The sequence below is a fragment of the Salmo salar genome, chromosome ssa16 (assembly GCF_905237065.1).
Source record: "Salmo salar chromosome ssa16, Ssal_v3.1, whole genome shotgun sequence".
Lineage (NCBI taxonomy): Eukaryota > Metazoa > Chordata > Actinopteri > Salmoniformes > Salmonidae > Salmo > Salmo salar.
Genome location: NC_059457.1, coordinates 24,183,850 through 24,326,762, shown reverse-complemented (window position 1 = coordinate 24,326,762; position 142,913 = coordinate 24,183,850). Strand labels below are relative to the sequence as shown.

The 142,913-nt window shown below is 43.2% G+C and overlaps 1 protein-coding gene and 2 long non-coding RNA genes across 13 annotated transcripts; all 3 read left to right on the top strand.

The window, feature by feature from the left end:
• Positions 1 to 21,132: 21,132 nt before the first annotated feature.
• On the top strand, positions 21,133 to 25,044 carry LOC106573437 (beta-1,4-N-acetylgalactosaminyltransferase 3). The gene is made up of 6 exons (XR_001321345.2): positions 21,133 to 22,158; positions 22,321 to 22,474; positions 22,969 to 23,041; positions 23,152 to 23,304; positions 23,566 to 23,692; positions 23,830 to 25,044. It is a non-coding gene; the product is annotated as a beta-1,4-N-acetylgalactosaminyltransferase 3 (long non-coding RNA).
• Positions 25,045 to 26,133: 1,089 nt separating this feature from the next.
• LOC123727802 (uncharacterized) lies at positions 26,134 to 36,528 on the top strand. The gene is made up of 2 exons (XR_006759702.1): positions 26,134 to 26,368; positions 35,259 to 36,528. It is a non-coding gene; the product is annotated as an uncharacterized lncRNA (long non-coding RNA).
• A 19,501-nt stretch (positions 36,529 to 56,029) lies between these two features.
• Positions 56,030 to 119,266, top strand: c2cd5 (C2 calcium dependent domain containing 5). 11 transcript variants are annotated; one of them, XM_045697072.1, is made up of 30 exons: positions 56,030 to 56,323; positions 62,666 to 62,774; positions 62,898 to 62,984; positions 63,139 to 63,310; positions 64,013 to 64,108; positions 64,209 to 64,364; positions 70,738 to 70,987; positions 79,874 to 80,028; positions 80,491 to 80,706; positions 81,391 to 81,479; positions 82,647 to 82,755; positions 104,986 to 105,039; positions 106,504 to 106,618; positions 106,783 to 106,956; positions 107,159 to 107,350; positions 108,860 to 109,046; positions 109,169 to 109,333; positions 109,432 to 109,473; positions 112,223 to 112,363; positions 113,250 to 113,313; positions 113,400 to 113,461; positions 113,551 to 113,649; positions 113,776 to 113,865; positions 114,006 to 114,078; positions 114,232 to 114,324; positions 114,923 to 114,958; positions 115,240 to 115,371; positions 117,469 to 117,665; positions 117,870 to 118,016; positions 118,239 to 119,266. In XM_045697072.1, the coding sequence occupies exons 2-30, from the start codon at positions 62,685 to 62,687 to the stop codon at positions 118,362 to 118,364; spliced, it is 3,609 nt and encodes a 1,202-aa protein (XP_045553028.1). In that variant the 5' UTR covers positions 56,030 to 56,323; positions 62,666 to 62,684; the 3' UTR covers positions 118,365 to 119,266. The 11 variants fall into 11 exon arrangements, with proteins under 11 accessions (XP_045553028.1, XP_045553032.1, XP_045553030.1 ...); XM_045697076.1 differs by having other exon boundaries at positions 109,429 to 109,473; positions 115,270 to 115,341; XM_045697074.1 differs by having other exon boundaries at positions 109,429 to 109,473; positions 115,270 to 115,371.
• Positions 119,267 to 142,913: the final 23,647 nt, after the last annotated feature.

Genomic DNA, 142,913 nt, shown 5'->3' with positions numbered 1-142,913 from the left:
TAGTCAAATATATATATATATATATATATATACCCCAAATAACTTAAGTAGTACTTTAAAATATTTTTACTTAAATACTTCATGCCACTGCTTCTCTTCCCCCTACCTCCCCTACACTGATTTGAAGTGGGTGACCTCAATAATGGATCATAGCTTTCACCTGGATTCTCCTGGTCAGTCTACCATACAAGCGCATTAGAGGAAAATATGTATCTTTATGAATAATCCATTTTCACCATATCTGAGAATGTATGGTATATCTACAGCCTAGCCAGAGTATCCAGATAGAAGAAAGTGCTTGTTTTAGATTAATAATACATTTTCACAAAATTATAATTGCACTCACAACTCTGAACTGTCTTCATAAGGCTTCCTTAATGTAAATAGACATCACTTAGCAGTCTGTGAGGGCTTGTATAGTACAGTATATCTACAACCTAGTCAGAGTAGTCAGATATAGGAAAATGCATGTAAAAATCAAAAGAAGCAATTTTCACGATCATTGCATTTAAACTTTAAATAGACGAGTCTTGAGAGCCTGTATTGTATGGAAGCGTATAGCTGACAAAACTAAATTGCACACATAATCGGATAAGCCGTAATGCAAAAATCCAGTTTGATTAATTTTTTTATTTAAGTACTGTTTGCCACATTTAAAATGAAAATAGTAGCCTAGTGGTTAGAGCGTTGGTCCAGTAACCAAAAGGTTGCTGGATCGAATCCCTGAGCTGACAAGGTAAAAATCAGTCATTCTGCCCCTGAGCAAGGCAGTTAACCCACTGTTCCTGGATGCCGAAGACGTGGATGTCGGCAGCCCCCCGCACCTCTCTGATTCAGAGGGTTAAATGCAGAAGACACATTTCAGTTGAAGGCATTCAGTTGTACAACTGACTAGGTATCCCCCCTTTCCTTTCCCATATAAGGAATGTGTGTGGGTGAGCGGTTTGCTGATGTCAACATTGTGAACAGAGTGCCCCATGGTGGTGGGGTTATGGTTTGAGCAGGCAAAAGCTATGTGATGTCAGCGGATGAATGGCATGACATTAGGCCTCAGGATCTCGTCACGGTATTGCTGTGCATTCAAAATGCCATAGATAAAATACAAATGTCTTTGTTGTCCGTAGCTTTTGCCTGCTCAAACCATAACCCCACCACCACCATGGGGCACTCTGTTCACAATGTTGACATCAGCAAACCGCTCACCCACACAACGCCATACACATGGTTTGTGATTGTGAGGCTGGTTGGACGTACTGCTAAATTCTATAAAACGACATTGGAGGCGGCTTATAGTAGAGAAATTAACATTCAATTCTCTGGCAACAGCTCTGGTGGACATTCCTGCAGTCAGCATGCCAATTGCATGCTCCCTAAAAACGTGAGACATCAGTGGCATTGTGTTGTGTGACAAAACTGCACATTTTAGAGTGGCCTTTTATTGTCCCCAGCACCTTGTGGAAAATGTGTAATGATCATGCTGTTTAATCAGCTTCTTGATATGCCACACCTGTCAGGTGGATGGATTCTTTTGGCAAAGGTGAAATGCTCACTAACAGGGATGTAAACAAATTTGTGCACAAAATTTGAGAGAAATAAGCTTTTTGTGCATATGGAAAATGGTAGGCCATGACATTATCAGGTGTATCTACTTCCTGTTTCCGTCACACACACACACACACACACACACACACACACACACACACACACACACACACACACACACACACACACACACACACACACACACACACACACACACACACACACACCGGTGTCCTGGTTTCCATCTCAATTAATAAGTAAACAGATGAAGATCACATGCTATGGCTGGAGAGAAAGAAGGGGAAAGCAGGACAGGGTAAAGCATCATGATGGAGGCCGAGCCCAGATATTAGCTTTCACCTGCTCTTTGACGGAATAGAGATTCCTGCTGAATGAATTGAATATTGAGCTACATGAGTAAGGGTTCTTATTTTCTAACATATGCCCTTACAACCTAGCATAAAAATAATTATGTATGAAGATTGAAGAATTGACGCTGACCTGTTACGTCATTAACACAATCTGCCTCTCCAGGGTAACAAGGGGTGGAAAAAGTAGCCAATTGTCATACTTTAGTAAAAGTAAAGATACCTTAATAGAAAATGACTCAAGTAAACTTAAAAGTCACCCAGTAAAATACTACTTAAGTAAAAGTCTAAAAGTATTTGGTTTTAAATATACCTAAGTATCAAAAGTAAAAGTATGAATCATTTTCCAATCCTTATATTAAGCAAACCAGACAGTAAAAAATGTATGGATAGCCAGGGGCACACTCCAACACTCAGATATAATTTACAATCGATGGATGCATTTGTGTTTAGTGAGTCCACCAGATTAGAGGCAGTAGGGATGACCACGTGTTCTCTTGATAAGGGTGTGAATTGGACCATTTTCCTGTCCTGCTAAGCATTCAAAATGGAATAAGTACTTTTGGGTGTCAAGGAAAATATATGGAGTAAAAAGTACATTATTTTCTTTGGGAATGTAGTGAAGTAAAAGTAAAAGTAGTCTAAAATATGAATAGAATAGTAAAGTACAGATACCCAAAATAACTACTTAAGTAGTACTTGAAAGTATTTTTACTTTAAGTACTTTACACCACTGAGTGAAAGTAAAAGCTGTCAAAAATATAAATAGTAAAGTACAGATACACAAAAAAAACTACTTAAAGAAGGATTTTAACTTAAGTACTTTACACCACTGAGGGTCACTGCTGGGTAACACACACACAGGGCCATCTGCGGTGTCATTTTACGGACATTTACGGATAAAACACCACAGGCTGCCACACACAAACACACTGACATAGATTACTCGATCCCCAGCGATAGGGCTGTCATCCTGACGTGTAGTTAGTTTGACTATGACAACAAAACACTTTATTACAAAAACACTTAACAGGTGTGGTGCTGCCTCATATATTGACTTGACCTCATTTAAAACCATATAATAACTCATCCAGTGGTATTGAAAATATTCAGATGTAAAGGGGGGAATGACTTTGGTACACTCTCACAAATACACAGCACACGATCTGCTAGACTGCGTAACAAAGGTTTTGACAAAGAACAGATTAGAATCAAGGTCATGTGGGATCATGTGACAGGCCTACCAATGTCTCCCAGGTAATCTATATGGGGTAATCCTTTTCACGTCCATATCCTAACCTTGAACATTCCCTTAACCTTGAACCTAACCTTTACCACTTTAACGTTGTCCCAAGGATCCCGGAAACTACCTGTGCCACTGGCTGCGAATGAGATGTGGGCGTGGCCACGTAACCACACCCCTAAATCTCTCGCTGTCCGGGGGGTGCAATCTGTTTGTCCGTGTTCTGTGTGCATGTGCAGTGGGTTGGTGGGCATTTTGTTTCATTCATTCTGTAGCCCAGTCAGACAACCCACGTGCCAGTGTCGATTCGGTTAAATCCAAGATAGCACTCGAGTCAGAGCAGCCGAAGCCAGCGCGGTTTTTTTACGTGATGAAATTAAAGCTCTTTCGGGACCATCGCTAGGTGGGAGTGTTGGGGGGCCGCCGGTGTGTCACGAACAGGGTCGCGAGACTGACGAGTGGTCAGTCTGGTCCAACTTTGCCGAACAAAGCCGTTAAATTCACGGTGGCAGAATCAATGACTGACAGAGTACCCTGGAGCAAGCAGCAGGGAGATCAATCAACATGTTCAAATCGTTCTTCCCGCTGAAGAAGCTGAGACGGAGTCGGAAACATCTGCTGTACTTAGCTCTGCTGATGCTGGGAGCTTTCTCTGTTTAACAAGAGTTTGTAGCTACTAGAGTGTGGAGGATCACCAATAGCCGTGAGTTGGCTATATTGGCCATCTGAACCGTTGCTATGATGATCAGCTTGTGTGTGTGTGTGTGTGTGTGTGTGTGTGTGTGTGCGTGCGTGCGTGATTCGGAAAGTATTGTGTATATATTTAAGTTTTTTTTTTTATTATCCATTTTAGAATAAGGCTCTAACGTAACAAAATGGGCCGACTCTAGCTTTTTGGTGGCCCTAAGCGAGATTTGGTTAGCGGGTCCCCTACCTTGTGGTAAAACATTTTAGTGTCCCCCCCCCCTTGTCGTTGGAGAGAAATGTAAGTTTTAAAGCAAATTCTCTGCAATTCTACGCATTTTGCCATGGCACTGAGTAAACGTTGCAATTTTATAACATACACTTCTACTCATTTTGCCATTGGGCAGGGAGAAAACGTGCAGTTTTACAGCTAATTTCCTGCAATTCAGCACATTTCGTAATGATGAAAGCAAATAAAGAAAATGTAACCTTTATTTAACTAGGCAAGTCAGTTTCTTTCTTATTTTCAATGACGGCCTAGGAACAGTGGGTTAACTGCCTTGTTCAGTGACAGAATGACAGATTTTTAGCTCGGGGATTCGATCTTGCAACCCAACCTTCCGGTTACTAGTCCAACGCTCTAACCACTAGGCTTCCGGTTACTATGGGCCCCCTGGAGGTCTGGGCTCCTAGGCACATGCCCTGCATGCCCAGCTGTTATTCAGCAATGATTAAGCCTATTGCAAGTTTAGCTGGCTAGACTAACTACCAATCTAAAAATTGTTAGCTGTCATGGCTAATTGAGTGACTGACATAACAAGAGGAAAGCTTCTGATATGCAACCAAATTTCGAAATTGCACCTGGTGTATTCTACCATTCTTACTCTAAAAAATAAATTGGGTCGGGGCCCTAAGTGACCGCTTATGCCCTGAACCGGCCCTGTGTAGGTGTACTGGTAGTTTTGTTCCTTACACTCTAAAATGAAAAGGTTTCTGGATAATACTTTAGGGGTTCTTCAAATTGAAAATGTGGGGGAACCCCTATAAGTTCTTCAAAGAACCCCCATTAATGGTTCCTCGAAGAGGGTTCATTTTTAAGCATTATTATTGTTGTTATTATTGTTAATGATAATAATCAGCATCACAATATTTTAATTGTCAGTGTTTATTATGATTTTAATGGCAAAGCAGATTATATATATATTTTTTAATATGAGGTAAACTCCCAGCAGAGCCCCAAGTCCAATGGGTACATCCTCTGGCATTTTGATGTGTTGATGTCCTCTTTAGGCTATCCATAGCCAGAATGATTTTGCAGTGCATGGTGATCGAACAGATTTTCATTCGATGTGTAGGGAGGGTGAAGTCTGAATACAAACAATTATAATTATACAGATGATTGTTGGTTAAGGGCTTGTAAGTAAGCATTTCACATGTTGTATTCAGTGCATGTGACAAATAAAATTTGTTTTTATTAACAAAAAGTGCACAACAGTATTCATACTTTGGTTTTTGTGATAAATGTGAATGAAAAAACATAACTTTTAATAATGGTTTTCATACACATAGCCTTCCTTGTCCATAATGTTGAGGCCTCTGGGATTTTCATTGAAGAGGTAAGGGAGGAGGAAGATGGCTGATGTGACTGAGTCCTGTAAGGTTTTAGAGAAACCATTAATTAACTTTAACTGTAGATGATACATGGGATCTGCATAACATTATGAGGCAAACCAATATCAATTGTACATACATTACCTTTGTGTGCCTCCTCATCAGTATACTTGCTGACACAGACACACACAAAAGGGAGCAGTCACCTGCGCCCAATGCAGCTATAGCCTTTAGCATATTCTTACCTCTTTGTTGATTTGATATCCATTGAATTGTGTCCATTCTGTTTTAGAAAGGATTTTATACGGGAGATAAGTGTCAAACAACACATCCATTTTCACAAATATAAAAAGATAGATCGTATCATCATATAAAATATCAATTTATATCATACAAGGGAGAAACCTTAAATTGATTGAGATCTTTCAATTTTTCAGTTAATGGATAGCCCCCCTTTTTTTCCAATTTTTGCCTAAATGACATACCCAAACCTAACTGCCTGTAGCTCAGGCCCTGAAGCAAGGATATGCATATTCTTGGTACCATTTGAAAGGAAACACTTTGAAGTTTGTGGAAATGTAGGAGAATATAACACAATAGATCTGGTAGAAAAAAATACAAAGAAAAAAATCAACCATTTTTTTCTACCACCATCTTTGAAATGCAGTGAAGGTCCCACGTTTAGCCATCACTCTGGTTGTAATGGTGTCCACAAGATGGCAGCAGTGTATGTGCAAAGTTTCAGACGGATAACTTGAAGTATGAGCAAACTACATGACATTTAGTGTGAAGTCACCCAGGTACATTTGGTAAAATTGTGAAGGGGACATTTGCATTCACATTAAAAAAAATTCTGCAATAATATCGTCAAATCTGGACACTTGGACTTTGATTTAGCTTTTCCAGTATTAGTAGCCATATTATAAGTTCAACATTTGCAAAACAACCAGTTTTCATAACTTCATAACTCTCCATATTCTTATAATTTTTGTCCAAAAGGAAAAGTCTTGCTGTCGCACAAGGTTAGCAGCTACATTTTGCGACAGATACAGGGTTTCCGGATACTCCTGCAAAGCCCAGCTCATTGGCTATCTAGCTAGCTTTGTTTGACCCCGATTGGTGCTTATTTGACAAAGTTACAGTCGATCAAGTGAAGACTGCCGCGTCATCAGCGTGCCATGAAGGCGTCGCTCTCTGACCAAATTTGGTGTCCTATAGGATATACTACACCCCTAATGATATAGTGAAATCTGGTTACATTCTAGGATCTCTGAGAAATAAATACGAACGGGATATGACTGGTTGAAACAACGTTTAGGGTTAGATTTTCACAGATTCCTATCTTTGCAAATTGAACAAGTGGAAATACAAAATCGATCGTGCATGCTATATGGACCTTTTTAGGATATGAAAAATGATTTTATCTAACAAAACGACACTTCATGTTTCTCTGGGACCCTTTGGATGATAAATCAGAGCAAGATTTCAGAATGTAAGTACACATTTAACCTTCAGAGGTGAATTTATCAAACCTATCGCGGTGAAAAACGTTTTTTTGTTAGGAGCTCTCAAACAATAGCATGCCATTTTTTTCAGTAATAGATACTCTAAATTGGACAGTGCAGTTATATTAACAAGAATTGAAGCTTTCAGCCGATATAAGACACTTATATGAACTGACATTTGTTGTTTCTCTAAAATCTGCGATTGTGACAGGACCCGAAAGATGGTGAACTATGCCTGGGCAGGGCGAAGCCAGAGGAAACTCTGATGGAGGTCCGTAGCGGTCCTGACGTGCAAATCGGTCGTCCGACCTGGGTATAGGGGCGAAAGACTATGATTTACAACTGTCCCGTTGACGGGACGCCTATCCCTAAGAAGTTGTTTTAAGTACCTGCTCCAGCTGTTGTCTCAAATTCTAATCGAAATGTTTCTGCTGAGCAGTTAGGTTCCTGCAAGAACCCCCAAGAACTAAAGAGGATCCTCAATGAACCCCAGCTCCTTTGGGGTTCTTGCAACAACCTTTTGGGGTCATTTTTCAGTTCCAAGAACCCTAAGGTTCTAGCAAGGCAGAGGTCCTCGGTTCGAGCCTCGATGTGAGCTGAATCAGGAGGAAGTGGTACTCGCTAAGCAAGCGGTGTGACTTCCTTTACATGTAGATGTTAGTCTTTGTGGATGGCTTTTCTTTCCCACCGTCCTTTTGCTCCTGCTGTCTATACACACACACACACACACACATTCGTTTGTAGCAGTGGTAGCCTCATACCTGGGGCTGGAGGGGACAGGGCTTTGGAACCCTGCTGTCAATACACACACACGCACACACACAGGTGTGTGTGTGTTTTGTAAAGAAGAGAAAATGAATAATACACCCCCCTATGGACAAACACACACACAGTGCATTCCTGAGCCCCCTCAGATGGGGCTATTCTCAGGGGCGAGGACATCACCCTCTTAACATATGTATGTTTGTGCATGTTTTTGTGTGCATAGTGTTAGGACAGATTTTGTAGATTTGTCTATGTGCCCAGACACTTAGCCAGAGGAGAGGAGAGTGCAGAGGAACAGGGAGAGGAGAGAAAGACATACAAACATGAGAAGGGAGATAGGAAGGGGATAGAATCTCTTATTCCTTGAGTTAAAAATATCATTATTTTTCTGTCCTCAACTACCTCTAAAATGACCGTGTATGTGTCTCCCCCCTGGTGATAATTACAGACTTCCAGAACTTAAAGTTCTATCTCCCCATCGCACCCCCCCCCCCAACACACACACACGCTAACCCTGTGGCACTGCCTCTATAAATACACACAGGGTTGTCTAATTGTAGTGTGTTTGTTTGTGTGCGCACACGCCTGGTTAGTGTTTCTGAGTCCAGAAGGCTGTTGTTGTTTACCAGACCCGATGCCTTTAGCTCAGCGGGTTAACATGACCCTGAATTAAGCAGAGGACACTTGTTGGAACATCAGCAGTAGAGCGAGGAGTGTGTGTTCAAGTGTGCTTGTGTGTGTGTGTGTGTGCAGTATGTTCAGATTCGTATGTGTCATTTCCATTGTTATGACCAGCTGATTGTGTGTTTAGAGTTAGATCTATGATTTAACTTTGGACTAGAACCAAGGAGAGAAAGTGTGTGTGTGTGTGTTTGTTTGTTTCTTGTAATACGTACTTCTAATTTTAGAGTGGCAGTTTGTTTCCCTTTCCTTCCTAACATTTCTCCCTCTCTCTCTGCTGCAGGTTTCAGTCCTGCCAGTGAGGACAGACCCAGGAGAAGACCTACCCAAGAAAGAGTGGTAAGGATAGGGGGAGAAGAAGAGAGAGATGGAGGGTAAGGGAGAGTCACATACCAGTCTTTCCATACACACCCATCACAAAAACCAGAAAAGGAGTTACCTCATCTGTGTGTTCCAGGTTGGAGGTGATGTGGGGGAGGATTATTCAGAAGCCTGGCGTTCCAGCTACACACCACAGCCCTGGAGGCCAGAGGTACGTTATTCACCAACAGGAACCTTCCACAACCTGCCCAGGCTTGCCCAACAAGTGTGTCTGTTTTGTGTGTGTGTGTGTGTTGGAGTGTCAGTGTAGTATGTGTGAGTGTGTGGGTAAGTGTGCATAGAGCCAGTGGAAGAGAATCAGTACAACAACAAAAAAAGGGGATCAATGCAAATAGTCTGGGTAGCCATTTGATTAAATGTTCAGCAGTCTAATGGCTTGTGGGTAGAAGCTGTTTAGGAGCCTTTTGGTCCCAGACTTGGCGCTCCGGTACCGCTTACCATGTGGTAGCAGAGAGAACAATCTATGATTTAGGTGGCTAGAGTCTTTGACCCTGGTATAGAGGTCCTGGATGGCAGGGAGTTGGGCCCCAGTGATGTACTTGGCTGTACACACTACTAGAGGTCGACCGATTTATGACTTTTCAACGCCGATACCGATTATTGGACCAAGAAAAGCCGATACTGATTAATCGGCCGATTTTTATATCTATATTTGTAGTAATGACAATTACAACAATACTGAATGAACAATGAACACTTTTATTTTAACTTAATATAATACATAAATAAAATCTATTTAGTCTCAAATAAATATTGAAACATGTTCAATTTGGTTTAAATAATGCAAAAACACAGTGTTGGAGAAGAAAGTAAAAGTGCAATATGTGGCATGTAAAAAAGCTAATGTTTAAGTTCCTTGCTCAGAACATATGAAAGCTGGTGGTTCAATATTCCCAGTTCTTCAATATTCCCAGTTAAGATGTTTTAGGTTGTAGTTATTATAGGAATTATGACACGTCGACTATTTCTCTCTATACCATTTGTATTTCATATACCTTTGACTATTGGATGTTCCTGTAGGCACTTTAGTATTGCCAGCCTAATCTCAAGAGTTGATAGGCTTGAAGTCATAAACAGCGCTGTGCTTCAAGCATTGCTAAGAGCTGCTGGCAAATGTAGTAAAGTGCTGTTTGAATGAATGCTTACGAGCCTGTTGCTGCCTACCACCGCTCAGTCAGACTGCTCTATCAAATCATAGACTAAATTATAATATAATAAACACAGAAATACGAGCCTTTGGTCATTAATATGATCAAATCCGGAAACTATAATTTAGAAAATAAAACGTTTGTTCTTTCAGTGAAATACGGAACCGTTTCGTATTTTATCGAACCCTAAGTCTAAATATTGCTGTTACATTGCACAACCTTCAATGTTATGTCATAATTCTGTAAAATTCTGGCAAATTAATTACGGTCTTTGTTAGGAAGAAATGGTCTTCATCTTCACACAGTTCACAACGAGCCAGGAGGCCCAAACTGTTGCATATACCCTGACTCTGCTTGCACTGAACGGAAGCGAAGTGACACAATTTCCCTAGTTAATATTGCCTGCTAACATGCATTTGTTTTAACTAAATATGCAGGTTTAAAAAAATATACTTCTGTGTATTGATTTTAAGAAAGGCATTGATGTTTATGGTTAGGTACATTGGTGCAACGATTGTGCATTTTTCGCGAATGCGCTTTTGTTAAATCATCACCCGTTTGTCAAAGTTGAAGTAGGCTGTGATTCAAAGATAAGTTAACCGGCACTGCATTGATTATATGTAATGCAGGACAAGCTAACCTAGTAATATCATCAACCATGTGTAGTTAACTAGTGATTATGTAAAGATTGATTGTTTTTTATAAGATACGTTTAATGCTAGCTAGCAACTTACCTTGGCTCCTTGCAGCCACAAGCTCCCTTTCACGCTGCACTCGCGTAACAGGTGGTCAGCCTGGATTGCAATGTAATCGGCCATAATCGGCGTCCAATAAGGCAGATTACTGATTGTAATGAAAACTTGAAATCGGCCCTAATTAATACACACTACCCTCTGTAGCGCCTTGCGGTTGGATGCCAAGCAGTTGCCATACCAAGCGGTGATGCAGCCAGTCAAGATGCTCTTAATGGTGCAACTGTAAACCTTTTTGAGGAGCTTCCTAAGTGGGAAGAAGCGTCGTCGTGCTCTCATCACGACTGTGTTGGTGTGTTTGGACTTGATAGGTTGTTAGTGATGTGAACACAGAGAAACTTGAAGGTCTTGACCCACTCCATTACAGCCTCGTTGATGTGAAGGGGGGCGTGCTGCTTGAAACGTAGGTATTTTAGACTGGGTCAAGGAGAGGTTGAAAATGTCAGTAAAGACACTTGCCAGCTGGTCAGTGCATGCTCTGAGTATGCATCCTGGTAAATCCTTCTGGCGCTACGGCCTTGTGAATGTTAAGTTGTTTACAGGTCTTACACACATCAGCTACGGAGAGCGTGATCACAGTTATCTGGAACAGCTGGTGCTCAGCATGGTTCTATGTCGAACTAGTGCAAGATGAAACATCATTGCGCGAGCAAACACTTGAGTCGAGAGAGAGAGAGAGGGAGAGAGAGAAGAAATGTGGTCAAGCGAGCAGAGGACAGGTCCCGCGAGTGCAGGCCAGCTGTGTGCGCGCAAATTAAACTTGAGTGCTTGCGAGTGTGACTTTGAGCGAGCAGAACTGCATTTAAATCGAGAGCGGAGACTTTTGTTCGCCTGAAGAAATACTTACTATATGTCAAGACTCAGAAAATAAATCCCCCCCCCGACACAATGATGTCTTTTCTCCCTCAGTCTCACATAGGGCTGGGCGGTATACCGTATTTTATGATATACCGGTATTGATGCAGGGACCGGTTTGGGTTTTTACTTTACCTTCTGTACCGGTATTTGAATGTTTGGTTTGTTAAATGGGATACGCCATGTGTAATGTCAATTTTTATAGTTCGCTACTTGAGTCATCTCTCTACGCTCTTTCTCTCCGTGCCACTTTCCACACAGACCTAGCTACACCCCCTGTCACTCAAGGAGCGAATTTGATGTCTCAACCATGAGACACTTGCGTTCAGTCTGCATGGTCAGTGCAGCACAGGCAACAATGTTGATGACAACATTGCTGTTTTCACTTTGCTTCTTAATATAAATCCACTAGCAAACAGCTAGTATGTCTTTTCTTAGCAAGTTGCCCTAAATCTTGTGAGATGCTAATTGTTAGCCGCTAATAGCTAGCTAATAAATGTACGGAGTAAGAGCAAACCTAGCTAGCTAATACAGCCTGATAATACCAGTGATGGTGTAGACCTAAATCAGCATGTTGTTTGTGCAACAGTATCTTTAAATCAAAGCGGAATATGCAAAGCAAGAATATGTTAGCTTCATGAAGTAGCTAAGAGAGAACATGCAGTGTAGCCAAAGCTTATAGGGTCCCCTAGGAAACACTTATCAACACTTTAGTTCTTACCCTGTCACAATAACTCCTCCCTGGCATTTTAATTTGTTGTCATCTCAAACAACACTGTATTCAAAGTGCCCACTATTATATTCTAACTATAGAATTAGAATAGTATTTCTATTTCCATGATTCCAACAGTTTTGCTCTAATTCGCAAGTCAAATCGCAATTGCAACATTTGGTTAAAAATAAGTCCTAGATTATTTGCCCATATCGTGCAGCCCTACGTGGCGTGTGGAAATGATCTCAATTGAGCAGTGGTGTATTTAAGTAAAAATACTTTCAAGTACTACTTAAGTCTTTTTTTTGGTATCTGTATTTTACTTTTTGACAACTTTTACTTTTACTTCACTACATTCCTAAAGAAAATACTGTACTTTTTACTCCATACATTTTCCCTGACACATAAAAGTACTCATTACATTTTGAATGCTTAGCAGGACAGGAAAATGGTCCAATTCATGCACTTGTCAAGAGAACATCCCTGGTCATCTATTGCCTCTGATCTGGAGGACTCACTAAACACAAATTCTTTGTTTGTAAATTATGTCTGAGTGTTGGAGTGTGCCCCTGGCTATCCGTAAATAAAAAAATACAATTGTTTGCTTAATTTAAGGAATTTGACTTTTTTATACTTTTACTTTTGATACTTAACTACATTTTATCAATTACATTCACTTTTGATACTTAAGTATATTTAAAACCAAATACTTTTAGACTTCTACTCAAGTAGTATTTTACTGGGTGACTTTTACTTGAGTCATTGTCTATTCATTTATCTTTACTTTTATTCAAGTATGACAATTTGGGACTTTTTCCACCACTGCAATTGAGTGCAGGAAATGGTGAAATTATAAAAGTGCTGAAATTTGTTTTGGTTGAAGTTGAATTGAACAGTATAAAACAATCAGAATGGAGAAAGATTCATTGAAATCACTTACAATGTATGTGTTGCCACCCAAGGATCACTCACTACTCATAAAGAAAAGGTTGAACTTTTATTACTCAAAAACAAAAAATACCGTCATACTGTCTTATTTAAAAAAGTATATTTTAAAAAATCAATAAAAAATACAGTGATATAATACACTGCTCAAAAAAATAAAGGGAACACTTAAACAACACAATGTAACTCCAAGTCAATCACACTTCAGTGAAATCAAACTGTCCACTTAGGAAGCAACACTGATTGACAATCAATTTCACATGCTGTTGTGCAAATGGAATAGACAACAGGTGGAAATTATAGGCAATTAGCAAGACACCCCCAATAAAGGAGTGGTTCTGCAGGTGGGGACCACAGACCACTTCTCAGTTCCTATGCTTCCTGGCTGATGTTTTGGTCACTTTTGAATGCTGGCGGTGCTTTCACTCTAGTGGTAGCATGAGACGGAGTCTACAACCCACACAAGTGCCTCAGGTAGTGCAGCTCATCCAGGATGGCACATCAATGCGAGCTGTGGCAAGAAGGTTTGCTGTGTCTGTCAGCGTAGTGTCCAGAGCATGGAGGCGCTACCAGGAGACAGGCCAGTACATCAGGAGACGTGGAGGAGGCCGTAGGAGGGCAACAACCCAGCAGCAGGACCGCTACCTCCGCCTTTGTGCAAGGAGGAGCAGGAGAAGCACTGCCAGAGCCCTGCAAAATGACCTCCAGCAGGCCACAAATGTGCATGTGTCTGCTCAAACGGTCAGAAACAGACTCCATGAGGGTGGTATGAGGGCCCGACGTCCACAGGTGGGGGTTGTGCTTACAGCCCAACACCGTGCAGGACGTTTGGCATTTGCCAGAGAACACCAAGATTGGCAAATTCGCCACTGGCGCCCTGTGCTCTTCACAGATGAAAGCAGGTTCACACTGAGCACATGTGACAGACGTGACAGTCTGGAGATGCCGTGGAGAACGTTCTGCTGCCTGCAACATCCTCCAGCATGACCGGTTTGGCGGTGGGTCAGTCATGGTGTGGGGTGGCATTTCTTTGGGGGGCCGCACAGCCCTCCATGTGCTCGCCAGAGGTAGCCTGACTGCCATTAGGTACCGAGATGAGATCCTCAGACCCCTTGTGAGACCATATGCTGGTGCGGTTGGCCCTGGGTTCCTCCTAATGCAAGACAATGCTAGACCTCATGTGGCTGGAGTGTGTCAGCAGTTCCTGCAAGAGGAAGGCATTGATGCTATGGACTGGCCCGCCCGTTCCCCAGACCTGAATCCAATTGAGCACATCTGGGACATCATGTCTCGCTCCATCCACCAACGCCACGTTGCACCACAGACTGTCCAGGAGTTGGCGGATGCTTTAGTCCAGGTCTGGGAGGAGATCCCTCAGGAGACCATCCGCCACCTCATCAGGAGCATGCCCAGGCGTTGTAGGGAGGTCATACAGGCACGTGGAGGCCACACACACTACTGAGCCTCATTTTGACTTGTTTTAAGGACATTACATCAAAGTTGGATCAGCCTGTAGTGTGGTTTTCCACTTTAATTTTGAGTGTGACTCCAAATCCAGACCTCCACGGGTTGATAAATTGGATTTCCATTGATTATTTTTGTGTGATTTTGTTGTCAGCACATTCAACTATGTAAAGAAAAAAGTATTTAATAAGATTATTTCTTTCATTCAGATCTAGGATGTGTTGTTTAACCTCTCTAGGGTAGGTGGCACCAAATCGTCCCACCTACGTAACAGCCAGTGTAATCCCGTGGCGCGTTATTCAAAAACCTAAAAAATGCAATGACTATTTTACACCATTTTAAAGACAAGACTCTCGTTAATCTAACCACACTGTCCGATTTCAAAAAGGCTTTAGAACGAAAGCAAAACATTAGATTATGTCAGCAGAGTACCCAGCCAGAAATAATCAGACACCCATTTTTCAAGCTAGCATATAATGTCACAGAAACCCAAACCACAGCTAAATGCAGCACTAACCTTTGATGATCTTCATCAGATGACAACCCTAGGACATTATGTTATACAATACATGCATGTTTTGTTCAATCAAGTTCATATTTATATCAAAAACCAGCTTTTTACATTAGCATGTGACGTTCAGAACTAGCATACCCCCCGCAAACCTCCGGTGAATTTACTAAATTACTCACGATAAACGTTCACAAAAAACATAACAATTATTTTAAGAATTATAGATACAGAACTCCTTTGTGCAATCGAGGTGTCCGATTTTAAAACAGCTTTTAGGTGAAAGCACATTTTGCAATATTCTGAGTAGATAGCCCAGCCATCACGGCTAGCTATTTAGACACCCACCAAGTTTAGCCCTGACCAAACTCCGATTTACTATTAGAAAAGTTTGATTACCTTTGGTGTTCTTCGTCAGAATGCACTCCCAGGACTGCTACTTCAATAACAAATGTTGGTTTGGTTCAAAATAATCCATAGTTATATCCAAATAGCGGCGTTTTGTTCGTGCGTTCAAGACACTATCCGAAGTGTAAATAAGGGTCACGCGCACTACGCATTTTGTGACAAAAAAATTCTAAATATTCCATTACCGTACTTCGAAGCATGTCAACCGCTGTTTAAAATCAATTTTTATGCAATTTTTCTCGTAAAAAAAGCGATAATATTCCGACCGGGAAAGCGTGTTTACGTACAAAAGAGAGAGAAAATAAAAGCATGGGATCCCCTCGTGCACGAGCCTGAGTCTCATAGTACTGTGACTGTCCACTATCCAAACGCGCTAATGTTTTTCAGACAGGGGCTGCCTCGATATCATTCAGCTTTTTGCCGCCTTCTGAGAGCCCATGGGAGCCGTAGGAAGTCTCACGTAACAGCAGAGATCCCCTGTATTGGATAGAGATAATCAAGAAGGCCAAGAAATGGTCAGACAGGGTACTTCCTGTACAGAATCTTCTCAGGTTTTGGCCTGCCAAATGAGTTCTGTTATACTCACAGACACCATTCAAACAGTTTTAGAAACTTTGGAGTGTTTTCTATCCAAAGCTAATAATTATATGCATATTCTAGTTTCTGGGCAGGAGTAATAATCAGATTAAATTGGGTACGTTTTTTATCCGGCCGTGAAAATACTGCCCCCTAGCCATAACAGGTTAAAAGAAAAATTTTGTCATACCCGTGGTAGCTGTGGTATATCAGCCAATCAGCATTCAGGGCTCAAACCACCCAGTTTATAATAAATAATATTTGTGAAATTTGTTTTGGCTTAGAATGGACCATTATCATGCACCTGTCTCGAAACAGGAATAGGGGAAAAAATACATGCAATCTATGCACTTACATAGTGAATGGAGGATACTATTCCAGTGGTTAATTTTCATTCCATCCTGTTGTAAAGAGAAGCAATGTGCTTAGTTTTAGGAAAGTTGAGAAATACATATAGTAGGCCTAGCATATAGAAAGCTGATGCGATCCTCCTCTTTTTAATAGAGGCCATCACTGTGTTCTCATGCAATAGCATAGCCTATAGAAATGTTGTGCACCATGAGCTCATGGGCTCTAATTTTTGATGTCAGATTGATTAGAGGGACAGTAGAGTGCTGAGTACCAGGCAGTAAGCAACTTTGGTAGGCTACTAATGACCATCAGCAGCATCAGATCTTGGAGAAGCCTAGTTACCGTAACTAAATGGTGAAGTGAAATTTCACTGCCATCAGGATTCGTGACCTCCGGTGTGGCGGTAATACGGTCACCGTAACAGCCCTAGGAAGGTTTTCTTAATGTTTTGTACACTCAGTGTAGGTTAGTATTGAACTTATTGGTTATTAACCCACAAATCACCAAGACCGCTCCTCCCTCCTCCCTCAAGATGTAGTAGTGTTTGAGGACATCATGGGTAGCAATTTTGCAGAGGACAGCAGGTCTTAACCTAAAAACACGCAACAACTCTTAAGATTAAAGCTAGAATCCTTAGTTGCTACATCCGTGTTTGAATTTATGGATTAATGATGTAAACCCATTGATTATTAAATATTATACCTTATAAATGCCTCATGAGCTTAGTTCAACTTTTGTATATGTAGTGTACGTTAGCCTGGAATTTCAAATGAAGACTGACATACATTAGACATTTGTTAATGTTAACATGCGAATCATTTAGTCTCAGAAATATCTCCAGCCAACCTTACCGCAAGACAGCAGAGGTAAATGGCTTACAGTAACTTCATATATTCAAAAACATTGAAGCATTCAAATCAAAACAAAAGACCTTATTTTGTGGCGTCAACTTTAAAATGAAGTGTGACATACGCTAAACGTCTGTTAACAGACATCTCTCCACCAAACCGACCACAACAGTCCCAGTCAATCCACTCGTCTCGCAGTCTCTCCAACCGGAAGAGGATGACCTGGCCTCTGTGACAGTAAATAAACACTGAAGCATAAAACTTGAGTAAAAATATAATGTTCCCTGTTAGATTAAAGCTAGAATCCTTAATAGAAACAATAACAAAATCGTCGCCCCTCCTCTGTTGTGGTAAAAAGCTGAGGGATAGGCCTGGAGAAATGTAACCACTCTCAGATTAATAGACAGAGCTATGGATGCAAGGACTGACCATCCATGATATCAAAATGATTGTTTTAACCATGTTATGAGACTATACAGTGTTTATATTTACAATGTTTAAAAACATTGGAGAAAAACAAGCTTATATTCTGGGTTCTCATGGAGTGTGACAGTTGAACTAAGCTCATGAGGCATTTAAAGTTATATTCTTCAAGAATCAATGGATATTTATACAGTTGAAGTCGGAAGTTTACATACACCTCAGCCAAATACATTTAAACTCAGTTTCACAATTCCTGACATTTAATCCTAGTAAAAATTCCCTGTCTTATGTCAGATAGGACCACCACTTTATTTTAAGAATGTGAAATGTCAGAATAATAGTGGAGAAAATGATTTATTTCAGCTTTTATTTCTTTATCACATTCCCAGTGGGTCAGAAGTTTACATACACTCAGTTAGTATTTGGTAGCATTGCCTTTAAATTGTTTAACTTGGGTCAAACGTTTCGGGTAGCCTTCCACAAGCTTCCCACAATAAGTTGGGTGAATTTTGGCCCATTCCACCTGACAGAGCTGGTGTAACTGAGTCAGGTTTGTAGGCCTCTTTGCTCGCACACGCTTTTTCAGTTCTGCCCACAAATTTTCTATAGGATTGAGGTCAGGGCTTTGTGATGGCCACTCCAATACCTTGACTTTGTTGTCCTTAAGCCAGTTTGCCACAACTTTGAAAGTATGCATGGGGTCATTGTCCATTTGGAAGACCCATTTGTGACCAAGCTTTAACTTCCTGACTGATATCTTGATATGTTGCTTCAATATATCCACATAATTTTCCATCCTCACAATGCCATCTATTTTGTGAAGTGCACCAATCCCTCCTGCAGCAAAGCACCCCCACAACATGATGCTGCCACCCCCGTGCTTCACAGTTGGGATGGTGTTCTTCGTCTTGCAAGCCTCCCCCTTTTTCTTCCAAACATAACGACGGTCATTATGGCCAAACAGTTCTATTTCTGTTATTTATTTTATTTTTGTCAGACCAGAGGACATTTCTCCAAAAAGTATGATCTTTGTCCCCATGTGCAGTTGCAAACCGTATTCTGGCTTTTTTATGGTGGTTTTGGAGCAGTGGCCTCTTCCTTGCTGAGCGGCCTTTCAGGTTATGTTGATATAGGACTTGTTTTACTGTGGATATAGATAGTTTTGTACCTGTTTCCTCCAGCATCTTCACAAGGTCCTCTCCTGTTCTGGGATTGATTTGAACTTTTCGCACCAAAGAACGTTCATCTTCATCTTGCCTGATTTCTTTTGATTTTCCCATGATATCAAGCAAAGAGGCACTGAGTTTGAAGGTAGGCCTTGAAATACATTCACAAGTACACCTCCAATTGACTCAAATTATGTCAATAGCCTATCAGATGCATCTAAAGCCATGACATAATTTTCTTGAATTTTCAAAGCTGTTTAAAGGCACAGTCAACTTAGTGTATGTAAACTTCTGACCCACTGGAATTGTGACACGGTAAATTATAAATGAAATAATCTGTCTGTAAAAATGTTTTGGAAAATGTACTTGTGTCATGCACAAAGTAGATGTCCTAACCGACTTGCCAAAACTACAGTTTGTTAACAAGACATTTGTGGAGTGGTTGAAAAACAAGTTTTAATGACTCCAACTTAAGTGTATGTAAACTTCCGACTTCAACTGTATATAACTTATAAGTCAAAAAATGGATGTAACAACTACAGATTGCCCCTTTTAAGTCTTATCAAAAGTGTGCGAGTTTGAGCATGTGTCCATTAGGCCTATGGATCACCATGAATTAGATTGAGCAATAAAAGCCCCACTTTTATTCCATAGGCTGGGATCCAAACTATGCAGTTGTTGCAATAGCATGTTTTTCACTGGCTGTCCACTGGTTTCAAAACCAATGATTGATAGGCAGCTTAAACTTCTTGAACTCAACCATTATTGGCTTCAAATACACATTTAGATTTGTGAACAGCCATCCACAACAAGAAGACCAATACAAAAGCAGCGCAACCTTTCTTTCGATCCTATCAGTATCAACACTATGTCTTAACGACGCACTTAACTAACATTCTCTCTGCGGGGTTCTTTGGGAAACGAATGTTACATCTTTGGCCGTTGTAGGAAAGATGCAACTTTAAAAGACTCGTAAGCCTAAGTTCCATCACTATTGGGAAACCGGGCTCTGGTCTGAGCAGAGGCTTATCCTGTATGAGGTCATTACCATTACCATCCAGCAGAGGGCAGGGTGCTATCACTGATGTTATGGATAATGGTGTCTGAGAGAGACAGACAGTGTGCAATGATGAAATTCTCTCCCTTTCTACTCCCTTCCTTATCTCCACTCTCTAGGTATGGCTTTTCCAGGTACATGAGGCTGGATGAGCCAGAGGGACAGGAGGGAGAGAACAGAGCCAGAGGTAGGGGAGACACACATTCGTTTTTCTTCTAAAGTATATGAAATGTCGTCGGTCAGCGTTCGTTTTATATGAACACTCTTCTCCATCTGTGTGTTGACTGGTAGATATTGGCATCTCGATGAGGAGAAAGGCGGTCCCAGAGGAGGGGTTAGATGGTGAGGCTCCTCCAAATGTGGGAGGGGCTAGTGAGACAGACCACACCCCTCCTGACTATGACGAATATGCTCAGAGATGACGACACAAACTCTTCTCCCTGCCACAGGCCGACAGGGCACCTACACACACAAACATGTCTGAGACTCTCACATACAAGAAGAGGAGGAGGAGGAAGAGGAGAGAATCTAATGCAGCAGCTGTAGTAGAGCAGCAAGCCGGAGTCCAGACCAGAGCAACTGAACTGGATGGGTTTGAGATCCCTCTTGGTCATGGGTCACACAAACCTATACAGACTACACCAGAAGAAAAGCTGAGACCAGAAGACAGACAAGCAGATAGACCAGCTGAACAGCTCAGACCAGCACAAAAAACCAGGAGGGAATCCAGCAGACAGAGAAGGTCTGGGTCCAGCAGACCAAAATCAACCCAGACCAAGAGAGGGACCAGCAGAACAGAACTCAATTGGGTTAACGATTTTACCTGCACCACAAAATCTAGACCAGAACATGCCAGCAGAGAGAGACAGGCCAGCAGAGAGAGACAGGCCAGCAGAGAGAGACAGGCCAGCAGAGAGAGACAGGCCAGCAGAGAGAGACAGGCCAGCAGAGAGAGACAGGCCAGCAGAGAGAGACAGGCCAGCAGAGAGAGACAGGCCAGCAGAGAGAGACAGGCCAGCAGAGAGAGACAGGCCAGCAGAGAGAGACAGGCCAGCAGAGAGAGACAGGCCAGCAGAGAGAGACAGACCAGCAGAGAGAGACAGGCCAGCAGAGAGAGACAGACCAGCAGAGAGAGACAGGCCAGCAGAGAGAGACAGGCCAGCAGAGAGAGACAGGCCAGCAGAGAGAGACAGACCAGCTGACAGAGAAAAGCTAGCAGACGGACCAGCAGACGGACCAGCAGACAGAGACAGACCACAAGTTAGGCTTCCCCAGCTGCAAGGGAGGCGCCGGCGCGTTCAACAGCCTGGTCAGAGGGGGGGGACTAAGATTAAACCACCCCTAGTGAAGTTGTACCACAAAGCAACTGTGACCAGGAAGAGAGTCCAGGGCCTAGAGACAGATATCATCCTCCGAGCACAAACACATATAAAGTCACGACCGCAACCTGACTATGACAACACAGTCCACTGTGCTCTGCCCCCTGGCGTGATCAGCGGAAGGAACCATCTGGTTGAAGGGATTGACAGAGTGGGGGAGGGTGAAAGAAAGGGGGAGAGAGAGGGTGAAGAGGTGGGTGTGAGTGAGTCTTTATGGAGTCTGGGGTCGAGACTCTGAAGAGGAGGAGGGGCTGGCTTATGACTCCACGCCTCCACCGGTGTTTGACCCTGAGGTAAACTGGGCTCAGACATTCCAGGTGACCCCTGTTAACCTCCAGGCGATGTGTTCTGATTGGATAGACCTCCGCTGTAACGTGTCTGGTAACCTGCTGCTCCGCCCTAGTGATGCTCTGCCTGTCGTCAAGGCCTTCATGGACAAACTAAACCACAGACACAACGGGTGTGTGTGTGTGTGTGTGTGTGTACAGTATATGTGTGTGTGGAAGTTTGTGTTAACCCTGTCCCTCCCTAGGCATTTCTCCCTGGTGCGTGTGCTGAATGTTGAGAGGAAAGTGGATGGGGTTCAGGGCAGCAGGTACTTCCTGGAGCTGGAGCTAAGGGACATAACTGGCCAACACCTTCGTCTGACACACTACATCTATGCTCTGATTCGCCATAATCGATCTCGCCCCAGGGGACTCCTTCGCCCTGCCCCTGAGACGTTGCTATGCAAGCCTCTAGGCTTCCACTGGAACCCGACTGCCACTGTACACTTCATAGTACCAGGTACTACACACACACACACACACACACACACACACACACACACACACACACACACACACACACACACACACACACACACACACACACACACTGCTACTCTCCTAATGTTGTATGGTGATATAATGATGTATTACTCTGTGTATGCGTGCTTGTGTGTTTCAGTAAAGAACCAGGCCCGCTGGGTGCAGCAGCTGATAGTTGACATGGAGGGTCTGTTCCAGACCACTGGAGACCCCTACTTCAACCTCATCATCACTGACTACAACAGCACTGACATGGATATAGAGGCAGCACTAAAGGCATCCATACTGCACAGGTATGCAGAGTGTGGCACAAGTCATAAAATGTTCATATCATTGTCAAACAAATCACCTCAAAGGCTCCCGTAGACTACCTGGGCACATTCCTTCACTCTAAAATAATTTCAGCATCCAAACAGTGATGGAAAGAGACATCTGTTACAAATCACAAAAAAGCGGAATGACATTTTGGAATTGAGACACATGGAGCCTGGATTGAGTTTAGGTTGATGCGTTCCACTGTTGTCTCTGTCTCGGACATTCATCTATGCCTTGGAAAAATGTCACTACATTCTCATCGCAGAGACGAAACCACACCACATTTTGTAGCACATACGACCCGTTTTCAACTCAATTTACACATTTTTGAAGTGGCTGAGATGCGGTAATGGTAAATGATGGTGTTATAGCCTACAGTTTTGTTGGCATCTTTATTTTATTTATTGTGATAGGCTAACGTTTTAATTGTATGGCTTACTTTCACCCCTGATTACTTGCCTCTGTGAACCAGGTACAAGTACGTGAAGCTGAGTGGAAACTTTGAGCGTTCCGCTGGTCTATAGGCTGGCATCGACCTCATCACTGTGAGTATGACATCCTCAGTGACACCATCACTATGTGATAGACTGGGTGTGTCCTGTTTTGTGTCCTTAGTTTCATGAAATGGGCATGAATATTTTCTCTTCCTCCCCAGGATGAGCACAGTATAGTGTTTCTGTGTGACCTTCACATCCACTTCCCCCCTCCATCATCGACTCAGTCAGGAAACACTGTGTGGAGGGACACATGGCCTTCGCCCCCATCGTCATGAGACTGGACTGTGGGGCTACGCCCAGGAAGCCCAGAGGTACACGCACACGCATATACACACCAGAGGAGGCTGGTGGGAGGAGCTATAGGAGGACAGGCTCATTTTAATGGCTGGTATGGAATAAATGGAATGGTTAACATATAACACATATGGAAACCACATGATTGACTCCGTTCGATATATTCTATTCTAGCCATTGCAATGAGGCCGTCCTCCTATAGATTATCTCACCAGCCTTCACTGATATACACACCTCCACCTCTCTTTCTTTCTCTCTCCTCTCTCGTTGTGTTCCAGGTTACTGGGAGGCGAATGGGTTTGGTCTGCTGGGGATCTATAAGTCTGACCTGGATGCAGCAGGAGGCATGAACACACACGACTTCACTGACCGCTGGGACGGAGAGGACTGGGAGCTGCTGGACAGGTGTGTGTGTGTGTGTTTGTTTGTTTGTCTGTGTTGGGTTGTTTGGTGCATGTCTGTGTATGTTCTATTGCTCATGCCTGCTCTAACAATCTGATCATTAATAGCATTTTGTGGCTCTCCCCTGCTCTGTGTCTCAGGATTCTGCCGATTCTGTCGAGTCTTGAGGTGGAGCGTATCTACCTGAGGAACTTCCTGCATCACTAGCATTCTAAACGTGGTATGTGGAACCGGCGCACTCAACACAGCGGCACGTAACCCACAACAACACAGCCAAATTGTACAACGATGCAGCCGTAACCCACTACGACGCAGCCGTAACCCACTACGACGCAGCTGTAACTCACGACGACACATCCGTGGCCACAAGGAAATCAAGGAAACTGCCGCACTTTAATGTCCCCACTCCTCGCATCAGCCATTTCCATCTGTCGACTGGTTAACGAGAGGGCAGGACAGAGGAGATTCCTGACACACCATTGGGTGATATCTCCTGTCACTCAAACTGTTTGAGGGTGTGGTGATTATGGAAAACAGAACATAGTACTAACTGTCCTGGAAGAAGACACTCCTGAACTAGTGCAGAGGTACTTCAATCTTAACATGGAGGTCCACAGTACTACTGGTTAGCCACACACACACACACACACACACACACACACACACACACACACACACACACACACACACCTTGTTAAATATCAGTGATCACACAGTATTTGTATGTAATCAGGGCCTTGCTTATTTATTGACAATGACAGGATGCACCAATGTTACACTTTACTCTAACAGTGTAATACTGTATTTCAGTTTAAAACATGGTTTTATTAATATAATTAATTAAGATGGGGAAAGAGGGATGACTTCTGATAGAAGTGACTATTATTCAGGCTTGGGGGGGCTTACTGTACTGGATGGGGATATTTCCCTTAAAGCAATGTGCATTATGAAGCCCTGTATTCACCAGAGGGATTGCCAGAGCTCTACTACTGACTCTTGGATGTGACATTGTGCCTATTGTATGTGTCCTTCAAAGCGCTGTCCATTTAATTTTCTATGGATTACACTTAAGAGGATCCCGCACCCAAACGCTTTTGGAGATATTTTGAGCAAGTTAACCATTTTTTATGCAACACTGTGCCTTCTCTACAGCTCCCCCAAAATGAGAAAACTTTTGTAATTGGAAAGTACAACCTGAACATGTCAGTTAAAAATGCAAAATGTTGTTTTCTATTTCACAATAAGATTAGGAGTATCACAGGACCTTGTATATACAGTTGAAGTGGGAAGTTTACATACACAGGTTGGAGTCATTAAAACTCGTTTTTCAAACACTCCACAAATTTTGGCAAGTCGGTTAGGACATCTACTTTGTGCATGACACAAGTCATTTTTCCAACAATTGTTTACAGACAGATTATTTCACTTATAATTAATTGTATCACAATTCCAGTGGGTCAGAAGTTTACATACACTAAGTTGACTGGGCATTTAAACAGCTTGGAAAATTCCAGAAAATTATGTCATGGCTTTAGAAGCTTCTGATAGGCTAATTGACATAATTTGAGTCAATTAGAGGTGTACCTGTGGATGTATTTCAAGGCCTACCTTCAAACTCAGTGCCTCTTTGCTTGACATCATGGGAAAATCAAAAGAAATCAGCCAAGACCTCAGAAAATAAATGTAGACCTCCACAAGTCTGGTTCATCCTTGGGAGCAATTTCCAAACGCCTGAAGGTACCACGTTCATCTGTACAAACAATAGTACGCAAGTATAAACACCATGGGACCGCACAGCCGTCATACCGCTCAGGAAGGAGACGTGTTCTGTCTCCTAGAGATGAACGTACTTTGGTGAGAAAAGTGCAAATCAATCCCAGAACAACAGCAAAGGACCTTGTGAAGATGCTGGAGGAAACAGCAACAAAAGTATCTATATCCACAGTAAAACGAGTCCTATATCGACATAACCTGAAAGGCCACTCAGCAAGGAAGAAGTCACTGCTCCAAAACTGCCATAAAAAAGCCAGACTACGGTTTGCAACTGCACATGGGGACAAAGATCGTACTTTTTGGAGAAATGTCCTCTGGTCTGATGAAACAGCACTGCCCCCTCAAGATTCAGGTTTTGGCCTGCCATATGAGTTCTGTTATACTCACAGACACCATTCAAACAGTTTTATAAACTTTAGGGTGTTTTCTATCCAAATCAAACAATTATATGCATATTCTAGTTTCTGGGCAGGAGTAATAACCAGATTAAATCGGGTACGTTTTTTTTATCCGGCAGTGAAAATACTGCCCCCTATCCTAAACAGGTTAACGAGAGTCTTGTCTTTAAAATGGTGTAAAATACTCATATGTTTGAGAAATTGAAGTTATAGCATTTATGAGGTATTTGTATTTCGCGCCACGCGATTCCACTGGCTGTTGATTAGGGGTGGGACGCTTGCCCAGGGAGGTTAAAATGGAGAACACCGTTCTGAGAGAAGCCTTACTTGACATATAGACTAGATCCATGAGAGAGAATCTGGTACTTACAGGTATCCAAGATAAAGAAAGAGAAGTTCCTGAATCTGTAGTTAGAGAGTTCCTCCTTACAGCGCTTCAGATTCCACTCGAAGATATCGACAAAACCCAACTCGAACGTGTACACTGCTTCGGACAGAGAGGGCAAAGGTATGAACGTCCAATCGTTGCCAAATTTGCTTCCTTTAAAAGATAAAATAATGGTTAAAACCCTGGGTAAAAGACTTGCTGGGACCAAAATTGGCATGAATGACCAGTTCTCGAAGGAAATTGCAGAACGGCGTAAAGTTCTGTATCCAATTTTCAAGGATAATAGATGAAAAGGGAAACGAGTAGCTCTCGTCGTTGATAAACTATATATTAATAACCAGTTGTTCAGAGACACAAAGACTACTCCATGGTTATTTTAAAAATTACAAAGTTCTTATAGACGAGGAAAATAATGAAACAATTCTAGCCCGGATATGGATTGTAACAATACAATAAAAAATATAGCATTTCTATATATCTTCAAATATAAGTAATTGGAACACACAAGCACTAATTCAACATGGTGAGGATAAAAAGTCCGTAAACAGAAGACGTTTGGTGTGTGTTTATTTTTTATTTGTTTTGTTATGTTTGGGAAAGTGTGGCATTGAGTGAGAAAGGAAATGGTTGCATATCCCAGAGCCAATGTATTGCTGTGAGCCGGGGTGTGAGAGCTTTCAATGTTGTTCAGATGATGGATATACTTTTATAATGAATTTTATGTCTTATTTATTTATTGTCCTATCATGGTGGAACTGTTTTAAAATAAATTATACATTTAATTTATTTATTGTCCTATCATGGGGAACTACATTTTTAAAATAAATTATATATCTAATTTATTTATTTATGATCCTATATTGATGGAACAGTCCACAATCCTATACCCTAGACACCAACCTGAATGACCCAGATACTAAGGAGAAGTCCCTAACTGTTTTATGGGCCTGCTGTAAGCGGTCTGTATGCAGCCAAAATGCGGTCAGAGACCTAGAGCAGCACTGCCCCCTCAAGATTCTGAGCCTGCTTGGCAGGGTTGGTCCTGTAGTGGTTCTGAGCCTGCTTGGCAGGGTTGGTCCTGCAAAGCCAAAGCCCCCTGAAGGGAGAGCATACTACACAAGGAAATTCTCAAAGCTGCTATGAGAACCTTGACGACCTTGTACCTAGCCGGTGGGGATTCCGGTGGGGTGCCCCCACCCAGGCAGTAGCAGTGCTGGCAACACTAGCTGCAGTAACCCATGGGAAGGGGGTCACACTCGGACATTCAGAGAGGGGGTATATTATTGTGGCCCTGGTGGCACAAAATCAAAAGTCTGACTGCATGGAGATGCTTGGGAATATGGTCAATACGGGGGACCGTGTTGTGAGTGTTTTCAGGGAAAAGGTGTACATCTGACATCCATCATCTAGGACGTGACAATGGTTAATAAAATCTCGCCATTTCTGCCCATTTTTTTGCACAGTCTTGCAGGCCTTCTCATACAACTGCAACTGTATATGCATTCGTAAATCAAGACCTTTCTTAAGTTGGGCTCTGGGATGGTGCAACTGTTGAGAATGTGAGCCTATGATTGTGTGGTGGGAAAGGGCTTTAGGTGTGCATGATCGTGTGGGTGTATGTGTTGTGGCGTACAGCAGGTCAGCCACCAGGGGGAGACTCGTCGAGGCCTGGTAACAGATGGAGTATACATCACGAGGCGATGGCTCCATCTGCTGGACGGGCTCTCCAGCCAGGACTAATTGGGGCTGATTGGGAGCTGGTGAGTAATCAAGGGCAGATTGCTCACCAGCTGTGCAAGGCCCACACAGGGGGTGGGGAGAAAGAGAGAAAGAAAGAAAGAAAAGAAAAGAAAGGACTCCCGTGGTATTGTTGACAGTTGCAGAGGTAAGAAGAGGGAGTTCAGTTTTGTGCCCGACAGGACACAGCCACACCCGGAATACCAGAAGACGGCATCCCGGAGAGGGTCTCATTGGGGAGACCTATCCTTTTCTTTTTGATCTATTATTTAAATAAACACCCTTGAAACTGAGCTAATCCTCTGTCCGTGTCTGATCTGGGTAAACGTCTTGACCAAACCCCCTGGTCTGCCGCAGTGCGTATCCCACAACTGTTGCGAAGGAGTAAAAGATGTTCGGGACAATAAAGGATGATTCACAATAATTGTTTGCTAATATAATTATTGCTTGTAATAATGTCATTTTCGTAATGGCGAGACTGGTGAGAGGTAAAATCCTTTGCATAAATTGCCTACATTACTACAAATATTAATAGCTAATTTTGGAAAATAAGAAACAGGATTTTTAAAATATATATATTTTTTGATGGCTATATATAATACAAATCGAGGTGAGAGCAATGGAAATGCATTTGGTGGTTGATCTACTTCTGTTCTGTAAATGGCACTGTGTGCTCTTTTCCAAGGATGGATCCCAGTCTGTCAGGGCTATGCGATAAGGGGGGGTCAGGGGTGGTCTGCCGGCATTGGGATGACAACCCAACTCGGGATGAGGAGGGCTTTTAGCGGGTGGAATAGTGAAGACCAATTGGAGGTTTACTTAGTAGCAATGCAAATATCATGGTACAGCTATATAGACACTCAATCATCATGTTACTTTTTAATGGTACGTTTACAAACATATATTTTGATAAATAGAATTGAAAGTTGTGTCTCATTGTGGTAAATGGTGAAATAAGTATAGCCAGTTACAACTGTAATGGCCTAGCAGATAATAAGAAAAGACGATCAGTATTTACCTGGTTAAAAGAGAAGGAATATAATATCTATTGTTTACAGGAAACCCATTCAACAATTTTAGATGAAGTTTTGTGGAAAAAGGACTGGGTTGCGAAATATATTTCTTCCATGGGCAGAAATGAACAGTAATTTTGATCCAAATGTGCAAAATGTCCAAACAGATCATCAAGGTAGATGGATTATTTTAAATATTTTATTGGACAATAAACAGATATGCTTTATTAACCTATACAGTCCAAATAATGATGATCCAAGCTTCTTTGAAAATATATGTAAGAAATTATCAACTCTACAAGCAACACTAAATCAAAGTTTATTTGTCATGTGCGCCGAATACAACAGTGAAATGCTTACTTACAGGCTCTAACCAATAGTGCAAAAATGGTATTAGGTGAACAATAGGTAGGTAAAGAAATAAAATAACAGTAAAAATACAGGCTATATACAGTAGCGAGGCTATAAAAGTAGTGAGGCTACATACAGACACCGGTTAGTCAGGCTGTTTGAGGTAGTATGTACATGTAGATATGGTTAAAGTGACAATGCATATATGATGAACAGAGAGTAGCAGTAGCGTAAAAGAGGAGTTGGCGGGTGGTGGGTGGGACACAATGCTGATAGCTCGGTTAGCCAATGTGTGGGAGCACTGGTTGGTCGGCCCAATTGAGGTACTATGTACATGAATGTACAGTTAAAGTGACTATGAATATATGATAAACAAAGAGTAGCAGCAGCCTAAAAAGAGGGGTTGCGGGGGCACATAATGCAAATAGTCCGGGTAACCATTTGATTACCTTTTCAGGAGTCTTATGTCTTGGGGGTTAAAACTCTTGAGAAGCCTTTTTGTCCTAGACTTGGCACTCCGGTACCGCTTGCAATGCGGTAGTAGAGAGAACAGTCTATGACTGGGGTGGCTGGGGTCTTTGACAATTTTTAGGGCCTTCCTCTGACACCGCCTGGTGTAGAGGTCCTGGATGGCAGGCAGCTTAGCCCCAGTGATGTACTGGGCTGTACGCACTACCCTCTGTAGTGCCTTGCAGTCAGAGGCCGAGCAATTGCCGTACCAGGCAGTGATGCAACCAGTCAGGATGCTCTCGATGTTGCAGCTGTAGAACCTTTTGAGGATCTGAGGACCCATGCCAAACCTTTTTAGTTTCCTGAGGAGGAATAGGCTTTGTCGTGCCCTCTTCACGACAGTCTTGGTGTGCTTGGACCATGTTAGTTTGTTGGTGATGTGGACACCAAGGAACTTAAAGCTCTCAATCTGCTCCACTACAGCCCTGTCAATGAGAATGAGGGCGTGCTCGGTCCTCCTGTTCCTGTAGTTCACAATCATCTCCTTTGTCTTGATCACGTTGAGGGAGAGGTTGTAGTCCTGGCACCACACGGTGAGATCTCTGACCTCCTCCCTATAGGCTGTCTCGTTGTTGTCGGTGATCAGGCCTACCACTGCTGTGTCATCGGTAAACTTAATGATGGTGTTGGAGTCGTGCCTGGCCATGCAGGCATGAGTGAACAGAAAGTACAGGAGGGGACTGAGCACTCACCCCTGAGGGGCCCCTGTGTTGAGGATCAGAGTGGCGGATGTGTTGTTACCTACCCTTACCACCTGGGGACGGCCCGTCAAGAAGTCCAGGATCCAGTTGCAGAGGGAGGTGTTTAGTCCCAGTGTCCTTAGCTTAGTGATGAGCTTTGAGGGCTCTATGGTGTTGAACGCTGAGCTGTAGTAAATGAATAGCATTCTCACGTATGTGTTCCTTTTGTCCAGGTGGGAAAGGGCAGTGTGGAGTGCAATAGAGATTGCATGATCTGTGGATCTGTATGCAAATTGGAGTGGGTCTTGGGTTTCTGGGATAATGGTGTTGATGTGAGCCATGACCAGCCTTTCAAAGCACTTCATGGCTACAGACGTGAGTGCTATGGGTTGGTAGTCATTTAGGCAGGTTACCTTAGTGTTCTTGGGCACAGGGACTATGGTGGTCTGCTTGAAACATGTTGGTATTACAGACTCATACAAGGAGGGGTTGAAAATGTCAGTGAAGACACTTGCCAGTTGGTCAGCGCATGCCCGGAGTACATGTCCTGGTAATCCGTCTGGCCCTGCGGCCTTGTGAATGTTGGCCTGTTTAAAGGTCTTACTCACGTCGGCTGCGGAGAGCGTGATCACACAGTCGTCCGGAACAGCTGATGCTCTCATGTATGTTTCAGTGTTACTTGCCTCAAAGCGAGCATAGAAGTAATTTAGCTCGTCTGGTAGGCTCGTGTCACTGGGCAACTCTTGGCTGTGCTTCGCCTTGTAGTCTGTAACAGTTTACAGGTCGTGCCACATCCGACGAGCGTTGAAGCCGGTGTAGTATGATTCGATCTTAGTCCTGTATTGAGGTTTTGCCTGTTTGATGGTTCGTCAGAGGGCATAGCCATTCCGGGATGCTTCCTCAATGCCATCGGAAGCATCCCGGAACATATTCCAGTCTGTGCTAGCAAAACAGTCCTGTAGCTTAGCATTTGCTTCATCTGACCACTTTTTTTATTGACTGAGTCACTGGTGCTTCCTGCTGTAATTTTTGCTTGTAAGCAGGAATCAGGAGGATAGAATTATCGTCAGATTTGCCAAATGGAGGGCGAGGGAGAGCTTTGTACGCATCTCTGTGTGTGGAGTAAAGGTGGTCTAGAGTTTTTTTCCCCTCTTGTTGCACATTTAACATGCTGGTGGAAATTTCGTAAAACGGAATTAAGTTTCCCTGCATTAAAGTCCCCGGCCACTAAGAGCGCCACCTACAATGTTTCCGGATCCACAGGATGAGGGGGTTCTTCATCCTGCACCAGAGCCACCTCCAATGCTGGCGGATCCGCATGATGAGAGGGTTTTTCGTCCTGCACCAGAGCCGCCTGCAATGCTGGCGGATCCGCAGGATGAGAAGGTTCTTCGTCCTGCACCAGAGCCGCCACCAACACTAAACACCCCCCCCAACCCTCCCTTTTGGTTTCAGGTTTTGCGGCCGGAGTTCGCACCTTTGGGGGGGTGGGGTACTGTCACGTCCTGACCATAGTGCTGTTATTTTCTCTGGTAGAGTAGGTCAGGGCGTGACTGGGGGTTTATCTAGTTTATTTTTTCTATGTTGTGTTCTAGTTTCTTTTTTCTATGTTGGGTTTTTTGTATGATTCCCAATTAGAGGCAGCTGGTCATCGTTGTTTCTAATTGGGGATCATATTTAAGTAGTTGTTTTTCCCACCTGTGTTTGTGAGAGATTATTTTGAGTTAGTGCATGTTGCACCTCTGTTGTCACGGTTTGTTGTTTGTTTATAGTTTATTGTTTGTTTGGCTAAGTTTCACAATATAATAAAGATGTGGAACGAAACTCACGCTGCGCTTTGGTCCGTTCCTACACACAGTCGTGACAGTCGGACTCGTTAAAGGAAAGATCTTCTACCAGTTTGTGGTGAGTAATCGCTGTTCTGATGTTCAGAAGTTATTTACGGTCATAAGAGATGGTAGTAGCAACATTATGTACAAAATAAGTAAAAAAAACAAGTTACAAACAACGCTAAAAAAATGAACAAAATAACACAGTTGGTTAGGAGCACGTCAGCCATCCTCTCTGGCGTCATTCTAGTATGATATAGCCTACAGTAGCCTATATGTTGTGTTCAATGCAGGCCTACATTGCATTAAAAACGTTTTTACATTATGAAGGGCTTGACATTAATGATTAAAAAAATTATTGTTCTGTAACACCATGGGCCAAATAGGTGACTGAGTTACATTGTGTTGTATGATGCAAAAAAACACTTTACAAAATACAGTTAATAATTATTACCATACAGAAAATTAGACAATGTAGGTTACCCCTCTGCCTATTTGCTTATTTGCATATTCAAGCCTGTCTCAAAATAAAACACTTCCCCTTTAATTAAGGCATAAGCTTTTTATCTGACTGTCTTTTCGAAGACAGCTTGAAATGTAGCCTACACGTTTTGTGCTCTTGTAGGAAGCAGTAACTCCTCATTGCTGACCTATACTTATCTACAACTGGGTTAATAACTTCACACGCACGGCACTGATCTGAAAAGTTTACGCCGACTCGATCTTGCAAGATTTGTTTTGGTTTGATGCATTAAAAATGTTATGTTGATTTCATCACGGAAAAATCTTTGATTTATATAGTGCAAACTAATGAGCGAACTCAGTGTCATAAGCGTCGTAAGGACAGGACCAAGGCGCAGCGGGTAAAGTGCTCATCTTCTTAATTTATTAGAAATAACACTTAAACAAAAGAAACAAACGACGAAACAGTCCCATAAGGTGCACAGACTATACAGGAAATAACCACAAAACACAAGTGAAACAAACCTCAACTAAATATGGCCTCCAATTAGAGACAACGACAACCAACTGTCTCTAATTGGAGGTCCTACCAAAAACCCAACATAGAAATAGAAAACTACATTTAAACATAGAAATAGAACCTAAACCAAAAACACCAAAACAAACACCCCCTGCCATGCCCTGACCAAACTACTATGGCAAATAATCCCTTTTACTGGTCAGGACGTGACAGTACCCCCCCCCAAAGGTGCAGACCCCGAATGCACCTCCAAAACCCCACAAAAACAACCCCAAACTTAAAGGGAGGGAAGGGAGGGTGGCCACCGTCAATGACGGTCCCTGTGCTACACCCCCCCTTCCCAATCCTCCCACTACGGAGGTGGCTCTGGCTCTGGGCGTAGCTCAGAAGACTCTGGGCTGTGCGGCATCGCTGGAGGCCCCGGGCTGAGAGGCGTCGCTGGAGGCCCCGGGCTGAGGGGCGTCGCTGGAGGCCCCGGGCTGAGGGGCGTCGCTGGAGGCCCCGGGCTGAGGGGGGGTCGCTGGAGGCTCCGGGCTGAGGGGCGTCGCTGGAGCCAATTTACGCAAATCTTTTAATTCCTCATTCAATTGTTTCAGGGCATTTCGAGTAACATTTCCAATTTTCTCTGAGTGTCTAGAGATTTGGTCTAGGGCACATGAAACTCCATACCCAGGGGAAAACACACTAAAGAACCTGGAGGCAGGTGCCTGAGTGTGAGTAATGTCAGCAAGAGACAGGAGGTTTGTAGTCTCTTAAACAGAACCTTCAGATCCTTCTGATTGTTTGGAACGGTTCTCATAGCTATCACCACAAACCCAACAGTGCAAGCATTTGATCCATTAAGATTCATAGAACATTGTTGGCCATAGTCTTAAAAGGCATTTTTCCTGCCAATGCTACAGTAAAGTTCACCACCTTAACCGGACCCAACGCAGGGCCCAGCAGGGCTCTCCTTGCACGATGACCATCTAGTTCAGGGCCACTCCAGGCCTGCGTTGGTCCCTTTGACTCCTTCTACAATTACCATCTTCTGGGTCACTACTCCGGGCCTGCTTTGGTTCCTTTGGCTTGGGACTTATCTCACTCTTATAGAAACATTTTAACATTAACATTTTTAACATTTAGCAGACGCTCTTATCCAGAGCGACTTACAGTAGTGATTGCATACATTTCATTTAATTTCATGCATTTTTTTTTTTTTTTTTACTGGCCCCCTGTGGGAATCAAACCCACAACCCTGGCGTTGCACACACCATGCTCTACCAACTGAGCCACAGGGAAGCATTCTATCTCAGAGACAGGCCCCCTTTGTACTTTGCCTCCGGCCACAAATACTGTACATTTGTATATAAATCATTCCATCCAACCCATAACACATTAATTGCGTCACTTGAGGGGTGCGTCACTTGAGTGGGTTGAGTCACTGACGTGATCTTCCTGTCTGGGTTTGTGCCGTGGGGGAGATCTTTGTGGGCTATACTCGGACTTGTCTCAGGGTAGTAAGTTGGTGGTTGAAGATATCCCTCTAGTGGTGTGGGGGCTGTGCTTTGGCAAAGTGGGTGGGTGCTTCTACAACTGCATTGCTTGCTGTTTGGGGTTTTAGGCGTGGTTTCTGTACAGCACTTTGAGATATCAGCTGATGTAAGAAGGGCTATATAAATAAATTGTATTTTATTTTATTTATATCCTGCCTGGTTGGCCCTGTCCGGGGGTATTAGTCGGACGGGGCCACAGTGTCTCCCAACCCCTCCTGTCTCAGCCTCCAGTAATTATGCTGCAATAGTTTGTGTCGGGGGGCTAGGGTCAGTCTGTTATATCTGGAGTATTTTTTTCCTTCTTATCCGGTGTCCTGTGTGAATTTAAGTATGCTCCCTCTAATTCTCTCTCTCTCTTTCTCTTCTCTCGGAGAACATGAGCCCTAGGACCATGCCTCAGGACTACCTGGCCTGATGACTCCTTGCTGTCCCCAGTCCACCTGGTCATGCTGCTGCTCCAGTTTCAACTGTTCTGCCTGCGGCTATGGAACCCTAACCTGTTCACCGGACGTGCTACCTTGTCCCGGACCTGCTGTTTTCGACTCTCTCTCTCTCTCTCTCTCTACCGCACCTGCTGTCTCTATCTCTGAATGATCGGCTATGAAAAGCCAACTGACATTTACTCTTATGGTACTGACCTGTTGCACCCTCTACAACCACTGTGATTATTATTATTTGACCCTGAAGGTCATCTATGAAAGTTTAAACATTTTGGCCATGTACTGTTATAATCGCCACCCGGCACAGCCAGAAGAGGACTGGCCACCCCTCAGAGCATGGTTCCTCTCTAGGTTTCTTCCTAGATTCTGGCCATTCTAGGGAGTTTATCCTAGCCACCGTGCTTCTACATCTGCATTGCTTGCTGTTTGGGGTTTTAGGCTGAGCTTTTGTATAGCACTTTGTGACGTCGGCTGATGTAAAAAACGGCTTTATAAATACATTTTATTGATTGATTGATTGAGGAGTGTTTTGTGTGCTATAGGGTGAGTGAGTGACTACGTTGTTGTTGTGTGTGTGAGTGAGAATGTAGTCTACTGAGAAGTGCCTGGGGTATGTTTGGTCAACAGCAGATGTTCCACTGTGTTTACATTTTACATTTTAGTCATTTAGCAGACGCTCTTATCCAGAGCGGCTTACAGTAGTGAATACATACATTTCATTTCATGCATTATTTTTGTTGTTGTTGTACTGTTCTATTTATTCAGTAACCTTTCTGCTACTATGTCTGTCCTCAACACAATGTTGCTGCCTGTTCCTCTCCATGTCTCCCCCCCAGCCGCTGCCACACCATAGATCATTCACATGACAGACTCAACACAACCCTGTGCTTTACCTAGCCTCAGTGCTCTCATTTCCTTATACCCCAACCTAACACAGCCCCAGCCTTCTCTCAAAGTCCTGTATCCCAGCCCAAACTAACCCAGTCACATCCCAGCCCCTACTACCAAGCCACAGTCTAACCCTGTCTAATCTCCAGTGCTTAGACTGACATGCATATCTCTGGAAACAGTAATTCATTCTCTCAACACAATGTTTTGACTTCTCTGATACTATCATGATGTAGCCTCCCCGGTGATTTATGCTTTTTCCAGCATCCACAGTGTTTACTGTTTATGATCATAAATAAAGGCAGTCTCTACAAACGTGATAACACTCATTCCTGACTAGCTGGACTCAGCAGGTTAGAGTTAAAGGTACACTCTCTGAGTCTTGAGACATTAGCACTGGGGCCCCGAAGGATTGTGTGGGTTCTCCCATCTTTTTCACACTGTACACAAATGAATGCACCGGCGGTAATCCTGATAATTACAATGTCAAGTTTTCAGATGATACCGACGTTCTTGGTCTGATGTATCAAGATGCTGATACTACTGTGTACAGGTCAGAGATCCAAAGGCTTGTCAAGTGTTGTGATGAGCACCATCTCATCGTTAATGTAAAGAAAACGGAAGAGATGGCGTTTGACCTCAATCTGTCGGTGACGATGTGCCTGTGGTTGTCCGCAATGCCAACATAGCACAGGTTAGTCCGTACAAGTACCTAGGTTTACATACATGTATGGACAATGTATTTAGCTGGAAGGTCCAAGTAGAGAGTGTCTGAAAGAAATGCTCCTGTTCTACCATGCAGTTCTAGACTATCCTGAGATATGGCATCACAGTCTGGTTTGGTCATTTTAAATCACATTTGATTTGTCACGCGCCGAATACAACTGGTGTAGTTTAAAAATAATAACAAAATAGTAACACAAGAGGAATAAAATGAAATACACAAGAACGGAGCTATATACAGGGAGTCCCAGATCAATGTGGAGCTATATACAGGGAGTCCCAGATCAATGTGGAGCTATATACAGGGAGTACCAGATCAATGTGGAGCTAAATACAGGGAGTACCAGAACAATGTGGAGCTATATACAGGGAGTACCAGTACCAGATCAATGTGGAGCTATATACAGGGAGTACCAGTACCAGATCAATGTGGGGCTATATACAGGGAGTACCAGTACCAGATCAATGTGGGGCTATATACAGGGAGTCCCAGATCAATGTGGAGCTATATACAGGGAGTACCAGATCAATGTGGAGCTATATACAGGGAGTACCAGAACAATGTGGAGCTATATACAGGGAGTACCAGTACCAGATCAATGTGGGGCTATATACAGGGAGTACCAGTACCAGATCAATGTGGAGCTATATACAGGGAGTACCAGTACCAGATCAATGTGGAGCTATATACAGGGAGTACCAGATCAATGTGGAGCTATATACAGGAAGTACCAGTACCAGATCAATGTGGAGCTATATACAGGGAGTACCAGTACCAGATCAATGTGGAGCTATATACAGGGAGTACCAGTACCAGATCAATGTGGAGCTATATACAGGGAGTACCAGATCAATGTGGAGCTATATATTGGGAGTACCACTACCAGATCAATGTGCAAAAGTACAAGGCTTTTGATGTAGATATGTAATGTACATGATTGCAGGATAAAGTGACTAGGTATCAGGATAGATAAAAATAAGAGTAAAATAAAGAACAGAGTAGCAGCAGCAAATGATGAGTGTAAAAGTCTGTGAGTGTGTGTGTAATGTGTGTTTGATGTGTCGGTATGCGTGTTTTTTATGCGTGTCTGTTATGCGTGTGTGTGCATGTGTATGTGAATGTCTGAGGGTTTTGTGTGGGAGTGTTAATGTAGTGTGTGTGAGTGAGTGTGTGTATATGGTGTGTATATGGTGTGTATATATAGTCTAGTGCGTGTGCGTAAGGTCAGTGAGAGACAGAGTCAGTGCAGATAGTTTGGGTACTATTAATTGACTATGTAGCAGTCTGGCTATTTAGCGGTCTTATGGCTTGCGGGTAAGAAGCTGTCTCTGAGCCTGGTACCGTTTGCAGGATGGTAGCATTGTGAACAGTCTATGGCTTGGGTGGCTGGAGTCTTTGGCAATTTTTCAGGCCTTCCTCTGACACCGCCTGATATAGAGGTCCTGGATGTACTGGGCTGTCCGCACCACCCTCTGTAGCGATTTGCGGTCAAGGGCAGTGCATTTGCTATACCAAGCTGTGAGGCAGCCAGTCAAGATGCTCTCGATGGTGCAGCTGTATAACTTTTTGAGGATCCGAAGGCCCTGCCAAACCTTTTCAGTTTCCTGAGGGGGTAGAGGCACTGTCGTGCCCTCTTCACGACTATGCGCAGTGTGTGTGGACCATGTTAAGTCCTTAGTGATGTGGATGCCAAGGAACTTGAAGCTCTCGACCAGCTCCACAACAGCTCTGTCAATGTGTATGGGCGTGCACTCCCCTCTTTCTCCTATAGTCCACAATCAGCTCCTTGGTCTTACTGAGGTTGAGCGAGAGGTTGTTGTCCTCCTCCCTGTAGGCTGTCTCATCCCCATCTGTGATCAGACCTACCACCGTTGTGTCGTCAGCAAACTTGATAATGGTGTTGGAGTCGTGAGTGGCCACACAGTTGTGGGTGAACAGGGAGTACAGGAGGGGACTAAGCACACACCACTGAGGGGTCCACGTGTTGAGACTCAGCGTGGTGTATGTGTTGTTGCCTACTCTCACCACCTGGGGCCGGCCCGTCAGGGAGTCCTGGTTCCAGTTGCAGTGGGAGGGGTTCAGTCCCAGGGTCCCTAGCTTGGTGGTGAGCTTGGAGGGGACTAGGGTGTTAAATGCTGAGCTGTAGTCTATGAACAGCATTTTCCCATAGTTATTTCCCCTCTTGTCCAGGTGGGAGAGGGCAGTGTGAAGTTCAATTGACATTGTGTCATCTGTGAATCTGTTGGGGTGGTATGTGAATTGGATTGGGTCTAGGGTGTCTGGGATGATGGTGTTGATGTGTGTCATGCCCAGCCTTTCAAAGCATTTCATAATTACAGCTGTTAGTGCTACATGGCTATAGTCATGTAGGCAGGTTACCTTGGAGCTCTTGGGAACAGCAACAATAATGATCAGCTTGAAACATGTTGGGATTACAGACTGAGACAAGGGGAGACTGAATATTTCTGTGAAGACACTTGCCAGGTGGTCTGCGCAGGCTTAGAGAACGTGCCCTGGTATTCCGTCTGGCCCAGAATACCAAGTCCGACTGAAATCTTAAATTTCCCGCCTGACACAAACTGCCATGAAGGTTATGGGTGTGAGGCAGACTCTGCAGACTATGTTTAACCAGACTGTTACCAAGTGCAGAAAATTATTTCAGAATCCTCCCATGAACTTCACTCTGTATCAGCTCTTCTTGTCACGTTCTGACCAGTAAAGGGGTTATTTGTTATTGTAGTTTGGTCAGGACGTGGCAGGGGGGTATTTGTTTTATGTGGTTCGGGGTGTGTGTTTATGTAGAGGGGTGTTTGGTTAGTGTTTTCCGGGGTTTTTGGGCTATGTTCTATGTTAGTGTATTTCTATGTTCTAGTCTAGTCTTTGTAGTTCTATGTTTAGTTTATTGATTTGGCCTTCAATTGGAGGCAGCTTCTCCAAGTTGCCTCTGATTGAAGGTCCTATATAGAGGGGTGTGTTTTGTTTGGGTTTTGTGGGAAGTTGTTCTTTGCATAGCTGTGTGTTGCCTGCAAGACTGTTTGTTGGCCGTTCATTGTTTTCGTGTTTTATTTTGTAAAATAAACATGAGCATTCACGTACCCGCCGCGCCTTGGTCCATTCACCACGACGGCCGTTTCACTTCTCCTCAGGCAGACGCTATAGTGTTCCTATGTGTAAGCTTAACAGGTATAAGCACTCTTTAATTCCCATGTCTATTAAATACCTAAACAGCAATAAGTAAGTGAGCTGTGTTAGTATGCCACTAACATAATGTAAGGGAGATTTGCAATATGTATTATGTATGTGGCTATATGAAAAGCGTACAATGTGTATGATGGAGTATCGTGCAATGTATGTATTATGTTGAGTGTGTAATGACCAGTGTCTATTTTTGTATACAGCAGTACTATGTGTCCAAGACAATTTTCCCATTGGGGATATTAAAGTTCATCCTATCTGGTTCCTATCCTATCCCAAGTGTTACATGGGGTAATCTAGTGGGATTTTCTGTATCCTAAATGCCTCCCTCTTCCTAGGAGTGGGGGTTAGGAGTGGAATGAGAGATGGAAATGGGCTTGGCCACTCAGCCTGCCATGTAGGCCTAACCTTGAAAGTGGCCCTCTGGTCCTTGGCAGGAAGGAGAAAATAGGTTCCTAGGATGGAATGGATATCTGTGTGCTGACAGAATAAAATACCAGCCTCTCCTAACATCCCTCTGGAGACAAACTAACCAGGTGACAAGAACAAGGCTTTATGTTTATACCCAGACAAATCCACCTAGCAAACAGGAGGGACACAGACACAGACAGATGCACACAAACACACACCCCACTCTGGGTGCGTTTCTTTGTTCAGGCGATGTGACGCAACAACCAATGTCGGTTCACACTGGGCTCATGGCCAAAAAAAGTGTCACAGCGGTAAAAGCAAACGGCATCGCTGACGGAGGTAGAGTCACTGCCTGCATTGGTGAAATTGCTACAAATTGCGCAGCACTGTAGTTGGTCTCCACGACCTAGCTCATAAAGCAACGCTGCTCAATAGACGGGTTGGATGTTTAGCAACAAAACTGACGCGCAACTATGGGGCAAAACAGATGGTGTTGGTTTAGATTGTTGACAACATGTAAACTATATTTCGTCTCCAATGCAATGTTTATAGAAAACAATAATTTATTGTATGGTGACCATGAGGTAGTCGGGTGAAGGTGCACAGGACAGTTCACAGAATTGCCTATTTAAAGAAATGTAGCCAATTTATTCATTACTACATTTAGCTAACATTAGATAGTTAATCCAGAGATTCTTAACTTTGCCTCAATTCAACAGTCTCGTCCAGATCATCATGACATTTGTAGTTCTTTATGGTAGCCACATTAACAAATACAGGCAAATTCAGTATATTGAGAAAAGTCACCTTGTCCTGGAGAGATTTACACTGTTATCAAAACTTCATGCCAGGGTAAGCCTACACGAAACACAGCCTTTATTTGAAGTGTTTCTAAAGTCCACTATGGGAAAAATGAATGGTGGAAAAACGATTGGAAACATTTCCCTGTTTGACCTCTGTTTGGATTCATACTGTGGTACTATATTCCCTTTCTTTACAAAAAATATGCCTCGAAAAGGAAACTCAACTCGAAAGTCAAGAAATAACTGAAAGTTTATGTTAGAAACGGCATGTTAAGGCAAATACTAAATTGAGAAATAGAGACAAACAAACACTACGAAACAATGTGATCAAGTAGCTGACAACTTGACTAAAGTGAGTCTAGAGACACTATTAACAGAAATACGCACTGGCAATGAGAAACTGCCTAAGCAGATGAAGAACTGATATAACTGCTATGACTGACCTGGGCAAATGCGTGGAGTCCGAAATCCGGGTTAACCCTGGAGAAAATCACACGAAAAGCTTCAGCAAACCATGGATGAACAAAAACAGCAGGGCTTACCGAAAGACTAAAAAGGATGGAGGACTTTGTCGTCGTTCAAATCTTTTGTCGTTCAAATCTTTGTTTTGTAAATTTTCCCTGAAAGCTGTTGAACAACCGGAATGGAAGAATTCTTGGAAAAGTCAACTACCTACCACAACTACTGGACTGGGCCAGGAGAACTTTAAACTGGCTCCCACATCTAAATTAGCACATCAAATAATGCGGCCCAAGAGGGGACAGAAGCAGCAAACCAAGGGGCATCATTGTTATGTTCCTTAACTATAGGGACAAAGAGAAAGTTCTACGGCTGGCCATCCAAGCCAAAAAGCCGGGAGTCGGACCTTTGATGTTTGAGGGCCATCGAATCTACATCAACAACGACATGAGCAGACAACTCTATGAAACGCAGAGAATTCGACCCCAATAAAGGAAAAAGCAATGGGGAAAAATGAATCCTGTTCACTTTGGTGTACCCCAGCGCACAACTACAGGTCAAATAGCAGCGGAAGGAAAGAGATGTCACACTGAAATCAGCAAAAGAAGCTACCTGAATCCTGGATAACATGGACAAGGAGAATGGTTGAAATAGCAATTAATGAAATGTGTAGACTACAGGACAGCCTCTTAACAGATGATGTAGGACAGATGGGGTACGGGACTATTGAACTGTTTAGGCTACTGGAATGAGGTGAACGATGGACTATTACACCCCACCACATCAGACACAATAGAGAAAGGTACGTGTTGTTAATGCCTTCACTCACACGCTTATTGAAAAGACAATCACAGCACCACCCAGTCGATCTGTCTCAAAGAATAACACTTTAATGACCATATATGCAGCCTAAATGACAACCCATTAATTGGTAGGCTATATCCATGATCTATTGTTTAAGTAAGGAACTGACAAGTGAACAAGACAACATGATGATTGCTATGACCAGGACAATTGTTTCTGAATGCTCCATAAGCTATAAAGGCCTTCTTCTTCGTCTTCTTCCTCCTTCTACGATATCATGGCGGTCCTCAAACAAACGTTTAAAGTGCATGCCGCCACCTACTGTGCTGGAATGTACTGTACGATCAATCATGATCTGCTCAATTCTGTACTGCCATGAAAATTCAAAACCAAATAAATCCTGAAAAACTTCTACCACACCCTCTCCCAACAGCCTTCCCCAACCCCTCTACCCCATTAACCAATCTATATCATGCTGAAACACTCTAGCCTTAGGATTGTTCAGCACGTCAACAACCATTTCAACAGTAACATCTGTTACCCCCAATATTTATTTTGCCGTCTCCACAATAACCTTCAACCTGGCATTTCTGCTTACCACAACCCGGGTCGTGTAGGATAACCTTACCAATAAAAGATATGAAGTCAACTTTATTCATTATCAAAGTGTCCTTTGACACCACACATTAATGAGCGCAAGATTTCTGAACAGGCCTCGAAACCATGCCTGGACCATCAGAAGCACCAGCTTCCCCTTACTACAGAAACATCCATGTAAACTCCATGAGTACACACTGTAGTTATACCAATCTGTCTTATAGCCTCTGCATATGATACATCAGGACTGAACCTATATCTCTGAGCCTCTCTAGCCTCTCTCTGCACCTGGTATCCACCAAATGCTGCACTGTGTTCTCGCCCACAATTACAGCACTTAACCTTCACATTGCTTCCACATTCACCGTAATCATGTTCCCCTCCACACTTGGCACATCATTTCTTTCCTTTACACTGAACAGATACATGTACCATTCTCTGGCATTTAAAACACTGCAGTGCATATGGGACAAATTCTCTAACATTGATACTAAGAATTCCTATCTGTACTTTTCCCAGCAAAACTTTCTCAAACCTCAGCATCACTGATAAGCTTTCACTTCTTTGACCCTCTTTCCTACTGATCAACCTTTTGGCCTCAATCAGTCTGCCTCCCTTCACATTTTCTTCAATATCATCTGTGGACATAGATATTGGGACCCCAGTGATGGCTCCCCTCAACCTTGCAAAAATCATGAGGTACATGGCTTTTAATCTTCTTCTCATTAAGCTTTTCCATTTACAGAATCTTCCCTTGCTGAGCCTGACTACCACAAAATATGAGCAATCTACCATTTCCAATGAACCGGGCTAGTTTAACTTCACCTGTCTCTTTCTCTACGACATTAGTTAGTTGGATAGGGCGTACATGAGGCCCAGTGGTCTCATCAAACACCATCACAACATTCCACTCCGACACATTAATACTCTTGCTTCCTACTTTGACCCTCTTTTGCTTCCTACACTAGATGCACCACTGCTTTCAGTATCATGATCTCTCTTCTTCCTATGTCTGTCCACTACAGACCATTCAGATCCTTGACCCTCATCCTCCCGCTCCATATCATCAGAACGGTCACCCATATTGATCGCACTCCAGCACCGCTGTTGCTTCTCCAACCTTCTCTCTATTTCTTCCACACTACTTGCTGCCATCTTCGCTATTATGGCCTGAATGGGTGGGAAGAATATATATGGCCCATATGTGGAAAAAGACTGGGAGAGATCAAATGTCATACAGCCTAAGACTCTGAAATTGTAAGCACACAGTTATTATTCCCTTACTTCTTAAAAAATACATAAATGTACTTTTGCCCAAATTAAGGCATGATAATGGGGGAATTGACATGAATTGAAGAATATGTGTTATCAATGTGGGAAACATGATATCATCACGTGTCGATTATCCTTTTCTTTTTATTCTCCCATAGAAAGTACAATGAATAATGTTAATGAATGTTGAATAAACATGGGCAATTGCCGAGTTTATAAAAAAGAGACAAACACGCAGGCTATGTGCGCGAAGCCCACAATTATGCACCTTTTAATCATTATTTCCAATTATAATGAAATTAATGAACTGAATCTCAAGGTGGAATGTACATTTCCTGAATGCCTAAATAATCAAATTCATTTTATTCTCAATTAATACAGTGATGGCAAGTGCTTTTTATGTTGTTTTTCTCTTGTTATTGACCATGAAAGGGATAACCTATTCCTTTCCTTTGGTTTGAAAAAAATAGAAGTAGGCCTATCACACTGGCCTTCACATCCCCTGACTTTTTCCACATTTTGTTGTGTTACAGCCTGAATATAAAATTGATTAAATAAAGACTTTGTGTCACTGATCTACATATAATACCCCATAATATCAAAGTGGAATCATGTTTTTTGAAATGTGTACAAATTGATTAAAAATGAAAAGCTTAAATGTCTTGAGTCAATATGTATTCAATCACTTTGTTATGGCAAGCCTAAATAAGTTCAGGAGTAAACATTTGCTTAACGAATGGTAGACCATTCCATTCTTGTGGGCCGGCTAAGAAGTATTGGTATCTCTGATGGGTCTTTGGCCTGGTTTGCTAATTACCGCTCTCAAAGAGTGGAAGTCAGAACATCTGCTGTCTCAGCCACTGCCTGTCACCAAGGGAGTACCCCAAGGCTCGATCCTAGGCCCCACTCTCTTCTCAATTTACATCAACAACATAGCTCAGGCAGTAGGAAGCTCTCTCATCTATTTATATGCAGATGATACAGTCTTATACTTAGCTGGCCCCTCCCCGGATTTTGTGTTAAACGCTCTACAACAAAGCTTTTTTAGTGTCCAACAAGCTTTCTCTGCCCTTAACCTTGTTCTGAACACCTCCAAAACAAATGTCATTGTCATGTGTGTAGGTGGCAGGGAAGTCAGGCGCAGGAGAAACCAACTTGGTGTAACTGGAGTAGTTTAATATTATAAAAACAAACTCCAAAAAAACAACGTACATAAAATAAACATGGGTAAACATACCCGTCGCACACCTATACTATTACATTATTGGCATTTATTGCATTATCAGTTGCTAAAGGGACCAATGGCGTGGGTGAAGTAGAATGTGTTGCAGAACATATAGACCTCAGTTCCCCATGAAATAAAACCATTATATACAGTACGCTGAACAAAAATATAAACGCAACATGCAAAGTGTTGGTCCCATGTTTCATGAGCTGAAATAAAAGATCCCATACGCACAAAAAGCTTATTCTGTCATGACTTCCACCGAAGTCGGTCCCTCTCCTAGTTCAGGCGGCGTTCGGCGGTCGACGTCACCGGCCTTCTAGCTATCACCGATCCACCTTTCATTTTCCATTGGTTTTGTCTTGTCTTCCCTCACACCTGGTTTCAATTCCATCAATTACATGTTGTGTATTTAACCCTCTGTTCCCCCCATGTCCTTGTCCAGAATTGTTGATTGTAAGAGTTTGTGCACGTTATTTCTGGCGTGCGAAGGGTTTTGTCCCATTGTATTTATTTATTGTTTTTGTTCACAGTGATTTTTATTATTAAACTGCACTGTTGTAACACAGTCTTTGCTCTCCTGCGCCTGACTTCTCTGCCGCCAGTACGCACGCATTACAGAATTCCGGACCAAACCTATGGAGTCAGCAGGAGCAGGTACCCCGGGTATAGGGGTGGAGGAGCGCGTCCGGGAGCACGCAGCAATGCTCCACCATCTTGGTCCTGCCATGAACAGCGTTGTCCAGACAATGGACCGCTGGGAGAGACAAGTAGTTCTCCCATCGCCTCCACCAGCACAACCGGGGTCTCCACTAAGCACTCCTCCTTCTCCTGGTCCCAGTGGGATTCGCCTCTCCCTCCCCAGGAATACGATGGGACGACTGCGAACTGCCAGGGGTTCCTATTACAACTGAACTTGTACCTGTCAACCGTCCACCCGGCTCCTTCGGGTCGTGAGAGGGTGTCCGCCTTCGTCTCGTGCCTCACCGGGAAAGCCCTGGAGTGGGCCAACGCCATGTGGAGAGAGGGAGATGCAGCGTTGGACCAATTTGAGGAGTTCACCTGCCGCTTCCGGGCTGTCTTCGACCACCCGCCCGAGCGTAGAGCGGCGGGTGAGCGCCTCTTCCATCTGAGGCAGGGGACGAGCAGCACACAGGAGTTCGCCTTGGACTTTCGGACCCTGGCTGCCGGTGCTGGATGGAACGACAGGGCCCTGATCGACCATTATCGCTGCAGTCTGCGCGAGGATGTCCGTCAGGAGTTGGCCTGCAGAGACACCACCCTCACATTCGACCAGCTGGTGGATCTGTCCATCCGGCTGGACAACCTGCTGGCTACCCGCGGACGTTCAGATCGGGGTCTGTTTGTTCCATCCCCACGCACCCCCTCTCCGATACCCATGGAGCTGGGAGGGGTGGTGCACAGGGAGACCGGAGGGGGTTCCAGCTCGTGCACCATCTGTGGCCGCAGAGGTCACACGGCCGGTTGGTGCCGGGTTGGTTCCTCTAGGTATCGAGGCAGCAGGCAGGGCGCTCTGGCGTCACCCCAGGTGAGCCGGCACCATTCTCACCCAGAGCCCTCTGTTGCACATATGTTTGTGTATGTCACTTTCCCTGAGTTTTCCCCGCATTCCCAGCATAAGGCACTCGTCGATTCAGGCGCGGCTGGGAATTGTATTGATAGAGCGTTCGCCCATAGTTTTGGGATCCCCATTATTCCTGTGGCTGTGCCCTTGCCTGTTCATGCAATAGATAGTCGACCATTAGGGTCAGGGTTGATTAGGGAGGTCACCGCTCCTCTGGGCATGGTGACGCAGGGGGGTCACATGGAGAGAATTAGTCCCTTCCTTATTGACTCTCTTGCGTTTCCAGTGGTGCTAGGCCAACCCTGGTTAGCTTGTCATAACCCCACTGTTTCTTGGCCACAGAGGGCTCTCACGGGGTGGTCGCGAGAGTGCTCGGGGAGGTGTTTAGGGGTTTCCGTTGGTGCTACTACGGTGGAGAGTCCAGACCAGGTCTCCACCGTGCGCTTTCCCCCTGAATATGCCGATTTGGCTCTCACCATCTCCAAAAAGAAGGCAACTCAATTACCACCCCATCAACAGGGGCGATTGTGCGATAAATCTCCTGGTAGACGTTGCACTCCCCAGGAGTCACGTGTATCCCCTCTCACAGGCGGAGACGGAGGCTATGGAAACATATGTCTCCAAATCCCTGCGTCAGGGGTACATTCGGTCCTCCACTTCACCCGCCTCCTCGAGTTCCTTTTTTTGTGAAGAAGGAGGGAGGTCTGCGCCCGTGTATTGACTATCGGGGTCTGAACCAGATCCCTGTGAGGTATAGTTACCCACTACCGCTCATAGCCACAGCGATTGAGTCAATGCACGGGGCGTGCTTCTTCACCAAACTAGATCTCAGGAGCGCTTACAACCTGGTGCGTATCCGGGAGGGAGACGAGTGGAAGACGGCTTTCAGTACCACCTCAGGGCACTATGAGTACCTCGTCATGCCGTACGGGTTGATGAATGCACCATCAGTCTTCCAAGCCTTTGTAGACAAGATTTTCAGGGACCTGCACGGGCAAGGTGAAGTGGTGTATATTGATGACATTTTGATATACTCCGCTACACGCGCCGAGCATGTGTCCCTGGTGCGCAGGGTGCTTGGTCGCCTGTTGGAGCATGAGCTGTACATTAAGGCTGAGCAATGCCTGTTCTTCCAGCAGTCCGTCTCCTTCCTAGGTTATCGCATTTCCACCTCAGGGGTGGAGATGGAGAGTGACCGCATTTCAGCCGTGCGTAATTGGCCAACTCCCACCACGGTAAAGGAGGTGCAGCGGTTCTTAGGGTTTGCCAACTACTACCGGAGGTTTATCTGGGGTTTTGGTCAGGTAGCGGCTCCCATTACCTCACTGCTGGAGGGGGGCCTGGTACGCTTGCAGTGGTCAGCTGAGGCGGACAGGGCTTTTAGTCACCTGAGGGCTCTGTTTACCTCGGCTCCCGTGCTGGCTCATCCGGATCCCTCTTTGGCGTTCATAGTGGAGGTGGACGCATCTGAGGCTGGGATAGGAGCTGTGCTCTCTCAGCACTCGGGTACGCCACCGAAGCTCCGCTCCTGTGCCTTCTTCTCGAAGAAGCTCAGCCCAGCGGAGCGAAACTATGACGTGGGGGACCGGGAGCTGTTGGCTGTCGTAAAGGCCTTGAAGGTGTGGAGACATTGGCTTGAGGGGGCCAGACACCATTTTCTCATCTGGACTGACCACCATAATCTGGATTACATCCGGGCGGAGAGGAGACTGAACCCTCACCAGGCAAGGTGGGCCATGTTTTTCATCCGTTTTGTGTTTACCCTTTCCTACAGACCAGGCTCCCAGAACGTGAAGGCAGACACATTGTCTCGGCTGTATGACACAGAGGAGCGGCCCATGGATCCCACTCCCATACTCCCTGCCTCCTGCCTGGTGGCGCCGGGAGTGTGGGAGCTGGACACGGACATTGAGCAGGCGTTACGTGCAGAGCCCGCTCCCGTTTAGTGTCCTGCTGGGCGTCTGTACGTCCCGTCTGCTGTTCGTGACCGGTTAATCTATTGGGCCCACACGTCACCCTCCTCTGGTCATCCTGGGATCGGTCGGACAGTGCGCTGTTTGAGCGGGAGGTACTGGTGGCCTACCTTGGCTAAGGACGTGAGGGTTTATGTTTCCTCCTGCTCGGTGTGCGCCCAGTGTAAGGCTCCTAGGCACCTGCCCAGAGGTAAGCTACACCCCTTACCCATTCCACAACGGCCTTGGTCGCACCTGTCGGTAGATTTTCTGACCGATCTTCCACTCTCACAGGGTAACACCGCGATCCTGGTCGTTGTGGATCGTTTTTCTAAGTCCTGTCATCTCCTCCCTCTGCCCGGTCTCCCTACGGCCCTACAGACTGCGGAGGCCTTGTTTCCGCACGTCTTCCGGCATTACAGGGTGCCTGAGGATATAGTGTCTGATCGAGGTCCCCAGTTCACGTCTAGAAGGCGTTCATGGAACATCTGGGGGTCTCGATCAGCCTTACTTCAGGGTTTCACCCCGAGAGTAATGGGCAGGTGGAGAGAGTAAACCAGGATGTGGGCAGGTTTCTGCAGTCCTATTGCCAGGACCGGCCGAGGGAGTGGGCGGCGTTCGTGCCCTGGGCTGAGATGGCACAGAACTCACTTCGCCACTCCTCCACTAACCTCTCTCCCTTCCAGTGCGTTCTGGGGTACCAGCCGGTTCTGGCGCCTTGGCATCAGAGTCAGACCGAGGTTCCTGCAGTGGACGACTGGTTCAGGCGCGCGGAGGAGACATGGGAAGCTGTCCGTGTTCACCTTCAGCAGGCCGTGATGCGCCAAAAGGAGAACGTAGATCGCCACCGCAGTGAGGCCCCGGTGTTCGCACCGGGGACCGGGTCTGGCTCTCGACCCCGAAACCTGCCCCTCTGCCTGCCCTGCCGGAAGCTGGGTCCGCGGTTTGTGGGGCTATTTAAAGTCCTGAGAAGAGTGAACGAGGTTTGTTATAGGTTACAACTTCCACCCAATTACCGTATTAACCCCTCGTTCCATGTGTCTCTCCTCAGGCCGGTGGTGGCTGGTCCGCTTCAGGAGTCTGAGGTGCGGGAGGTTCCTCCGCCCCCTCCGCCCCCTCTGGACATCGGGGGAGCCCCGGCGTACTCAATTCGCTCCATACTGGATTCGAGGCACCGGGTGAGGGGCCTTCAGTATCTTGTGGAGTGGGAGGGGTACGGTCCAGAGGAGAGGTGCTGGGTTCCAGTCGAGGACGTGTTGGACCCGTCAATGCTGCAGGAGTTCCACCGTCTTCGTCCGGATCGCCCTGTGCCTCGCCCTCCGGGTTGTCCCCGAGGCCGGTGTCGGCGCGCTGCTGGAGCCGCGCGTCAGGGGGGGGGGGGTGCTGTCACAACTTCCACCGAAGTTGGTCCCTCTCCTAGTTTGGGCAGCGTTCGGTGGTCAACGTCACCGGCTGACGTCACCACTTTCATTTTCCATTGGTTTTGTCTGTATTTATTTATTGTTTTTGTTCACGGTGATTTGTATTATTAAACTGCACCGTTGTAACACAGTCTTTGCTCTCCTGCGCCTGACTTCTCTGTCGCCAGTACGCTCGCATTACAATTTCGCTCAAATTTTGTGGTAAATGTGTTTACTTCTCTGTTAGTGAGAATTTCTCCTTTGCCAAGATAATCAATCCACCTGACAGGTCTGGCATATCATGAAGCTGACTAAACGGCATGATCATTACACAGGTGCACCTTCTGCTGGGAACAATAAAAGGCCACTCTAAAATGTGCAGTTATCACACAACACAATGTCACAGATGTCGCAAGTTTTGAGGGAACGTGCAATAGGCATGCTGAATGCGGGAATGTGCACCAGAATGAATGTTCATTTCTCTACCATAAGTTGCCTCCAACATCGTTTTAGAGAATTTGGCAGTACTTCCAACTGGCCTCATAACCGCAAACCGCGTGTAACCACGCCAGCCCTGGACCTCCACATCCGGCTTCTTTACCTGTGGGATCATCTGAGATCAGCCACCAGGACAGCTGATGAAATTGTGGGTTTGCACAACCAAAGAATTTCTGAACAAACTGTCAAAAACCGTCTCAGGGAAGCTCATCTGTGTTCTCGTAGTCCTCACCAGGGTCTTGACCTGAGTACAGTTTGGCATCGTAACTGACTTCAGTGGGCAAATGCTCACATTCGATGGCCACTGGCATGCTGGAGAAGTGTGCTTTTCATAGATGAATCCTGGTTTCAACTGTACCGAGCAGATGGCAGCGCGTATGGCATCGAACACAATTGCATTTGATCTATGGCAATTTCAATGCACAGAGATAGTGTGACGAGATCCTGAGGCCCATTGTCGTGCCATTTATCCACCACCATCACCTCATGTTTCAGCATGATAATTCAAGACATCATGTTGCAAGAATCTGTACACAATTCCTGGAAGCTGAAAATGTCCAAGTTCTTCCATGGCCTGCATACTCACCAGATATGTCCCCCATTGAGAATATTTGGGATGCTCTGGATTGACGTGTACGACAGCGTGTTCCAGTTCCTGCCAATATCCAGAAACTTTGCACAGCCATTAAAGAGGAGTGGGACAACAATCCAGATACTGACTGCTTTTCTGATCCATGCCCCTAACTTTTTTTTAAAGGTATCTCTGACCAACAGATGCATAGCTGTATTCCCAGTCATGTAAAATCCATAGACGCGGGCTTAATTAATTAATTTAAATTGACTGATTTCCTTATATTAACTGTAACTCAGTAAAATCTTTTAAATTGTTGCATTTATATTTTTGTTCAGTGTAGATTTTACAGACCCTAGTGCCCTCAAACTCCACTCTGGTCTTCGAAGCCAGTTCCACTGCGATTTTTCATTGTTCACCTCTAATCAGGAGATCTGGATCTGGAACACCAGGCGTGTGCACAATGGCAGACTTACCATTTAGGCAGAAGATCATTTTTGTTTGTTAAAAAAAGATATATATACATATGCAGTGCCTTTGGAAAGTATTCAGACCCCTTGTCTTTTCCACGTTTTTGTTAGGTTACAGTCTTATTCTGAAATTGATTAAATCGTTTTTTCCCCTCATCAATCTACACACAACACTCCATAATGACAAAGCAAAAACTGAAATATTACATTTACATAAGTATTCAGACCCTTTACGAAGTACTTTGTTGGAGCACCTTTGGCAGTGATTACAGCCTTGAGTCTTCTTGGGTATGACACTACAAGCTTGGCACACCTGTATTTGGGGAGTTTCTCCCATTCTTCTCTGCAGATCCTCTCAAGCATTGTCAGGTTGGATGGGGAGTGTTGCGGCACAGCTATTTTCAGGTCTCTCCAAAGATGTTTGATCGGGTTGAAGTCCGGCCTCTGGCTGAGCCACTCAAGGACATTCAGAGACTTGTCCCGAAGCCACTCCAGCGTTGTCTTGGCTGTGTGCTTAGGGTCGTTGTCCTGTTGGAAGGTGAACCTTCGCCCCAGTCTGAGGTCCTGAGCGCTCTGTAGACGGTTTTCATCAACGATCTCTGTGTACTTTGCTCTGTTCATCTTTGCCTCGATCCAACTATTCTCCCAGTCCCTGCCGCTGAAAAACATCCCCACAGCATGATACTGCCACCACCTTGCTTCACTGTAGGGAAGGCGCCCGGTTTCCTCCAGATGTGACTCTTGGCAATAGGCCAGCGTTCAATCTTGGTTTCATCAGACCAGAGAATCTTGTTTCTCATGGTCTGGCAAACTCCAAGCGGTCTGTCATGTGCCTTTTACTGAGGAGTGGCTTCCGTCTGGCCACTCTACCATAAAGGCCTGATTGGTGGAGTGCTGCATAGATGGTTGTCCTTCTGGAAGGTTCTCCCACATTCACAGAGGAACTCTAGAGCTCTGTCAGAGTGACCATTGGGTTCTTGGTCACCTCTTTGACCAAGACCCTTTTCCCCCGATTGCTCAGTTTGGCCAGGCGGCCAGCTCTAGGAAGAGTCTTGGTGGTTCCGAGCTTCTTTCATTTAAGAATGATGGAAGCCACTGTGTTCCTGGGGACCTTCAATGGTACAGACATTTTTTGGTACCCTTCCCAGATCTGTGCCTCGACACAGTCCTGTCTCGGAGCTCTACGGACAATTCCTTCGACCTCATGGCTTGGTTTTTGCTCTGACATGCACTGTCAACTGTGTGACCTTATATCGACAGGTGTGTGCCTTTCCAAATCATGTCCAATCAATTGAATTTACCACTGGTGGACTCCAATCAAGTTGTAGAAACATCTCAAGGATGATCAATAGAAATAGGATGCACCTTTGCTCAATTTCAAGTCTCATAACAAAGGGTCGGAATACTTAAGTAAATAAGGTATTTCTGTTTTCTTTTTTTAATACATTTGCAAACATTTCAAAAAACTGTTTTTGCTTCGTCATTATGGTGTGCTATGTTTAGATTGCTGAGGATTTTTTTTATTTAATCAATTTTAGAATAAGGCTGTAACGTAACAAAATGTGGAAAAAGTCAAGGGGTCTGAATACTTTCCGAAGGCACTGTATACATACAGTACCAGTCAAAAGTTTGGACACACCTACTCATTCAAGGATTTTTCTCAATTTTTTATATTTTCTACATTGTAGAATAACAGTGAAGACATCAAAACTATGAAATAACACACATGGAATCGTGTAGTAACCAAGAAAGTGTCAAACAAATCATAATATATTTCATCTTTTAGATTTTTCAAAGTAGCCACCCTTTTCCTTGATGACAGCTTTGCACACTCTTGGCATTCTCTCAACCAGCTTCATGAGGAATGCTTTTCCAACAGTCTTGAAGGAGTTCCCACATACGCTGAGCACTTGTTTGCTGCTGGTCGGGTGAATGTGGAGGCCACGTCATCTGATGCAGCACTCCATCACTCTCCTTCTTGGTCAAATAGCGCTTACACAACCTGGAGGTGTGTTTTGGGTCATTGTCCTGTTGAAAAACATATGATAGTCCGACTAAGCGCATACCAGATGGGATGGCGTATCGCTGCAGAATGCTGTGGTAGCCATGCTGGTTAAGTGTGCCTTGAATTCTAAATAAATCACTGACAGTGTCACCAGCAAAGCACCCCTACACCATCACACCTCCTCCTCTATGCTTCACGGTGAGAACCACACATGCGGTGATCATCCATTCACCTACTCTGCATCTCACAAAGACACGGCGGTTGGAGCCAAAAATATCAAATTCGGACTCTACAGATCAAAGGACAGATTTCCACCGGTCTAATGTCCATTGCTCGTGTTTATTGGCTCAAGCAAGTCTCTTCTTCTAATTGGTGTCCTTTAGCAGTGGTTTCTTTGTAGAAATTCCACCATGAAGGCCTGATTCACACAGTCTCCTCTGAGCAATGGACATTAGACCTGTGGAAATCTGTCCTTTGGTCTGTCTGCCGTGTCTTTGTGAGATGCAGAGTAGGTGAACGGATGATCTCCACATATGTGGTTCACACCGTGAAGCATGGAGGAGGAGGTGTGATGGTGTGGGTGTGCTTTGCTGGTGATTTATTTGGAATATCTGCGTCTCAATCCACTGCATCCGCCGATGTCGGCCTTCTGCATCTGCGATGGAAGGTGGCAGAGCAACAGCAATGTATGTCAGACCTGGAGACATCTCGAAAATCGGCCTGGTCATGAAAACGTCCGTAGCATCTCCTCTATGGAAAAATGTTGTCTACGACCCCAACATGTCTCACAGGACTCGTCTGAAGGTAACCCGGTACCGGGCTGAAAAATGTATAGAACTGAATAGGGCATTTCTATGTCAAAGGTATACATGTCGTTCCATGGTAAAAACATATATATATTTTTTTAGCTTTCTTATACTTCCTTTTGATAAAAAGATTTACTCTCAGTTTTTCCAAGTATGAAACGGTTATTCAATGCATTTCTATGGGCCAATAGGCCCAAGGCCAAATTCAATGTTTCATCAAATCATTTTTTAAAACATATTTATTTTATACCTACCTGTGGTCCTCAAATTCAAAATCAAAAAGCTACATTTTTCTTGGTATGACCATCTTAAAACAATTCCATATGTTAGGTTAGTACTAGTCTCGCGTTGGCATACCTCCAAAGTCACATGCTGTCACTCCTCTCTTGAATGGCAAAACCGGTTTGAATGGTCCGCTGGCTCCCAGCAGCAAGATTTTGATTGGATGATGCGGTCAAAGTAGTGGAATGGGGTAGTGGGTTTTAGGTTAGTTGGAAGTTGGAGTGTAAGGTTAGTTGGAAGTTTTTTTATATTTATTTTTTCTCATCTTTTCCCATTTTGTGTCACAAAGTATAATGGATATATATAATAGTCAAATTGGGGGGGTTAATTTCCAAAGAAGAAGAAGAATGATGCCTGTTGTTGCTATGTCCATCACTGTTTTCAGACCAGGAAGGACACATGTTACCTTAAGCTAGTTTGCAACATTGCAGAAAAAAAATAATTCTGTTTTGTCAGAAGTGTGCTCTACAGACAAAATCGATGGGGTTTTAATCTATGATTTCCCTGCCATCCTCAACATAGATTAAAATAATCCTCAAACACTGTTGCAGACTGGCCTCTGATTGGGGCCTCCAAATCACTAAGTGCGCCCCTGTGTGTACAATTAATTATCAGGTAGAACAGACAACCAGCAGGCTCCGGACCTCGAGGGTAGGAGTTGAATACCCCTGCCCAAGTGAGTAATCCCAACCCCACTTTTACTTTGGCACCTAGAATAGTGGACTTTTATTGTGAAAAATTCCGAAACGCCGTGCCCCGGAACTACTTTTTAGTGTTAATGACGAGACGCTAGCATTTTCCATTCGTAGGTGAACGGACGCTAACAGCAAAGTGTATTTTTTTATTAGCTTAGCTAATTATAATTCTAACAGAAGTAACCCTGTTGTAGCAGTGAATGGCCATATAGCGTCGAATAGTGAATATTAGCCACATCTACCCGGTCTTTGAGAGGATAACCTTCCTGTCATGTTTGGGAGAGAGGCGGAGGTCAGGCGCGCGGGCTGTCAACAATGTCCAGCTGAAAAAACGCTACTGGGTCCCCAACTTTCTCGTAAGTCATAGTCCTGGTAACGACATTGAATGACGTCTAGTAACATAGCTAGCCAACTTGCTTAATATGGTAGCTACCTATGCTGTTTGTAACAGATGTCAATTTTGTGGGGCGACCCAGTCGCACAGAAATGGCTATCTACGCATGTCACTGTCAACTGCAATTCCGTAACGCTAGCTAACTTGTAGCTAGCTACTGGTATGCTGGACACATTAACATGTGTGCGTTTTTTTCAGATAAAAACTAGTTCATTGCATCCACCATGGAGCCCAGTTTCATAATATTACCATATTCTTGAGTCAGGCAGCTTCAAAATGCAGGTGATATCTGTGGGGGAGCCAGCGGAAAATACAGAGCGAAGGGGTTGGTAATGTTCTCTAGTTGCACCTTGATTGGCTCAGTGTTCTGTCACTCAATGGGGACACTACTTCACTGCCAAATCTAAGGGTAGAGATCGAAAATTCAAGTCCCTTGGGTGCTGCCATAGAGTTGTATTAGAAGTGCCCATCCAAGAAGGCTCAAGGTCATTGGCCACAGATATAACGTGATTTGACGCCATTTTATCTACAGTAGCTTTGATTAGACTGGTCTGAGGCACTGCATCTCAGTGCAAGAGGCGTCACTACAGTCTCTGGTTCGAATCCAGGCTGTATCACATCCGGCTGTGATTGGGAGTCCCATAGGGCGGCGCAGAGTTAGCCCAGCGTCATCCGGGTTTGGCCGGGGTAGGCCGTCATTGTAAATAAGAATTTGTTCTTAACTGACTTGCCTAGTTAAATAAAGGTTACACACCACACTGACCCAAAAGTAATTTTGTTGGTGTTTACGTATGTCCCCATTACCAGTAAAACATAATCAAAACCTATTTATTTCACTTACTTGCTGTTTCGTTGTTCAGTCGTTTCATTCTCATCCAGGATTTCTATGGAATGCTGTTTGGGTCAGGACCTGAATATGACTGCACGTCACATAATAATTTAACATGTTCATTATTTTTTACATAGTTATTACACATTGATTACATTCACTCGTATTTCATATGTCACAACGATTCATCGATATGTATGCTATGATGCTGGTGAAGTTGTCTCGCACACCTACAGTGCTGGTCATAAAAAAAAGCTAGCTAGCTCATGGATGCAAACAATGTTCTTCCCCAAAAACATAGCAAAACGACATCTGTTTCAGTAGCTAGCTATAGTTAGAAAGTATGTGACATCATCTAAAATAACCCTAATTTATAAGACGGTTCTTATTTGATTAATGGTGGTCGGACCCATCTATGTGAAGCTAGCCACAATAGTGGACTATGTGGTTAGATTTCAAAATAAAGTATGTCATTGACAGTGATGTAAATGAATACAAATAGTAGAATTATGCCATAATTGAATAGATCATGCTAAACGAGGTTGGAATGTTGTTTATATAAAATCAAAAGACAATTTGTTAATTTGACAAAAATCTGTTGAAATCAGTCTGGATGTATTATACTTTAAAATTGCATTGGGGGCATACTTATTTCACTGTAAAGCCTTACCTATGGATTGTGGATCAATGACATGGGGTATCAAGTCTACTCAGTGACACCCAGAGAACATTAGCATCGTAGCTCTTATTGCGGGACTCTGAAACAACTGTGAATTGAGCCACATTTATTGTCAACCTATGTGTATTGAACACTATTCCTGAGGAAAAACAATACTGCGTGGATGTTTTGGAGTCTGGTAACTCTGAGGACGTTGGGAAAAAATTGCTTGGGTATTGAGTAGACCCATTTCATTGATCCCCAATCCTTAGGTAAAGCTGTACAGTGCAATATGAATCTCAATACACACACTAAGCTGACTGGGGAGGGGATTTCAAACAGTCACAGTCTGGCGATAAGAGCTACAACTCTAATATTTGCGTAAACTCTTCACAGTTGTGTTCTGTTATTGTTACCGAGTAGACTGATATTCCATTGCTTCACATTCCAACCTTGTTCAACATTATCTAGTCTAAATATGGCAAGATTCAACCAATTGTAACATTCTGCATCACTTTCAAAGAGGTACTTTTGATTTGAAGTCCAACCGCAAATTCCATTATTGTGCTTAATCCTTATTGTGGCTAGCTTCACAACACATAACCCTGTCTGGTCTAGCTTCACTAGCCAGATGAAGCTAGCTGGCTGCTTATAATGTCAGTTTTGGGCAACAGAGTTACGTAGCTGGCTAGCTATTTATTTTCATGAACTGAAGTTCAATTTCAATAGGCAAACAACAAGTGGCTACCAAGCTAATACTTACTCACAAGGATTCCTAAATCATTGCTAAGAATAATTCAAATTACTGCAGTTTCTACTGGTCATTGTTTTCAGGCTGGTTGTACTGGTGTTAGCTAGGTACCAAGCTAAAGCTAGCTAGCTACCCCAGAAGTTGCGGTCGAACAAATAATGCTTTATTACCAACACGTTATTGTAAACACATCGTTCGTGACTGGTGTTTGCAGACATTTTGTACAACTTTGACAGTGCTACTGATAGTAGTGGTGGCGCTTGGCTTGCACGTACAAATTCAGACACAACATTCTGTAATAGAACTGTGTTGTTTGACGTGTCAAATTAAAAGCTTATTTAATGCGTGAAATAGTGTTATTTGGCGTGTATCTTTTTTGACACGCAAAGACCCAAACGGCGATCCATAGTATGTTGTGATGCTAATAGCAGTGACGCTATTACTGTGTAACTCCTGTAGGGCAACATCTGAAAAATAGCTCACTTGGTAGTGTGTACCGTGCTCCACCAGTCGCGAAAGCCCACATCACCCACAGAGAATGGTTTATTGTCAAGGGCAATGAATGCCATTATCTTGGCGTTAATGGATTTTGCCTTTGAGTTGTCTCGCTGAAATTTCCTTACTCTTTCAAATGACTGCTAGACTTGTTGACTGCTCGATCCACACAGCAGACATTATGGGCTAGGTTAGGAATGCTGTGTTGCACGTGTAGCGCAAAATTTTACGTGGCGTCATTACGTCATTTAGGTATGCATGTCAGCGTTGACATCGGTTTTGCACATCGGCATTACACTAGACATCGGGCCAATACCGATGTTGGCATTTATTGCTAATGTTGTCCGTTTCCGATATGTTCACCAATTATATTGTGCATCCCTAGAACAAATTCTTATTTCCAATGACGGCCTACCCTGGCCTAACCCGGATGAAGCTGGACCAATTGTGCGCCACCCTATGGGACTCCCGATCATGGCCGGTTATGATACAGCCTGGGATCACTAGCCTGCTATTCAGTGGAGTGGCTGTGTGGTCCCAATTCTGGGTTTAAGGGTCTCTTTTCCAAGCTTAAAATGATTAATATTCAACATTGGCCATGCTGTCAATCCAGCATGATTTCTGCCGCACTCAAAATAACTAACTCGGAACTGGGATCTTTTATTTCAGCTTATGAAACATAGGACCAACACTTTACATGTTGTGTTTTATATTTTTGTTCAGTATAAAATAGCCTCCAACACTCTACTCAACAAACTGGATGCAGTCTATCACAGTGCCATCCGTTTTGTCACCAAAGCCCCATACACTACCCACCATTGCGACCTGTACGCTCTCGTTGGTTGGCCCTCGCTTCATAACCTGTAGCCAGTGGGTTTCGTGACGAATATCTACATGTTTCTGCTAGGTAAAGCCCTGCCTTATCTCAGGTCACTGGTCACCATAGCAGCACCCACTCGTAGCACGTGCTCCAGCAGGTATATCTCACTGGTCACCCCCAAAGCCAATTCCTCCTTTGGTCGTCTTTCCTTCCAGTTCTCTGCTGCAAATGACTGGAACGAACTGCAACAATCTCTGAAGCTGGAGACTCATATCTCCCTCACTAGCTTTAAGCACTAGCTGTCAGAGCAGCTCACAGATCACTGCACCTGTACATAGCCCATCTGTAATATAGCCCATCCAACTACCTCATCCCCATACTGTATTTATTTATTTATTTATCTTGCTCCTTTGCACCCCAGTATCTCTACTTGCACATTCATCTTCTGCGCATCTACCATTCCAGTGTTTAATTGCTATATTGCAATTAATTCGCCACCATGGCCTATTTATTGCCTTAACTCACCTCATTTGCACTCACTGTATATAGACTTTTTGTTTTCTTTTGTTCTACTGTATTATTGACTGTATGTTTTGTTTATTCCATGTGTAACTCTGTGTTGTTGTATGTGTCGAATTGCTATGCTTTATCTTGGCCAGGTTGCAGTTGCAAATGAGAACTTGTTCTCAACTAGCCTACCTGGTTAAATAAAGGTAAAATAAAAAAAATTAAGCCTAATATCGCGTAAGCTGTTTTTAGCATTTGAGTGCTGAAGGTGCCGCACAGATGTGCAAGATCATGAACAGGCCAACTACCTTGCGTTTCTCAGCACGTGAAGCTGGGCGCCGTGCCTGAGCGAAGCTGGGCTGCTGATATTGCCTGGTGGTTGTTAGGCATGCAAAATGACTTGTAGATCAATATGTCACCGTTACATGCTTAGTTCGATACTGAAGGAGAGGACACATCAGTTGTCACTTGACATTAGGTATTTTTGGAAGGTAGAAGGAAAGTAATATGAGCAAAACAATTCATAACGTTTGAACCTGTTGATGCATGCTACATTTAGATCGATTTTGGGCTCTGTGGACCGATGCAGTCACATCTTAAACATTTTAATCGGGGACCGATGTGTATAGGTGAATCGTTACATCTCTAGCGTATACCAAGCTTTTTATTTTCAAGTCTTTTACCTTTAATTCAGCTCGTTGCGACCCTGCGGAAATAACTTTAAAGTTGACGACGACCACAAAATATAAAGTTCTCAAAAGTTGTTACGTGAAACTTGTACTGCTGTCAACAGAGCTTGGTCCCTATTATCGGATGTATTAGGTTAAGGAATCCAAACTTTTGGATATTATCTTAATGATATGTTAGACATAGACCCCACTGAATAATTCACAACATTAATAATCATATTTGTCTTGGTAAAATGTTTATAACATAAGGAAGTGATATGTCATCACCAAAGCGCCTTTTCACCCATTCTGAGCGGAGTGGGTGGACACCCTACTTATCGGTCTTTAAGGGTGGGTAGCATAAACTTAACTACATGTACAGGATTTCTTATAAGCGTCCGGATTGGTGTCCCGCTCTTTGAAAGCGGCAGCTCTAGCCTTTAGCTCGTTGCGGATGTTGCCTGTAATCCATGGCTTCTGGTTGGGATATGTACATACAGTCACTGAGGGGATGACGTCATCGATGCACTTATTGATGAAGCCGATGACTGATGAATCCCGGGAACATATTCCAGTCTGTGCTAGCAAAACAGTCCTGTTGTGTAGCATCCACGTCATCTGACCACTTCCGTATTGTGAGAGTCACTGGTACTTCCTGCTTTAGTTTTAGCTTGTGAGCAGGAATCGGTAGGATAGAATTATGGTTAGATTTGCACAATGGAGGTCGGGGGAGAGCTTTGTATGCATATCTATGTGTGGAGTAAAGGTGGTCTATTTTTTATTTATTTTTATTTTTTCCCCTCTGGTTGAACATGTGACATGCTGGTAAAACTGATTTAAGTTTGCCTGCATTAAAGGCCACTAGGAGCGCCGCTTCTGGATGAGCATTTTGTTGTTTGCTTATGGCCTTATAGAGTTGGTTGAGTGCGGTCTTAGTGCCAGCATCGGTCTGTGGTGGTAAGTAGACGGCTACAAATAATATAAATAGTGTGGTCTACACCTTATCGTAAGGTACTCTACCTCAGGTGAGCAATACTTCGAGACTTCTTTACTCCTCACTTTTCCATTTTTCGAGTTATTCCTACTCTTTAACTGTCAGCAACCGATGTTACCTGACCACGTGCCCATGTCAGGGCCAAACAGGACTGTCAGCATTCATAGTAGCACAACTGCAGTGTGACCTTAGGTTTGTTAGCTCATTAATTAATTCATCTTTTATCATGGTGTGATGAATACAGGTAAACGGTACATGTGTTGGCATTATATTAATGGAAGAAATGGAGACCCGTGCACTGTTGAAAAAAAAGAATAAATCCAAAACTGAGACTTGAATGCAAAATAAAGATGTTTATTAAAACATCATGGTGCCCATCATAAATGAAAGGTGAGGTGTAAATGAAAGGTGTAAACACTTCTTCGACAGTGTGCGGGTCTCCATCTCTTCCAGTATTCTTATTTTGACTCCTACTCACCTGGAACAGACACTTCAGTAATAAGGATCTTAAGAGTGCAGACGTCCTCTTATTTAGGCTTTATAATAATGAAATGATTTACCTTTTAATTCTTGCATCTGCAGGTTAAGACAAAGCTGAATCATGCCAGGGAAGCTGAAAGCTAAGATCGTGGCAGGGCGCCACCTACCGGTCATGGACAGAGCCAGCGACCTCACTGATGCCTTTGTAGAGGTGAGCAACCTGAAAAAACATCAGGTCAACGTAACCCTACAACCATTTCAACACGTACAGTATATACTGTGTTCATGTGCTGTAGTCCTAACCTTGCGGTTTTCTTCATTGATGTTCTTACAGGTCAAGTTTGGCAACACAACTTTCAAAACAGATGTCTTCCCAAAGTCACTTAATCCACAGTGGAACTCAGAGTGGTTCAAATTTGAGGTAAAATGTCTGGATATGTCTTCTTGACTTATTTCTCTGTGAAATTAGTTGCAGGAGGTATTTGTGAATGGCATTGGATTACAGTGTAAATATGCTACAGTCAACATGATAGTCCTGTATCCTTGTTTCCTCAACTTTGTCACCCTTCCTGTAGGTGGATGATGAGGACTTGCAGGATGAGCCGTTACAAATCACAGTGTTGGACCATGACACTTACAGTGCCAACGATGCAATAGGGAAGGTCTACATTGACATCGACCCTCTGCTCTCCTGCGAGGCTGCTACTGTCATCTCTGGATGGTTCCCCATCTACGACACTATACACGGTGCGTTTTTTATAGGTCATTCTATTTAATTTCAATCACTTTTTGACTAACCCCTTTTGATTTGTATGAAACTTTCAATATATATTTGCCCATGGTCAGAAAGTGACGTTTTGCACCTCATTACCAAAACATTCAGAAGATGGAGTTGCTCTAAGTTGACCCATTTTGCAAACCATACCATGAGACATCCAGTTCTTCATCACTGGAACATTTTTACGGATGAGTTTGATATAATTTAAAAGCGTATACATTTTTTTTTTATAAAGCTTATATGGAAAGTTTCGTTCAAATCAAAAGTCAAAAAGTGATCACAGTCAAATGGAACGATCTTGTAGAATTCCCTATCTACCATGCTATACACTGAGTCTGTTATATAGTTCCCCATCTGACACTAATGATGTCAGTCATATACTTCCCCATCAAAAGGTGCATGGCCACAGTGGGACTTGTTAGATATAGAGCCAGACCTCTAAAGGAACACACAGTGTTCTCTGTGTAACAGCCTGTAAATGCATGTTGTTGCTTTCTGCTGTAAAAAAACTGCCTTACTAAAAGCTGTTCTTTAACTGTGTCCGTTGGTCATGATGATGTAGTTCCTGGTGTCAGAGGGGACAGTAACGTGTTATTGAAGAGTTGGGGTTTCTAGGGTTAGGTGCTGTTTCTGACTGGTAGTAATGTTTCTGTTGATCTCCTCTCTTGCAGGTATCAGAGGGGAGATTAATGTTCTGGTGAAGGTGGACCTCTTCAGTGACTTGAACCGCTTCAGACAGTCCTCCTGTGGTGTTAAATTCTTCTGCAGTGAGTCTGGTTCGCTATGGGGCTGTACTAATGTAGAGATGAGGTCTAGTCACAAGAAATTACGATAATGTGTGTGTTTATGCACGTCTCTGTGTGTTAGCAACGTCCATCCCGAGGTGTTACCGCGTGGCGCTGGTCCATGGCTTTGTTGAGGAGCTGGTGGTGAACGAGGACCCAGAGTACCAGTGGATTGACCGCATCAGAACCCCCAGAGCTTCTAACGAGGCCCGACAGAGACTCATCTCTCTCATGTCTGGTACGTAACACCACTATCAAACACTCTATATATACACTCCCCTATGTTTTTATTTGTTCAGTGAAGCTAAAATGTTTAATTGGTCTCTATACTCTAGCATTTTGGAAATGAGATCAAATGTTTTATGAGGCGACAGTACAGGAATGTCACCTTTTTTATTTGAGGATATTTTCGTGTCTTCAGAAAGTATTCATACCCCTTGACTTATTCCACATTTTGTTGTGTTACAGCCTGAATTCAAAATTGATTAAATGTATATTTTCTCACCCATCTACACATAATACCCCACAATGACCATGTGAAAACATGTTTTTAGAACTTTTTGCTAATTTATCGAAAATCCTATATCCTGTTTCAATTGATCATCCTTGAGATGTTTCTACAACTTGATTGGAGTCCACCTGTGGTAAATTCAATTGATTGGACATGATTTGGAAAGGCACACATCTTCCAGAAGGACAACAATCTCTGCAGCACTCCACCAATCAGGCCTTTGTCGTAGAGTGGCCAGACGGAAGCCACTCCTCATTAAAATGCACATGACGGCCTGCTTGGAGTTTGCCAAAAGGCACCTAAAGGATTCTCTGGTCTGATGAAACAAAGGTTGAACTCTTTGGCCTGAATGCCAAGCGTCAAGTCTGGAGGAAACCTGGCACCATCACTACGGTGAAGCATGGTGGTGGCAGCATCATGCTGTGGGGATGTTTTTCAGCGTCAGGGACTGGGAGACTAGTCAGGATCCAGGGAAAGATGAATGGAGCAATGTACAGAGAGATCCTTGATGAAAACCTGCTCCAGAGTGCTCAGGACCTCAGCCTGGGGCAAATGTTCACCTTCCAATAGGACAACGATTGTAAGCACACAGCCAAGACAACGCAGGAGTGGCTTCGGGACAAGTCTCTGAATGTTCTTGAGAGGCCCAGCCAGAGCCCGGACTTGAACCTGATCGAACATCTCTGGAGAGACCTGAAGGACAGCCGTGCAGCGACACTCCCCATCCAACCTGACAGAGGTTGAGAGGATTTGCACAGAAGAATGGGAGAAACTCCCCAAATACAAGTGTGCCAAGCTTGTAGTGTCATACCCAAGAAGATTTGAGGCTGAAATCGCTGCCAAAGGTGCTTCAACAAAGTACTGAGTAAAGGGTCTGAATACTTATGTAAATGTGATATTTTATTTTAAACACATTTCTACACATTGCTTCATCATTATGGGGTATTTTGTGTAGATTGATGAGGGGGGGAAAACAATTTAATCCATTGTAGAATAAGGCTAACAAAATTAGGAATAAGTCAAGTGGTCTCAATACTTTCCAAATGCACTGTACGTCTCTTGTCTGAGCTGTTGAATTGCAACTCCACTTTGTCCCTGTTCTGTTGTTTTGCCTGTTTGATTGCCTTATGGAGGGCATAGCTGGACTGTTTGTACTCTTCCATGTTCTCAGTCACCTTGCCGTGGTTAAATGCTGTGGTTTGCACTTTAAGTTTTGATGAACTCAGGCACCGAGTCTCTGTATACGTAAATACTATTCTGAGGCAACCCGGAACATATCCCAGTTCACTTTGTTTTGATAATTTTGAAGCATATATTTTGATTGGATAGACCAACATTGAACAATACTTATCACGGGTACTTCCTGTTTAAATTTCTGCTTATAGGAAGGGAGGAGCAGAATGGAGGCGGGCCTTGTAGCCGACCCGGAAGGGGCAGTAGCAATGGTCAAGAGTGCTCGATGAGCGGGTAGCACAGGAGATCTGTTGATAAAATTTCCGTAGCGTTTTCTCAGATTTCCTTTATTAAGTCCCCAGCTACAATAAATATGGCCTCAGGATATACGGTTTCCAATTTTCACATAGACCAGTGTAGATCCTTGAGCGCCGTCGTGGTGTCAGCTTGGGGGGGAAAATACACTGCCGTGACGATGACTGAAGATGATTCTCTTGGGAGGTAACGCGGTTGGCATTTGATGGTGGGGTATTCCAGATCTGGATAACAAAAGGACTTGAGTTCCTGTACGGTACCACAGTCACACCATGAGTAGTTAACCTCTCCTGGGTATGTGGGACGAAATCGTCCCACCTAGTCAACAGCCAGTGGAATCGAGTGGCGCGATATTGAAATACCTTAGAAATGCTATTACTTCAATTTCTCAAACATATGACTATTTTACACCATTTTAAAGACAAGACTCTCGTTAATCTAACCACATTGTCCGATTTCAAAAAGGCTTTACAATGAAAGCAAAACATTAGATTATGTCAGGAGAGTACCCAGCCAGAAATAATCACACACCCATTTTTCAAGCTAGCATATAATGTCACAAAAACCCAAACCACAGCTAAATGCAGCACTAACCTTTGATGATCTTCATCAGATGACACTCCTAGGACATTATGTTATACAATACATGCATGTTTTGTTCAATCAAGTTCATATTTATATCAAAAACCAGCTTTTTACATTAGCATGTGACGTTCAGAACTAGCAAACATACCGAAAACTTCCGGTGAATTTACAAAGTTACTCACGATAAACGTTCACAAAAAACATAACAATTATTTTAAGAATTATAGATACAGAACTCCTTTATGCAATCGCGGTGTCAGATTTTGAAATAGCTTTTTGGCAAAAGCACATTTTGCAATATTCTGAGTAGATAGCTCGCCATCACGGGCTAGCTAATTTGACACCCACCAAATTTGGCGTTCACTAAACTCAGAATTACTATAAGAAAAATTGGATTACCTTTGCTGTTCTTCGTCAGAATGCACTCCCAGGACTTCTACTTCATCCACAAATGTTGTTTTGGTTGAAAATAATCCATAGTAATGTTCACATATCCTCTGTTTTGTTCTTGCGTTCAAGACACTATCCGAAGGGTAACGAAGGGTGACGCGCGGACGCGTATCGTGACCAAAAAATGCAAAATATTCCATTACCGTACTTCGAAGCATGTCAAACGCTGTTTAAAATCAATTTTTATGCGATTTTTCTCGTAAAATAGCGATAATATTCCGACCGGGAGACGTCTTTTTCGTTCAAAGACTGAAAATGTAAAATGGCCTCTTCACGTGCACGCAAGCGCCCGTCTCATTGTTCTCAGATCGACCACTATCCAAATGCGCTACTGTTTTTCAGCCAGGGGCTGCAAAGTCATCATTCAACGTTCTGGCGCCTTCTGAGAGCCTATGGGAGCCTTAGAAAGTGTCACGTTACAGCAGAGATCCTCTGTTTTCGATAAAGTGGGTGTAGAAGGCCAAGAAATGGTCAGAGAGGGCACTTCCTGTACAGAATCTTCTCAGGTTTTGGCCTGCCATATGAGTTCTGTTATACTCACAGACACCATTCAAACAGTTTTAGAAACTTTAGGGTGTTTTCTATCCACCAAGTTTGGCACTCACCAAACTCAGATTTACTATAAGAAAAATTGGATTACCTTTGCTGTTCTTCGTCAGAATGCACTCCCAGGACTTCTACTTCAACACCCAGTGTTGTTTTGGTTCCAAATAATCCATAGTTATATCCAAATAGTTGCGTTTTGTTCTTGCGTTCAAGACACTATCCGAAGGGTGACGCGCGTATCGTGACAAAAAAAATCAAAATATTCCGTTACCGTACTCCGAAGCATGTCAAACGCTGTTTAAAAGCAATTTTTATGCGATTTTTCTTGTAAAATGGCGACAATATTCCAACCGGGAGACGTTGTATCCGTTCAAATACTGAAAGAAGAAAAATGGAGTCGTCACATGCACGCGCGCCCCAGTGTCATTGTTCTCAGAACAACCACTTTCCAAAACCCCTACTGTTTTTCGCCCAGGGACTGCAGAGTTATCATTCCACGTTCTGGCGCCTTCTGAGAGCCTATGGGAGCCTTTGAAAATGTCACGTTACAGCAGAGATCCTATATTTTCGATAAAGAGGCTACAGAAGGCCAAGAAATGGTCAGACAGGGCACTTCCCATATAGAATCTTCTCAGGTTTTGGCCTGCCATATGAGTTCTGTTATACTCAGACACCATTCAAACAGTTTTAGAAACTTTAGGGTTTTAGGGTTTTCTATCCAAATCAAATAATTATATGCATATTCTAGTTTCTGGGCAGGAGTAATAACCAGATTAAATTGGGTACGTTTTTTTATCCGGCCGTGAAAATACTGCCCCCTATCCTAAACAGGTTAACTTCTTTCTGTCTGTGATGTACGGAGAACCCCACTGGCTGAATGGACAGGGACAGCATATCCGGAGAGAGCCATGATTCCGTGAAAGAGAATGTTATAGGGTTGGGCCGATATCCTGATAGTATGATTATCATACCATTGCTGTACTATACCGTGGTATACGGTATTACCGAAGGGGTGCTTTTAAAAAAAAAAAAATGTACACATTAAACAATTTAAGCAACAGGGATCTTGATCCAGGAGGGGATTTAATGTATCTGCTGTAACCAAGAAGCATGATCTTGAAATCTAGCCACTTGGCAAGCAAATTAAATGCACAGATGGAGCCCTGAGCAAGATATAATTTATTTTACACATTTTAGATTTCTTATAATTATACTTAACTTATTGCTAGCTATAAGCAATGGTGTAGCACGCACCCCCAGCTCCCGTGAGGCGGGGGTGCCCCCAACCCCTCATACCATCGGTATTTCGAAATACCCCTTTATACGGTATAAACGGTATATTGCTCAAGCCTAGTATGTTAGTCCCTGATATCTCTCTGGAAGGAGATCCTCTCCCTGAGTTAGTCTACTTTATTGTCCAGGGACTGAACATTAGCGAGTGATATACTCAGAATCGGTGGATAATATGCACGCCTCCTGAGTAGGACGAAAAGCCCACTCTTTATTCCTCTTCTCCATCGACGGCGTCTTGGAGCAGCCCCAGTGATGAGTGGACTCCTTGGGGGGGGGTGTGAGCGAGCACGCCCCCATCCATATTGACAGGGCTGCAGTGGAGCGGGTCAAGAGCTTCAAGTTCCTCGGTGTCCAAATCACTAAGGACTTAAAATGGTCCACACACACAGTCGTGAAGAAGGAGCGACAGTGCCTCTTCCCCCTCAGGAGGTTGAAAATGTTTGGCTTGGGCCCTCATATCCTCAAACTGTTATACAGCTGCACCATTGAGAGCATCTTGATTGGCTGGATCACTACTTGTTATGGCAACTGCACCACCCTCGATCGCATGGCTCTACAGAGGGTGTTGCGGACAGCCCAGTACGTCACTGGGGCCGAGTTCCCTGCCATCCAGGACCTCTATATCAAGCGGTGTGAAAGGAAGGCCTGGAAAAACGACTCCAGCCACCAAAGTTATAGACTGTTACTCTGCTTCCGCAAGGCAAGCGGTACCGGTGGATCAAGTCTGACACCCAACAGGCTCCTGAACAGCTTCTATCCCCAAGCCATAAGACTGCTAAAACGTTAACGAAATGGCTACACTGATTATTGGAGTTGACCCTTGTGTGTTAGTGTCTCTATGCAAACTCACATGACTCTACACTCACTCGCGCATATACGCATGCGCACACACACACACACTCCTGATGCTTATGCATACACATTTATACTGACTCTACACACACACACACACTCACGTTCAATCATCATATACACTGCTGCTACTCTGTTTATCATATGTCCTGATGCTTAGTCACCTTACCCCTATACATACTACATCAAAACCCAGGGAACATTCAAGGCCGTTATGAAGGCTACAACCTTCAGACTGTTGTAACGGATATTGCAGGTGCACAAGCAGGACACAGTCCCTACACATTGCATTGGAGCAAAAACAATCTGCGTTTTGTGTGATGATGTAGGCTGATCTTTGTAGTTACTGCCGTATTATATCCATTAGTCACAGTTGCTGAAAAAGAACACTACTACTTTGACTGCCTGTCTGCATCCTGCTTAGCCAATGTTTGCAATGATGAATAAAAAATAACATTAAATCCCTAAATAGACTGCGTGTCTATCTTTCTTGTGTTTGATATGCTGTCTAGATAGCTGCATGTAACTCCCCACTTGAGTTTTGCATTGAGGCAAAAAACTATCTGCGAGTTTGTACAAACATGTTCATATTTTTTGTGTACAACATGTAGCCTAACTCCCCTCCTGAAAAAGGACCATGGAATCGCACTTATGCTTAATAGCCTCCTGAGGCATGGAAGTTTGAAGGCTACACCAGACAAAGGCTTTCATTGCCGATCAAGGACAGGGAAGCGGCGTCGGAGCACTGAGCAGCAGCAACGTAAAATAAATCCTGTGCAAGAACAGAAATCTCTGTATCCTTAGCCACGGCAAATCAGGTTTCCAGAAAATCCAGAACCTCAGCCACTCCATTAAATTAAACCTCTTCTTCTGTGTATGTGTGTAGGTGAGCTGCAGAGGAAGATAGGTCTGAAAGTATTGGAGATGGGTGGTAATGCGGTGGTGGGGTACCTGCAGTGTTTTGATCTGGAGGGAGAGTCAGGTCTGGTGGTCCGAGCCATCGGCACCGCCTGCACTCTGGACAAACTCAGCCCTGGGACGGCTCCCAACACCACCACACACACCAACACACACACACTCCCCAACACCGCCCCCGCATCCAATGCCTGCAACTCGCCTTCCAAGGACAGCAAAGAGTGAGTATTGAATAATCGCATGAGCATGGAGTCTGTGTGTGCATGCGAGAGAGGGAGAGAGTGTCTTGTCTCCTACCATTGTACTGACTCCTGTTTGTGTTTTTGGGGCTCTCAACATTTTTGGTCTGATTTAGGGCTGGGCGGTATACTGTATTTTACTATATACCGGTATTGATGCACGGACTGGTTTTGATTTTTTTCTTTACCCTCCTAAAATGGTATTTCAATACTTGGGTTGTTAAATGTGATACGGAAATCTGGGGCTTGTAATGTCAGTTTTTATAGTTTGCTCCGTTTGCTACTTGAGTCGTCTTTCTCCTATCGTCCAGCTGCGTGCCTGCTTTCCACACCAAGCCCTGATCCCTGTCACACAGTTGCTCTACCACTGAGTCACAAGCACTTTTTTGCTGTTCAGTCTGCATGGTCAGATAGATGCAACAAGATGTTGGTGACATGCTACTTTCCACAAGCGTTCTATAAGTACACTATTAGTTTGTGTATCTTACTGTCTGCTAGTTTGTAATTTCTTAGGAAGTTAGCCGCTAATGCTAATCACTAGTTAGTTGGCTAGCTAGCTTGCTAAGTGTACTCAGAGCAAGCATGTTGTTTGTGCAAAGGTTTATTCTAAATCAAAGAAGAATAGGCAAAGCATAAATATGTTAGCTAGCTTGCTACATGGGGTAAGAAGCCATGTAATGTAATGTAACATTACAATTATGGTCATCTGTCAATAATTCCTCCCTGGCTTATTCATTCGTTCAAACAACTATGTTTTCATTGTGCTTCCCACTATATTCCAATTATTTAATTAGAATACTAATTATATTTCCATGATTCCAACAGTTCACCAATTAACTAGGCCTAGATTCTTTGCCCGTATCATGCTGCCTTGCGTGGCACAGTGGAAATGCTGAAATTGATTAAATGTTTTTTAGTTGGATTTAACAGTATAAAACAGAGTGGAGAAAGCCCCATTGAAATCACTTCATTTGTGTTGCCACCCTAGGGTCATTAACCACACATCAAGCATATAAAGATATTTTATTATTCAAAAACATAATATACAGTCATACCGTGGAAAAAATATTGTGATACGATATTTTGGCTGTATTGCCCAGCCCTAGTGTTTGTGTATTATAATCATGTCACATGGCTACATTCCTTATCTGGGACATACACACAGCCCCCCTCCCTGTACAGCCTCCCTCTCTCTCTCACTCTCTCTAGTGAGTTATAGATGAGTTATATGTCTGAGGGCTGTGCATGAGCTTGTTACTGCTAGTGCACGGTCAGAGAGGAATGGAAAAGGGGATGGATGGAGGGGAGGGATGAAAGGAGGTAGGGTGGCTGCTCGATGCAAGCATTTTCTTTAGCTACAGCATGTAGGTGCATGTTAAAATGCAAAAGGAGGGGGTAGAGAACCTCTCCTATTTTGTCTTGTCTTTTGTTGTACTCTATTTTTCTTTGCTGCAATGTTGTGGTGTGTTGTGTTTCTCTTCTTCTCTACCTTTGCTGCACACGGATTGGCTCTTCTCTTGCTGTGTGCGTTTGGATTCGTCCACTCGTCCACTGTCCGTCTCTGCGTGGTGAATGGTTCAGGTCCCCCCTGGCCCATGGATGTCGCTCCACCCACAACAGCCCTGTCCACTCAACCTGCAGCTCTCAGAGACTTTCCCACTCCCAGAACTTCTCTGTCTCTGTCCCTACTCTGGTCTTCACTGGTACGGACAGAGAAAAAGAGGGAGAGTGAAGGAGGGAGGGAAAGAGGAAGGCTGATCGTTACTGGTTCAGAGTGAGAGAGAGAGAAGGGGATTGAGGGAGAGAAATATTGTCCCAGAACTTCTGTGTTCCTACATGGGTCTTCACTGGTACATGGAGAGGGAGGGAGAGATTATTAAAGTGAGGTAAGGAGACAGAGGTAAAGGGGGGTGGAAAGGGAAAGCCAGAGCAAGGGACAGAGAAATGAGAGAGAGAATTACCACCCCCTTCCTAAAAAAAAAAAAGTAACCCAGAGAGCCCCTTATTCCTTTCCATTAGATGAGAAGATGGTGGCATCCACAGCCCCAAACTCTTCCTGTGTCCCCCTCAGCCAATCATAGAGCCCCTACAGGCAGAGCCACACCCACTGTTGGACATTAGATACCCACCCAAGCAGATCCATCCCTTCCACCTTTCCTCAGCACCCCTCTTAGTCCAGTTTTAGTTCAGTCAACTTTATTTGTCTCAGTGGCGCAGTCACTCAGGAGCCTGTTGGGCTCAATTCCATTTCAATTCAGTCTATTCTGGAAGTTAATTGAAAATTCCACTACAAGAAACTGCTCATTCCTTTGGTGTTGTGTTGGTATGGCCCATGTTGTGTGTGTGTGTTTCTGCCGTGCTTTCCTCCTCAGTTGGATATACAGTATCTGTGTTTCTGTTTTCCAGTGTTTCCCCCAGGATTTTTTTCAGCAGTGGTGGTCAAGTTTTTTTCTGGATCAAAATGGTGCTTAAGTGGTGGGCGTTGCGAAAGTGTGTTAGTGGGCATGGTCAATGTTGCGGTCTCCGACCCAAGATGTTAGAAGCCCTCTTGGCTGCAGAGACAAACTGTTGCTGTTTTAAAGCAAATTTCCTGCAATTCTACACATTTTGCCATACCGTGTTCTTATGCTGAGTGACTTATGCTGAGTGACTTAAACATTATAACTAAATCAATGGGGGCCCCATGCCATGTAAAGTTGGAAATTTAGTTTCTCCCTGAATGTTAGTTCTGAAAGATAATCTTATATATAAACAAATATACTGAACAAAAATATAAACGAGGCCTCCCGAGTGGCGCAGTGGTCTAAGCCACTGCATCACAGTGCTAGCTGTGCCACTAGAGATTCTGGGTTCGAGTCCAGGCTCTGTCGCAGCCGGACGTGACCGGGAGACCCATGGGGCAGTGCACAAATGGCTAGGGGAGGGTTTGGCCGGCAGGGATGTCCTTGTCCCATCGCGCACTAGCGACTCCTGTGGCGGACCGGGCGCAGTGCACGCTGACACGGTCGCCAGGTGCACAGTGTTTCCTCTGACACATTGGTGCGGCTGGCTTCCAGGTTAAGTGGGCATTGTGTCAAGAAGCAATGCTGCTTGGTTGGGTTGTGTTTCGGAAGACGCACGGCTCTCGACCTTCGCCTCTCCTGAGTCCGTACGGGAGTTGCAGCGATGAGACAAGACTGTAACTACCAATTGGATACCACGGAATTGGGGAGAAAAGGGGGTAAAAAATGTATTAAATAAAAATATCAACGCTACATGTAAAGTGTTGGTCCCGTGTTTCATCAGCTGAAATTAAAGATCACAGAAATGTTCCATATGCACAAAAAGCTTATTTCTCTCACATTTTGTGCACCAATTTGTATACATCCCTGTTAGTGAGCAATTCTCCTTTGCCAAGATAATCCATCCACCTGAAAGGTGTGGAAAAAAATAAACTCTATGTGAAGGAGGTGTGTCGCGCTGCATTAGGCAAATGGTGGTCGAACCAGATACTGACTGGTTGTCTGATCCACGCCCCTACTTTTTTTTTTTTTTAAACCAACAGGTGTATTTCTATATTCCTAGTCATCAAATTTTATTGGTCACATACACATAGGTTTGCAGATGTTAACGCGAGTGTTGCAAAATGCTTGTGCTTCCAGTTCCGACAGTGCAGAAATCCATAGATTAGGGCCTAATGAATTTATTTAAATTGACTGATTTCCTTATATGAACTTTAACTCCGTAACATTTGAAATTGTTGCATTTTAATTTTTGTTCAGTGTATATAGGTCCATTATCTTTCTAAATACTTTATCTGGTTTTACACTGAAAAGTTTACACCCCCCCATTTTTTAAAATACATTTTATATATATATATACCAGTCAAAAGTTTGTACACACCTACTCATTCAAGTTTTTCTTTATTTTTTACTATTTTCTATATGGTAGAATAATAGTGGAGACATCAAAACAGTGAAATAACACATATGGAATCATGTAGTCACCAAGAAAGTGTTAAACAAATCAAAATATATTTTCGATTCTTCAAAGTAGCCACCCTTTGCCTTGATCCAGGCTGTATCACCACCGGCCGTGATTGGGAGTCCCATAGGGGGCGCACAATTGGCCCAGCGTCGTCTGGGTATGGCCGGGGTAGGCCATCATTGTAAATAAGAATTGACTTGTCTAGGTTAAATAAAGGTTAAATAAAAAAAATAACAAAAATGTTCACACACTTGGCATTCTTTCAACCAGCTTCACCTGGAATGCTTTTCCCACAGTCTTGAAGGAGTTCCCACATGTTTTCCCTTGTCACTCATTCCAACTCATCCAAACCCATCTCAATTGGGTTGAGGTCGGGTGATTGTGGAGGCCAGGTCATCTGATGCAGCACTCCATCACTCTCCTTCTTGGTCAAATTTCCCTTATACAGCCCGGAGGTGTGTTGGGTCATTGTCCTGTTGAAAACAAGTGATAGTCCCACTAAGCGCAAACCAGATGGGATGGCGTATCGCTGCAGAATGCTGTTGTAGCCATGCAGGTTAAGTGTGCCTTGAATTCTAAATAAATCACAGACCGTGTCACCAGCAAAGCACCATCACACCTCCTCCCCCCATGCGTTACTGTGGGAAACACACATGCAGAGATCTTCCGTTCACCTACTCTGTCTCACCAAGTCACGGCGGTTGGAACCCAAAGTCCAAATTTGAGATTTTTCGGACCAAAGGACAGATTTCCACTGGTCTCATGTCCATATTGCTCGTGTTTCTTGGCCCAAGCCAGTGTCTTCTTATTATTGGTGTCCTTTTAGTAAACTCAGCAAAAAAAGAAACGCCACTTTTTCAGGACCATGTCTTTCAAAGATGATTCGTAAAAATCCAAATAACTTCACAGATCTTAATTGTAAAAGGTTTAAACACTGTTTCCCATGCTTGTTCAATGAACCATAAACAATTAATGAACATGCACCTGTGGAACGGTCGTTAAGACACACAGCTTACAGACAGTAGGCAATTAAGGTCACAGTTAGGAAAACTTAGGACACTAAAGAGGCCTTTCTACTGACTCTGAAAAACACCAAAGGAAAGATGCCCAGGGTACCTGCTCAGCTGCGTGAACGTGCCTTAGGCATGCTGCAAGGAGGCATGAGGACTGCAGATGTGGCCAGGGCAATAAATTGCAATGTCCGTACTGTGAGACGCCTAAGACTGCGCTACAGGGAGACAGGACGGACAGCTGATCGTCCTCGCAGTGGAAGACCACGTGTAACAACACCTGCACAGGATCGGTATATCTGAACATCACATCTGGAGGACAGGTACAGGATGGCAACAACAACTGCCCAAGTTAAACCAGGAACGCACAATCCCTCCATCAGTGCTCAGACTGTCCGCAATAGGCTGAGAGAGGCAGGACTGAGGGCTTGTAGGCCTGTTGTAAGGCAGCTCCTCACCAGACATCACCGGCAACAACGTCGCCTATGGGCACAAACTCACCGTCGCTACGCCAGACAGGACTGGCAAAAAGTGCTCTTCACTTACGAGTTGCGGTTTTGTCTCATCAGGGGTGATGGTCGGATTTGCGTTTATCGTAGAAGGAATGAGCGTTGTGTCACAGCATCATCGGACTGAGCTTGTTGTCATTGCAGGCAATCTCAATGCTCTGCGTTACAGGGAAGACATCCTCCTCCCTCATGTGCTACCCTTCCTGCAGGCTCATCCTGACATGACCCTCCAGCATGACAATGCCACCAGCCATACTGCTCGTTCTGTGCGTGATTTCCTGCAAGATAGGAATGTCAGTGTTCTGCCATGACCAGTGAAGTGCCCGGATCTCAATTCCGTTGAGCACGTCTGGGACCTGTTGGATTGGGTGAGGGCTAGGGCCATTCCCCCCAGAAATGTCCGGGAACTTGCAGGTGCCTTGGTGGAAGAGTGGGGTAACATCTCACAGCAAGAATTGGCAAATCTGGTGCAGTCCATGAGGAGGAGATGCACTGCAGTACTTAGTATCTGGTGTGGCCTCCAGCTGCATTGACTCTTACTTTTGATTTTGACCCCCCCCCTTTGTTCAGGGACACATTATTCAATTTCTGTTAGTCACATGTCTGTGAAACTTGTTCAGTTTATGTCTCAGTTGTTGAATCTTGTTATGTTCATACAAATATTTACAGATGTTAAGTTTTCTGAAAATAAACGCAGTTTAGTGAGAGGACGAAGGCCTCATTTCATGCAATTTCCTCAAAACAGTTGATGTTTAGATCTGTCTGTCACTTGAACTCTGAAGCGTTTTTTTTGTCTGCAATTTATGAGGCTGGTAACGTTAATGAACTAATCCTCTGCAGCAGAGGTAACTCTGGTTCTTTACTGTGCAGAGCTTGAGGGTTTTTGCGACTGCACTTGAAGAAACTATTGAAGTTCCTGACATTTTCCATGTTGACTGACCAGGTCTTAAAGTAATAATGGACTGTCGTTTCACTTTGCTTATTTGAGCAGTTCTTGACCTCATATGGACTTGGTCTTTTACCAAATAGTGCTGGCTTTCTGTATACCAACCCTACCTTGTCACAACAAAATTGATTGTCTCAAACGTATTAAGAAGGAAAGAAATTCCACAAATTAACTTTTAAGAAGGCACACCTGTTTAATTGAAATGCATTCCAGGTGACTACCTCATGAGGCTGGTTGAGGGAATGCCAAGTGTTCAAAGCTGTCATCGAGGCAAAGGATGGCTACTTTGAAGAATCTCAAATTCAAAATATATTTTGATTTGTTTAACACTTTTTTGGGTACTACATGATTCCATATATGTTATTTCATGGTTTTGATGTCTTCATTAGTGTTATACAATGTAGAAATAGTCCAAATTAAGAAAAACCCTTAATTGAGTAGGTGTGTCTAAACTTTGGACTGGTACTATATATACAGTGCATTTGGAAACTATTCAGACCCCTTGACTCTTTCCATATTTTGTTACGTTACAGCTTTATTTTAAAATTGATTTAAATAGTTTTCGCCCCCATCAATCTACACATAATACTCCATAATGGCTAAGCAAAAACATATATATATATTTTTGAAACGTTTTACTGAAATATCACATTTGCATAAGTATTCAGACTAGAGGTTGACCGATTTTAATGTTTTTCAACGCAGATACCAATATTTCGAGGACCAAAAACAGCTGATACCGATTAATCGACCAATTTTTTTTTTAAATGTATTAATTATTTTTTTACTTTTATTTTTACTTAAAAAAATGTTTTGGTTTTTTATATATATATTTTTTCTTTTATTTGTAATGATGACAATTACAACAATACTGAATGAACAATGAACACTTTTATTTTAACCTAATATAATATGTAAATAAAATCAATTTAGTCTCGAATAAATAATGAAACATGTTCAATTTGGTTAAAATAATGCAAAAACACAGTGTTGGAGAAGAAAGTAAAAGTGCAATATGTGCCATGTAAAAAATCTAACGTTTAAGTTCCTTGCTCAGAACATGAAAGCTGGTGGTTCCTTTTAACATGAGTCTAGAATATTCCCAGTGAAGAAGTTTTAGGTTGTACTAATTATAGGACTATTTCTCTCTCTACCATTTGTATTTCATATACCTTTTGACTATTGGATTTTCTTATAGGCACTATAGTATTGCCAGCCTAATCTTGGGAGTTGATAGGCTTGAAGTCATAAATAGCACAATGCTTGAAGCACAGCGAACGCAGGAAAGTGGTGTTTGAAAGAATGCTTACGAGCGTGCTGCTGCTGCCTACCACCACTCAGACTGCTCTATCAAATCATAGACTTAATTCGATTATAATAAACACAGAAATACGAGCCTTAGGTCATTAATATGGTCAAATCCGGAAACTATCATTTCGAGAACAAAACATTTATTCTTTCAGTGAAATACGGAACCGTTCCGTATTTTATCGAATAGGCGGCAACCCTAAGTCTAAATATTGCTTTTACATTGCACAACCTTCAATGTTATGTCATAATTATGTAAAATTCAGGCAAATTAATTACGGTCTTTGTTAGGAAGAAATGGTCTTCACACAGTTTGCATCGAGCCAGGCGGCCCAAACTGCTGCATATACTCTGCTTGCACGGAATGCAAGAGAAGTGACACAATTTCCCTAGTTAAAATAAATTCATGTTAGCAGGCAATATTAATTAAATATGCAGGTTTAAAAAAATGTACTTGTGTATTGATTTTAAGAAACGCATTGATGTTTATGGTTAGGTACACATTGGTGCAACGACAGTGCTTTTTTCGCGAATGTGCTTGTTAAATCATCACCCGTTTGGCGAAGTAGGCTGTGATTCGATGATAAATTATATGCCACGCAGGACAATCTAGTTAAACTAGTGATATCATCAACTATGTGTAGTTAACTAGTGATTATGTTAAGATTGATAGTTTTTTTTATAAGTTTAACGCTAGCTAGCAACTTACCTTGGCTCCTTGCTGCACTCGCGTAACAGGTGGTCAGTCTGCCACGCAGTCTCCTCATGAAGCGCAATGTAATCGGCCATAATCGGCGTTCAAAAATGCCGATTACCGATTTTTGTTATCGGCCCTGATTAAATCGGCCGATTTAATCGGTTGACCTCTAATTCAGACCCTTTACTTAGTACTTTGTTGAAGCACCTATTTTAGTCAGATGTTTTGGAGTGGCGGCAATGCTTTAGCAGCGGTGGCCCCCTTGCTGCTAAATTAATCCAAGGGAAACACTGTGCTTACGCTTCATGTGCTTGGCTTTCTGTTCCGCGGCCAAGTAATTTGCACTCCACACACTTCACATACATCTATCAGCAAAGCATCTTTCCACACCACACCCACACTGACTGATGGGTGTGTGTGTTCTCCTGGCAGGCCCGTGTTCAGTGAGGACCCCCCCCATCCCCTCTCCGGCCCCCCCACGCCTCTCAGAACCCTTCCTTCCTCCTCTCCTCCCTTCTCTCCATCCAAGCCATGCAGTCGCCAGTCCTCCTCCTCAGACACAGACCTCAGTCTGACGCCCAGGATTGGTAAGACCTCACCACCCTCTCCTTCCCTCTGCACCTTTCCTCATCCCCACTCAGAAACTCGCTGTGTTGTTTATTTTGCTATCCCAGTTCATTGTTTTATTGATTTATTTCAAGTCATTTTGTTAGAATCACACTGACAACAGCTGTTGACCATGGAGTTCTGGTGTTCACCACATAATAACCCGCACTTCCCCTAGGACAGGACATGGCTCCCCCTACTGGTGGAAATACACCCTATGATCCCCTCACTTCCTCAACTCCCTTCTTCCTAAAGGAGTTTTATTTCCCTTCCTTTTTTTCCCTGTCAGATTTAAAATCATGTGACTCTCCTCCACTGTCTTTCTTTTCTGCTTTTCTTGCTGTTTCTTGTTTTCTCCTTGTTTTCTGTCTCCCTACCTCCTGCCTCTTTCTCTCTCCCCTCCTCTCCTCCCCCCCTCTCTCTCTTCACCTCTTTCTCTGCAGAGAGGTTTGTGTCTCGTCCTGGGGTCTTCCTCTGTCCCAGTTCCCCCACCCTCTCCTTCGATTCCCCGTCCCTTCCTCCCTCTGGGCTAATCCTGTGCAGCATTGGGTCTGCCCTCAGAGCCTACACCCCACCCCCTCTCCCCTCTGTCCAATCAGAGGGGTCTGTGTTGAGAAAGACTGTATCATTCAGTGAAGAGCTGATGCTGGCGGCCTCCGGTAGGACGGTCATGAAGGTCTATAACTGTCTTTAACACTATAACAGACTGCAGGAGCCATGAAGCCCAACAACACCGCTTTTAACACTTGTTACACTTAAATAGCCTTTATTATAGTCTCTGGTAGGGCACAGAGTTCAGAAGTCATGAAGCACTAAAACACCTTTTACAAACTGCATCTACAACCTCTAACAGCCATAAATGTGCTTCTCTCAAACTTTACCCCACTTAACCTTGGGTGAAATGTCCATCCCTGCTGATCTCTGGCCCCGATACTAACTGCCCTGGAGTGACCCCCTGCCCATGTTTCTCTACCCCAATGTGTGGTTTAAGGCATGTCCAGCCCCCCCACAATCACTCCCATTTGTAAGTCTCTATGGTGGTGTAGTATGCAGTAGTGTACAGAGGGGATAATAAAGCAGCTATGTGAACTTTCTCTATCCTCACAGGTAGATTTATGGGAATGTTGTCATTAACAAAGATGTATGATACATGCTATGTAGATATTAGCTTAGTAGTCTAAGGGACACTATTAATCTGGGATTTGCATGGTTGTCGAGGTGTTCCAGCTCGCACAAGCTAAGGCTCGTGCAAGGCTACTTACATACTTGTGGTTGTCGATGAATGGCAGCTTTCTGTGATGAAGCGACGTGATTGGTGAAGTGTTGTTCTCTCGTCGTATCAGGGATGGGGAGTGGGGGCAGCGTTGGAAAAGAGGCTGGGCCTCTGAAGACCCTCCTCAGACAACATACCCAATCAGCTCTGGAGCAGAGGGTAAGCACACACACCGGACACACACCGCACTGCATTTAGCTGTGTGAAAGGGTGAATTGTGAAGAGTTTGTGAGGGTGAAGTATGATTATGTTAGAGTGAATAATGTTGCGTCTCTCCATCTTCTTGACCACTCCTTCTCTCAGGGAGCCTCATCCTCTGGTATATTTGTAAACACCAGGGTATGACACACACACACAGTGTTTTTTCTGGATGCTTCTATCTAACCTCTCTTTCCTGCCTGAGTTCTGCTCAGGGGTTTTAGTCTTTAGTTGGGCTGCTTCTCAACAGTTTACAGTGGTTTCCTCTCCTTACAGTGCATTCGGAAAGTATTCAGACACCTTGACTTTTTCCACATTTTGTTACGTTACAGCCTTATTCTGAAATATATTATTTTTTACTTCATCAATCTACACACATTTACCCCATAATGACGAAGCAAAAACTGGTTTTTAGATTTTCTGGCAAACGTATGAAAAAATATTTATATTTACATAAGTATTCAGAACCTTTACTCAGTACTTTGTTGAAGCACCTTTGGCAGCGATTTCAACCTCAAGTCTTCTTGGGTATGACACTACAAGCTTGGCACACCTGTATTTGGGAGTTTCTCCCATTGAGAGTCCTTTAGATGTCTTTTGGCAAACTCCAAGCGGGCTGTCGTGCCTTTTACTGAGGAGTGGCTTCCGTCTGGCCACTCTACCATAAATGCGTGTTTGGTGGAGTGCTGCAGAGATGGTTGTCCTTCTGGAAGGTTCTCCCATCTCCACAGAGGAACTCTGGAGTTCTGTCAGAGTGACCATCCGGTTCTTGTTCACCTAAAAACCTGTTTTTGCTTTGTCATTTTTGGGTATTGTGTGTAGATTGATGAGGAAAAAAACTATAATTAATTTTAGAGTAACCTAACAAAATGTGAAAAAGTGAAGGGGTCTGAATATTTCCGAAGGCACTGTATATATGTGTGGGCAGAGACTACTTTAAGTCAGTATGGGTTTTTCTCTTCTATCTTATGCCCTTACAACCCTGCATGTTATTGCTTGAAGAAGACAGGGTTGAGCATGCCAATCCTTAATTCTGTTTCCCTTGTAACCAGATGTCCCGGAGACAGGTTTGAACCCTGACTCCTAACCTGACTTTTACTGTAACTGACCCTATTTGTATCTTTTCAGGAGTTCCCCATCTTCACGTTGACCTGTTTCCCCCCTGGCTTCTTGGTTCACGTCGGGGGCGTGGTCAGCACCCGCTCGGTCAAGCTGCTTGACCGCATACACAACCCCGGTGAGTTCCACAAGAACGCACTGTCCTGGCTGTAGGAAAACATATGTTGTATTACATGTTGCACTGTAGTTTCCAGGCTAGTTCGATCATGTTTATGACATGACCCACTCACCCAATGGGATCATCAATTGGATCATCCGTATGATCAATAAAGGATCAATAAAGGGCTAGAGGGGTGTGTCACACATAGTGGGATCAGTGTGTTAGTCAGCCTGAGTTAATTAGGGTTGGGCGGTATCCAGGTTTTCATACCTAAATACTATTCCTGTACCAAACTGGGGTTTACGGTATTACTGGTAGTGCACAGAAGGGGGTGCTATTTTTTTCCAAAAGTAAAAATAAATAAGAATAATAACGCTAACAAAGTACTAGTGAATTCCCATAGCAGATGCTAGCTAAATGCTAAGAAGCGCAAGCGAACATAAACTAATGCAAGGACAGACACCCCAGTTCATAAAGTTGTACAACTATCTCAAATGGTTTGCTGCAGAAACAAATATTAGACAGCAGGGCTCTTGAACCAGGAGGGGATTGGTTGTCTTTACTGTTACCAACAGGTGATCAAGTTACACTTGAAATTCTGGGCTAAAATACAAGAAGAGAGATCTTGCTAGCTAGCCACCAGCTAGCAAGTGAGCAAATGCATAGCTGGAGCCCTGAGCTGAAGATAGTTAAAGTTATAAGATATTTAGCTGGCAAACAATAGTGAATTTCAAATGTAACTTGATCACATCTCTTACGCTGCACAACAGTGGATCATCACGTCAGGAAAGTGTCACGTCAGGTATCCTCTCTGGTGGGGATTCGGGGGCATGACTCTGCATAAGGTAGCAAATAATGGACCTCATCTGATATTTACAGCGTCTTCAGAAAGTATTCATTCTCTTTGACTTATTCCACATGTTGTGTTATAGCCTGAATTCAAAATTGATTAAATGTTTTTTTCTCACCCATTCACACACAATACCCCATAATGACAAAGTGAAAACATGTTTTAAGAAATGTTAATACATTTATTGAAAATTAAATAGAAATATCTAGTCTTTTTAAGTATTCACACCCCTAAAAGTGACAAAGTGAATTCTCTCTCTCCCCAGTTTCAGCTTGCGTTTAACTAGCGAGATTTAGGATATTTTCTAGCCCATACCAGTGTCAAACTTAGCTATTTTATCAACATATGGCAGTACACAAACAAAATCTAGCTCGCTTATTTTGCCAGCTAGAAAAAAATAGCCATTAACCTCTATGGGCTAGGTGGGACGCTAGCGTGCCACCCGTGGTGCACTCCATCAACAGCAGGTGCATTTCAAGAGCGGCAAATTTGAATCCAAATAAATGTCAAAATTCAAATTTTTCAAACATACAACTATTTTACACCCTTTGAAAGATAAACATCTCCTTAATCTAACCACGTTTTACGATTTCAAAAAGGTTTTACGGCGAAAGCATAAATTTAGAGTATGTTAGGACAGTACATTTACAAGAGTTGTGTGTAATGTTTTGTCAATTCAAAGACAGGGTCACCAAAACCATAAAACCAGCTAAAATGATGCACTAACCTTTTACAATCTCCATCAGATGACACTCCTAGGACATTATGTTAGACAATGCATGCATTTTTAGTTCTATCAAGTTCATATTTATATCCAAAAACAGCGTTTTACTATGGCATTGATGTTGAGGAAATCGTTTCCCTCCAATAACCGGCAGTCAAGTCAGCGTCACAAATTAAATAATTAAAATTAGAAAACATTGGTAAAATATTATATTGTCATTTAAAGAATTATAGATTTACATCTCTTGAACGCAATCAACTTGCCAGATTTAAAAATAACCTTACTGGGAAATCACACTTTGCAATAATCTGAGCACTGCGCCCAGAAAAATACGCGTTGCGATACAGACTAGACGTCATGTTGGGGAGATCTAAAATCGAAAATACTATGTAAATAATCCATTACCTTTGATTCTCTTCATCAGATGTCACTTCCAGGTATCACAGGTCCATAACGAATGTAGTTTTGTTCAAAAAAGCTCATCATTTATGTCCAAAAATCTCCGTCTTGTTAGCACATGATCTAAGCCAGCCGGACTTCTCGTCATGAACGAGGGGAAAAAATATATTTACGTTCGTTCAAACATGTCAAACGTTGTATAGCATAAATCATTAGGGCCTTTTTAACCAGAACATGAATAATATTCAAGGTGGACGAATGCATACTCTTTTATAACGTATTGGAACGAGGGTACCCAACATGAACTCGCGCGCCAGGTGTCTAATGGGACATCATCGTTCCATGGCTCTTGTTCGGTCAGATCTCCCTCCAGAAGAGTCAAAACACTTTGTAAAGGCTGGTGACATCTAGTGGAAGCAATAGGAAGTGCCAAAATATTCCTCAGCCCCTGTGTTTTTCAATGGGATAGGTTTAAAGGCAATACAACACATCAGGTATCCACTTCCTGTCAGAAAATGTCTCAGGGTTTTGCCTGCCAAATGAGTTCTGTTATACTCACAGACACCATTCAAACAGTTTTAGAAAATTTAGGGTGTTTTCTATCCATATGTAATAAGTATATGCATATTCTAGTTACTGGGTAGGAGTGGTAACCAGATTAAATCGGGTATGTTGTTTTATCCAGCCGTGTCAATACTGCCCCCTAGCCCTAACAGGTTAATCTGTTCAGAAATGGTGGAGGATAGCTAGCTATAGCAAGCTAACGTTATCTGCTGCCTTTTCAACAAGAATCAACTGTGACCAAATTGATCGTAAGATCCAAAAATCCACTTTTCCACAGACCAAAATCCACAATTCACCCCGCCAAAGAAAGCATGGCCCTGTGGCTTCTTCGAAATGCCACCTGATCCGCAAACGGATTCATGGCCAAAGAGTCACATTTCAGTTTAGCCCGCACTTGGCAGGCTATATAAAAAAACAGCCACAGAACGACCGAATTACCGCATCTCGCAGCCCCCAGAAACACCTTGAAATCTACTCTTTCCCATAGGCTTGTACTATCTATGGGGCGGCAGGTAGCCTAGTGGTTAGAGCGTTGGGCCAGTAACCGAAAGGTTGCTGGATCGAATCCATGAGCCGACAAGGTAAAAAATCTTGAAAAAGGGCGGAACGACAGATTTTGTTCTTAACTGACTTGCCTAGTTAAATAAAGGTTAGAATAAAAATATATGACAGCATCAGCAGTTGGCTACCAACAGCTGGCAGACATTTACATTTGGTTTGTTTTATAAGTGTTATTTAGATGGAAGACATGAGCTAAATGCAGTAGCTCTATAACTAGCTAACGTTAGCATAGAGGTAGCAAGCTAGCTAGCTTTTTCACTTACCTGGTTCACTTCCATGCCAGTGATAATGCTTGCAGTCTCTGCTGGTGCTGCTGCTGGCTGTTTGAGATGCTTTAGAAGTCACGTTAAAACCTGTTATGGCTTGAATCCCGTTAGCAGGATCGATATGACGACAGCCAGTGAAAGTGCACGGCGGCAAATTCAAAACATCAACAATCTCATAATTAAAATTTCTCAAACATACAAGTATTATACACCATTTTAAAGATATAGATTCTCCTTAATCTAACCACAGTGTCCGATTTCAAAAAGGCTTTACGGCGAAAGCAAAACATTAGATTATGTTAGGACAGCACCTAAACAAGAAAAACCACACAGCCATTTTCCAAGCAAGCAAAGGCATCACAAAAACCAGAAAGTCAGCTAAAATCAATTACTAACCTTTGATGATCTTCATCAGATGACACTCCCAGGACTCAATGTTACAAAATACATGTATGTTTTGTTCGATAAAGTTCATATTTATATCCATAAACCCCATTTTACATTGGCGTGTGATGTTCAGAAAATGTATTCCCACCAAAACCTCCGGTGAATGAGCACATCAATTTACGAAAATACTCATCATAAACGTTGATAAAATGTACAAGTTATTGAAAGAATTATAGATATACTACTCCTTAATGCAACCGCTGTGTCAGATTTTAAAAATAGCTTTTCGGCGAAAGCACATTTGTCAATATTCTGAGTACAGAGCTCAACCATCAAAGCAAGCTATACAGATACCAGCAAAGTTCTGGAGTCAACTAAACTCAGAATTAGTATTATAAATATTCCCTTACCTTTGCTGATCTTGGTCGGAATGCACTACCAGGGCTCCTACTTCCACAAGAAATGTTTTTTTTTGTTTGAAATACTCCATATTTATGTCCAAATACCTCCGTTTTGTTCGTGCGTACAGATCACTATCCAAAGGCATAACGCGTGAGCGTAAAATAAGGGACAAAAAGTGAAATAGTTCCATTACCGTTCGTAGAAACATGTCTAACGATGTTTACAATCAATCCTTAGGGTCTTTTTAAAATAAAACATTGATAATATTCCAACCGGACAATAGTGTATTCATTACAGAAGAAAAAGAATGAGCGGCGCGCTAGCGTGAGTGCGCAGTAAACAACTCACTGCTCCCAGGCAGTCCACTGATAGACTGAGCTCCTATTCTCTGCCCAGTAACAGGAGATGCATGAAACAAGTTTCTAAAGGCTGTTTACAGCCAATGGAAGCCTTAGGAAGTGCAAAATGACCCCACGAACACTGTGGTTTGAACAGGGATTAGATAGAAGAACTACAAATCACTTCCTGGTTGGATTTTTTTCTCAGGTTTCTGCCTGCCATATGAGTTCTGTTATACTCACAGACATCATTCAAACAGTTTTAGAAACTTCAGAGTGTTTTCTATCCAAATCTACTAATAATATGCATATCTTAGTTTCTGGGAGTGAGTAGGAGGCAGTTTACTCTGGGCACGTCAGTCATCCAAGTGACTCAATACTGCCACCATCCATAAGAAGTTAATTGTAGGGACAGCATCCACTTTGAGAAGCAACTTCTTTCTGAAGTCCTCTTTCCATTGTTGATAGCCGTGGAAGTTCTCAAGGAAGAAATGTGCCCCACAGATTGATGAGTAGACTCCTCATTTACACATTTATCCCACTTTTAAGAAGTTTTTCATTCACCGTATGACGCTGACCGCAGGGCGTTGTGGGATTGTTTCCGAAGTTAGAGCTGATTTGGAGAGAACCTTAAACCCAACTTTTAGAATAACATTACAATATTATAATTGATTTAAGAGTTTGTAATTTGGGAATGTTTTCTTGGGGTGCTCTAAGTTACTACTATATGTGTTCCTAGCATTGAGAAATAGGTGCTACACTGCGTTTAATTTTCAAAATCGTACACTATCTTTTTAAGGGTGTGTCTCATTCTATCATTCAGGGGAAACACTGCTAGATCTGTGGTCAGGGTGGACTTAAACCGGGAGCTGATAGTTGTGCACGTGTGGTAGTTGTGCACGTGTGGTAGTTGTGCACGTGTGGTAGTTGTGCACGTGTGGTAGTTGTGCACGTGTGGTAGTTGTGCACGTATGGTAGGTGCTGCCCCTGGTGTTGAGGTTTGGTAGTGCATGGCTGTGGTGTGCTGTGGCTTGGCTGTGTTGTGTGTTGCATTTTGGGCTTTAGGAGGCCCGTATCACTTAGTGTCCTGCCTAGCAGTAAAGAATGAATGAATGATGTTTGTACAGATCCCATTTACTCGTCTCATATGTACATACTGTACCCTATACCATCTACTGCATCTTGCCTATGCCGTTTGGCTATCACTCATTTATATATTTGTATGTACATATTCGTATTCATTCCTTTACACATGTGTGTATTAGGTAGTTGTTGTGAAATTGTTAGGTTATATTACTTGTTAGATATTACTGCATGGTCAGAACTAGAAGCACAAGCATTTCGCTACACTTGCATTAACACCTGCTAACCATGTGTATGTGACAAATACATTTGATTTGATTTTGATTTGATGTGTAGGAGGAGACTCGGCCTGTGAGGAACAGTTAAATATCAGTGCTTGTGTGGAAATGTCTTTGTCTGAGTGCAGCTGTATTGACCCTCTGTGAAGAATAAGTTTGGTTAACCTCTTACATCTAGACGTTCCGCTAGCGGAACACCTGCTCCAATATCCAATGATAGGCGTGGCGCAAATTACAAATTCCTCAAAAATACAAAAACTTCAATTTTTCAAACATATGACTATTTCACAGCATTTTAAAGACAAGACTCTCCTTTATCTAACCACACTGTCCGATTTCAAAAAGGCGTTACAGTGAAAGCAAAACATTAGATTATGTCAGCAGAGTACCCAGCCAGAAATAATCAGACACCCATTTTTCAAGCTAGCATATAATGTCACAAAAACCCAGAAGACAGCTAAATGCAGCACTAAACTTTGATGATCTTCATCAGATGACACACCTAGGACATTATGTTATACAATACATGCATGTTTTGTTCAATCAAGTTCATATTTAGATCAAAAAACTGCTTTTTACATTAGCATGTGACGTTCAGAACTAGCATACCCCCCGCAAACTTCCGGGGAAGTTACTAACAATTTACTAAATTTCTCACGATAAACGTTCACAAAAAGCATAACAATTATTTTAAGAATTATAGCTACAGAACTCCTCTATGCACTCGATATGTCCGATTTTAAAATAGCTTTTTGGTGAAAGCACATTTTGCAATATTCTAAGTACATAGCCCAGCCATCACGGGCTAGCTATTTAGACACCCGGCAAGTTTAGCTTTCACCAAAATCAGATTTACTATTATAAAAGTTTGATTACCTTTTTTGTCTTCGTCAGAATGCACTCCCAGGACTGCTACTTCAATAACAAATGTTGGTTTGGTCCAAAATAATCCATCGTTATATCCGAATAGCGGCGTTTTGTTCGTGCGTCCCAGACACTATTCGAAATGGTAAATCAGGGTCGTGCGCATGGCGCAATTCGTGACAAAAAAATTCTAAATATTCCATTACCGTACTTCGAAGCATGTCAACCGCTGTTTAAAATCAATTTTTATGCAATTTATCTCGTAAAAAAGCGATAATATTCCGACCGGGAATCTCCTTTTCGGCAAACAGAGGAAAAATCACAAAGACGGGGGCGGCCAGGGCACGCGCCTAAGCCCACAGTCCCTTGATCGGCCACTTGAGAAAGGCGATAATGTGTTTCAGCCTGGGGCTGGGATGACGACATTCAGGTTTTTCCCGGGCTCTGAGCGCCCATGGAAGACGTAGGAAGTGTCACGTTAGAGCAGAGATCCTTTGTAAAAGATAGAGATGGCAAAGAAATGGTCAGACAGGCCACTTCCTGTAAAGGAATCTCTCAGGTTTTGACCTGCCATTTGAGTTCTGTTATACTCACAGACACCATTCAAACAGTTTTAGAAACTTTGGAGTGTTTTCTATCCAAAGCCAATAATTATATGCATATTCTAGTTACTGGGCAGGAGTAGTAACCAGATTAAATCGGGTACGTTTTTTATCCAGCCGTGAAAATACTGCCCCCTAGCCATAACAGGTTAAGCTTTCATAGTGTCCGTTGAGTTTTTAGATGGAACGGAAAATATGGCGCTATACAACGTGACGGTCGGGAGTAGGTTACAGTACTAAGAGCATAACATTTCCACACCCTAATTGTATAATTGTAGTCTAACCAATACCCAAACTGAGATTCAGTGAAAATATAAATCTAATTGATTTATCAAGACCAGTCCCCATACTTGCTAAAATAGTTGACCACAGCGGGTAGGCTATTGCGTCAAATCATATTGCTTCAATATGCTCTTTAATAAATAAGACCTACACTGCTTTTAACAGCACATTACTCAACACTAGTGAGACTCATGTCGCCGCCAATAATTACATATGGGTCTCCTGGTGGCGGCCGGCATGGGTATCGAACCTGCATCTGTGCCACTCGGGAGACCCCATCCACAAAGTATCAAAATAAAGAGAGGTATTGGTTAAGGTATGTTGTCCTGCTAACAGTCCATAATGGGCTATTATAATACTGTACATGGTGTCCAGGTCAGGATAACCAAACATTTCTTTATTAAAGACTATCAGAAAGAATGTTGGTACTTATTTATTTTGATCCAAAGCAGTGAATGAGTGAGTCACTCAGCTTTATGTAGGTGCCGGGGCTATAGGACTGTGCCATCAACTTGATAATCGAACAATTGTAATCTGAATAAGGCCATAATAATATTTGTAAAGGCCCAAACATGTATTTCTGTTTTTAGAGGGAGAGAAATTCTGGGCCGATTGTGCGCCGCCCTATGGGACTCCCAATCACAGTCGGATGTGATTAATAATACTTTTTGTTGTATTATTATTTTTTTCTTTACTGGTGGATTAAACTGAAATTGTAACATTTACATTTTACATTTAAGTCATTTAGCAGACGCTCTTATCCAGAGCGACTTACAAAATGGTGCATTCACCTTATGATATCCAGTGGAACAACCACTTTACAATAGTGCATCTAAATATTTTAAGGGGGGGGGGGTTAGAAGGATTACTTTATCCTATCCTAGGTATTCCTTAAAGAGGTGGGGTTTCAGGTGTCTCCGGAAGGTGGTGATTGACTCCGCTGTCCTGGCGTCGTGAGGGAGCTTGTTCCACCATTGGGGTGCCAGAGCAGCGAACAGTTTTGACTGGGCTGAGCGGGAACTGTGCTTCCTCAGAGGTAGGGGGGCCAGCAGGCCAGTGGTGGATGAACGCAGTGCCCTTGTTTGGGTGTAGGGCCTGATCAGAGCCTGAAGGTATGGAGGTGCCGTTCCCTTCACAGCTCCGTAGGCAATCACCATGGTCTTGTAGCGGATGCGAGCTTCAACTGGAAGCCAGTGGAGAGAGCGGAGGAGCGGGGTGACGTGAGAGAACTTGGTAAGGTTGAACACCAGACGGGCTGCGGCGTTCTGGATGAGTTGTAGGGGTTTAATGGCACAGGCAGGGAGCCCAGCCAACAGCGAGTTGCAGTAATCCAGACGGGAGATGACAAGTGCCTGGATTAGGACCTGCGCCGCTTCCTGTGTGAGGCAGGGTCGTACTCTGCGAATGTTGTAGAGCATGAACCTACAGGATCGGGTCACCGCCTTGATGTTAGTGGAGAACGACAGGGTGTTGTCCAGGATCACGCCAAGGTTCTTAGCACTCTGGGAGGAGGACACAAGGGAGTTGTCAACCGTGATGGCGAGATCATGGAACGGGCAGTCCTTCCCCGGGAGGAAGAGCAGCTCCGTCTTGCCGAGGTTCAGCTTGAGCTGGTGATCCGTCATCCACACTGATATGTCTGACAGACATGCAGAGATGCGATTCGCCGCCTGGTTATCAGAAGGGGGAAAGGAGAAGATTAATTGTGTGTCGTCTGCATAGCAATGATAGGAGAGACCATGTGAGGATATGACAGAGCCAAGTGACTTGGTGTATAGCGAGAATAGGAGAGGGCCTAGAACAGAGCCCTGGGGGACACCAGTGGTGAGAGCGCATGGTGCGGAGACAGATTCTCGCCACGCCACCTGGTAGGAGCGACCTGTCAGGTAGGACGCAATCCAAGCGTGGGCCGCGCCGGAGATGCCCAACTCGGAGAGGGTGGAGAGGAGGATCTGATGGTTCACAGTATCAAAGGCAGCAGATAGGTCTAGAAGGATGAGAGCAGAGGAGAGAGAGTTAGCTTTAGCAGTGCGGAGAGCCTCCGTGACACAGAGAAGAGCAGTCTCAGTTGAATGCCCAGTCTTGAAACCTGACTGATTAGGATCAAGAAGGTCATTCTGAGAGAGATAGCAGGAGAGCTGGCCAAGGACGGCACGTTCAAGAGTTTTGGAGAGAAAAGAAAGAAGGGATACTGGTCTGTAGTTGTTGACATCGGAGGGATCGAGTGTAGGTTTTTTCAGAAGGGGTGCAACTCTCGCTCTCTTGAAGACGGAAGGGACGTAGCCAGCGGTCAAGGATGAGTTGATGAGCGAGGTGAGGAAGGGGAGAAGGTCTCCGGAAATGGTCTGGAGAAGAGAGGAGGGGATAGGGTCAAGTGGGCAGGTTGTTGGGCGGCCGGCCGTCACAAGACGCGAGATTTCATCTGGAGAGAGAGGGGAGAAAGAGGTCAAAGCACAGGGTAGGGCAGTGTGAGCAGGACCAGCGGTGTCGTTTGACTTAGCAAACGAGGATCGGATATCGTCAACCTTCTTTTCAAAATGGTTGACGAAGTCATCCGCAGAGAGGGAGGAGGGGGGGAGGGGGAGGAGGATTCAGGAGGGAGGAGAAGGTAGCAAAGAGCTTCCTAGGGTTAGAGGCAGATGCTTGGAATTTAGAGTGGTAGAAAGTGGCTTTAGCAGCAGAGACAGAAGAGGAGAATGTAGAGAGGAGTGAGTGAAAGGATGCCAGGTCCGCAGGGAGGCGAGTTTTCCTCCATTTCCGCTCGGCTGCCCGGAGCCTTGTTCTGTGAGCTCGTGAGTGAGTCGTCGAGCCACGGAGCAGGAGGGGAGGACCGAGCCGGCCTGGAGGATAGGGGACAGAGAAAATCAAAGGATGCAGAAAGGGAGGAGAGGAGGGTTGAGGAGGCAGAATCAGGAGATAGGTTGGAGAAGGTTTGAGCAGAGGGAAGAGATGATAGGATGGAAGAGGAGAGAGTAGCGGGAGAGAGAGAGCGAAGGTTGGGACGGCGCAATACCATCCGAGTAGGGGCAGAGTGAGAAGTGTTGGATGAGAGCAAGAGGGAAAAGGATACAAGGTAGTGGTCGGAGATTTGGAGGGGAGTTGCAATGAGATTAGTGGAAGAACAGCATCTAGTAAAGATGAGGTCAAGCGTATTGCCTGCCTTGTGAGTAGGGGGGGGAAGGTGAGAGGGTGAGGTCAAAAGAGGAGAGGAGTGGAAAGAAGGAGGCAGAGAGGAATGAGTCAAAGGTAGACGTGGGGAGGTTAAAGTCACCCAGAACTGTGAGAGGTGAGCCATCCTCAGGAAAGGAACTTATCAAGGCGTCAAGCTCATTGATGAACTCTCCAAGGGAACCTGGAGGGCGATAAATGATAAGGATGTTAAGCTTGAAAGGGCTGGTAACTGTGACAGCATGGAATTCAAATGAGGAGATAGACAGATGGGTCAGGGGAGAAAGAGAGAATGTCCACTTGGGAGAGATGAGGATTCCAGTGCCACCACCCCGCTGGCTCGATGCTCTAGGGGTATGCGAGAACACGTGGGCAGACGAAGAGAGAGCAGTAGGAGTAGCAGTGTTATCTGTGGTAATCCATGTTTCCGTCAGCGCCAGGAAGTCTAGGGACTGGAGGGTAGCATAGGCTGAGATGAACTCAGCCTTGTTGGCTGCAGACCGGCAGTTCCAGAGGCTGCCGGAGACCTGGAACTCCACGTGGGTCGTGCGCGCTGGGACCACCAGGTTGGAGTGGCAGCGGCCACGCGGTGTGAAGCGTTTGTATGGCCTGTGCAGAGAGGAGAGAACAGGGATAGACAGACACATAGTTGACAAGCTACAGAAGTGTTGTTTCTTGTATTATTGTCTCCTGTGTCTTTAGAGAACTGTTTCACTTTGATATCCTTTTTCTTCTGTCCTGATTTTCTTTCTTTTCTTCTGTTAACTAGATATTCTTTGTTGTTCTTCGTTAGCTAGCTAGCTTCTTCCAAAAGAGTCCCTAGCAACTGCTTAGCAACTGGTAAACAATTCAGCTAGCTAAGATAACTACAATTTTATGAAAAATAGTTATTTTTCAAAAGCCTATCTTCTTTGTTTGTTGCTTGTTTTTTCTCCTATTCAGTCTTGCAGTTTTCTTTTGCTTTTTTCCGATGTACTTCACTCTAAAAACCATGTAAATTTCAATATTTGTAGGAGCTCATTTTTCAGCTCATTTTTCAGCTGCTGCTGCTCAAATAACCTATCACTGCCGGTTGTGATATAGCCAACCTAACTAAGAAATACATTTGATGATAGAATTCTCCCCCTACCCACCTCCTATGCAAGTCTATTGTCCAGCTACCTGCTAATAGTCATAATGGCAATGTACAACGTGACCGTGTGTGTTTGAAAGAGTATTTTCCATTAAGCAACAATTTGTTTCACCTTCATTAGCCTATTTTGTTCTAATATTTCTGTCATTCAGTGATATTTATTCCCATAGTAATTCGTTATGGATCCATAAAGAAATAAACATCTGCATTTTGAAAGAGTATTTGTATCATTATTTTATTAACAAAAGCATAAAGATGCTGATGAAGAAATACAGTACTGTACAGTATATGCTTTATCCAACAATTTGTGGTTGCGTGAGGTCGCCCACACGCAGCTTTATGTAGGTGCCAAGGCTATATGACTGTGCCATCAACTTGATTATTTAGCAGACATCACTTGCTTATATTTAGTCAACACATATATTTTAAGAATATCATGGAATATAATTGAAAATGTTAGTTTCTCCATGTTCGACTCAGAGCAGCACGAAACGGTGCTGAAATAGTCGTCCACAGCGGGTAGGCTATATATAACGATAATTTGGAGATTATTTCATTTTCAAAAAACAAAAGTGAGAAATTGTAATCTGAATAAAGGCAAAAATATTTGTTTATGTTTTAAGAGGGAGAGCAGAACATCCCGGCCAGCCAAAACCTCCCCTAACCTGGAAGACGCTGGGCCAATTGTGCGCCGCCCTATGGGACTCCCAATCACGGTCGGATGTGATACAGCCTGGATTCGAACCAGGGGCTGTAGTGATGCTTGTTGCTCGCAGATGCAGTACCTTGCGCCACTCGGGAACCATGACCAATATGACCAATATATATTTTCCTGTTAATGGCTCGTCCTAGAAACGTTGTTTGCAGAATAATACTTTTTCCCCCTTCCACATGGTAAAGGTTGATTGATAGTTTTTTTTAAATCAATTAGTATATTTGAGTTTAACCACATTATTTGTTTAGTCTTTTCTGGTGGATTAAACTGAAATTGCAACCAATCATGGCTGGTTGTGATACAGCCAACCTAACTAAGAAATATATTTGATGATAAAATTCTGCTAATAGCCCTGCTAATAGCCATAATGGCGCTGTACAACGTGACTGTGTGTGTTTGAAGGAGTATTTTCCAGTAAGCAACAATTTGTTTACCTTCATTAGACAACTTTTGTTCTGATATTTCTGTAATTCAGTGATATTTTTTCCCATAGTAATTAGTTATGGATCCATAACTAAATAACATCTGCATTTTGAAAGAGTATTTTTAGCATTATTTTATTAACGAAAGCATAAAGATGCTGATGAAGTACAGTATATGCTTTAACATTTGGAAAATAAAGCATCTAAAGCATTTGTTTATTAGACTACTGTGCAGTCTGACAAGTAAACATAGCCTACAGTACATACTGTAGTAAAGACATCCTTGGAATAGCAGAACAGCATAACGGTCCGGATGGCCCTTGCTGTGCCTGTTGAGCAGTTGGTCAAGTTCTGTTGTCAGAAGAGGAATGGAAATGTCAGGGTGATGTTGACTATGCCTGTCGTAGGTGGAGTTCCAGAGCTCACAGGTGTGCCTGGCATGGATTGTGACTCCATCTCATTCTTCGCCCTCTTCAACACGTCATTCTCCGCTTGACACTCTGTCAATGCTGCCTGGCTCTGGACCAATGCATCAGCTGTCACCTGTATCTCTGCCCTCAGATAATGTTTCTCTTTCTGCTGGTCTGCCTTCAATGACTTGATCTCGGTCTTCAAAGTTTGAATCTGATCCATGTGCACCTTCATCAGATGAGCAGAATTGTACCGACCTCAGCCCTCATTGATTACAATGGCCTATGATAAAAATGGTGGATCAATTAAGAATTAAAAGTGACTCCAACACACACATGCTGCATACACATTTTAAGAATCTAGCAAAACTAACCGTTTTCTTGGCAACCATACGTTTTTTCGGTCCTGCCCATTGTCCAGCCCTTTGTCCACTGATCTCCACGGATGGTTGTTGGATGGTTGTTTGTATGCTCTGCAAAAACACATTCACGTTTTTTAGTACACAATCATTTTTATTTAACCTTTATTTAATTATTGATTTTATAATACAGTATTCCTACACATTGATAAGCTATATACAATTTATTTTTTAAGAAAATACACTGAAACCAAAATACCTTTTTTAGTTTTTGTGATCCTCTCAGCTCCGGTTAATTTTCAAGTCCTCTCGTGGTTACGGTCCTAACCATGGAACAGATAGCACCATAGAAAGAAGCTGGCTTGATGAAAAGGATGTCCATTTCATCTGTTCTCTTTGGTCGCAATGTCATTTTTTTTATATATAGGTAAACAGCTCGTTTTTCAATGGTATCTGTGTTAAGGGTGGAGTTTGGGGCGGGATGAGAACTGGAAAGGTGTGACTTTCAGTTTACAATAAGCCAGAAGTATACAGCAGATCGTATTGTGAATTTTTCAGTACATATGTGGCAATTATTTATTTCAGAAGGAGTCAGCAAAACTAGTGCACTCTATATGTGCTCTGGGTCATTAGACACCATTAGACATGCACCTGTCTGGGGTTTAGACACAACTGGTTATTCCTGTAACTGGGTTATGGCCAACTATGTACTGTTGCTATGGTTACACCGCTTGGGTCTTTTCCAGTCTGCAGGTGTCTGTTTCAGAGGAGTTAGCAGGATGACATGTATGGTTATTTCTGTAGAGTGCCAAGGTCTGTTACTATGGTCCTACATGCATGAACTATTTCTGTGGCTCTATGGGTTCCATGCCCTAATATGAAACCAAACTAAACTTAGTGCAAGGCAATAAGGTAAGGGTGGCTAAATGCCAGAGGGGATGAACCATTAAGAGGAGTTACTATCAGTATGACGTAAGGAGGACAAATGTATAAGAAGTCTGTGCCAAGATTGTAAAGGCAGTTGTTTCATGAATCAGCTCGGCTTGTATGTTATGTAATAAAAGTCTATTTGAACGCACATGCTCTGGTATTTGAGAATTATTATTGACTGAATAATTCCACGACAATCTCCGATTGTCCTCATTTTGATTATGCTGTAGCACTGTGACCAGGATCTCTGTTCATTTAAGTAAGCAGATTAGAGCTTTCAGGAGGAATGGAAAATCTACTGGAGAAAACAACCTCCTCCCTTGCCCATGGGCTAGGTCCATCTTCTGTGTGCGGCTCTGCGGCCCATCCCGTGCCCCCTGCCCTGGTGCCTTGAACCTCGTATGCCCACCGCTATTTCAGTGGATTCAGCTGGAAAACGGCAAGGCAATTCCATTATGCGCCACTCGGGAGCATGACCAATATATATGGTCCTGCTAATAACAGGGTTAATAATATGTCTGTGAGAATATCCAAGGGGCTTTTATATAATTCTAAATTATTATTATTAATCGCTTTATTTAAAAAATAATAATAAACATTTTGGAGATTACTTTGTTTTCAAATAATGTAAAATGAGCGATAAAGGCCATTCTTGAACATGGGGTGAGGCATTGTTACTAATTTGTAAATAAAGCCAGTTTGTTATTTAGAATTATTTATGTCTGTTTTTAGAGGGAGAGAAACCAAAAGCCTTCCGTCGCGTTATGGGTCTCCCGGTCACGGCTGGCATCTGTAGCAACACAGCTTGCACTGCGATGCAGTGTCTTAGACCGCTGCGCCACTCAGGTGCTGTACAATGAGACCGGTCGGGAGTAGGCTACAGTAAGAGCAAAATAATCCTAACATTTCCACACCCTAATTGTAGTCTGTTTCTCTTAGAATAAAAACTTTAGTGTAACAACAGTTTTAGTAAGTAATACTGAAGTCGTGCACAATTATCAGTTTCTATTTTGACTTATACCGCCCATTCATTGTCAGTTAGACACACAGTAGCGCCTTGGGACCCAAAAGCATAATCCATGCTCTCTCCCCCTTGCGCTGGTCTGGAGCAATGAAGTAGTGAAGCAGGGTACCGTACTAAACCACAAATTACCTCTGTCCCGCAGCATAATTGCAGAACTTTGAGTTGAGCAACCACTGTACTTCTTCTACACTGTGTTTTCTCTGCCTCATTCTGTCATCCTGTTCTAAAGCCTTACTAGAGATGGACCCACTAGTTAATAAAACCTCAGCGAGCATGCGCTGATGAAGCGTTTTTTTACACGTCAAGTATATTCACTTTTCAAGTGATTCTATGTGCGTTTCACAAATCCACATGTATCTGTTGTAACAGGCTAAAAACAACGCTGATTGCAGGACAATGTGACGTTTGCCAGGTAGTTTTGGAGTTAGTATATGGGCCTTTTCGGGCCTTGTTTGTCTGATTACAGTGGGAGTGGTAGATGGTCATCATTGGAAAAAGAGGTGAAGTACAGTGGAAGAGAAGTTATCTGTCCTGTCAGACTCCTCTGATTTGGTAGCTGACTACACCCAGTAAAAGAGTGTCATCTGAGCTGTCTCTCTGGTGTGGTGTAGTGTTAGATGTTACATGGTTAGGAGAAAAGTTAGTTACTGCTGGCTGACAAGCTAAACCACCCTCTCTCCTGGGATGTAGAGCTGACAGGTGTATAAAATGGAGCACACAGCCATGCAATCTCCATAGACAGTAGAATCGCCTTACTGAAGAGTTCAGTGACTTTCAACGTCATACGATGCCACCTTTCCATCAAGTCAGTTCATAATTTCTGCCGTGCTAGAGCTTCCCCGGTCAACTGTAAGTGCTGTTATTGTGAAGTGGAAACGTCTAGGAGCAACAATGGCTCAGTTGTAAAGTGGTAGGCCACACAAGCTCACAGAACTCGTCTGTCCTCGGTTGCAACTAGGGTTGCAAAGGGTCGGAAACTTTCCGAGATATTTCCGGAAATTTTCTATGGGAAGTTAAGCCTGGGAATTTTGGGAATGTTGCTTACATTCATAAAAAAAAGTTAGCTTATAACAGTGAACCTTTTTTTGTGGGATACACAAGGCAATTCTAGGTCTTGTGGCATATTTTGGTTAAACTATCCCCAATTTAATGGAATTGCAACCCTCTGCATGCACAGTGCATTCTTCCATCACATGTGCAGTGCACTCTTCCATCACATGTACAGCTGATTCTCAAGATCTTGCACACTAATGAGATGCCTTTGAGCCCACACTAGTACACTGTCTGAGCCAAGGACTACATGCTTTCTGGTAAGTTTTGATTACAATACTAGGTGGGGTGAATATATTTTATGACATACATTTTTTTTTTTGTTAACTAGTAGCCTACAGCAAAGTGTGTTTAAATAATTTCTAACTTGTTAACAATTTCTGCTAGTTAGTTGTTGCTACCATGTGTGTTTTAGCTTGCTTGAGCCTGCTAACTCAGTGTTAAGTCACCTGTTTCCATACATGTTTCATTTTAAAACATTTATCTTACAAAATCTAACTGCTTAACTATTTATCTGTACATGGAATTGTATTTTAATAGTTTTCTTCATTTTTTCCCCCCTAATCTTTACAGGAAAATGCCACGGGCACTATCTAATGTGTGGAGACATTTCACTGGAGCTAATTTAGAAGGAAAAGCTGTGTACATTTGCAAACACCGTGCCAAATCATATGTGAAGAATGCAACAAAGATGCAGAATCATCTGGCCAAGTGCATAAAGTTCCCTCAGCGCTCACAACAAGCAACCTCTGACAAAAGACCCTCTACTTCTATTCGAGGTGAAATTGATGAATCAGACACCTTATCGATAGCAACAGCTCATGGTTCTCCTGGAATCAGAAGGTTTTTTGGCTCAATGGAGGAACATAGTCAGAGAAATGCTGATGTCTTGCTCGAGCTATGTATGCAACTGGTTCACCTCTGATGCTCACAGACAATGTGTATTGGAAGAGATTTCTAAATGTTCTTCGCCCAGCATACACCCCTCCAACCAGACATGCTCTATCTACTAATTGTCTGGATGCAGAGTTCAACAGACTTCAAGTGAAGGTCAAGCAAATCATAGAGATAGCAGACTGTATTGCAATCATCTCTGATGGGTGGTCGAATGTTCGTGGGCAAGGAATAATTAACTACATCTCCACCCATCAACCAGTATTCTACAAGAGCACAGACACACCGGTCTCTACATTGCAGATGAGCTGAAGGCAGTCATTAATGACCTTGGACCACAGAAGGTATTTGCACTAGTGACAGACAATGCTGCGAACATGAAGGCTGCTTGGTCTAAAGTGGAGGAGTCCTACCCTCACATCACAACCATTGGCTGTGCTGCTCATGCATTGAATCTGCTCCTCAGGCACATCATGGCACTGAAAACAATGGATACACTCTACAAGCGAGCCAAGGAAATGGTCAGGTATGTGAAGGGTCATCAAGTTATACCAGTAATATACCTCACCAAGCAAAGTGAGAAGAATAAGAGCACCACATTGAAGCTGCCCAGCAACACCCGTTGGGGTGGTGTTGTCATCATGTTTGACAGTCTCTTGGAGAGGAAGTCTCTCCAAGAAATGGCCGTATCACAGTCTGCCGATATGGACAGCCCCATGAAGAGGATCCTCCTGGATGATGTATTTTGGGAGAGAGTGGTAAGTAGCCTGATACTCCTGAAACCTATAGCAGTAGCCATTGGACGGATTGAGGGAGACAATGCCATCCTGTCTGATACTCAGACTCTGCTTGCAGATGTAAGAGAAGAAATCTGTACTGCCCTGCCCACTTCACTGGAAACTGCAGTTCTGAAATACATCAAAAAGCATAAAGACTTCTGCCTGAAGCCCATACATGCCACAACTTACATGTTGGACCCCAACTATGCTGGCAAGAGCATCCTGTCTGGTGCAGAGATCAACAAGGCCTATGGTGTCATCACTACTGTGTCTTGCCACCTTGGCCTGGATGAGGGCAAGGTCCTTGGCAGTCTGGCGAATTGCACTTCCAAGCAAGGGCTTTGGGATGGAGATGCAATATGGCAGTCGTACCAACATATCTCATCAGCCACCTGGTGGAAGGGACTTTGTGGATCAGGCTCTTTCCCCTGTTGCCTCCATCATCCTCCAAATCCCACCAACATGAGCCGCCCCAGAGCGCAACTGGTAAAAAAATCTGTCGTTCTGCCCCTTAACAAGGCACTGTTCCTAGGCCGTCATTGAAAATAAGAATTTGTTCTTAAATGACTTGCCTAGTTAAAGGTAAAATATATATTATTTTAAATAAAATCATCCCATGTGAAGAGTCAACTAATTTAATTGAAGTTCAATTCGTAACTAAATACTTTTTATTTCTATTGGAAGGATTTAATCATTTGCAATTGTCTACTTATGATAAGGTAAAAGGTTTATGTCTCCATATGATATGGTAAATATATCCAATGCAAAAAAACATTAAATGGTATTAATATTCATTCCCATATATTCCCGTTAATTCCCACGGAAAGTTTTGACCTCTGAATATTACCTAAAATGTGCAACCCTAGTTGCAACACTCACTAGCGAGTTCCAAACTGCCTCAGGAAGCAACGTCGGCACATGAACTGTTCGTCAGGAGCTTCATGAAATGGGTTTCCATGGCCGCACACAAGCCTAAGATCACCATGCGCAATGCCAAGCTTCAGCTGGAGTGGCGTAAAACTCGCCGCCATTGGACTCTGAAGCAGTGGAAACGCCTTCTCTGGAGTGATGAATCATGCTTCACCATCTGACGGACAATTCTGGGTTTGGCGGATGCCAGGAGAACGCTACCTGCCCCTATGCATAGTGCCAACTGTAATGTTTGGTGGAGGAGGAATAAAGGTCTGGGGCTGTTTTTCATGGTTCTGGCTAGGCCCCATAGTTCCAGTGAAGGGAAGTCTTAATGCTACAGCATACACTTACATTCTAGACGATTCTGTTCTTCGAGCTTTGTGGCCACAGTTTGGGCATACATAGTAGTATCATCTGCGTATGTGACCGACCGCCTCGATTCGGTCTTATGTTGTAAAATTTGAAAATGTGTTTTTCACATTGGGTTAAAGTAGAGACTCAGCTAGAAAATGGTATATCATACACTGCAGTTGAAGAACAATGGGAAAGTAATTCTGCTTTGAAAGTTGATAAACTTGTAAACCCATTTTTGAGAAAATGTCCTTGAACTTTCTTTGTCTACACCCATTCAGCATTGTTCACACCCTCTTAAGCCTTAGGCCCTCCCATCTCTTTAAGGATTTACATGAGGCCATTTGCTAAACATAGTGATTAGTTTAGTAAACAACCAAAGATTTTAAGACTAAAAGCGGTGAAAGTAGTAACTAACAATAAGGAAAAACTCCAGGTAAAAATACAGTGTCTAGTCCTTTGCCTATATCCTCATCTGACTTTGGTGCAGGTCATGTTTTTCTTCAAATTAGTCTCTGGTAAACACACACTATATCAAATAAAAAGTTGATTTGTCACATGCACAGGATACAGAAGGTGTAAACAGTACATTGAAATGGTTACTTGCATAGTAGCAATATCAAAAATAAAGTGTCCAGATAAAAATATTTTATAATTATTTAATGACAATTACCTGACAGTCTTGTCTAAATTGATGGGTCATGTGAAGGAAATGATATAACCAACCCCAGCCACATCTAGCTAAGTGGATGGGTCACTACTGTCTAGATGTGTACACATGTTCATGAAATACAATAGATGGCTGTAATCACCCCCAGATACACCTGGCTAACTTGATGGGTCATGTAATCATCTGGCTAAGTGTTTTTTTGTTTAGACATGTACTGTAGCTAGCTAGCTAACAATGAACCGGCATAATCCCAACTCATACGACCACCATCCAATACAAACATTGTCATAGCTGTAGTATGAATCTGCAGGTAGCTAAAGCTAATCCGCAGGTAGGGTTTCTGAGAATGCAAATAAATGGATTACATCCGTAAGGTTCGCTAGCTAGCTAACCATGAACAGGCGTCAGAGCTCAGTCCTATCGAGGATAACAATGAAATAGCAGTATCAACAGTATCAAAAGCTTTTGACAGGTCCACAAACAAAGCAGCACATTTCATTTTAGTGTCAAAAGCATGGACACTAATAACTAACGATCATTAATAACTAAAGTGGTTGCTGTAATAGTGCTGTGCCCATGCCTAAACTCTGATTTACATTCAAAATACATTTCTCAGATAAAAAAGATCAAAGTTGTAAATTTACCAAGGATTCAAGAATCGCAGCTAGACAAGGACGCCTTGAAATGGGGTGATAATTATTAAGATCACTACAATCCCTGCCCTTATGGAGTGGCAGCACGAGCTGATTTCCATACTTTTGGAATATTTCCTGATACCAGTGTTAAATAGAAATTGTGTTTATTAAGCCAACAATGATGGGTGCTGCACACTTAAGCAGACCGGGATCCGGTTAGTCGGACTCTGTGGATTTCTTCTCTATTGCTAGCAAAGCTTCCAGGACATCTTTTTCAGTAAATAGCCTAAAAGAAAAGCTTTGACTATAATTTCTCTGATCATTCATCAAGTTTCCCCTATCAGCATCCAGCCCAATATAATTATGAATAGGCTTAGAAGTTCTTTCCAAAAGAGAGCCCGCTGAAATAAAATGACAGCATTTTTTAAAGTAAATTCATTTTTTGCGGCATAGTGGAGGAAGTAGAACCCTTCAGGGATTTGACAGTTTTCCACAATTTAGCCGTGTTCCCATTACAATCCGAAAGGGCTGTTACATAATAATCATGTTTAGCCTTTCTGATTTGTCTTACACAAAGATTCCTCAGTTTAATAAATTGCCAGTCCAGGCCTAAAGCCTGTGTTCCAGGCATCATTTCTTTTATGAATGACTTCTGATAATTCCGGAGTGTACCAGGCATTCGCTCTACCCTTTTAAGGGAACATTATTAAGGGACATCAGTAAGGGATCATAGCCTTCACCTGGATCTACCTGGTCAGTCTATGTCATGAAAAGAGCATGTGTTCTTAATGTTTTGTATACTCAGTGTGTGTGTGTAGAAATGTTTTATTACTCAAACTACCGGCGGGCCGGATTGGTCCCCCTCCGTATGTTTGATACCCCTGCCTTAGACTGTAGAGATATCTGCTAGTGAATGCCTCTTCTCTTCTCTCTTCAGCCTATACCTCTCTCCCTGCTTGTTTAATTCCACAGCATCTCTGATCATTCTTCTCACCATATCTGCTTTTCTCTCTACCTTGTTCTCGCTTCTCTCTCTTTGTTGATTTCTTTCTCTCTCTTTCTCTCTCTCTGCTAGACTCTGGTATTGACTCAGTGGTCTGTGTCTTTGCAATTACTGTGGTGCTGTTGTGTTGTAGTTTGTATCTTCTCTTTTTCCTCTCTCTTTCTGTACTAATGGTGTGTGTTGTTCTGGCCCAGTGTTGGGTAACACACGCTCTTACAAACTGCTAGACTGGAATAGTGTCGCTGCAGGTACCTCCCTCCTTCTACTGGTCTCACACACTGGAGACATGGTAGCTCACTGAAACACACCCACCCAGGCACACAAATATGGGTGTCTGCAAGCATCTAGTTAAAGCTCTAAACTAAAGCTCTGTTTCTTTCACTGAGCTGCCATCCTCCTCTCTCCTAGTCTGTGTATGTGTGTGTACTGAGCATGCGCTAAGCCCCCCCCTTCCCCCTTGGCTAGCCCACCATCCCAAGCTGCTACACCAGTGTGTGACACATTGCATCCCTAACGTTCTCCCTGTGCTTCAGTAATGTTCCTCTAAGAAGCCTGTCCAGGTTAAAACTGAGACAGACTGGGCATGTGCATCATCCCTGGATCCACTGGGCCGTATTCATGCTGGGAGGGGGGAAGAGACAAGAGGATGGAGGGGGGTACAGGAATGGAGGGAGTGCGAGACAGAGGGTAGTGTAGTTGGAGACAGGGCTGTGTTGTTTCAAGCTCTGTGATGAATGAATATGGCCCTCCTCTGCCCATGCGTGTGGATGTGAGCGTACCTGTGAGACATGCTGCTTCTTTTAGAGAGGACCCTGCTCTGCTCTGGGTCTGTTATGCCTGAGCCATTTATCCATCCATCTCACGTCATTCCTTCCTCCCTGTGTCTCCGTTTTCCTCTTTCTCTCTCCCTTCTTCCCTCTCTATCGTCTCTATCTCTCTTTGAGCATGTGGCCTGTCCCAGGAGGTACAGAGTGGACCCATGGTTATTAAGGACCATGGTTCAGCCTCCACCAGGTGTCCCTCATTTGAGTATGATGAAGGCTCTGAGGAGGGCCTCTTCTCCTCCTTGCCTGGCCTTATGTGAGGCCAGGGTCTTGTTCAGGAGCCTCAAAAACTGTAGATAATGTTTTGAAACAGGAAGGCACTTGTCCAATAAGAATACTCCTATTAGTTTTTTGTTTTTTTTAGCTTTGGTGTGAACTACTGAACACAATACATTATGGGAATGAAGTTAAGGAGATGTAGGGGGTTGGGACGCCACCCTACATTCCTGTCTTCCTGTGATTGGCTGGCCTGGAGATGATGCTATGAGATGAGAACAGGCCAGACACTAACTAAACACCTTCATTATGTTCATCATCGTCATCGACATCATGTTGACTGTGTTATGAACTGACAGTTGGTTTAGTGGTATCTGCTTGCTATGATGCACCATTTTAACACAATCAGCAAAAAACAAGTGTCAGTTGATTCTCTGTTGCTTCTTATTTTCTGGTAATCGCTAGTTTCGATACTTCTAGTTTCTAATAGTCACCACTCTGATGGTCAGTAAGTTTCTAGAAGTTCTAATAGGTTTTAGTTTCTGATAGTCAGCTAATTTCTGACTGTCGCTAGTTTCTGGTAGACAGTCAGTCAGGTAGCCAGCCAGTGTGTGTGTCTGTGTCGCTATGTATGTGTGTCTGTGTATGACGTTATGTGTGTTTGTGTTGCAGACGAACCGGAGACGAGGGACGCGTGGTGGGAGGAGATTCGTCAGGAGATCAAGTCTCATGCAAAAGCCCTGGGTTGCCACGCTGTGGTGGGATACAGCGAGAGCACCAGCATCTGGTACACTGCGTGCGCACGCACACACACAATACAAAGACCAAAACTGTATTTCAACGTCTGTTAGTGCATTATAGGCAAAGAAAGTTATCTAAAGTTATGTGGATCTAAAGTTATCCACCATCTCTCTCTCTCTCCACCCTCTCCCCTCCCTCCTGTTCCCACAGTGAGGAGGTGTGTATCCTGTCTGCATCTGGCACGGCGGCCATGTTGAATCCCAGATTCATGCGTGAGGGCTGTCTGGACACCGGCGGCAGCGACCACAGGTTATCACGGCAACCACACCCCGGCATGGTGGGGTCGGAGAGGGGCGAGGGGGAAGTTGGCTCAACCTGGCTGGGGTAGGAACACACACACTCACTGCTGGATGGGTGTTAGTGTAGGTGTGAGAAGATTTGAGTGGCCGGGAGGTTTTGGACTAACCTAGTCATTGATTGTTTCTAAATGGAGAGTGGCGTTCTGAATAAAGGAATTGGATTAATTGAATAAAAAAAAATTGTGTTCTAGCAGTCTTTCTGAGCTGCGTGTGTGTGTGTATTCCAGGTATGAGGATGCGTCACCCCCTAGCTGCGGGTTTGCTCACATCCCGTATGATGAGTTCAACATGCCGTTCCCAGCTCAGCTTACATACTGCTACCACTGTAGGAGACAGAAGGTCCCTGATGTGCTCTTTACTACCATAGACCTACCTGCTGAGGCTGAGGTTACTGGGAAGGGCTGCCTCATACAGGCTAGGTAACATACACACACTACCACCATATTTCCTGTCTGTGTGGGTAATAAACTCAGCAAAAAAAGAAACGTCCTCTCACTTTCAACTGCGTTTATTTTCAGCAAACTTAACATGTGTAAATATTTGTATGAACATAACAAGATTCAACAACTGAGACATAAACTGAACAAGTTTCACAGACATGTGACTAACAAAAATGGAATAATGTGTCCCTGAACAAAGGGGGGGTCAAAATGTAAAAGTAACAGTCAGTATCTGGTGTGGCCACCAGTTGCATTAAGTACTGCAGTGCATCTCCTCCTCGTGGACTGCACCAGATTTGCCAGTTCTTGCTGTGAGATGTTACCCCACTTCCACCAAGGCACCTGCAAGTTCCCGGACATTTCTGGGGGGAATGGCCCTAGCCCTCACCCTCTGATCCAACAGGTCCCAGACTTGCTCAATGGGATTGAGATCCAGGCTCTTCACTGGCCATGGCAGAACACTGACATTCCTGTCTTGCAGGAAGGGTACCACATGAGGGAGGAGGATATCTTCCCTGTAATGCACAGCGTTGAGATTGCCTGCAATGACAACAAGCTTAGTCCGATGATGCTGTGGCACACTGTCCCAGACCATGACGGACCCTATACCTCCAAATCGATCCCGCTCCAGAGTACAGGCCTCGGTGTAACACTCATTCCTTCGGCAATAAACGCGAATCTGACCATCACCCCTGGTGAGACAAAACCGCGACTCGTCAGTGAAGAGCACTTTTTGACAGTACTGTCTGGTCCAGCAACGGTGGGTTTGTGCCCATAGGTGATGTTGTTGCCGGTGATATCTGGTGAGGACCTGCCTTAGAACAGGCCTACAAGCCCTCAGTCCAGCCTCTCTCAGCCTATTGCGGACAGTCTGAGCACTGATGGAGGGATTGTGCGTTCCTGGTGTAACTTGGTCAGTTGTTGTTGCCATCCTGTACCTGTCCCGCAGGTGTGATGTTCGGATGTACCGATCCTGTGCAGGTATTGTTACACGTGGTCTGCCACTGCGAGGATGATCAGCTGTCCCTGTAGCGCTGTCTTAGGCGTCTCACAGTACGGACATTGCAATTTATTGCCCTGGCCACATCTGCAGTCCTCATGCCTCCTTGCAGCATGCCTAAGGCACATTCATGCAGATGAGAAGGGACCATGGGGATCTTTTCTTTTTGTGTTTTTCAGAGTCAGTAGAAAGGCCTCTTTAGTGTCCTGAATTTTCATAACTGTGACCTGAATTGCCTACCGTCTGTAAGCTGTTAGTGTCTTAACGACCGTTCTAGAGGTGCATGTTCATTAATTGTTTGGAAAGCATGGGAAACCGTGTTTAAACCCTTTACAATGAAGATCTGTGAAGTTATTTGGATTTTTCCGAATTATCTTTGAAAGACAGGGTCCTGAAAAGGGGACGTTTCTTTTTTTCCAGAGTTTATTATGTTGTTTCGTATGAGGAAGGTGGCCCAGGGAGGTGTGTAAAATTGTGTTATATTGCAGGTTGTGTCGTACGAAGAAGAAGGCCCAAGGGGAGGTGAATGCTACTTCCATCTCTAACCTCCTCCCCTTCATGGAGTATGAGCTCCACACACAGCTGATGAACAAACTCAAACTGCGCTCCATGAATGCTCTGTTTGGACTCCGCATTCAGATCAGTGTGGGAGAAAACATGCTCCTGGGACTAGCTGTAAGTCTGTGTGTGTGTGTGTGGTGTGCGTGCGTGCCTACCTCTCCTCCAGTCTTCTACAAGGTGTGTATCTGACGTGTGTGTGTTGTGTGTATCCCTCTCTTTGACGTGTGTGTGTCCAGTCTGCAACGGGGGTGTACCTGTCAGCACTGCCAGCTCCAGGTGGTATCCAGATAGCTGGTAAGACCCCCAGTGACCTGAGCTACGACCAGCACATCTCCACCATGCAGAAACGCATCGATGACACCATCGCCAAGAACAAGGAGCTCTACAACATACACCCCCCGGTGAGAAACACGCACACACAGCCATATGTGTGTAGTTGTAATTCTGTGTAAATATGAAAGTGATAGTTATATCCTGTCTTTCTCTGGTTGTTAAGAAGTTATTTACGTTGGACCCTGAGGCATTCACCGGCCTGAATACGGTACTGAGCATGCCCAATTAGTGATGCATGCCACACTACCCTGTCTATTAATCAACTCTGTATGAGTACAACACCCTCTAGAATCACAGCTCTGTATGAGAACTACAGACTTTCAAGAATTAAACCTCTATACAGTGAGGGGAAAAAAGTATTTGATCCCCTGCTGATTTTGTACGTTTGCCCACTGACAAAGAAATGATCAGTCTATACTTTTAATGGTAGGTTTATTTGAACAGTGAGAGACAGAACAACAACAAAAAAATCCAGAAAAACGCATGTCAAAAATGTTATAAATTGATTTGCATTTTAATGAGGGAAATAAGTATTTGACCCCTCTGCAAAACATGACTTAGTACTTGGTGGCAAAACCCTTGTTGGCAATCACAGAGGTCAGATGTTTCTTGTAGTTGGCCACCAGGTTTGCACACATCTCAGGAGGGATTTTGTCCCACTCCTCTTTGCAGATCTTCTCCAAGTCATTAAGGTTTCGAGGCTGACGTTTGGCAACTCGAACCTTCAGCTCCCTCCACAGATTTTCTATGGGATTAAGGTCTGGAGACTGGCTAGGCCACTCCAGGACCTTAATGTGCTTCTTCTTGAGCCACTCCTTTGTTGCCTTGGCCGTGTGTTTTGGGTCATTGTCATGCTGGAATACCCATCCACGACCCATTTTCAATGCCCTGGCTGAGGGAAGGAGGTTCTCACCCAAGATTTGACGGTACATGGCCCCGTCCATCGTCCCTTTGATGCGGTGAAGTTGTCCTGTCCCCTTAGCAGAAAAACACAGCCAAACGTAATGTTTCCACCTCCATGTTTGACTGTGGGGATGGTGTTCTTGGGGTCATAGGCAGCATTCCTCCTCCTCCAAACACGGTGAGTTGAGTTGATGCCAAAGAGCTCCATTTTGGTCTCATCTGACCACAACACTTTCACCCAGTTGTCCTCTGAATCATTCAGATGTTCATTGGCAAACTTCAGACGGGCATGTATATGTGCTTTCTTGAGCAGGGGGACCTTGTGGGCGCTGCAGGATTTCAGTCCTTCACGGCGTAGTGTGTTACCAATTGTTTTCTTTTTGACTATGGTCCCAGCTGCCTTGAGATCATTGACAAGATCCTCCCGTGTAGTTCTGGGCTGATTCCTCACCGTTCTCATGATCATTGCAACTCCACGAGGGGAGATCTTGCATGGAGCCACAGGCCGAGGGAGATTGACAGTTCTTTTGTGTTTCTTCCATTTGCGAATAATTGCACCACCTGTTGTCACCTTCTCACCAAGCTGCTTGGCGATGGTCTTGTAGCCCATTCCAGCCTTGTGTAGGTCTACAATCTTGTCCCTGACATCCTTGGAGAGCTCTTTGGTCTTGGCCATGGTGGAGAGTTTGGAATCTGATTGATTGCTTGCTTCTGTGGACAGGTGTCTTTTTTACAGGTAACAAGCTCCTAATCTCAGCTCATTACCTGTATAAAAGACAGCTGGGAGCCAGAAATCTTTCTGATTGAGAGGGGGTCAAATACTTATTTCCCTCATTAAAATGCAAATCAATTTATAACATTTTTGACATGCGTTTTTCTGGATTTTTCTGTTGTTCTGTCTCTCACTGTTCAAATAAACCTACCATTAAAAGTATAGACTGATCATTTCTTTGTCAGTGGGCAAACGTACAAAATCAGCAGGGGATCAAATAATTTTCCCCTCACTGTATGAGTACAATACTCTGGAATCACAGCTCTGTATGAGAACTACAGCCTTTCAAGAATTAAACCTATATGAGTACAATACTCTAGAATCACAATATGAGTAGTCCTACAATTACAGCTGTATGAGTACAGTCCAGAATCACAGAGCTACGGAAATGCATACACTCTAGAATCACAACTCTAAGTACAGTCTAGAATCAGAGTTATATGATAGTACACTCAAGAACACAGCTAGTATGCTCATGCATATTCAAGGGGCTATAGTTTTTCTTAACACAAAATACATTAGTGCAACAGATATGGCAGAAAATAGTTTTCATCAGATGACAACAGCAGTGGAATGCTATTTGGCTAGCATCCTCACATGTATATTAGCTTACAATTCAAAAGCAAGGTATTTTCTTTTAGCAAAAACGATGCATGGCCATCATATTTGTAATGTTTATCACAGAATGAATGTAGCCAGCTACATTTCCTAATGTTTTGTTTGCATTTTGACTTATTACTGGAGAAAAACTACACCGGAGGAAAGTACTTGGGAAAAGTAACCTACACCAGTCAGAGCTCTGTCTGGTGATCCAATGACTAGAGCAAAGATATTTCATCCGAGTGGAGAAGTGAAACTAAAGCATGAAATTTGTCCTTTTCCATTGATGATTTGGAGTGAACCCTGACTGAAGCAGAATTTACAATAAGAAGCATTTTAGATCTGCATTTACAAAACGCAGCAAGATATTTTATCAAAACTTTTCTGAGTGAAGAAAGCTAAATGCTGTGTTAACCCAACCCCTGAAGAGTCTTCTCACTTTTCCTCCCTCCACCTAATTGTTGTGTGTGCTATTAACTAATATAAAAACTTACTCTGGTAATAGCGCCTTCTTGGGTGTGGGTGAATTGGATGTGATATGGAAGTAGCTACTTATTGTGTGGTTTGGACTGATGGTGTTGCTATGGGACTGTGACTAACTCAGTGGCTCACATCCCGGACAGGGTTGGTCGGAGCCACACACACACCTATTGTTGTGTTGTTTTTATTGCTGTTGTTGTAGGAGTGTATAGAGGAGGTGGTGGGGTCTCCTATCCCTGACAGACAGCGGTCCAGCAGACTGTTCAGGTCTACCTCTGAGAGTTCAGATGAGCTGTCCGAACTAGACCTGTCCCACGGCAAGAAGGATGCCTTTGTACTGGAGGTATGGCTGGCTGGGTGTCCTCTACTGTAGGGTGTGTGTATTGTAGGGTGTGTGTACTGTAGGGTGGGTACTGTAGGGTGGGTGTGTGTTAACTGTAGGGTGGGTGTACTGTAGGGTGGGTGTACTGTAGGGTGTGTACTGTAGGGTGGGTGGGTGTGTACTGTAGGGGGGGTACTGTAGGGTGGGTGTGTGTGTACTGTAGGGTGTGTGTACTGTAGGGTGGGTGTGTGTGTACTGTAGGGTGTGTACGTGTACTGTAGGGCGGGTGTGTACGTGTACTGTAGGGGGTGTGTGTGTACTGTAGGGTGGGTACTGTAGGGTGGGTGGGTGGGTGTGTGTATTGTAGGGTGGGTGTGTACTGTAGGGCGGGTGTGTACTGTAGGGCGTGTGTGTGTGTGTGTGTGTGTGTGTGTGTGTGTGTGTGTGTGTGTGTGTGTGTGTGTGTGTGTGTGTGTGTGTGTGTGTGTACGTGTACTGTAGGGGGTGTGTGTGTACGTGTACTGTAGGGGGTGTGTGTGTACTGTAGGGTGGGTACTGTAGGGTGGGTGTGTGTGTGAACTGTTGGGTGGGTACTGTAGGGTGGGTGGGTACTGTAGAGTGGGTGGGTGGGTGGGTGTGTACTGTAGGGTGGGTGGGTGTGTGTGTACTGTAGGGTGTGTGTGTACTGTAGGGTGGGTACTGTAGGGTGTGTGTGTGTGTGTGTACTGTAGGGTGGGTGTGTGTGTACTGTAGGGTGGGTACTGTAGGGTGTGTGTGTGTGTGTGTGTGTGTACTGTAGGGGGGGGTGTGTGTGTACTGTAGGGGGGTTGTTATGTTGGATGTGTAAATTGTAGTGTGTGGGCATAGTATAGGATGTGGTGTGTTAATGCATTTCTTCTGTCTTCAGATTGATGACACTGATGCAGTAGAGGACATCCAATCCCTACTTACTGATGCCCCCATACCTGCAGGTATACACACTGTTCTATTAGAAATTATATTTTCTATTAAACTCTGCTCTTTCACCATGTTCGTCCATCCGTCTGTCTGTCTCCAGGGTTCTACAGCTGTAACACGGAGGTCATGCCTGGGATTCACAACTGGACTTCAGGACTACAGGTCAGACTCACACACTACAACGACGACGACTACTACTACTTATTTTGCGATTTATAATATCTTACTCATTCTCTTCCGTTCCTCCCAAGATGTTTACATCTGTCCGGGTCTACAGACTCAGTAATGCCAATCTGACCAACCAGGGCCTCAACAAGATCTTCACTGACCTCTGTGAGAATTTGCTCAAAGTAAGACCATACACACAAGAGGGAAGCACGGGTTAAGCGTTGGTGTTCCTCTTACTTAATCTACTTAATATATAACTTCCATATTAAATTGAACTGTCTGCTTTGCATTTGTCTGTGTGTGTGTAGAGTCTATACTTTAAGCTGCGTTCCATGATCCCCTGCTGTCTTTGCCATCTCAACTTCACTGTAGCCGTACCAGAAGAAGAACTCATACAGGTGAGAGGACATGCATACCTGAGCACACCTCTCCTATCTTGTCAGTATTTGGTCAGTATTTTTATCTTACATTTATGTCATTAAATGATAGCAACAAGGTAAAAAGAGTTTCATTTTCTCACATCCCCTCTCCCCTCCAGGTGGCGGTGACAGCCGTAGCCATGAGTTTTGACAAGGAGACTCAGCAGGCAGCAGACAAGGCTCTCACCAGGGGTCAGTATTCTGAAAGCCTATATGTCAAGGCTTAGAGATAAAGTTCTGGAGTTATGGCGAGCTGGAGAGATAAGACCCTCTACTGGAGTTGGTATACTCGGGTGGGTTGAGGGGGGAAAGAGATTGAACTCTGTGTGTTTGTTTGTTTTCCAGGGAGTGGTGAGAATGAGGAGCAGCTCCAGTTTTCTATGGAGCTGTGTGGAGAGTCAACCATCTCCAACAACCAGCCTACAGCCAAACCTTCTGGTACACCACCACACCTTACCCCTTATAATCTTAACCACTAACAACCGCCTAACCTTTAACCTCCAATAACCATCCCTTAGCAGACAAAACATCAGAAATCCCCTAAATGCCTGTAATCTCTCACCCTTGAAGCTCCCTTAACCATAGTGTTCTTTTTCAGTGTGTTCTGTGGTGGTTGTGTTAAATGTGAATTTACCACCTGAGACTGTATCACCAGGTAAATGCTGTAACAGTATACCCAGGTAAATCTTCTCTCAGGTATTTTAGACCTGCAGCCCTGTCTGTATGTCTAGAAGAGAAACAATCCTGCTCATCATTGGTCTGGAGAGAGAGGAGGGGTTAAACTAAAATGGCTGCCCTCCACCACCTCCACATCAACCAAGACTAGGAGATGGGATTTAGGACTAGGGAACAAGATGTGGGTATAGGACCAGGTAGTATGACTAGGGAATAGAACGTAGGAAAGGAAGCGTCTGTCTGTAAGGTATTGAGATACTGTGTGTTGTATCATGCTGAGGACTGAAGAGTGGATCATGTTGTGTGTGTGTGTGTGTGTGTGTGTGTGTGTGTGTGTGTGTGTGTGTGTGTGTGGGGACAGGTGTTCCTGAGAGTGCCATGGTCCACTCGTCTCGAGGTAAGCTCCCCCCCACACCCCACCCCATCCCACCCCCTCCCTGCTGCCATGGCTACCACGGTCCTGTTTTAAGTTCTCATCCTTACATTTTTTATTTTGTCCCGTGTTCTTTTCTTTATGTGTGTCTGTATTATGTTATGTCATGTGTGTATGCGGTTTTCGGTGTGTGTGTGTGTGCACTTGCGCATGTATGCGGTGTGGATGTTGTGTTCTCTCTGTGTGTGTACGTGGGGTCTGTGTGTGCGTGCATGTATGTGGTGTGTGTGTGTATTTTTCTCCAGCTCCCTCGGTTGATTACGGTTCCTTTGCAGACAGATGCAGCACCTGGCTAGAGCTGCTTAGGCTGAAAGCTCACACCATAAGACGAGGATCAGTTAAGACAAGTAGGAGGACACAGTTGCTAGCACATTCTGGTACACACACATACACAAATATACACATCTCTCCCCGCATGCCGCTGGGGGGTGGAGAGTCTCAGATCATGCACCAGCTGATTAGCTAGAGTGTGAAAGTTGAAGCCCCGCCCCTCAGAGGGATAGCCAACTAACAGCCAGTGTATAACCTCTGACTCTGTCACAATAGTGACTGACATGGAGGAAGTAAACATCAGAGTATCTTAAAACATGCTTAAAACGCACTTAAAATGTCTCACTAAAGCTGGTGACTGGGGGAAATGCAGTTTGATATTTCTGCACTACGTAAATAAACTGTTTCATAAACTGTGATAATAACTGAGCATAATTAACTGGGTTAAAATTTCACAACACATCTCAAATCACACTGTATCCCCTTTATAATGCACTACTTTGGATCAGAGCCATATGGCAGATCCCTGTGTAATGCACTAACTGGGGAGTGATTTGAGATGCAGACTTAATGTTGTTCAAATTGTCTGTGAAGGTTCCTGGTCTGATTGAAGCATCATTCACTATGTTACAAGATGGAACATCTTTCACACTCTGGCTTGTTTCAATCATTCTGCTTAGCAGACTGCCTTCTGTTTCTGTTCTGTATCGATCATACACACACACACGCTAATTCAAACAAACTCACATAGGGACTCTCTCACACCCACACACAGGTACAGTGCCTTCAGAAAGTATTCATACCCCTTGGCTTATTTCAAATTTTGTTACAGCCTGAATTCAAAATGTATTAAATTATTTTTCCCCCACTCATTCATCTACACACAATACCCCATAATGACATGGTGAAAACATGTTTTCAGAAATTTTAGCAAAGGTATTGAAAATAAAATACAGAAATATCTAATTTACATAAGTATTCACACCCCTGAGTCAATACTTTGTAGAAGCACCTTTGGTGGCGATTACAGCTTTGATTCGTCTTGGGTATGTCTGGATCAGCTTTGCACATCTGAATTTGGGAATTTTATCCCATTCTTCCTTACAGATTTTCTCAAGCGCTCATAAGTTAGATGGAGAGTGGCGGTGAACAGCAATCTTCAAGTCTCCACAGATTTTCAATGTGATTCAAGTCTGGGCTTTGGCTGAGCCACTCAACGACTTTCACATTCTTGTTCTGAAGCCATTGTAGCATTGCTTTGGCTGTATGCTTGTGGTCACTGTCCTGTTAGACTGGGGCGAAGATTTACATTCCAAGGTCGTTTTCACTCTGAAGCAGGTTCTCAAGGATTTGCCTGTATTTGGCTCCATTCGTTGTTCCTGCTTTTCCATTTCTCAACTATGGAGACCACTGTGCTCTTGGAAACTTTCAACACTCTAGAAATTGTTTTATACCCTTCCCCAGATAGATTTGTGATGAGGCATATATCTCGGAGATCTACGGACAGTTCCTTGGACTTCATGGTATAGTTTCTGCTCTGACGTGCGCTGTCAACTGTGGGACCTTATATAGTGTTTGTTTCTAAATCATGTCTAAACAATTGAATTGGCCACAGGTGGACTCCAATCAAGTTGTAGTGAAATCTCAAGGATGATCAAAGGAAATTGGATGCACTTAAGCTCAATTTGGAGTGTCATAGCAAAGGGATGTGAATACTTATGCAAATTAGATTTCTGTATATATTTTTCAATACATTTGCAAATTATGGGGTATTGTGTGTAGATGGGTGATTTTTTTGTTGTATTTAATAAGTTTTGAATCTGGCTATAACAACAAAATGTGGAATAAGTTAAGTGGTATGAATATTTTCTGAGGGCACTGTAAATACAGACACACGCACACACGTGGCTCAGGCCTGGCCAGTGTTATGGCTGTTTGTCTGTCACTGCCTGGCAGCTTACGCTTTCATCATTGTGATTATACTGTCACTATGCTGCCCTACTGCGCACAGATGCTCACATACACACACCGCTTATAGTTCATATTCAAATTCCACACACTCTACATCCATTTTCTTCCAGCTCATAGCCCATCATGTCTGCTATTCTTTGTAGTGCCATCTAAAGCCGGAGTCTGTTATTGCCATCCATTCCTATGTTTTTTTCTCTCACTCCTTTTCTCTCCCCCCACCACCCCTCCTCCAGTCTCATCTTCAGAGCGCTGCAGTCCTCTCCCAGAGGGGCGGTCCCGGTCGCTACGCTCCACCAGGTCGTTGCCATGCGGTGCCCCTGTTACTGTGGTGAAGATGACTCCTCTGTCCTTCCTTCCCGGGACGCGCATTGTGAAATACTTGGGAATCATCAACATGTTCTTCATTAGGGAGACCACGTCACTACGAGAGGTACCCGCATACACATGTTTGTGTGATAGATTCCTGAACATGTCATCAGAGATGAATAGGGCATTTTTACATTTTTCTGTGGTGTGCGTAGTCGGTTCCTCTGCTCGCTCATAGCAGTGATATTGCAATGGTTAGCATATTTCATGTGTGTGTGTGTGTGTGTGTGTGTGTGTGTGTGTGTGTGTGTGTGTGTGTGTGTGTTAGGAGGGGGGTGTAAGTGGCTTCCTCCATTCCTTCATAGCGGAGGTGTTTGCCATGGTCCGTGCCCATGTAGCAGCTCTGGGGGGCAACGCCTTAGTGTCATACAGCATGAAGGAGTGTGTCTTCATGGAAAACCCCAACAAGAACCAGGTACAAAAACACACACACTGTTAATTTGCTCTGTTCAAGAACTGGAAGCCTATAGCATTACACGATTTTCTCAAAGAACCAACAGGTTAAAGAACCTCATGTCTGTCCTCTCTCTCTCTTCTCGGTTCCCCTCTCGGTTGTTTTTTTTCTTGGTTTCTCTGGTTCTGGTTTTGTTCTCGCTTCTCTCTCTCTCTCTCTCTCTCTCTCTCTCTCTCTCTCCAGGCTCAGTGTCTGATTAATGTTAGTGGTGATGCTGTTATCTTCATCAGAGAATCAGAGCAAGAGGCCATACCCCCTCTGTTGACCAGCAGACAGACCAGCAGCACTGGGGCTGACGGGACCACATGACACACACTTGAGTCTAGCCATCCAAATAATCGTGATTTGTGTCTGCCTTAAACAGATGGAACATCTTAAGGTTAGGTAGGACCCCACAAATTACACACGCAAACAAACACGCAGTTGACAAGTTGGAGAAATTGTCTCTCATTGTCCATTGAGATACTCTACAGAAGCCATTTAGAGGCAGTCTGTCACTTCTCTCTCTGTTTTGCTATAATAGACATTCCAAAACATGGTGAAGCTTTATGCAGCTAATAGACCTATCACTCTCCATCCAGTCTCAGCAGTCACTAGCCGGCCTGCTAGAGCGGACAAGGTATTCATTAATAGACCGCTCCGTACAGGGTAGTCACTACTGTAGATGGCCATGGTAGAGAGAACTAAATTGTAGAAATAAATGTTTTAATTGTCTGTCATACGATATTTGGGCTAACACACATGCCCTGTGGACAGCCTCCTGCCATCCTCCTGGCTGTCATGACTGCAGCCTTCCAGGTCTCCATACTACTGAACTGTCCTGTCTTTAACGATCATGTAAATGCTGGAAAACAAACTAATTGCGATGACACATTTTTGTTCATTGTTTAGATGCCACTTTTGTTTGTGTAAATGTGCGCTACAATCAGATTTGAGTATTTTTATAATGTAAAATTATATTCGTCAAGTCTAATGAAATTCTGGAAGTTTGATTTATATGGTGTAAGAGAAGTAAGGGTACAGTGATCTGTTCTACTGTTAATGAATATAACCTGTCTCTCTTTCGCTGTAGGACTTGAATGTACATACATACATGTGTTGCTTAGTGTCTGCATGTATTTGTTATTGCCATGACTGTCTGTCTGCTCGTTGCCTGAGATGATCAGTCCTGCACAATAAACTAAACTAGTCCTGTTGACTAGTCACCTTTATTCCTAGTTATACGTACATATCTGCCTCAATTGCCTCTGCACATCGACTCGGTGCTGGTACCCCATGTATATAGACACGTTAACGCTACTCATTGTGTATTTATTATTACGTGTTACTACTTTTCTATTATTTCTGTTTTCCTTCCCTCTGCATTGTTGGGAAGGGCCCGTAACTATTTTACTGTTCGTCTACACCTGTTGTTTACGAGGCATGTGATGAATAAAATGTCATTTGATACAGTGAAAAACAGCTTGCCAGTGCCTGTTCCTGCCTCAATGTCAAAGCGGATAACATTGCTTTGAAATCATGATTCATTTGTAAACGAGAAAAGACAAGTTATCCTAGCTCTGATCCATGGTGTTTGAGGCCGCACGTATAACGTCAAGCTCAGGACCAGAGCTACATGATTTAGGGCTAAGACAGTACAGTATGAAGATGGGCAGAAACTGCTTCTCCAATATAAATCCCTGATCAAGTTGTAGGCGACGTCATGGGGATGTTGGCTAGCTAAGCTCATGCCTATGCGCAGTTCGACAGTTAACTCGCGTCGAACTGCGCATGTGCAGGTTGTCAAATCAGACACGCCTTTGATGTATAGTTTGTGACTAAAATGAAAACGTATCAGTGTGTCACTTTCACGGGGTTGGACTGATAACATGTTCAACTACTGAAGACATTGGCTCCAATCTAGGTTGTGCCTTTAGATTTCGAGAAAATTTACAAATAAGGAAGAATTGTTTCACTTATCTCGTTGACTTCTTGAACACCAGACCCCGGCCTGGTTTTCTTCGCAAGTGTTCCCGGGAGTCTCGTGATGTTGCGCCTCTGGGTTTAGAAACTCTGTGTTTAGGGTGTCTATCCTGCGTATATGCGGCAGTCTTTTCCTTTCCCCCTGAACATTTTTCATCCACCTGTAGCGACGTGTCTCCACCACTGATATAATAATGCCGCGTTTACATGCAAGTCGGAACTAGGAAACTCGCAAATGTCTGTATGCATGTGAACACCGCATTCGAATGGTCTCAATCTCAGTGCTTGTCTTCCGGTCCCGCTACAGTAGCCTACTGACGGTCCCTGTTGCAGGAGCAGAGAGAGAGGAGACACCCAGTAAAGGGCTCCACACAGCGCAGACATGGGCTGTATCACTCTGCCGCGCCGCCTGTTCCTCTGGCGCATGGCTCTCATCTACATGTTCGCCATTGCCTCCCTCTACCTGCACATACCAGATGAGCTATCTAGCTAGCTGTCCCATTTTAGTTAGGATAGCTTTCTAGCATACAGTCATTGCTTTCTAACCAGTTAGCTATGATTGTTGTGGTATCTAGCTGCTGTGATGGCACACTATGGTATTTCACCCAATAGATATGGGCAGTTATCAACATTTGATTTGTTTTCTAATTCTTTGTGAGTGTTTAATCTGAGGGGGAAAATGGTCTATTATGGTCATACATTGGCAGGAGGTTAGGAAGTGCAGCTCAGTTTCCAACTCATTTTGTGGGCAGTTAATTTTAAAAATATATATATTTCACCTTTATTTAACCAGGTAGGCAAGTTGAGAACAAGTTCTCATTTATAATTGAGACCTGGCCAAGATAAAGCAAGCAGCTTGACACATACAACAACACAGAGTTACACATGGAGTAAAACAAACATACAGTCAATAATATAGTAGAAAAATAAGTCTATATACAAAGTGAGCAAATGAGGTGAGTTAAGGGAGGTAAAGGCAAAAAAGGCCATGGTGGCGAAGTAAATGCAATATAGCAAGTAAAACACTGGAATGGTAGATTTGCAGTGGAAGAAAGTGCAAAGTAGAAATAATGGGGTGCAAAGGAGCAAAATAAATACAATAGGGGAAGAGGTAGTTGTTTGGGCTAAATTATAGATGGGCTATGTACAGGTGCAGTAATCTGTGAGCTGCTCTGACAGCTGGTTCTTAAAGCTAGTGAGGGAGATAAGTGTTTCCAGTTTTAGAGATTTTTGTAGTTCGTTCCAGTCATTGGCAGCAGAGAACTGGAAGGAGAGGCGGCCGAACGAGGAATTGGCTTTGGGGGTGACCAGAGAGATATACCTGCTGGAGTGCGTGCTACAGGTTGGTGCTGCTATGGTGACCAGCGAGCTAAGGGGGAATTTTACCTAGCAGGGTCTTGTAGATGACCTGGAGCCAGTGGGTTTGGCGAAGAGTATGAAGCGAGGGCCAGCCAACGAGAGCGTACAGGTCACAGTGGTGGGTTGTATATGGGGCTTTGGTGACAAAACGGATGGCACTGTGATAGACTGCATCCAATTTATTGAGTAGGGTATTGGAGGCTATTTTGTAAATGACATCGCCGAAGTCGAGGATCGGTAGGATGGTCAGTTTTACGAGGGTATGTTTGGCAGCATGAGTGAAGGATGCTTTGTTGCGAAATAGGAAGCCAATTCTAGATTTAATTTTGGATTGGAGATGTTTGATGTGAGTCTGGAAGGAGTGTTTACAGTCTAACCAGACACCAAGGTATTTGTAGTTGTCCACATATTCTAAGAGTAGTGATGCTGGACGGGCGGGCAGGTGCAGGCAGCGATCGGTTGAAGAGCATGTATTTAGTTTTACTTGTATTTAAGAGCAGTTGGAGGCCACGGAAGGAGAGTTGTATGGCATTGAAGCTCGTCTGGAGGGTAGTTAACACAGTGTCCAAAGAAGGGCCAGAAGTGTACAGAATGGTGTCGTCTGCGTAGAGGTGGATCAGAGACTCACCAGCAGCAAGAGCGACATCATTGATGTATACAGAGAAAAGAGTCGGCCCAAGAATTGAACCCTGTGGCACCCCCATAGACTGCCAGAGGCCCGGACAACAGGCCCTCGGATTTGACACACTGAACTCTATCAGAGAAGTAGTTGGTGAACCAGGTGAGGCAATCATTTGAGAAACCAAGGCTGTTGAGTCTGCCGATGAGGATGTGGTGATTGACAGAGTCAAAAGCCTTGGCCAGGTCAATGAATACGGCTGCACAGTATTGTTTCTTATCGATGGCGGTTAAGATATCGTTTAGGACCTTGAGCGTGACTGAGGTGCACCCATGACCAGCTCTGAAACCAGATTGCATAGCGGAGAAGGTGCGGTGGGATTCGAAATGGTCGGTAATCTGTTTGTTGACTTGGCTTTCGAAGACTTTAGAGAGGCAGGGTAGGATAGATATAGGTCTGTAGCAGTTTGGGTCAAGAGTGTCCCCCCCCTTTGAAGAGGGGGATGACAGCAGCTGCTTTCCAATCTTTGGGAATCTCAGATGACACGAAAGAGAGTTTGAACAGGCTAGTAAAAGGGGTTGCAACAATTTCGGCAGATAATTTTAGAAAGAAAGGGTCCAGACTGTCTAGCCCGGCTGATTTGTAGGGGTCCAGATTTTGCAGCTCTTTCAGAACATCAGCTGACTGGATTTGGGAGAAGGAGAAATGGGGAAGGCTTGGGCAAGTTGCTGTGGGGGGTGCAGTGCTGTTGACCGGGGTAGGGGTAGCCAAGTGGAAAGCATGGCCAGCCGTAGTAAAATGCTTATTGAAATTCTCAATTATAGTGGCTTTATCGGAGGTGACAGAGTTTCCTATCCTCAGTGCAGTGGGCAGCTGGGAGGAGGTACTCTTATTCTCCATGGACTTTACAGTGTCCCAGAACTTTTTTGAGTTTGTGTTGCAGGAAGCAAATTTCTGCTTGAAAAAACTAGCCTTGGCTTTCCTACCAATTACAATGTACTATTGAGCCTTGTGTGTCCCAGTCTTGTGACTACACTTTCCTACTATCTCGGCCTGAGGACCTCCCTGCCCCCACCTTTTCCTGGATCTTATACAGGTGTCTTCCCTTTCTCTCCCTGTTCCACAACTCTTGCCATTTGTTTTTAACCACTGCTTCTGCTTTACTGATTTGACATTTACATCTCAACATTAGGATGTTTTAAGAGCCTGCTTGGTGATAACATCCACCTCCTCATTCCCCTCTACTCCCACATGAGCTGGTACCCAGAGGAACATCACAAATACCCCAAAAAAATTCACCCTATACAAGCGCCGCAAAACCTCATACAGTACATCATGTCGCTCTGAGACACTAACTTAAGCTCCTCAGTGCTGCACAGGAGTCCGAGCAGATGACTACTCTGTCTGGCCTCACCACCTCCACTCACTCTGCAACCAATAGTAAGGCCAACAACTCCATTGTGTAAACAGATAAATGATCCATTGCTCTTTTTGTCACTGCCACCTTAAACTCGAGAACATTAAAAGCTGCACCTGTCCTCCCTGTTTGAGTCCATCTGTGAATATATTCAAGAAAGCATAGTATTGTGGCTTTAAATGTTCACGTACAACTGAGTCTACTCCTTAATCAACATATCTTACCCTCTCAAGCACCCCTAGATATATCACTACTGTAAGTCGCTCTGGATAACAGCATCTGCTAAATGACAAAAAATGTAAATCACTGGCTGAGGGAGAAACCAAGGTGGGATAGCAGGAAGAACCACAGAGGGGCTGAACGCCCTCCCAAACAACCCAATCTCTCTCGCCATGCCATTGCCTATCCACCCAAAGCTTGTATTCAGATTTTGTTCATGTTCCCTGCACTCTAGGATTACCTTTTTTGTAGGCTGTTCAGCCTTATGTCCTTGTAGATTTACCCAATATGTCACGGCTAGCTGTTGTCGTCTTAACTTTAAAGGCATCTCTCCCAACTCTACCTGCATCGCTGCCACCAGGGAGGTCCTGAGTACTCCACAACATATTCTTAGGGCTTGGGCCTGCATTAAATCTAGCTTTTTAAAAGATGTCTGAGCTGCTGATCCATATGCTATACTTCCATAATCCGGTGATGACCTTAACAGCGCAATATATATCATTATCACTGCCATTCTATCTGCACCCCAATCCATTCCTGACATGCAACGCATCACATTCAATATGTTTTTTCTCATTTGAGGACTACCCCTGTTAATATGCTCCGCCCATGTGTCAATCCAGAGCCCCAGAAACCTAAACCCTCCCACCCTCTCCAGATTCCTTCCATACAGCTTCAAGTATATTTCCTCCCAAACCTTCCTTCTTGAAAAATAAACGGTTTCTCAATTGAAAACTTGAAGCCCCACCTGAGGGAACACTGCTCAACTTCCCTAATCACTTCTTGAACTCTTCTGGCTGTATGGGTACCCATGTAAAGCTTGTGTGTTTACCCAGAGATATTAGAGAAAATAAGAGAAGAATCCAATTGAACAATGACTGGAGGACTGTATAACGCCCCACCCAGCAGACTGGACTGTCGACCAATTAAGTTCACGTTGTAATGCTGCATCACACGGTTGCTAAGCTGATCTTCACACAATCCCTTCTCAAAATCAGAGTCACTCTGCAACCAAAATAAGTCGAGAAATCTATTTTCCTCGAAAGTACATAATGTCACGATTCCAAAGCTATATGACATTACAGAGAAGTTAGTTATCTTACATCTCTGAAAATATTTGTAATGTACTTCTTGTTCACAAAATTCATGCTAATGTTGGGTTTTTGAGCTAGCGCCCAATTGACTACCATTCACTCCTTGAAGTAGAGCTCCCCTTGTCCCAAAATAGCCCAGAACACAACGTGCAGCCCATTGACGATGCATGGGCAACAGACACAATTGGCATTAATACGATTTAAATGGAGTTTCCATCTCCTCAAATGATTTTTGGTTTACCGCAGGTAATTAACAAGGTTAGGGCTACTTATTGAGAGATCACTATTCATTTGCCTACATTTTGTGGTGACCCATGTTGCCAGAGATAGCTGGTGCCTACCCATCAAAAGGTAAACATTTTCTGGTCATGGTTAACAATATTTTTTTCAGAAAAAGGTATAAAATGTATAACAATGATAACATCCACATAGGGCTAGAGCGTTGGGCCAGTAACCACAACGTCGCTCGATCGAATCCCCGAGCTGACAAGGTAAAAATCTGTCGTTCTGCCCCTGAACAAGGCAGTTAACCAACTGTTCCTCGGTAGGCCGTCATTGTAAATAAGAATTTGTTCTTAACTGACTTGCCTAGTTAAATAAAGTTTAAATATTTTTTTAAATATTAACACCATGATGAAAACATCGCTACAACAACAACCCTGTCTGGGTATGCTCAGTCTCTAACACTCTCCACCTTGCTCTTTCTGTTTTCCACTCTCCTCCCCTTCCCGCCAACGGTATCCAGGGAGTTTCTTCTCCTGGAGACAGGGTTCCTGTATGTGCTCATCCCCCCCATTGAAGTCTATGCCAGGGTGGCCGTGGGGCAGAGAGCATGACCATGTGACTCTCAGGTTGATCCGCTAGCTGCTTTTCAGAATGATGTTCGCCTCCGGAGTCGTCAAACACACATCACACTGCCCTACCTGGTGGGGCCTCACAGGTAGCAGTGTACGGATCTCTCTATCCCTGATGTACTCCTAAGACTCAGTGTATCGCTATGCCCCTGGCCTGTGTACGTGTCTCTCTGTGGTTGTATGTATTTATCGCTCTATCCCTGATGTACACTACCGGTCAAACGTTTTAGAACACCTACTCATTCAAGGGTTTTTCTTTATTTTGACTATTTTCTACATTGTAGAATAATAGTGAAGACATCAAAACTATGAAATAACACATAAGGAATCATGTGGTAAACAAAAAAGTGTTAAACATATCAAAATATATTTTATATTTGAGATTCTTCAAATAGCCACCCTTTGCCTTGACAGCTTTGTACACTCTTGGCATTCTCTCAACCAGCTTTGAGGTAGTCACCTGGAATGCATTTCAATTAACTGGTGTGCCTTCTTAAAAGTTAATTTGTGGAATTTCTTTCCTTCTTAATGCGTTTGAGCCAATCAGTTGTGTTATGACAAGGTAGGGGGGTGAACAGATGATAACCCTATTTGGTAAAAGTCCATTTATGTCAAGAACAGCTCAAATAAGCAAAGAGAAATGACAGTCTATCATTACTTTAAGACATGAAGGTCAGTCAATATGGAAAATGTCAAGAACTTTGAAAGTTTCTTTTAAGTGCAGTCGCAAAAACCATCAAGCGCTATGATGAAACTGGCTCTCATGAGGACCGCCATAGGAATGGAAGACCCAGAGTTAACCCCGCTGCAGAGGATAAGTTCTGCACCTCAGATTGCAGCCCAAATAAATGCTTCACAGAGTTCAAGTAACAGACACATCTCAACATCAACTGTTCAGAGTAGACCGTGTGAATCAGGCCTTCATGGTCGAATTTCTGCAAAGAAACCACTACTAAAGGACACCAATAATAATAATAAGAGACTTGCTTTGGCCAAGAAACACAAGCAATGGACATTAGACCGGTGGAAATTTGTCCTTTGGTCTGGAGTCCAAATTGGAGATTTTTGGTTCCAACCACTGTGTCTTTGTGAGACGCGATGTGGGTGAACGGATGACCTCCGCATGTGTATTTCCCACCGTAAAGCATGGAGGAGGAGGTGTTATGGTGTGGGGGTGCTTTGCTGGTGACACAGTCTGTGATTTATTTAGAATACAAGGCACACTTAACCAGCATGGCTACCACAGCATTCTGTAGCGATACGCCATCCCATCTGGTTTGGGCTTAGTGGGACTATCATTTGTTTTTCAACAGGACAATGACCCAACACACCTCCGGGCTGTGTAAGGGCTATTTTACCAAGAAGGAGAGTGATGAAGTGCTATGTCAGATGACCCTCCCTCCACAATCCCCCGACCTCAACCCAATTGAGATGGTTTGGGATGAGTCGGAGCGCAGAGTGAACAAGTGCTCAGCATATGTGGCAACTCCTTCAAGATTGGTGGAAAAGCATTCTAGGTGAAGCTGGTTGAGAGAATGCCAAGAGTGTTCAAAGCTGTCATCAAGGCAAAGGGTGGCTATTTGAGGAATCTCAATTATATAATATATTTTGATTTAACACTTTTTTGGGGTACTACATGATTCATTGTGTTATTTCATAGTTTACGTCTTCACTATTATTCTACAATGTAGAAAATAGTAAAAATAAAGGAAAACCCTTGAATGAGTAGGTGTTCTAAAACTTTTGACCGGTAGTGTACGTACTGTACCGCTGAGACCAAGTGTATTCCTGCACCTCTAGCCTGTGTGTGTATTTGTGTGTGTAAATGTCTCTCTAGCCTGACCTATCACTATGGGACTCAGTGTATCCCTACACCCCTGGCCTGGTTTGCCCACCAGCTGCCCATCTGGTGGCATAAGCTGTCTGTGGTAGCCACCTTTGCCATTGAGATCGCAGCTCCATTCCTCTTCCTCAGCCCTCTACGACGACTTTGCCTTGGGGTCTTCGATATGCAGGTGTGTGTATTTTGTTATCAACAAAATCTCTGCCTACCCTCTCTAGCAGTTAGGTGTAAGTGCAGTTGTTTCTGTCTCCCCCTGGGGTATTCCGGTGTTACTGCAGGTGCTGATCATCCTGTCTGGGAACAATAACTTCTTCAATAACTTCTTAAACTCTTCTTAAACGTACATTTATTTAGGACAATCAGTCAGTTTCAGATGTGTAGCTTCTGTTCTGTAGGCAGAAAGTGATGTACATCCTAGTTCTGCCTCTGCTTCAATTAGGTTCTTCATTGTGGTGGTGGGCAGGGTTTGTGGTGGCACTCACAGTCTGGGCTCTAATTGGCTTCGAACGGTCACATGGTTTGACCTGCAGATCAACTGGGACAAGGGGACTGTGTCCTCCAAGACAGGTGTAGTAGGTAGTCAGTGTGTTGACTGTCTTCTCAGAGTTTACCTTCCACTAGTCTAATCAGACTGTCACCTTCCCCTCGGTCTGGCTGGGAGTACTGTCTCTCACCTCAGAACCAGTCTCTGCCATGTTCAGGTAACACACACCTCTCTGGAAAAGGGTCTGTTATGTTCAGGTTGTGTGTATTGTTTATGTGTGCGTGTCTAGAGTGGTTCTTCAGGAGGCATTGGGGTACTGCTGTGTGTGGAGGAGGGGTGCAGTCCTGTGGACAGTGTTTGGTGCTGCTGCTGTCTCTATGGTTGCCATCAGTCTGGTGAGATGCACACTGTAGAGCAATGGTACCTGCTCTCAGTTTAGATATGATGTCATACCTTGTAGGGGTGTACTGGTACACGTATTTGTACTGAACCATTCGGTACAGCCCTCTGAACCAGAAAATATACATAAAAAAATATTTACAAAATAAAAACACTATGCCTATAGGCTATGCCTATGCTGCTTTGTATGCCTCTTGAGAAAATCAGAGATGACATTTCAGGCTATTCCGTTAAAACAACTAGATCCTATCCGCACTTTGTAATCAAAATTATAATCTTAATTGCTGCATTTCAAACTATCCGTTTGAGAGGCGCAGGCAGGAACTAGTTCTGAATGGCAGTAAGTGGTGGGGTCGATAAACCAGGAGGATTTTCCGTTATCGTTTAAATCTACAGTTTGGGAACATTTTGTCTTCCCAGTAGATTACAATGGGGATGGACAGAGCAAGTATGTCGCCACTGCTCAACGAGAATAGCCTATACAGCTGCCAACAACACAAACATGTTGACACATTTACACTGACATCACCCCAGTATTCATACCACCAGAACAAGACGAAAACGCAAAAATAACACAACTTTGTCTCCCCTCTGCTTTCAAGCAGCTATTTGCAACTGATTCTGGCCGTTCCAAAGAAATTACAAGAGCGATAGGTTGGGCCTACATTTATAGCCACAGATATGCGCCCATTCTTCGTAGATAATAATGGGTTTTTTTCAGCCCCTCGTGAAAGTGCTTGAGCCACATTACGAACTTCACCCTCTCGCACCCATTTCAGGATAACAGGTCCTACCTGCTCTATATAAGCTAAAGCCGTAGTTGTCAATGAATTTGCCAATGCACCCGGTGTTTCGCTTACTACAGATGGATGGACCTCCAGGGTTACAGAGAGCTACTTAACAGTGACAGCCCATCAAAATAACCCGGAGTGGGAAATTAGAAGTACTACAGACATGCTCCCTTTATGAGAGTCACACAACGGCACATTTTTCTCTTTGTACAAAGACATAGCATAGGCCTATACAATGTCTGAGCCAGGTTTACATAATTGATTTCACACGCATATTGCACTTAATTTGTGTGTTGATGAGTAATGGTGTGTTTTCATTTAAGAAAATGCAGTAATGTGCATATTGATGTGTTTGCTCCAAATTCATATGATCCTACGTTTTTTGAGTCTCTGAACAGCATATTATTATAATTAACAGAATTCCATCTGGTTATTGGAACAGACGTTCATGTAATTTTGGACATGCGGGACAAATCTAATAAGACAACCACAATCCAGTTTCTCAAAAACGTGAAATCACACACAATGTCTGGGCCCTTCTGTAACATGCCATTTACATCAATGTCATGTTTCCCCTATCCGCCTGTTCCATTGCCTGTTCCATTTTCCGTCTAGCCTGCTGCTGCAGGTAACTGCAAAAATAAAGGAAACACCAACATAAAGCGTCTTAATATGGCGTTATTCCGCCTGAGCAGCTTCAATGCGCCTTGGCATAGACTCTACAAGTGTCTGAAACCTTCTGTGTGGAAGCACCCCATGCTTTCAATATACTTTGTAGCCCTCATTTACTCAAGTGTTTCCTTTATTTTGGCAGTTACATGTAGAATGGATGGAGAGGTATGCTCGAGTCACAAGAACATGGAATATAAAGTTCGGAATGACACAATTTCATGTGTACAACATCGAAAGACCGGCATCACTATACTCAGAGCTTTGCTGTTTCTAAAAGCATGTAGTTTCTCAAAAACATGTGAAATCACAAAACATGTCTGGTCCCTTCTATAACATGCCATTTACATCAAAAATAGAGATTTGGTTGTAAAAAAGTTAACTTCTCTTTTAAGACAATAGCAATTTGACATATGAGCTTGTCTATTAACCACACCTGCTACTGCCAATTACAAATGTCCGAATCTCCTAAAAGAGCCACAAGGTGGCGATTCAACACTTCATTTCTACAAAAACTTACATTCTGTGATCAATTTGAAATTGAACTAAATTAATTCATAATGATCATTAAAAACTGTCTGACTGCCAGATTATATGGGATGCCACCAATGATTTATTCATTTGGGTTGAATAAATCACAATTAAATAAATCAGAATTGAAAATGTTAACTGCATTAGAGTGTTCTCAACAAACAGACCGGGTAGCTATTATTCTTTCCAAAGTTGATCTAACAGAGAGTCGAATTTGCCATCCATTGAGTTGAACTCAACCATTACTTCCATGGTAATCGTCCCAGTCATTTACTGGCCAACAGTTACCTAACTAGCTATTATGTTAAGGTAAGGATAGTTAGCTATTTCAGTTTGGACTTTAAACAAAATAACTAACATTAAGAAAAACTAAACCCTCCTACCTAATCCTGTACAACTAAGAAAAATAAAAAAAGGAGCCAAGCACTAAACCCTACATATCAATCTTTTCCCCTCTTCCACATACCGGTGCTGCCGTAAACCATACACTCCGCACACAAACCATTCACATGCTTGCCAACCAGAATGAGTTCGATGTACAATGTCCTAGGCACAACTGAGCAAACACCACCTCTTCCTTCCTAATCTGACCTTTGAATCTTGGTCAACCAAACTTTATTTGGAGGGCATATAAATCCCGGCACTTGGGCTCACTGTCCCACCTCTTCTGCCACACATCTATCATAACACACATCTATCATAATGGCTGTACTCTTACATTTAGCCTCATCTACAGTTGGAAGTTTACATACACTTAGGTTGGAGTCATTAAAACTCGTTTTTCAATCAATCCACAAATTTCTAAGCTAATTTACATCATTTGAGTTAATTGGAGGTATACCTGTGGATGTATTTCAAGGCCTACCTTCAAACTCAGTGCCTCTTTGCTTGACATCATGGGAAAATCAAAATAAATCAGCCAAGACCTCAGACAAAAAAATTGTAGACCTCCACAAGTCTGGTTCATCCTTGTGAGCAATTTCCAAATGCCTGAAGGTACCACTTTCATCTGTACAAACAATAGTACGCAAGTATAAACACCATAGGACCACGCAGCCGTCATACCGCTCAGGAAGGAGACGCGATCTGTCTCCTAGAGATGACCGTACTTTGGTGCGAGAAGTGCAAATCAATCCCAGAATAACAGCAAAGGATCTTGTGAAGATGCTGGAGGAAACAGGTACAAAAGTACCTTTTTTTCCACAGTAAAACGAGACCTATATCGACATAACCTGAAAGGCCGCTCAGCAATTTATTTTTTATTTTTATTTATGGCACCTTTATTTAACCAGGTAGGCTAGTTGAGAACAAGTTCTCATTTGCAACTGCGACCTGGCCAAGATAAAGCAAAGCAGTTCGCCACATACAACAACAGAGTTACACATGGAATAAACAAACATACAATCAATAATACAGTAGAAAAATCTATATACAGCATATGCAAATGAGGTAGTATAGGAAGAAGCAAGGAAGAAGCCACTGCTCCAAAACTGGCATAAAAAAGCCAGACTACGGTTTTCAAATGCACATGGGGACAAAGATCGTACTTCTTGGAGAAATGTCTGATGAAACAAAAATAGAACTGTTTGGCTATAATGACCATCGTTATGTTTGGAGGAAAAAGCGGGAGGCTTGCAAGCCGAAGAACACTATCCCAACCGTGAAGCACGGGGGTGGCAGCATAATGTTGTGGGGGTGCTTTGCTGCAGGAGGGATTGGTGCACTTCACAAAATAGATGGCATCATGAGAAGGGAAATGATGTGGATATATTGAAGCAACATCTCAAGACATTCGTCAGGATGTTAAAGCTTGGTTGCAAATTAGTCTTCTAAATGGACAATGACCCCAGCATACTTCCAACATTGTGGCAAAATGGCTTAAGGACAACAAAGTCAAGGTATTGGAGTGGCCATCACAAAGCCCTGACCTCATTCCTATAGAAGATTTGTGGGCAGAACTGAAAAAGCGTGTGCGAGCAAGGAGGCCTATAAACCTGACTCAGTTACACCAGCTCTGTCAGGAGGAATGGGCCAAAATTCACCCAACTTATTGTGGGAAGCTTGTGGAAGGCTACCCTAAACGTTTGATCCAAGTTAAACAATTTAAAGGCAATGCTATCAAATACTAATTGAGTGTAGGTAATCTTCTGACCCACTGGGAATGTGATGAAAGAAATAAAAGCTGAAAGAAATCATTCTCTCTACCATTATTCTGACATTTCACATTCTTAAAATAAAGTGGTGATCCTAACTGACCTAAAACAAGGAATTATTACTAAGATTAAATGTCAGGAATTGTGAAAAACTGAGTTTAAATGTATTTGGTTGAGGTGTATGTAAACTTCAACTGTACCTCTCCTGGCTGTACTAACTTGACTGTGTATCGGAGTTCCCCAATATGATCGTATCCCAATGTAATCAAGGTAAGGAAATTATGTTTTTCTAAAATACTACAGTGCCTTCCGAAAGTATTCATATCCCTTGATTTATTCCACAGTTTGTGTTACAGCCTGAATTCAAAATGGATTAAATCAATGTTTTTTATCACTCATCTACACACAATACCCCATAATGACAAAGTGAAAACATGTTTTTAGAAATATTGGCAAATGTATCGAAAATGAAATACAGGAATAACTAATTTTCGTAAGTATTCACACCCCTGAGTCAATACTTTGTAGAAGCACCTTTAAGAGTCTTTAAGAGCTTTCCACACCTACATTGTGCAACATTTGCCCATTTTATTATTTTCAAATTCTTCAAGCTCTCAAATTGGTTGTTGATCATTGCTAGAAAGCCAATTCTTGTCTTGTCATAGATGTTTAAGTAGATTTAAGTCAGAACTGTAAGGAACATTCACTGTCTTCTTTGGTAAGAAATTCCAGTGTAGATTTGGCCTTGTGTTTTATGTTATTGTCCTGTTGAAAGGTGATTTCATCTTCCAGTCTCTGGTGGGAAGCAGACTGAACCAGGTTTTCCTCTAGGATTTCGCATGTGCTTAGTGCCATTCCGTTTATTTTTTTGATCCTGAAAAATTCCCCAGTCCTTAATGATTACAAGGATACCCATAACATGATGCAGCCACCACTGTACTTGATAATATGGAGAGTGGTACTCGGTAATATGTAATATTGGATTTGCCCCAAACATAACACTTTGTATTTAGGACAGAAAGTGGCAAATTTTTTGCAGTATTACTTTGGTGCAAGATGCATGTTTTGGAATATTTGTATTCTGTACAGGTTTCCTTCTTTTCACTCTGCCAATTAGGTTAGTATCATGGAGTAACTACAGTGTTGTTGATCCATCCTCAGTTTTCTCCTATCACAGAAATTCAACCCTGTAACTGTTTTAAAGTCATCATTGGCCTGATGGTGAAATCCCTGAGCAGTTTACTTCCGATCTGGCAACTGAGTTAGGAAGGACGCCTGTATCTGGGTGTATTAATACACCCTCCAAAGTGTAAGTAACAACTTCCCCATGATTCCCCAAAGGGATATTCAATGTCTGCTTTTTCTTTTACCCATCTACCAATAGGTCCACTTCTTTTTTGTTGTTGTTAAACCTCCCTGGTTTTTGTGGTTGAGTCTGTGTTCGGAATTCACTGCTCGACTGAGGGACCTTACAAAATGATCTGTATGTGTGGGGTTCAGAGATGAGTTAGTCATTCAAAAATCATGTTAAACACTATTATTGCACACAAAGTGAGTCCATGCAACTTATTATGTTACTCGTTTGACATATTTTTACTCCTGAACTTAGTTTTGCCATAACAAAAGGGTTGAATACTTATTGACTCAAGACATTTCAGCTTTTCATTTTTAATTAATTTATAATAATTTCAAAACACATAATTCCCCTTTGACATTATGGGTTATGGCCTTATAGAGTTGGTTGAGAGTGGTCTTAGTGCCAGCTTCGCTTTGTGGTGGTAAATAGACGGCTACGAATAATATAGGTAACTCTCTTGGTAGATAGTGTGGTCGACAGCTTATCATAAGGTATTCTACCTCAGGCGAGCAATACCTCTAGACTTATTTAATATTAGACATCGCGCACCAGCTGTTATTGACAAAAAGACACACACCCCCACCACTCGTCTTACCAGAGGTAGCGTCTCTGTTCTGCCGGTGCATGGAAAATCCCGTCAGCTCTATATTGTCCGTTTCTTCGTTCAGCCACGTCTCGGTGAAACATAAGATGTTACAGTTTTTCATGTCCCGTTGGTAGGATAATCTTGATAGTAGGTCATCAATTTTATTTTCCAACGATTGCACGTTAGCAAAGAGAATGGAAGGCATTGGGAGTTTACTCGCTTTCTTCACGCAAAAGGCGTGGATCTGGGCCTGCTCCAGTGAAAGCAGGATATCCTTCTCGTCGGACTCGTTAAAGGTAAAGTTTCTTTCAGTCCGCGGTGAGTAATCGCTTTTCTGATGTCCAGAAGTTTTTTTTGGTCATAAGAGACGGTAGCAGCAACATTATGTACACAATAAGTACAAAAATAAGTTACGCCAAAAAAAATCTCATTATTGCACAATTGGTTGGGAGAATGTAAAACGTCAGCCATGTTCTTTGGCGCCATCTTTGGAATCCAGACCTAAAGAGTAAGGTGCAGGCTAAGCAAGCAGAACAGAACATACCATGACAAAAATGCAAAAGCTTGCAGTTTTGTAGTTGGAGACTCAGTGTATACCAAGAACTTTGGGTAAGGACCTAAATGGATACCTGGGCTGGTTCAAGAAATCACAGGGCCTGTGTCATACACTGTACTAGTGGGGGATGGTAGAGGAGTACGTTGGCACGTTGATCAGCTGTTCAGCAGACAGGAAACAGATTATGCAAAGCCAGTGACAGACAACAGAGACGAGGACAGCAGACAGGAACAGGACTATGCAGAGCCAGTGACACGCAACAAAGAGCTCAGTCCAGCAGACGAGGCGTTACCTCAGGACACAGGTACTCCACGGCCACCAATGGACAATGAACTTGTTAAGGAAACCAATAAAGGTTCACATAGAGGGGAATTGCTACGCTCTCAAAGAGTTAGGAAACCTCCAGCTCATTTTGGAGAGTTTTGAAAGTAAAGGAGATATTTGTTTCTCATGGGTTAGAATGCTCCCTTATCTCCTTTAGGAAGTAAGGTAGTCTACCATTACTTCCAATAAACAAAAGTGAAAAGACAATGCAAACGTTGTTCAGTTGATATAAGAAACACACTGTAAGGTTATGTTATTGATGCTAAGTGAAATCTACTTACCAGTTACAATGAGAATGGTTACTGTTATTGTTGTTGGAATACTCATACAGTAGGTGTTAAATATGAAAATGTTAAACTAGAGTTAGTTCAGATTTATGGGGGGAGGAGTGTTATAGAGTGATAAATGATGCTGGCTCATCTAACCAATAGGCAGTGCTATCACCGGTCCTAGGTTGGTAACCGTTCTGTGAGCAATAGAGATTGCTATAGTTGAGTATTGGTTTCCATTATAGATAGTGGTGGTAAATCAGTTCCTAATAAATGACAAGTAAAGATTACATCCTGTGTCCTCCAATTATATGTTGGTCTATTCAAGATGGTAACCTTCTGTAACCTACAGTAACCTTCTGACCAAAGAACTTAGACTATCGATCATCTCAAACATTAGCTGGTGCTTTATTCTACATTTAACAATATTTTTTTTCATTAGAAAATAAAATATATTTATTATTTTCTATAGTATGATGACAATCAGGAGGAAGTAACTTCTGTTTTGTCAATGTCCTTATAGTTGTACATGTTAACTGTGTGTGACTGTGGTTCTTTGCTGCCAGATATGTACTGAATCACCAACTCTGCACTTTGCCCTTTCCAACCAAGTGTATGTAAAATGTTTTAATGTTTTTGTATCATTCATAATAAAGATAGATGTATACATTGGTTGTTCATAATAAGACCCCGTCAAAGTAATCTGACAGTTCGTCATAGACCATATTAATTCTAATCAGCAATCCTAAGCAACGAAAAACATTTCATTTAAGTGTTCTGTCATTAGAAGAGAACACAGTTCACTAAAGATGACATAACATGGTAAAGGCTGTCCTGGTGTGTTGGGGAAAAAGGTAATAGATCACACTATCTCTGAGGAAATAAGCTGGTTTTGCTGCTGTGCATGATCTTTTTAAAGGTATGTGTGAGAGACGGATTGTGATAAAGTTAGTTGGTTTATGAAGCATGTGAGGTGTATGTGTGAATGTCAGGCCAGAGCTCTGTGTGTGTGTCACCACTTTAGTACCCCAGAACCGTACTTGTCAATGAGAGACTGGTAATATGGCTTCAGCTTCTCCAAGTTAGACAGCTCAGTGATCGTGGTGTAGGGTTCAGAGGTTAGATCAAATTGACTGCAGAGAAAATATCTGTGTGTGTGAGAGACGTACTTGAATCCACGGACCTAGGGCATCATGTGCATGTAGTCTCCATGGGAGTGACGGGGGTAGAATGAATGGAACCGGATCATGAGAGTGTGAGAGAGATGACTTTTAGGTGAGTTTACACACTAAGTAGCAGTGTTAAACTAGATCCACAGGCGGGATTGCTAAGTAAATGCAGGACCTGCATATTACCTGTAGGTTATCGCTGAATTTCTTAACACGCTACTAACGGGAGATTTCACAGAGCTCCGTGCTAAAATAATCTTGGTTGCAACGACAAAACGGAGAAATAAAACTTGTAGACCAGCTGATCTGATGCTGTTACGGTGTCAAGACGGCTTAATACTAGACAGCGGAGACGGCATGGGAAATGGTCATATTCTGCATTCATACTCCGGCCCCAATTAAATAACATCTTATATGGAACAACAAAATAGAAATATGAAAAAGATAGATGGAAGAATGTGACAGATTCCAACTGAAAAAAATGATTCGACTTGAAATGTAGCGTATGTCAATTACAATGATTTAGTTAGCTAACAATGCTAACTAGCTTTAGTGCAATGACTGGAAGTCTATGGATATCTGCTAGCATGCTAACGCTAGTTAACCATTGCGCTAGCAACTTCCTTCAAACTGCACCCAGACATAAAAATGGTAACCACGAGTTTATCTGACTCTGGGGAAGTACTGTAGATAAAGAGCCTCATTGCCAAAATCCCTAATGTATCCCTTTAAGATAACGACTTCCAAATAATACAAAATTACTCTCCCAACCAAATTTCTTTCCAATTCAGGCATTGTTTCTTCAATAAAGTACAATATGCCACAGATGGCCTACTGGCCTTGTAGTCCTGTAAGAATATATAAAGGTTCACTGTTGAGTGTTATCACGTTCTATAAATATCTACTATCCACACAAAACGTTCATCTTAGTGTGGCATGAACACAACCAGTCATGATGCCTTCATCTGATTTTCAAACAAATCACTTCAAAAAGTAGGCAACCTGTGCATGTTCGTCCTCTCCAAAATAATTCAAGCAGTGCAATGCATGTATACTCGTGCTATTTGATGAATGGAAATCTGTTGACAAAACACCAGAAGTTGTGCCTAATGTCATTCAGCGATTTCCATTGATTAGGCCTACATTAATTGATGTGTCTTGCTTACAAATGTACCTTTTTTGTAGCCTGAAAAGTCAAGACACCTGAAATAGGGCTGAAACTGTAGCGGGAAAAACATCATGAATTTACTAGATTAGGCTACAATGTGTAGGCCTATTACCATGAATTTGAAATAGGCCTACCGTAGCCAGTTATGTACGAAAATAGGTGGCAAAACTGATTGCTGATCGCAGTGAAATAATAAACACTCCCTATTCTTTCAATGCATTTTTCTGAAAAAGGTGGTTAAACTGCGTTTAGTTGTTTACCCTCCACAAGGCCTACAGCACTGCCGGTAGCCTACCCTCTCAGCCGAGGCAATTTTACACACATGAACAGGTAGCCTACATTCAATATAATACACAGCAGTGGAGGCTGCTGAGGGGAGGACGGCTCATAATAATGGCTGGAATGGAGTCAATGGAATGGTATCAACCACATGTTTGATGGTTGATACCATTCCATTTACTCCATTCCAGCTATTATTATGAGCCGTCCTCCCCTCAGCAGCCTCCACTGATACACAGGTAGGAGTTGAATCAAAACATGTTTACACCCTAGTTCATGAGTTGTCCATAATTCATGAGTTGAATGCTTGGAGTCTTCACAGATCGTGTGACATTAAACACTACCTTTTTTTCCTTACATTAATGACAGTGTTATTTGTCTATATTAGGCATTTACCAATTTAATTAGAACATTGAACTTAAACCCTGTACAATTCCTGGATCTTGGAGATCTCGTAAAATGCACCGTTTTTTTGCCATGAAAACAGTTCTCATGGGCACACAAATCCAAAATCATGTAGGCTTCTATTGCTAAATTGAATGCTTCTAACCAAAGGAGAACTATAGTCCTACTTTCATTAATATTGGATGGATTAGATGCGCATTTGGGTCTAGCTGTAGGCTAGTTGTCTAGTGATATTGGCGGCATCATCAGCTTGTCCAGAAAAGAAAACAAATATAGATAGAAAATAAATGGTCTACTACTTCTGGCCAATACCTGCTCGCACCTGAAAAACAAAGCAACGAGCCCTCTAAACAGCTGACTGACAAACGCAAACAATGATAAATCAATGGATAAATCTCCTGTATTGCAACTAAGGCTATTTTTATCAAGGTTGCATGGACATTTTTGGGGGAAAATTAGCAAGTACAAAAGAAAATCTATGAGACCTCAGCTGAGACCTGAAATTCAGCAAACCTGAGTGGACAGCGCCATGGACAGGGAGATCGTTTGTGCAGCCTTGTAGAAATAAATAGTTTCAACTATGACAGAGAGGTGTGGGTGTTTGTTTCATTTGGAAGCTTTTATTTTAATATTTACCACTGCATTTTAAACAAATAGGAGAATGGTTAAATTAGCATTATTTAGAGACCTCTCCAAGGTTAGACTTTAGCTGCATTTAAGGGAGCTACGGTCTCATTCAGGGGAGCTGAGCGCCCTCTGTCTCCCCCGTAATTCGCACCCTACCCGCACTGTATCTGCAAGCTGTTGGCTAGAGTGCATGTGCCAATACCAGAGAGGGCACACTCACTATATAACACAACATTTGGTTATGAGAAAGCCATCAGTAGAGTTGAAAATGAGATGGAAACCCATTTAACTTGTAGTTTTTATTCGGTACATGGGAATTTAAATGCAAAATATATTTTTATTTGAATTATGTCATCACACACAGCCTTTTATCCCCAACAAGTCAATTTGATGGAAACACATCTCTGGTGGGAAAATGCACATTTTGTTTGTATGCAATTTAAAAAATATATTTGCATGAAAATCTGTAACCAATTGGATGGAAACCTAGCTTGTGTGTGATTTTTGTTTTATGAAGAAAATATCACTAATCTGTTCCTCTGTTATTTATATAGTGTGGACCACAATAGAAAATGACAGATCAAAGCTGGGCACTTGAAATGTAAGTCACGACTGTAAAATGAAATTGTCAAGAATGCAATATTAATGGTTTGCAATGGTTTTTACAATTGATTTCATCCTGTCCATCATATGCCTGCAAGCTCACATTGGACCAAAACACAGCACACAGATATCTGATTCGGTCTAAGGAGAACAGAAACGTGACATGGGGGGAAAAAGGAACAGCTGTATCCTGATCACCCAGAGAAGTTTGAGGAATGGTCACAAGTGCTGTGTAGAGAGGGTCTGACTGAACGCTGTTACTGGGAGGTCGAGTGGAGGGGGAAGAGGGTTGATATATATAGGGGTGGCATGTAGAACAATAAGCAGGACAGGGGAAGCTAGTGATTGGACTCAACAACAAGTCCTAGAGTCTGGAGTGCTCTGATGATAGATACTTTCTGACACAATTATCATAAAACCGGCATACCTGTCCACTCATCCCGCACCAACAGAGTAGGTGTCTATCTGGACTGGCCGGCCGGTACTCTGTCCTTCTACAGCATCTCTTATGGCACACTGACCCACCCCCTATATCCAGGGTTTGGTCTGGCTCTTTCACTGACCCACCTGTTCACATTCCACTCATTCACTGAGCCCCTATACCCAGGGTTTGGTCTGGCTCTTTCACTGACCCTGTGCCATGTAAATACTTTTGTCAACTTAGCTATAACAGTGTTAGGATAAAGGACCTATCCGTTTTACTATAGTACTACTATAGCATGCTACTGTGATTTTAGTATTATTTTCTCACCTTGAAATTTGTACAAAAAATGCTCATAATATCGGGACAGTATGAGGACCATGCGTGAAGCTGTAATGCTTAATATGTAACGTATGGATGAGCAGACGGCCCGTCTTCTCTGTTTAAAAATGCATTGTAGTACCATAATATGTTTGTAACAGTTATGGTATACTAGCTATACACAATGTGTTTCACTGAGAATCCAGCAGAATCCGGAAAAGAAACAGACAAATCAAGGTCGTTAGATTTCTCCAGCTTCTTCTGCAGTTGTTCTAATAATGTCTGGATATTTTTTAGTTGAATAAAAAAACAAAACATTTTAGACATATCAGAATGGATTGTTTCAAAGCTAAGCTGATTTGGAATGTTTGTATAACAGAGCAAAACAGTATGATATCAGCATGAAGCCTCACTTTCACACAGCTCTCTTTTCCTCCTCACAGAACCACTGAGGGTCCACTGTGTCATCCTCTCTGTTCTCCTCTGGAACAGTCGCTCTGCCATGTTCACACCCGGGTTGGGCGTCTCAGCTCTCTTTAACAAAGTCTAAGATCCCTGCACCTTTTCCCCGTAAATGGTGCCGTTAAACCGCAATACCGCTGGAGGTTGTTGGAGATCAATGTTTTACTTCAGTTCAAACCAGAATGTCCTATTAAGACATGAGATGCATTCTTCCCTTAATTCCTTGCATCCTCTCTCCTACTACTCCCTCCCTCCCTCCCTCAAAATGCAGGCTACAAATTGAAGGGTACTAATACTAAAGTGAGTTATAAATGTATGTTGGTATTACAAATCGGAACTTGTATTACTGACGGTGGATAGTGGATAATATTTAACATGATAGGCTACAAATGGAAAACAGTGAAAGTCGGGGCATATAATTAAACATTCGAGAGTGCACAAAGGTTAAACAGCAGTAATCAGTTTGGTAATTAAAAGGAAAAAAATTAAGTAGATATTTTTCCACTTGGAACCTGACAGGTTGCTCAACCTTATTAATGGTTTTCTCGCACATAAAGCTGGTGGAATTAAGTCAAGGTCAGAATACGCATATCCATAAACACCACTGCCACACGTCCATTTCTGCAATCTCCAACCCAAACGAATAGCTGGCTGGTACATGCATTTCCCCATGCTTAAGTTCAAGGTCAGAATGCGCACAGACAGGAAATTGCATGAAAAAGGAATTAAGTTCCATTTATGTGCGCATATCTTGGTTCTGAATTGCCCCTTTTAAAGACGTGTATATTCATATAACTTTTAAAGATGTGTATGTTCATATAACTTTTAAAGACGTGTATGTTCATATAACTTTTAAAGACGTGTATGTTCATATAACTTTTAAAGATGTGTATGTTCATATAACTTTTAAAGATGTGTATATTCATATAACTTTTAAAGATGTGTATGTTCATATAACTTTTAAAGATGTGTATATTCATATAACTTTTAAAGATGTGTATGTTCATATAACTTTTAAAGACGTGTATGTTCATATAACTTTTAAAGACGTGTATGTTCATATAACTTTTAAAGACGTGTATGTTCATATAACTTTTAAAGACGTGTATGTTCATATAACTTTTTTCAGTAACATCTCTTCCCTTATGTTCAATTTAACTTTTTTATCACTCAAATAGGCCTACAGTTTTAGTTAATTTTTTCACCATGACCCTTCATATACTCTCTTAGCTACTGGTCTCAAACTTGTAAAACACATAATAAAATAAATCATTACACGGTACAAGAAAAGTGATGTTCTGGGTCAATTTGACCTTAGTCTATATAACTTTTGAACGGTGTGTCCTAGAAATAAGCTGCTTTCTGCACAGGAATGATATCCCTATGATACTCAGACGCGGAACAACACTGATCTGGAGTCAAATTGACATGCAATTTGACCCTTGAACTTTCTGTAAAACACATAATAAAAATAAATAAAAGAAATCACTACATGGTACAAGAAAAGTGACATCCATGATGTTCTGGGTCAATTTGACCCCCACAATTTGTCCTTGACCTTAGTCTATATAACTTTTGACTGGAGTGTCCTAGAAACAAGCTGCACAGGAATGGTGCAACCACGCCGACCACATAGATACAAGAATGATTTCCCTATGATGTTCAGAGGCTGAGCAACACTGATCTGAATTTGAGCTTTGACAAATGTTGACTTACGACGTTGGATCACGGACGATCTGGCAGATTTATGTCTTTGACATGCATCAAACATTTGGCTCTATTGAAAGGTTGGGGCTATTAACCCAGGGAAAAGAACATCTGAAAGAAGACATTCTCAGCAACATTTAAGGGAAACTGTGCTTTCTGTGACTGTACCTACTGTATTAACCTGGAACATAACTTGTGTGTAGCCGAATT

What these genes read in the sequence shown, in the direction of transcription:
- c2cd5 (XM_045697071.1), top strand. Translation starts at nt 62,685, where the DNA reads ATGCCAGGGAAGCTGAAAGCTAAGATCGTGGCAGGGCGCCACCTACCG. An exon ending in CTGGAATAGTGTCGCTGCAG is followed by an intron (nt 105,040 to 106,503) that starts GTACCTCCCTCC and finishes TTTGTGTTGCAG; the next exon opens with ACGAACCGGAGACGAGGGAC. An exon ending in ACTGGACTTCAGGACTACAG is followed by an intron (nt 113,462 to 113,550) that starts GTCAGACTCACA and finishes GTTCCTCCCAAG; the next exon opens with ATGTTTACATCTGTCCGGGT.